At 44.6% G+C, this 144,179-nt stretch overlaps 3 protein-coding genes and 2 long non-coding RNA genes across 10 annotated transcripts; 2 read left to right on the plus strand and 3 right to left on the minus strand.

Annotated features, from left to right (window-relative positions):
* Positions 1 to 11,540: 11,540 nt before the first annotated feature.
* Positions 11,541 to 70,330, minus strand: ppp3ca (protein phosphatase 3, catalytic subunit, alpha isozyme). 2 transcript variants are annotated; one of them, XM_035781094.2, is made up of 14 exons: positions 70,002 to 70,329; positions 38,826 to 39,026; positions 27,613 to 27,737; positions 26,042 to 26,153; positions 24,986 to 25,131; positions 24,616 to 24,755; positions 20,601 to 20,678; positions 20,334 to 20,428; positions 18,486 to 18,611; positions 18,006 to 18,089; positions 15,981 to 16,065; positions 15,734 to 15,831; positions 15,089 to 15,139; positions 11,541 to 13,449 (listed from the first exon to the last, which is right to left on the minus strand). In XM_035781094.2, exons 1-14 carry the CDS (start codon positions 70,054 to 70,056, stop codon positions 13,253 to 13,255), a joined length of 1,593 nt encoding a protein of 530 aa, XP_035636987.1. In that variant the 5' UTR covers positions 70,057 to 70,329; the 3' UTR covers positions 11,541 to 13,252. The 2 variants fall into 2 exon arrangements, with proteins under 2 accessions (XP_035636987.1, XP_035636988.1); XM_035781095.2 differs by lacking the exon at positions 15,089 to 15,139 and having other exon boundaries at positions 70,002 to 70,330.
* Positions 70,331 to 72,182: 1,852 nt separating this feature from the next.
* On the plus strand, positions 72,183 to 76,237 carry LOC118390488 (ubiquitin-conjugating enzyme E2 D2). The gene is made up of 7 exons (XM_035781096.2): positions 72,183 to 72,450; positions 73,596 to 73,659; positions 73,954 to 73,985; positions 74,079 to 74,156; positions 74,353 to 74,458; positions 74,655 to 74,748; positions 74,838 to 76,237. Exons 1-7 carry the CDS (start codon positions 72,427 to 72,429, stop codon positions 74,881 to 74,883), a joined length of 444 nt encoding a protein of 147 aa, XP_035636989.1. The 5' UTR covers positions 72,183 to 72,426; the 3' UTR covers positions 74,884 to 76,237.
* A 4,345-nt stretch (positions 76,238 to 80,582) lies between these two features.
* Positions 80,583 to 101,277, plus strand: LOC118390489 (CXXC-type zinc finger protein 5-like). Of its 5 annotated transcripts, none has more exons than XM_035781103.2 (4): positions 80,583 to 80,703; positions 80,818 to 80,890; positions 90,472 to 91,506; positions 99,884 to 101,277. In XM_035781103.2, exons 3-4 carry the CDS (start codon positions 90,700 to 90,702, stop codon positions 99,926 to 99,928), a joined length of 852 nt encoding a protein of 283 aa, XP_035636996.1. In that variant the 5' UTR covers positions 80,583 to 80,703; positions 80,818 to 80,890; positions 90,472 to 90,699; the 3' UTR covers positions 99,929 to 101,277. The 5 variants fall into 5 exon arrangements, with proteins under 5 accessions (XP_035636996.1, XP_035636992.1, XP_035636997.1 ...); XM_035781099.2 differs by having other exon boundaries at positions 80,818 to 80,886; XM_035781104.2 differs by having other exon boundaries at positions 80,599 to 80,886; positions 99,887 to 101,277.
* A 28,972-nt stretch (positions 101,278 to 130,249) lies between these two features.
* LOC127906260 (uncharacterized) lies at positions 130,250 to 132,156 on the minus strand. Its single transcript, XR_008060677.1, has 3 exons — positions 132,083 to 132,156; positions 131,842 to 131,923; positions 130,250 to 130,480 (listed from the first exon to the last, which is right to left on the minus strand). It is a non-coding gene; the product is annotated as an uncharacterized LOC127906260 (long non-coding RNA).
* LOC127906259 (uncharacterized) lies at positions 130,505 to 131,498 on the minus strand. The gene is made up of 3 exons (XR_008060676.1): positions 131,314 to 131,498; positions 131,031 to 131,115; positions 130,505 to 130,683 (listed from the first exon to the last, which is right to left on the minus strand). It is a non-coding gene; the product is annotated as an uncharacterized LOC127906259 (long non-coding RNA).
* Positions 132,157 to 144,179: the final 12,023 nt, after the last annotated feature.

Raw genomic sequence — 144,179 nt, forward strand, 5'->3', positions numbered from 1 at the left:
CTCATAAAATGTACTTAATGTATAGCTCATCAGGCAGCATCAGATTTGAATTATCATGCCGATCAAAGTTCTAATCAAATCAAGACATATGCTTTAGAATTACATTGGGAAAATGTTCAACCCTCGTCTGTAGTTTATTCTTTAGATGTTTGGGGCTGCTGGTGATCCATGATGTGCAGGCATAATGAAAGTGACACGGGACTAGCGCATTTATAGTCTTTAGTGTGTTTATAGGTTTCCATGCAGTTGTCGACAGATATTCATGCGAATATTCTAAAATATGCATAAAAACAATAGGCGCATTTAAGGAGTTCCTTCGGGAAGATTTTACATTGGACAACGTGACCGGTAATATTTTAATTTAACAGACATTTGGTAAACGATGGATATTGTCCAAATTAACCACATTTACGTGTCCTTAACGGAGTATAACACATGAAAAAACACTATTCATTGTGTTTCGATGTGTAGCAAACTTTATAGCCTATTTTTTGGTTCAGCTGTCGGAGATTTGAGTGCTAAATGCATCAGGGCATTGCATGTATAGGCCTATAGGCTTAGATGTCCACTGTATGATATTAATATTTACAAAAAAAGATATAGTCTTTATAAAGGAAGAGAAGTTTAGGCCTATCCTAAGAGAGAGAGCTCGAGATATGCAAACCGCATGCTAAGACACCGACATTCATTTCTTTATGTCCGATGGCTACTGCGTCTGGCATACATATATAGATTTACAGTAAAAGGTTAATTCGTTCGTTTTCGATCAAGATATTTTGCATACAAATAAGCATTATATTATAGGGCTATCTCTAATAGGCCTGAAACGTTTTTCCTCACCTCAAATTTAACTGTCAACTGTCTGCTGGAGCGCCGTGCATACTGCCTTCATATCATAGGCTTGCAGTAGCTAAATTGTAATATAGCCTATCGTGGTAATTTCCTGTATTACTAAGTGAAATGAGAGTTTACAAACCACACATAAGTCAGAGTTATACTTTAAACTTAATCTTTTAATAATATGAGCTTCACCAATAGCCCTTTGACTCTCAGATCAATTCAGTGTCTATAAATAAATTCTCTGAGAGTGTCAACATAATGGCAACTGAGATCTTTTATAGCAAAGATACACCCCTCTCAACTCACAATGACGAACCACAGGTCTTAGGAAAACTGCACAAAGGAAGACTTTCACTTGAGAGAGGAGTATCCCATAGCCAGACAGCATTAGCTATACATTATCATTCAGTTTGCTCTCTAAGACAAGGTTCTACTTCTCATTCTTGGTACTTCATATTACCAAAACATTACCTCATCCAAGGGCATGTATCAATTGTCAATTCTAGATACTCCCATCTCAAATACAACCCACCCCTGGACAAGCTCCCTGAGAGGAGAGTGAGCCTCTCGGTCATATACTAGGTCAAGATAAGTTTCGACATCAGAGGGGACATACAATGGTTCCAGACACTACCATACTCCTCCCCCCAATGGGAACAAGACATTGTGGAGCCCCTCACATGGTTTAACAGATACCCTCACATATGAAGACAAGCCTGACCTCTCCCCTCTCTGGGGCCCAAGTAACTTTTCCCACATAAGCATATTTATGAAATTAGATAAAACATCTTATATATCAATGTTACCTAGCTAATTCTGATTCTGCAACGACAAGCCACACCACACCAAACATTCACAAAAGTTTCTATACTTTATTAGGGTAATATTAAAAGTAAGTCAAGCAATTGTATATGGGATATATTATATGGAATATAAACTTAATTTGGACACAGAAAATGGCTCAACAGAATGAAATAAAACAATTGTGAACAGGTTTAAACCTTCACAAAAGCTATTAGCTGCAAAAGCTATTAGCTACAGTAATTAACATCAAAATCAAGGGCCTACCATACCCAACAAATGTCAGAAATAGGCTAATGTTCTTTATTTTACAACAGCCCTACTTAAAATGTATATTAAACTAAATATGGAGCACAAAAGCCTGATCAAATTTATTTTAGCCAATGAAAATTTCTCAACAGAATTAAACCTTTTACCTCAGTGGGCTAAATCAGAGTCACACAGAGTGTTTCTTGGTAGTCTTTAAAACAATCTACTCTGAAACCAAAGTATACACCTCACACACATGGTTATGGGATTTTAAAAAAGAAGACACACTTATTAAGTTTGCAACCAAATATTACTCTTTATATACATCAGAGAAGACTGAAATAAAACAAATCTGTTTGACATAGAAACACCAGATTTCCAGCTGTTTAAAAAAAAGTGTATTAATCAAATCAAATTGTATTTGTCACATGCATCGAATACAACAGTGAAATGCTTACTCACATGCCCTTAACCAACAATGCTATAAGAAGTTAAGAAAAACGTGTTATTTTATATATATATATAGTTTACAAATAATTAAACAGCAGCAGTAAAATAACAATAGCGTGGCTATAAACAGGGGGTACCAATACAGAGTCGATGTAGGTAGAGTTAAAGTGACCTGCATAGATTATAAACAGAGTAGCAGCAGTGTAAAAGAGGGGTCTGGGTAGCCCTTTGATTAGCTGTTCATGAGTCTTATGGCTTGGGGGTAGAAGCTGTTAAGAAGCCTTTTGGACCTAGACTTGGTGCTCCGGAACCACTTGCCGTGCGGTAGCAGAGAGAACCGTCTATAACTGGGGTGGCTGAAGTCTTTGACCATTTTTAGGGCCTTCCTCTGACACTGCCTGGTGTAGAGGTCCTGGATGGCGGGAAGCTTGGCCCCAGTGATGTACTGGGCCGTACACACTACCCTCTGTAGTGCCTTGCGGCCGGAGGCCGAGCAGTTGCCATACCAGACAGTGATTCAACCAGTCAGGATGCTCTCGATGGTGCAGCTGTAGAACCTTTTCAGGATCTGAGTACCCATGCCAAATCTTTTCAGTCTCCTGAGGGGGAATAGGCTTTGTCGTGCCCTCTTAACGAATGTCTTAGTGTGTTTGGGCCATGTTAGTTTTCCCATCTGGCAGTCCAGGATCCAGTTGCAGAGGGAGGTGTTTAGTCCCAGGGTCCTTAGCTTAGTGATGAGCTTTGAGGGCACTATGGTGTTGAACACTGAGCTGTAGTCAACGAATAGCCTTTCTAGGGCAGGCGTTCCCCTCGACAACATTCAGCTGAAAAGGCAGCGCGCAAAATTCAAAAATATTTTTTAGAAATATGTAACTTTCACACATTAACAAGTCCAATACAGCAAATGAAAGAAACTTTACAGCGATGCTTTACAGCGAAAGCACAACATATGATTGTTAGGTCACCGCCAAGTCAAAAAAACACAGCCATTTTTCCAGCCAAAGATAGGAGTCACAAAAAGCAGAAATATACATAAAATGAATCACTAACCTTTGATAATCTTCATCAGATGACACTCATAGGACATCATGTTACACAATATATGTATGTTCAGCCCAGTAATCCATCTTCATGAGGCGCGAGCACTTCATCCAGATAACTTGAAAAGTTCCGTTACAGGTCGTAGAATCAAGTGAAACGATGTATGGAATCAATCTTTAGGGTGTTTTTAACATAAATCATCAATTAGGTTCCAACTGGAGAATTCCTATGTCTGAATAAAAGCACTGGAACAAGAACTAACTTTCTCGTGACCGTGCGTCATGAGACCAAGGCACTTTGCCAGACCACTGACTCAAACAGGTCTCATGAGCCTCCTTTATAGTAGAATCCTAAAACAAGTTTCTAAAGACGGGTGACATCTAGTGGAAGCCGTAGGCAGTGCAACCCTGCCACATCCTACGAGTTTCTGAGCCGATGTAGTTCGATTCAATCTTAGTCCTGTATTGACGCTTTGCCTGTTTGATGGTTCATAGCGGGATTTCTTATAAGCTTCCGGGTTAGAGTCCCGCTCCTTGAAAGCGGCAGCTCTACCGGTTAGCTCTGTGCAGATGTGGCCTATAATCCATGGCTTCTGGTTGGGGTACATACAAACTATTACTATTACTATTACAGACTACAAAGGGAAGCATAGCCGTGAGTTGCCCAGTGACACGAGCCTACCAGACGAGCTAAATTACTTCTATGTTCGCTTCGAGGCAAATAGCACTGAAGCATGCATGAGAGCATCAGCTGTTCTTGACGACTGTGTGATCATGCTCTCTGTAGCCAATGTGAGTAAGACCTTTAAACAGGTCAACATTCACAAGGCCGCAGGGCCAGATGGATTACCAGGAAGTGTACTCCGAGCATGCGCTCACCAACTGGCAAGTGACATTTCCCTGACTGTCCCTGACTGAGTCTGTAATACCAACATGTTTCAAACAGACCAACATAGTCCCCATAGTCCCTGTGCCCAGGAGCACTAAGGTCACTGTGGGGACTACGTCCTCAATGCACATATTGATGTAGCCAGTGACTGATGTGGTGTACTCCTCAATGCCATCGGAAGAATCCCAGAACATTTTCCAGTCTATGCTAGCAAAACAGTCCTGTAGCTTAGCATCTGCTTCATCTGACCTCTTTCTTATTGACCAAGTCACTGGTTCTTCCCGCTTTAGTTTTTAGTTTGTAAGCAGGAATCAGGAGGATAGAATGGTCAGATTTGACAAATAGAGGGCGAAGGAGAGCTTTGTACGCATGTCTGTGTGTGGAGTAAAGGTGGTCTAGAGTTTTTTTTTGCCCCTCTGGTTGCACATTTAACATGCTGGTAGAAATGAGGTAAAACGGATTTGAGTTTTCCTGCACTAAAGTCCCCGGCCAATAGGAGTGCTGCCTCTAGATGAGCGTTTTCCTGTTTACTCATGGCCGTATACAGCTCATTGAGTGCGGTCTTTGTGCCAACATCGGTTTGTGGTGGTCTGTAAACAGCTACGAAAAATACAGATAAACTCTCTTGGTAAATAGTGTGGTCTACAGCTTATCATGAGATACTCTACCTCAGGCGAGAAAAACCTTGTGACTTCCTTAGATTTCGTGCATCAGCTGTTGTTTACAAATATACATAAACCGCCACCCCTGTTCTATCTTGCCGAAAAAGCTTAAAACCCGGCATCCGTATGTTATTCATGTCGTCGTTCAGCCACGACTCGGTGAAACAAAAGATATGGCATTTTTTAATGTCCCGTTGGTAGGATATACATGATTGTAGTCTATTTTATTATGGATTGATTGTACGTTGGCTATTAGGACCAATTATCCTCTCGGCAACGGATCCTGACAAGGCACCCGGATCTTTGTTTACGATACCTCCGTCTCTTTCTCCTGCGAATGACGGGGATGAGGGCCTTGTCGGGCATCTGAAGTAAATCCTTCCTGTCCGACTCGTTGAAGAAAAAGTTTTCCTCCAGTACGGGGTGAGTAATCGCTGTCCTGATGTCTAGAAGCTCTTTTCAGTCATAAGACACAGTGGCAGAAACATTATGTACAAAATAATTGACAAATAACGCAAAAAAACATACACAATAGCACAACTGGTTACGGGATCGTAAAACGGCATCTTTTTCGGCGTCTTTAAAATCTATCCATTAAGAAATTATGAACAATATTAATAACATTCCACCCATGAGGCCACTAGTCATTTGAACGGAGGAAAGGGTTACACAAAACAGGTGTATATATTTATTTTTTTGCTTTGTTATTAATAAATAGGCTTACAATAATAACAATGATGTACAATAATGATAAAACAACTGATTATAAATAAGTTCCAAAACTGGTTCCTACCTGAATAGGGAGTTGCACAGTAGCAGTGGTATTTGGCCATGCCAGTGTTCTTCAACTACAACATTAAAACGTATATTAAATTCCCCTTGTAGGCTTTTAACTATAGGCATACTTTTCCCCCCTCTAACTTTTGTTTTACTTCAATGAAAAAGGCCTCGATCTTTACAATCAACAGTGGCCTAGTGCAAGGATGCTCTCTTGCTCTCTCTTGCTCCTCAGCAGCAGGCTCACTTGCCCTCAAGGCATGAGAGAATGGTGCTGAAGCACAAATTCAGTGTAGACTATGATAAACAGCCTCTCCTCAATAATTTGGCCAACTACAATTGTATTAATTGGCTTTTCATGTTTTTATCGGCCAAATGCCGCATTTTACCATCAGAGTTGTGTTTCCATCAAATTTACTTGTTGTAGATCAAAGTCTGTGTATAAATATGACATCTTGACATCATGGGAAAACATGAAGCTTGATAGGCTACAGATTAAATAAATTATGATGAACTTCACAGGGTGGTGAAAGTGCAAGGTAATGAGCTTGATGCTCCTTTCCAATAAATATTGATGGTCTTATTCTGTTGACGTGATAATCGATGCTTGGCTGCTTTTTGACAAACAAAAATAATCTTGCTCTTTTGTCCATAATAATAATCTAATCAGGTAGGCCAGTGGCTCCTTGTGGCGGGCCGGGCACCTGCCAGCTGGGCGGTGTTTCCTCTGAGACATTGGTGTGGCTTCCGGGTTAAGTGAGCACTGTGTCAAGAAGCAGTGCGGATTGGCAGGGTCGTGTTTCGGAGGGCGCATGGCTCTCGACCTTCACCTCTCCCAAGTCCACAGGGGGAGTTGCAGCGATGGGACAAGACTGTAACTACCAATTGGGGAGAAAAAAGGGTAAAAGTAAAACAATTATGTCAATTATTGAAATCTAAAAGATCAAATTAAACCATCGAGCAACATTCAATCATGGGATCATGGGAAGCCCCAAGTTTATGTTTGGCAAATGTACGTTCCTTGTGAGGGCCTAGATGCACATGCATTTACTTTTGTTCGCCATACGTGTCGGGGGATGCTATTCACAAGGACATATTGTTCTGTCTCACGATTCCCAAGCATGAAACGGCACAGGGGTTGTTCAGTGTGCTGCATGGCTATATCCACGAAAACAGATTCCATGGGATCGAATGGTGGGCTTTTGCACAGATGGGGCTTCATCTATGGTGGGACGGAGGGCCTCTGCACCCTAGTTATGAGTATGTCTCCCTCTGCCACATGGATGCATTGTATGATGCACAGAGAACATCTGGTGTCAACAGAGCTGAGCACAGAACTAGGAGATACTGCAGCAGGTAACTTTGATTGTAAACTACATCAAACCACACTCACTGCGCCTGTTCACAAAACAATGTGGCAATATGGGATCAGAGCATGTTCTATGAAATCGAGCTGTCATCTGAATTAATGCATTCAATGGTTCACTAAGGGGGAGGTTTGTTTCCTAACTCAAAGGGAATACCCAGCAGACACGGAACCCTCTCCCTCTGAGCATTAATGCCGCATTCAGAACAACTGGGAACTCGGAAATCTCCAACTTCCGACTTCAGTGGAAAAATCTAGTCAGTTGTACAACTGAATGAATTAAACTGAAATGTGACTTCCGCAGTTAAGCGTTCAAGTCAACTGGAAACTTGGAAAAAATGAGCTCCGAAGGGAAAAATTGTTTAGAGCAGTCATCCATCTCGGAATTCCAGCTTGGGAACTCAGGCCTCTTCTCTTTCTAGAGTTCCAATTTTCTGACCTGAAAATCACTAAAGTCAAGATTTGACCTATTGCTCAGAGTTCCCAGTTGTCTTGAAAGCACTATAAAACTCATGGTACACCTGAGACTGTGGGTTCGAGCCCAGGCTCTGTCGCAGCCAGCCGCGACCAGGAGGTCCATGGGGCGACGCACAATAGGCCTAGCGTCATCCGGGTTAGGGAGGGTTTGGCCGGTAGGGATATTCTTGTCTCATCGCGTACTAGCGACTCCAGTGGCGGGCCGGGCGCAGTGCATGCTGACCAGGTCCCTAGGTGTAAGGTATTTCCTCCGGCACATTGGTGCGGCTGGCTTCCGGGTTGGATGCGCGCTGTGTTAAGAAGCAGTGTGGCTTGGTTGGGTTGTTTCGAAGGACGCATGGCTCTCGACCTTCGTCTCTCCCGAGCCCGTAGGGGAGTTGTAGCGATGAGATAAGACAGTAACTACTAACAATTGGATACCACGAAATTGGGGAGAAAAAGGGGGTAAAAAAAACAAAAACTCATGGTACCCTTCGCCAGCTCATATCGGTATGAAGCTGGATTCAGTGTTCTCATCTGCATTAAAACCAAATCTCAATCCAGGTTGGCTGTCACAGCAGAGATGAGGTGTGCACTGTCACCACGCCCCACGACTTTGAGAAGCTCTGAAGCGACATGCATCAAGCACACCCATCTCATTAGTGGTGGAAAGATGAGTAAGGGATAATCAACGAGGGGCTATGCGTTCTATGGAAAATAATGAACAACGCGGAAGGTGTGTTCCACTATGTGCTAGCTGAGTGGAACTGAGCTTCCATAGAGTTGCATAATTTTCCAGAGAACGCATAGAGTCCCGAGTTGATTATCCCTATTATACCATGGCTGTAATTGAACAAATTGGTGTTCATTTGCCATTAGAAATGTGTTCAACATCCACTAAGTAGATAGACCTAGCTACAGTAGTTGCTGTGGTAACCAAACAGATTTGCCAGTTTATCTAATCAAACAAACCATCAGTCCTAGCTTGGCATGGTGAATATCGAATTCAACAATGCCTATAAATGTTTACAACTCGACTTTCGCTTTCAAAAGCAGCTCAAACACAGAACATGTGAGGATGAACTATAGCCATTGAATTCTACCATCCACGTGTGTTACAGGGAAACAATGTGTGCTCTAGAATGCCCTTCAAGCCAATCAGAAACAAGTATTCAACAATGCCATGGTATAAGTCAGACTAATATGCAATTGACTGTCATAGCCCCACATTAAAAGTATGTGATGGTGAGTTTGAGAAGACCATGGGAAATACTGTTAGATTTTTTTTCAATTGACTGCCATAGCCCCAAATAAAATAAAGTTTTAATTTGCCGTTAATTATAGAATTTGTTTCACATGGTTGGGGTCGTGACAGTTTTCAGATATCAAAATGGAGTAGCGGGCTAAAAAGGTTTGTGAACCCCTATATGTACACTCTAGACAACTGCATTATCTGTCTGTTGGCTGTAATGCATATGCCAATACCAGAGCGGGCACACTGGCTATATAATGCAAACTCTTTTTGTGAGAAAACCACAAGTATAGTTAAAAATGCTATGGAAACCCTTAACTTGTATTTTTTTATTCGGTACATGGGAATTTTACGTCATCACACACAGCCTTTTATCTACAACAAGTTAATTTGAAAAGTCATCTTCATTTTGGGAATGATCACAAAGTTTATCCAGAACTCAGATTGGAATGCGTGGGCTTACTTGAGAAATCTTGTTGTAATAAATATATTAGACAAATTCTTCATTCACAAAACCAACTTACACCGAGAGGAAAGTTTTTCTGGAACATGCTTATTCCTGACATTGTCTGGAAAAATGCATGGTTAAGACCTTACAAATACTGTATACCAAACAAAGTTAAGGAAGTGCACTTCAACATTTTGCATAAGATATATCCATGTAATTCTATGATTTCCACATTTGTGATATCTGCGTTTTCTGTATAAAAGAAGGTGAGAATCTGTCTCACTTGTTCTTTGAATATAAATTTGTGTCAGAATTTTGGGAAAACCTTGCACAGTACTTATTTACCATTATGAACACTGCCTATAATTTTAACATAACATATATTATATGTTACTATTGCAATGATAACAAAAACCACTGTTAATGTTTTTATTCTTGTTGCCAAATACTTTATACACAAACAAAAATTCCAAAATTCTATACCAAAATTACCAATTTTTCTGATTGAATTATCTTATTAAAACACTAACCCTAGTGAATAACAAAAATAATAACATCTCCATGAATCATTATAATAAGATATTTTCAGAGTGAATATAATTGCACTTAAATTGTTTCATTTTTGTATTTTATTTTAATTTATATTTTCTGTATGTTTGAGCATTGTTAATACCTGTGTTTGGTTTGCTAGACATGTTTGATGTAGCAATGTAAGTTGATTTTTGTATTATGAATAAAATACATTTATAATAAAATAAATAAATACATTTTTAAAAAACAAGTCAATTTGATGGAAACACATCTCTGGTGGGTAAATTAAACACCTGATCCCCTGAACAATTAATTGTTGAGATGTGGCTGTTACTTGAACTCTGAAGCATTTATTTGGGCTCCGATCTGAGGTGTAGTTAACTCTACTTAATTTATCCTTTGCAGCAGAGGTAACTCTGGGTCTTCCTTTTCTGTGGCGGTCCTCCCGAGACCCAGTTTCATAATAGCGCTTGATGGGTTTTGCGACTGCACTTGAAGAAACTGTCAAAGTTCTTAATTTTCCATATTGACTGACCTTCATGCCTTAAAATAATGAACTGTCATTTCTCTTTGCTTATTTGAGCTGTTCTTGCTGTAATATGGACTTGGTATTTTATACCGAATAGGGCTCTCTTCTATATACCACCCATACATTGTAACAACACAACTAATTGTCTCAAAGTCATTAGGTAAATACATTCCACAAATTATCTTTTAACAAGGCACATCTGTTAATTGAAATGCATTCCAGGTGACGACCTCATAAAGCTGGTTGAGAGAATGCCAAGAGTGTGCAAAGCTGTCATCAAGGCAAAATGGTGGCTATTTGAAGAATCTCACATAGAAAATGTATTTTGATTTGTTTAACACTTTTGGTTACTACATGTGTTATTTCATAGTTCTACAATGTAGAAAATAGTTTAAAAAATAACAAACAAAAAACCTTGAATGAGTAGTTGTCCAAACGTTTGACATGTACTGTGAGGAGAGTTGTGATGAAAACAGGAAGTTTCGGTACAATTTAATAAATGTCAACAGTACCTGTAATCTGGCTATGCTGCCTTTTTGATTTGAACCTACCTGCTGGAATGAGGAGAAACACACTCAGCAGAGTGATGGGATCTAGAAGCAGATCAATGTCCAAATCTACAACGTTTCCTCTGACTGAAGCTTCTCACGTTCCCACTGTGTGTGTGTGTGTGTGTGTGTGTGTGTGTGTGTGTGTGTGTGTGTGTGTGTGTGTGTGTGTGTGTGTGAGAGAGAGGTCACCCAGGGGCAAGAGGAGCCACTGTGTAGGAGAGAGAATGGAGACTCTGAGTTGTATGTCTGTCTGTGTAAGGCAGCTGGCTCAACTTGTGGCCTGAGTCTGCGTGTATGTGTTAATGAGTATGGTTAAGGTCCTGGTAGCGGGATGTTACCGTCTTGATCCATAGACTTGCCCCCTACAGTGGGTTCAGTGTGAGGTGGGAGTGGTTGCCATGGCCTGTGTGATGCTGTTCCCGGAGTTTCCTGTGGAAGAATGACGGGAAGCAGACCGAATGCCCACATGGAAACTGGAGAGAAAAGCATATTCGCCCACTGTATGGAATCCAAGTTGGCTGTGAAAAGCAGCTCCCTTCGAAAACAGTGAAGCTGCCCATTTTACATATGTGCAGCAGACACACACACTTCGTCCCGCAGAGCATACTGTTTAGGTGTAGCTTAAATTGTGAAAAGGCATCCTATTTACATCATGTTGCACACATTTCCTATCTATCGATAAGAAACTGGAAACCACACTACTGATTCATGCATATTTTATTCAAGAGTAAAAAATGTGATTTGTCCCATAGGGCATGCTTACCATGTGTATCATTTAGGAATTCAAATGCCAAAAATTAGTTCCACAGAAAATTACAAGAAAAATTGTCACAAGTTAAAATCCATGAAATTCCTTCTTCGAAATAAACCATGTCTAGACCAATCAAGGATCAGAAAACAGTGGAAGGGGGGCTGTAAGCTTAAATTGTTAGAATCATAGGAATATCATCAAGAACTAATGAGAATATATATTTTTTCCTTTTAAAAGAGAGACACAGGATTTTCATTATGTCCAATTTGTTTACATTTGAAGAAACCATGCGAGCATGCTTTGGTAGCCTGAATGTTGCTTATCACGGAGTAATATGTTCATTCAAACGATTGAATAAATTCTGTACACCAACAGAACAGAAAAAAAACAAGGCTTCACACCTTAAAGAGAGCATCTGTGTCTGTAGAGCGAAACAATATAAAAATACAAAACTGTAATAAAATTTAAAATAATATTGATGAAAAAAAATGTACAAAAACAAATCAAAGGAAGCAAGAATGAAAAATGATATGTAAAAAAACAATATCTTTGAAGAGGGAAATAATTCAAGTCTACTCTATTGAAACACATCACAATAAAAATTGTACATATCAATAAGGAACTTAATTGCATGCATTGATGCGTTCCATAACGTAGATGCTGTTAAAAATCATTGTCTTTGTTATTGTCCATCTTTATAATTAATTATAGATATATAGATATAAGATTTTTTTTTCTACTGCGACAGCAGATTTGACATACCGTGTGCATTCTCTCTCTTTATAGTTACAGGCAAGTGAAAAACAATCAGGTAGAAGGTAGGTGGAAGGTTGCTGGAACTGCAGCCCCTAAACATGACAGACTGTGGCTTTGGTTGGTGGAGAGGCCACAGTCAAGCCCACGTTCCACCTCTACCCTCTGCAGGCTCATGGCGTCTTACCACAAAATAAATCAAGAAATAAAAGTTCTCCGGTAAGATTGCATTGCAAGTGGTAAAATGTACATATTTTTTCTTCTCAAATGCCCTTTCTTACAAATAACATTTTCTCTTTTTGGATTTGTTTTTATTACTACTAGTAGCAAAACATGTTGAGTAGCGAGATTATTTCTGTTTGAGATGAGTTCATGAGTGAAACTTAATCAAAAATGGTCAAATGTGTGTGTGGCATGGGTCTCGTATCAGACCCTTTGAGGATGTAGCGGACATAGGAGAGAGTTCGGGACTCTAAACCCTGCCTACTCGGTCTGTGATTGGACTGAGAAAGGGACCGGCAGACACACCCACAGGACCACACCCCCCTTGACCTCATCCCAAAAAGTTCCATCCCGCCCCGCTCGCCTCCTCCATGTCCCTTCCCTAATCTCTGACCCCACTACCCCCTCCCAATCCACAGACCAAAGAGCGGGAAAACCTCCCCTTCTGAGCTCAGTTCCCCCCATGTGGTGACCTGGCGTCAAAAAATATACCACCTTACCCATTTGTACAAGAGACTTAACATTTGATTCGTTTCTCTAATTGGATGTAGGAGCAGCAGCGGTAGATGCAGATGTGTTGTGTCTGTGTTTTGTTGTATCTTTATTCGGAGGTCTGATATCACGATTTGGCGATATCTTGTCGCACAGCGCAGCAGTAGCATGAGCTCTGGGGCGGGCCTCAGCATCACTGGACGTTGCTGTTGTCATTGTCATTGTCATTGTCTTCCGTGCCGTTGGCCTCGGACATGTTCATCTTGCCCATGGACTGTCCCACGTGGTTGACCCCGACTCTGCGGGGTGGCATGCGCTCGTTGATACGGTCTAGCCCCTTAGCTTCTTCGAAGCTGGCGATCTTATGCTGGGGAGAGAACCCACGGATGGCTGAGGGGAGGGACAGGTGGGAGGAGAGAAGGGGGACACAGGGGATCAGAATCACTGTCTCATGACAGCATTCATAAATAATAAACCTGGATTTTAAAATCCTTTGAAATTCCTCTTTGTGTACACTCATATGATTCAAATATTATTGGGAAGTACCACACTGGGCCTCAACATAATAGAACATTACAATAGTTCAGTCCCTTAAACATAGCGTTCTCATGTCACACAGCAGCACAAGCTAGCATTGTGATTTCAAAGATCATTTGACACTCGTCTAGAGAGAACATCTGAACACAGCTTTGAGTAAGACAAAGTTGATTAGAATAAGATTTAATTGTGGACAGAGTGATATCAGAACCCTTTGGGATGTTCACAGGCTCTTCTAAGAGAAACATCTGGGATAACGAGTCGATGACTCACCCAGCCACTCAGATAAACAACCATGGCTATAATAGCACCCTCGTGTCCTGTACTAGAATGACACCCTTGTCTACTACAATAGCACCCAGCACCCTCCTTTACTCAAATGGCATCCTCGTTTACTAGAATAGCACATTAGTTTATTAGAATGGCAGCCTCCTTTACTAAAATGGGACCCTTGTTTTCTACACTAGCACCCTCCTTTACTAAAATGGGACCCTTGTTTATCACTATTAGCACCCTCCTTTACTAAAATGGGACCCTTTTTTTCACTATAGCACCCTCCTTTACTAAAATGGGACCCTTATTTTACTGTTGTTATTATTATGCATCATGAAGCCAACGTGACAATACAGTACCAGCTACATGGCATAAGCATGTCATACTACATACCAGTGGAGGCTGGTGAGGGGAGGACGGCCCATTAATAATGTCTGGAATGGAGTCAATGGAATGGTATCAATCACATCAAAGACTTTGGTTTCCATGTGGTTGATACCACTCCATTGACGCCATCCTCCCCTCAGCAGCCTCCACTGCTACATACGTAGTCCTGATAGTTTATCACAACTCTGCCGTGATGCAGGCAGCTGTTTAACTGCAGCTGTCAAATGGGTACTAAGTGTCCAGAGACTCTATGGTTCACACAGATAGCATCACGCTCATGATATCATTCAGTTGACATCATGATGCATACTGTATTTCACCTTAGGGCTCACCTGTGTCCTGTTCTCCCTGCATGCGATGCATCTTTCAACCAGATGGGGGCGGAAGATAAGCCAAATCCCCCAAAATAAAAAGAAGGAATCATGCCTGAGCATAAAAAGGCACCCGAAACCATCATGCATCTCTTGGTAGCACCTCACTTTGCATGGCTTAAATTACTTCCATACAAATCCATGTGTTTATATGTACCGGTATATGTGTTAACATATGTGCATTTGTATTTTTATGTAAGGTATCAAACTTGTGAAAAAGCTTTGTTTTTCATGAGTACACTATGTAATTATTGTTATATATCCTGGCCCTTATATCATAACTGATATAGTTGAGATATCTTGTAATCAAGGTACTGCAAAGTTCCGTGCTACCCACTCTAAACCAACTGTCCCCCTGAGATGTTCGATGCAGGCTGAATATGAACTGCTATTGTCACCGATGGGTAGTTGACCCAATGCATGTCCTGCTGAAAGGGGTGGGGTGGGGGACGCAGCTTTACCTTCTCCGTCCTCAGTTTCTGTGTCGATGGCTTCGATGGCCTCGGTGGTGGCTGGGGGGAGGGGGAAAGGAGGGGAGCGAGTTACTTCTGACAAAGCCATGCAGAATGCAGCCCCCCCCGGCGGTAGGTAGGCAGCTGGCCAGAGACCAGCGAGACACACATGTAACCCAGCAACACAGCCAGGCAGGCTGGATCAGCAGCCCACTCCAGTCTCTGTAGAACACAACAGACTGAGTGACCAAAGGACTGGGGAACACCCCAGGGCTGGGCTAGAGTGACTCTGGAGGCCCACAGACACCTCACCCAGCTTTTCAAAGAGCAACTCGATGGGAGTGAATACAGGTGAGATGACTGTCTCTCTCTCTCTCTATAGTGTCGAGCTATAGCTAAAGAGGGCAGAATCTGCAGTCCTCCAGAGTTACGGGTGGCTGCGCAAACCTGGGTCAGAAACAAAGGGACCAGAGGACGGATACGAAGACAAAGACCCAGGGAGAGATGGAGAGCGACGGAGACTGTGACAGAAAGAGAGTAAGAGTCACAGTGATAGAAAGAGGAACGGATAGACAGGTTGGGAAACGAGGAGAGGGCAGGCGGGACGGAGGGAGGATAGAAAAAAACATGGCCTGGCTTGGGCCTGGTCCTCACCACTCTGCAGGGTCTGTTTTCCCCCAGAGAGCACCCCACTGGGCAGCATGCCAGTAGGCGTCAGGCCCTTCAGCGTCAACACGTTCTCACTCTCCTCCCTGCAGGACACACACAGGTCAGAGGGCATCCACAAAGATCACTCATGTCGGCTTCTACTGTGTATATATATACTAAATTATAATAACTCTATATTCCGCATTAGAGATGTGTAACAGCTCATGTGAAGTGAGGTGAAGAACATTCTCACCGAAGCACTTTGAACATCGTGGCCATTTTCCCGATGGCGCGGATCTTGTTCCTGATGACCTCCTTCCGAGCTGCAGCTGCGTTGGCTAAGAGAGAGAGAACACTCATTTTCAGATCTCAGGAGTGAGTCTATGGGCCACATTGAAGTGATCCATTTAAATTCTTTATAGGTAATTCAAAAAGCCCCTCATAACAAACAAATACCCAGAGGACATTTAATATACTGTACACATACATTGTTTTTAAATTGTTTATCGGGATCTATGCCAGGGAGGGGAATGTGATACACTACAGCACGAATGGACTCTTAAAGGCCTAGTGCAGTCAAAAACTTTATTTGTCCTGTGTATTATATACTCTATCGTTCGAAGGTTTGGTATCACTTAAAAAATGTTCTTATTTTTGAAAGAAAAACACTTTTTTTTGGTCCGTTAAAATAACGTCAAATTGATCAGAAATACAGTGTAGACATTGTTAATGTTGGAAATGACTATTGTAGCTGGAAATGGCTGATTTTAAATGGAATACATAGGCGTGCAGAGGCCCATTATCAGCAACCATCACTCCTGTGTTTCAACGGCATGTTGTGTCAGCTAATCCAAGTTTATCATTTTAAAAGGTTAATTGATCATTAGAAAACCCTTTTGCAATTATGTTAGCACAGCTGACAACTGTTGTGTTGATTAAAAAAGCAATAAAACTGGCCTTTAGACTAGTTGCGTATCTGGAGCATCAGCATTTGTGGGTTCGATTACAGGCTCAAAATAGCTAGAAACAAAGACCTTTCTTCTGAACTCGTCAGTCTATTGTTGTTCTGAGAAATGAAGGCTATTCCATGTGAGAAATTGCCAAGAAACTGAAGATCTCGTACAATGCTGTATACTACTCCCTTCACAGAACAGCGCAAACTGTCTCTAACCAGAATAGAAAGAAGATTGGGAGGCCCCGGTGCACAACTGAGCAAGAGGACAAGTACATTAGAGTGTCTAGATTGAGAAACAAATGTCTCATAAGTCCTCAACTGGCAGCTTCATTAAATAGTACCCGCAAAACACCAGTCTTTACGTCAACAGTGAAGAGGCGACTCCGGGATGCTGGCCTTCTAGGCAGTTGCAAAGAAAAAGCCATCTCTCAGACTGGATAATAAAAAGAAGAGATTAAGATGGGCAAAAGAACACAGACATTGGACAGAGGAACTCAGTCCGAATCCTCTTTCTATTATGGTTAGAGACAGTTTGAGCTGTTCTGTGAAGGGAGTAGTACACAGCGTTGTACGAAATCTCACATTTAATAGCATTAATTTCTCAGAACAAGAATAGACTGACTAGTTTCAGAAGAAAGGTATTTGTTTCTGGCCATTTTGAGCCTGTAATCGAACCTACAAATGCTGATGCTCCAGATACTCAACTAGTCTAAAGAAGGCCAGTTTGATTGATTCTTTAATCAGAAGAACATTTTTCTGCTGTGATGGTTGTTGATAATGGGCCTCTGCACGCCTATGTAGATATTCTATTAAAAAACAAAAATCAGCCATTTACAGCTACAATAGTCATTTACAACATTAACAATGTCTACACTGTATTTCTGATCAATATGATATTTTAATGGACACAAAAACTTTTCTTTCAAAAACAAGGACATTTCTAGGTGACCCCAAACTTTTGAACGGTAGTGTATATATTTCCACACTCTGAGGTTGGATAATATAACTGTGAAAACTATGACAATGCTCTTTAAGTGTAAGAGCTGTATGAAAAGACCACCTGAATTCAATTAAATTCCTTAATAGACCAATAAGAAAGAGTTCCAAACCTCTCTGCCAATAACAGCTAGTTCTCAGTTCTCCCCTCCCCACTCACAAAATTATTGCTTGAGAAATTGCTCTTTGCTAAGAAGCAATTTTCGTTTCTTTTTGACCAGTAAGGTACTTAATTGTTACCCAGAAATGATTTGATATTGAGATTTTTTTAAACAAATTTAAATGGCTGCATTGGACTCTTAACAGTACAGTATATGAGTGACTCACCATCAAGGATCTCTTGGTCGTCTCCGTCATTCATGAGCTCGTCGTCAGAGCAGATGCTCAACACATTCACCAGCATCTCTGTGACTGGACAAGGGTCAAAGGTTCTCAGATGAGGGTGCTGCCGCACATTTTTCTTAATGATAAAATGTAGTAAGAGGGTAAGTATAGGAAGGACACAGTCATTGCATATCGTAGCAGTCTAAGAGCCTGCATGTGTCACGCTGAATGTTAGTCTATACTATCAAAATAAGATGATTCTGTAACACCAAACTTGGGGTCAGGAAAATAAATATACATTTTCCAAAAGTGATCCCCTACATTTTTTTTTTAGTGTGTCAATTTGGGGTCGTGTGCAAAAAATGTTTGGGAACCCCTAACTTACCTCGGTGTGATGAACCAGTATTAAAACACCACTGTACTCATTAGTCATTACACTGATAAATGTGCCACTAATGAATAAGGAAAGGGTGGTAGTGGTACCTTTCTCCCCCACAAAGGGCAGGGACCAGGTGAACACGTCCATGAAGTTGGGCAGCCAGTAGGGATGAGGGGAGCAGTTGAACTGCCGGATGTTCATCACGTTGTTCTCATACTTCAGGACTGCAGCTGTGGAGGGGGAACAACTTGAGAGGGTCCCGGTAACATAAAACATTTCAGCATGGATACACACATTGCTACACAAAACGTAGATGTGCAGAAACAACACAGTAAAAATGACCATCGGTGTGTTGAGTGATACATTGCTATAAAGCTCTGTATGTCTTCCAGGCTCACGGTTCAATGTCACATTCTCCATGTTGAGGCCTCCCCGTTCCTATGTCAATGACGCAGCGTTGCATGGAAACGCGTTCGAAATCCTGTCAATTCCCAAGACGGCATGGTTTTTTTCACCCCTCTCACACCAAGGTTTCATGCCTTCCGTTGCAGACAGAACCCAAAGCATCTGATGTACTTCTTCTACCAGGGATATATAGTCACAGAGATTGATTTCCCGATGTTTTGTTGTTGAAACAGCAGCAGTGGCTGATGCTAAACAAGGATAATTATGACAATGCTTCCCTATGCTACTTCCACTATATACAGTATAAGCTTGCTATAGGAGTTTTGCCTCTTGACAAATATGCTTTAGGAAGGAGCCTTTTTTTTTACTAAAAGTTGTAACACAAATCCACGACATCTAAAAACACACTTTCTTTGAATGACTGTATAAAACACCACCACAAGGAAAGACATCTAATCATCAAAAAATGAAACCAAGAGTAGAGCTTGTATAACACACTGGCTCTTCAGAGTGGCAAGGAGAGATTAGGCTGGAGCAACATTCTTAGTCTTGTGGGGCTGCACATCCTGATATGTGTTTGCGTGTGAGTGAGAGAGAGACGGACACAGAAACTCAGGGACAGATAGAGGCAGACCGAGGCAGAGAGAAGCAGAGGCAGAGGAAGAGAGAGGGAGAGGGAAACAGAGGCAGAGAGGCACAGAAACAGACAGAGGCAGAGGCAGAGGAAGAGAAGAGTGAGAGGGAAACAGAGGCAGGGAGGCACAGAAACAGACAGAGGCAGAGACAGGCAGAGGCAGAGGAAGAGAAGAGTGAGAGGGAAACAGAGGCAGGGAGACAGACAGAGGCAGGGACACAGAGGCAGCGGGAGAGGCAGTGAGACAAGGGCAGACAGAGTGAGAGAGAAACAGAGGCACAGGAAGAAACAGAGACAGGCAGAGACCCAAAGGGAGATGAGATGATCAACCACTAGGTGCCCCTCTTGAGCCCCAGAAATGCCGTGGAGAAACATTCTTAGTCTTGTGGGGGTGAACATCTTGATATGTGTTTGCGTGCGAGAGAGACGGACACAGAAACGCAGGGACAGACACAAAGAGACAGAGACATACAGAGGCAGAGTGAGAGGGAAACCGAGGCAGAGAGACTGAGACACAGACAGAGAGAGGCAGAGGAAGAGGGAAACAGAGGCAGAGAGACACAGAGACAGACAGAGAGACAGCGGCAGCGCGACAGAAACAGAGGCACAGGAAGAAACAGAGACAGGCAGAGACCCATAGAGAGGTGAGATGATCAACCACTAGGTGCCCCTCTTGAGCCCCAGAAATGCCGTTACAGTTCCATCAGGAGAGATAAAGCCACATGGACATAGTCAGTCATACCGACAGTCCCTCCTACGCTCTCCCCATGTCCCACGATCCATCTCCACAAGCCACACATTGAACACCACCCACCAGCAAACACTTGCTCCAGCATACATTCACTGCAAATATTTACCGGTTCACATAGATCCATAAAGCAGCACCACAAATACATGGAGCAGATAGACTGACCTTTGTTGTTGTAAACATCAAGGTAGTTTGGCGCTGAGAAGATGGTGATTAGGGAGGGAAAGCCGGTGGTTTGGCTCTTCCGGTACATCCGGTAGCTATAGGGCACCACAGAGAGAGTGGGAGGTGTTTTCAGGTTGATAATCTGGATGAATCATCAATTGTGTAAAAGCTACTGAAAAGTGTGTGTGTGTGAGAGAGAGAGGGAGAGAAGTGTGTGTGAGAGAGAGGGAGAGAGAGAGAGAGAGAGAAGTGTGTGTCGGTACATACCCAGCATCTTGTGCTTCATGTGCTCGGATGACTGATAATAAGTTATTGTTCTGTAGGAACTCACATACAGCTGGATAACTGCAAGGCAGAGAGGAGGGATGTCACATACACATTCACACTGTTTGACACATATCACAGTGCAACACAGCCTGACCTACGGAATCGAACAGCGTGCCGAAAGCAGAGGTATTGTGTAACAGAGCATACACATTATCACAGTCAACCGAATACAAAACATTATTTTCTGCATATTACATTCACGAAACGGAGCATGACACCCCTGGTCCAGCCACAGAGTAGAACATTGACATTGTCCCAAAACAAAACAGAGCAGAGCACCAGCAGTCGTCAGTGTGCTGTTATCAGATCACTGCTCAGCATGATGCAAGACGTAACAGCCCATCCCAGCCCGACACATGGCTCACAGGTCGCCCAAAGCAACTTAATGCCACTCACTGGGCCTTAAAGAACACAACAAACCATCATGTCAGCTCTCATTTGACGGCTAACTGGCTGTCACTTCTACCCGACAGGAAGTGTGAGGATTAGGACATTTTCCCCATCCTTTAGGCATACTGTTGACGAGACGGCCTGCTTGACAGCATTGGTTCTCCGCCTCTCTCTCTCTCTCTCTCTCTCTCTTCACAGATCACTCCTTTCCTTGGAGCTCTCCCTCTTCCTATCACTCGCTCCAGTTTGGTCTGGAGGAGTGAGTTGTCATAGCAACAGCTCATTGCAGAGCCCCAGGGGGGTTGTGGGATAGACGGCAGTGTTGAGTTGATACTGGCCCCTCTTTTATTCCACGCTCGACTCCGCCTCACCCACGGTGCATTTCAACTGCCTGGTTTGGAGTAGGAGATCCCCGTGTACTTGTCTACGCCCCCTCTCATCTGCTCTACATTCCTCTCCTTTAACCTCACAACAGCAGCTGTAAGTGGAGTTGATACCCCACTAGCAGCATCTAATATATCCACCCCCCCCCCTTCTGTATCTCACTCCATCCTGCTGATCCAGACAGACAGAGATGCTGATACAGATTTAGCTCGATTCCATTCCAGTTCCCAAAGCACCAATTTGACCTCTCAATCTATAAGCTTAACAGACGTTAAGAAGCCAGGATGTGTATACGGTTAATAATCATAGTGTGTGTCAACGTTTCATGCCTCCGGCTGCAGACAGAAAAACGGAGCATCTGATGTGTTTCTTCTGCAGGCATATTCACAGGGATTGAAAGGACCAAAGGTGCCAATTTTGAAAACAGCAGTGGTTGATGTTAGCAGGGCAAGATTAACGTAGGGGCCGATTAAGGAACGATATACAGTATGTATTATATACAGTGCCATCAGAAAGTATTCAGACGCCTTGGCCTTTTTCCACATTTTGTTACGTTACAGCCTCATTCTAAAAATGTACCAAATGCATTTTTTTCCCTCGTCAATCTACACACAATACCCCCCCATAATGACAAAGCGAAAACCGGTTTTGCCTTTTGCAGATTTCAAAATACAAAATCAGGAAAAACGTACCGTTTGGAAAGCAAATGCCTACTGCTGAAAAGAGAAGACTAATCTGTCAAACCAATACAACTTTTTCTTGTAGCTAACAGCAACGCTGTTGTTCAAAGTCGCTCATCTTGAGATAGGCTATTGCCACAACGAGCAAGTTTAAAAAAAACATTTAACCAGGCAAGTCAGTTAAGAACACATTATTTACAATGATGGCCAAACCCAGACGACACTGGGCCAATTGTGCTTTGCCCTACGGGAGTCCCAATCAAGGCCGGATATATAATATAATATATGCCATTTTAGCTGACGCTTTTATCCAAAGCGACTTACAGTCATGTGTGCATACATTCTACATGGGTGGTCCCGGGAATCGAACCCACTACCCTGGCGTTACAAGCGCCATGCTCTACCAACTGAGCCACAGAAGGACCACCTATACCACGATATGATACAGCCTGGATTTGAACCAGGGTCTGTAGTGAGGCCTATTGCACTGAGATGCAGTGCCTTAGACCGCTACGCCACTTGGGAGTCAATGTCCAGCTGGAATTTTGATTTAGTAGCCAATATATACTGTATATACAGTATATATTGCCTCCTAATATTGTACATTCTGTGTGTCACTTCATTGCCCTGGGCTATTGTTTGTTAAATTCAAGACCAGATTGTCAGTCTGTCAGTGTCAGTGTCAGTGTAGCCAGTCATTTTGATCATTTGTGTGGTATTAGAAAAGATTCCGCTAGTGTCTTCTGTCATGTACATTACTTAGAACTGCATGAAATGCGTTTATAAAATGCAGATTTTTTTGGGGGGGGAGATCCTAAATATGCCTCTGCTCAACTGTAACCCATGGCAGGTAGCCTAGTGGGTTGGGTGTTGGGCCAGCATTGGGCCAGTAACCGAAAGGTAGCAAGATCAAATCCCTGAGCTGACAAGGTGAAAAATATGTCGTTCTGCCCCTAAACAGGCAGTTAACCCACTGTTAGTAGTGGAAAATAAGAATTTGTTCTTAACTGACTTGCTGAGTTAAATAAATACAATTATGGTTTTATTATAACCTTTTTTTTTCTTCTCTTCAACAGTATATTTACCACGCATCCAATTGCATCTTGGCGCAAGGATTTGTTTACAGAACATGATGGTTGGCCGGTTAGGGTGGAAAGGTTATAAAAATAAAAAAACAAAGCCCCAGGGCCTATGATTTCTTAATCTGCCCCTGGTTGCTAGCTAGCTCTCGGGCTAATTATGACAGGGCTTCCCTATGCTACTTTCACTATATACAATGAGATCATGAACATAAAAAAAGAGAGCGACTGCAATCAACATGAATAGAACCTGCAAATTGCTGTGGTAAATGATTTTTAAAAATCTGAAAATAACAGGAGATTACTTTCACCATGGTCATGAATCATTTTTTATGCACATACTGATGACTCGAGCCTGCATATTGATTGTGCATTTGTACCCAAATGTGCTGCAGTTTTTTTAATCCATGGCTCAGTTGGTCAGAGAAGGCGGTCTCTCATGTCTGTGTCAGATTTGGCTCCTGAGGCGTTTCTCTGGACCACTGTAGTGCTGAAACCAGCAGGTGCTGAAGCCGTCGGGCTACAGAGTGACGGATGAGAAGCACTACTGAACTGTTCCCCTGAAGACACTATTGTAACTCCTCACCGACAAACCAGACCGTCGGCCTTTCACCTCATCATATTCAAAAAAAAGCACAGTCCACCACCTAACAACACGGATGCCGGGCGGGACAACATACAGTGTTATGTGGCTGTCTGATAGTTCCCTTCCATGTATTGCTGTGGTCATTCAGAATGATACAGTCCACAAAAGGACACAAAGCCTTTACAACATGGACATAAGCCAGCTGAGATCCACCAATAACACCTACTAATCACCAGGGATCCCATATGCCCCCTCTCAAACTGACAGACCAATGACCTGAGTTGTGCACTTGTTTATGTGTGTAAAAAGAAAAGCCTCTTATGAGGATGTGTTCACCTACCACAGCCATGTATTGCACCAACATCTCCATCCATCCTATCCTACCACCACCATCCCCTCTACCCGTCCCTACAGCCACGCCCCATCTAAGTTGTCATTGGCGTGTGAAATATTTAAGTGTTCATAGATTTGGGCAGGAAAGAAAATAAACGAATAACGGCCGGGCTCTGAGCACCTACTGAGAGCCTACCGAATGCAGCCCCATGTACATCCAAGGCTTTCCGCCCAAATACCCTCGGCACCCAGAATATAGGTCAGTGCAGCGGCCATGACATATAAACGGCACACACTATGGCTGACAGGATACAGAACCACGGCAACACAGATGCACGCTGCATTCCCCTGTGTGTGTACAATTTGAGATTTGCATTCGTGCCGTTTGGTTTGGAGGTAATTGTTCGGTCGACAGATCCAGAGTGGGATAATTGACGACTCAAAAACACGAGGACGAGTTATGAAAGAAAGAAAGTGTTGAGGTGGAGCGAGAGAGAGCTGACCTGTAGAAGTAGGAGCAGCCTCGGACTGTGTTATGGCTGAAGTACTCCTGGGTTTTCTCGTTGCCAAAGTCCTCCAGAGGGTCAGACCACAGTAGGTCACACATGGGCCCAAACGCTGGAGGCTCCTTGAACCGGTCTATCTACAGCAGAGAGAAATGTACTGAAATCAAACACGAGCAAATACGCAAATATTCAAACAAAAAAAAACAACACTCTCTCGCACGTACACGGGTACTCACGCATGCACTCACACACAAAATGCACACACAAAATGCACAAGTGCTGTCCTGAAGTATGCGAAGACATGAAAACACAGTTGATTTGATTTCCCTATGCATGGCTTGTCAGTGCCATGGTGGTAGTTCAATACCTTCTTTATGTCATCTAAGTTGTGTACTTCTGGTGAGAGTCCTCCATGGACACACAGAAACTGCTGGTTCATGAGGGCAGCCAGGGGAAGGCAGTCAAAAGCGTCCATGCATGAGTCATACACCTGCTCCGAGTACTTGATTTTACCTGTCCACCGCAGAGAGACAACTGGATCAGTGCAACGATTACAAACAGGGACCTCAGGGACCACACAAGTCATCCATCAAGGTGGAATCCTGATGTGAGATACGAGCTAATAGCTTTGACTGTTACATAAGCTGTCCATTGACGTTAATGCATATGATTCACGCTTAAAGGAGAGATTTCAGCCTGGAACAGATAGTCCATGTAAGAACAAACAATATCTCACAGTCCAAACCATTTACATTTGAGTCACTCAGCCAGAGCAACTTACAATAGTGAGTGCATACATTTTTGGATGTCTTTTCGTAATAACATCCAACCATCCTCTCTCAAGAGGATATACTGTATTGTGTGATCCGACTGAGCAGAGAAGAACAAGATGACTCCCGTCATGCACTTCTCCATGGATGTTAGAGACCCAGAGAACTATTTAAAAAAAAATAACGAGTCGCACACTTCATACATAAACTCCCAGTAATTTATTGGGTAAATCACCTAAGACCCAGAGAACACATCTACCATCTGTCATATTCCTTCCCAGCTAAGGGATCTCGGATATTCATCACAACACCTTCTCACACTTCTCCCCAGGCTCACCCGATTTCATCTTTGTTTGTGTGTGTCTGTATGCCATGGCAGTCTTTTTTTCATTAACTCCTAATCCCCAACCTTTCACAGCATTGGTAACCATGGTGATGTGCCACCTGAGAAGATACGGAAATAGGTTCCAGGTCTACCTGTACTTGTAGTACTTGTAATACTGCTTCTCCTCGTGGGATACCTCGGCTTGAACCATCCATCCACTACTTTTCGCTAATGTATCACGCTTTCATTTTCAAGAATCCTTTCATAGCCTCTCAAGGAACAATGCACGAGATGACACAGAAATAGAACATCTCTGGAGAGTACTCACATTCTTGTTTGAAGGTGAAGTATTCTGTCAAATGTCTACATTCATGGTTTCCTCGCAGTAAATATAGCGTCTTTGGGTAGAGGATTTTCAGCGACCAAAGGTACAAAACACACTGTCAAGAGAGTAGATAAAGGGTTATTAGATCAGTTTACATACACACACACACACACACACACACACACAAAAACTGAATGATATGATACACTGTTCAGGACCTAAAAAAAAAAGGCCTGCATCAGGCTGCAGCTTGACGATAACAACGTCAGCATTATATAACATTGGATATAAAATCAGACCGTATCACGATCAATGACTGCCTCGAGCTCAACCCAGAAAAGGCCTGAAAATGGACCTTTATTTGAAATATATGAAACGCAACAAGCAACAATTTCAACGATTTTACTGAGTTACAGTTTATATAAGTAAATCAGTCAATTGAAATACAATTCATTAGGCCCTAATCTATTGATTTCACATGAGTAGGCAGGGGCGAAGCCACGGGTGGGCCTGGGAGGGCATAGGCCCACCCACTTGGAGCCAACCCAACCCACTGGGGAGCCAGGCCTAGTCAATCAGAAGTCGTTTTTCCCCACAAAAGGGCTTTATTACAGAAAGAAATACTCCTCAGATTTATCGACAGTCTGTTTGGTATCAGACGATCCCCTAATTGAAGAAGCCGGATGTGGAGGTCTTGTGTGGTTACACATGATCTGTGGGTTGTGAGGCTGGTTCGGCGTGCAGCCAAATTCTCTAAAACGACGTTGGAGGCGGCTTATGATAGATTAATGAACATTCAATTCTCTGCCAAAAGCTCTGGCGGACATTCCTGCAGTCAACATGCCAATTGCATGCTCCCTCAAAACTTGAGACATCTGTGGCACTGTGTGACAAAACTGCACATTTTAGAGTGGCCTTTTATTGTCCCCAGCACAAGGTGCACCTGTGTAATGGCCATGCTGTTTAATCAGCTTCTTGATATGCCACACCTTTCAGGTGAATGGATTATCTTGGCAAAGGAGAAATGCTCACTAACAGCGATGTAAACAAACATTTTAGAGAAATACGTTTTCTGTGCGTATGGAACATTTCTTGGATCTTTTATTTCAGCTCATGAAACATGGGACCAACACTTTACATGTTAGGTTTATATTTTTGTTCAGTATATATCAGATGAGGACCCCCAGCCATTGATTTGGTGACAGCTGGTAAAGATATAGTATGATAATCATGACAATTGGTAGAGCCAGTCTGTTTGCGGATAATTAACCCCTCAGGCCAGCGGGAGAGCCTTCCTTTATGCAAATGCAACTTGTCAGCATCGATTGCATGCGATTGGATGATTCCTCCTTCCTCCTCACAGAAGATTCCGGGGGAAGCTGGCCGCGTGGTGTTTTTGCGGTGCTTCAGTGCACTATAGCTCCTTCAATATAGCAGCGCAGGGGCATAGCACAGCACACGGAGTGGCACAGGGAGCGAGGCAGCAGCAGTGTTTTTGAGTCGTCAGAGACGCCATTTGTCTCTCATTCCATGTGGAAACGGCAGGAATGCCTCCCAGTCTAAAGGTCTCTTACCTCGATACTGAAGTATCCCCGGTCCACATAGTCTCCCAGGAAGAGGTAACGCGTCGTGGCCGGCGAGCCACCCACCTCAAACAGCTTCATAAGGTCAAAGAACTGCCCATGGATGTCCCCACACACTGCAAAACATCAAATCCCACAGCATGAGAAAAGATCAACACATTATTACTGGATCTGTTAGCATTACATACAGTACACAACGGCATTTTATATACAGTTGAAGTCGGAAGTTTACATACTCTTAGGTTGGAGTCCACACATTTCTTGTTAACAAACTATAGTTTGGCAAGTCGGTTAGGTCATCTACTTTGGGCATGACACAAGTCATTTTTCCAACAGTTGTTTACAGACAGATTATTTCATTTATAATTCACTGTATCACAATTCCAGTGGGTCAGAAGTTTACATACACTAAGTTGACTGTGCCTTTTAACAGCTTAGAAAATTCTAAAAATGATGTCATGGCTTTAGAAGCTTCGGATAGGCTAATTGACATAATCGGAGTCAATTGGAGATGTACCTGTGGATGTATTTCAAGGCCTACCTTCAAAACTCAGTGCCTCTTTGCTTGACATCATAGGAAAATCAAAATAAATCATCCAAGACCCCAGAAAATAAATTGTAGACCTCCACAAGTCTGATTCATCCTTGGGAGCAATTTCCAAACGCCTGAAGGCACCACGTTCATCTGTACAAACAATACGCAGGTATAAACACCATGGGACCACGCAGCTGTCACACCGCTCAGGAAGGAGACACGTTCTGTCTCCCAGAGATGAACGTACTTTGGTGCGAAAAATGCTAATCAATCCCAGAACAACAGCAACGGACCTTGTGAAGATGCTGGAGGAAACAGGTACAAAAGTATCTATATCCACAGTAAAACGTGTCCTATATCGACACAATCTGAAAGGCCGCTCAGCAAGGAAGAAGCCACTGCTCCAAAACTGCCATAAAAAACCCAGACTACAGTTCGCAACTGCACACAGGGACAAAGGCCGTACTTTCTGGAGAAATGTCCTCTGGTCTGATGAAACAAAAATGGAACTGTTAGGCCATAATGACCATCGTTCTGTTTGGAGGAAAAAGGGGGAGGCTTGCAAGATGAAGAACACCATTCCAACCTTGAAACACAGGGGTGTCAGCATCATGTTGTGGGGGTGCTTTGCTGCAGGAGGGACTGGTCTAACTACACAAAATAGATGCCATCATGAGGAAGCAAAATTATGTGGATATATTGAAACAACATCTCAAGACATCAGTCAGGAAGTTAAAGCTTGGTCGCAAATGGGTCTTCCAAATGGACAATGACCCAAGCATACTTCCAAAGTTGTGGCAAAATGGCTTAAGGACAACGAAGTCAAGGTATTGGAGTGGCCATCACAAAGCCCTGACCTCAATCCAATAGAACATTTGTGGGCAGAACTGAAAAAGTATGTGCGAGCAAGGAGGCCTACAAACCTGACTCTGTTACACCAGCTCTGTCAGGAGGAATGGGCCAAAATTCACCCAACTTATTGTGGGAGCTTGTGGAAGTCTACCTGAAACGTTTGACCCAAGTTAAACAATTTAAAGACAATGCTACCAAATACTAATGTGTATGTAAACTTCTGACCCACTGGGAATGTGATGAAAGAAATAAAAGCTGAAATAAATAATTCTCTCTACTATTATTCTGACATTTCACATTCTTAAAATAAAGTGGTGATCCTAACTGACCTAAGACAGGGAATGTTTACTAGGGTTAAATGTCAGGAATTGTGAAAAGCTGAGTTTAAATGTATTTGGCTACGGTGTATGTAAACTTCCGACTTCAATTTTGTGATAAAGTGTGTGTGTCTGCAGTCTTGTAAGTCTGCGTGTGTGGTACTGAGAAAAAGAGAGTGCCTGTGTGATGCATGCTTTTCCTGTGTAAATTAGACAGTAGAAGATTTATGCTGTTTCTCGGTTCAGTGATTTTCTCAGAGAGTGTGTAAGAGAGCTGCGAGAAGTTGCAAACTCCTGTTGCCATGGTGATATGATTTTTATGACAATAAATAATGAAATAAATGGAAGTTTCTATATATCATCTCGCCCTCGCGTGGTGTTGGCATGGCGATGCTGCCTGGGTGTTTGGCCCCAGACGCCTCTCTCTTTCTACCCCCAGTAGGAGGTGGGTGTGGCTCAGGGACCCTGGGCCTTGGGGGAGGGAGCCTGGGAGGCTGGGACTCTGGCTGGCTGGTTCCAATCCCCTGGAGACAATAACAACTGGACCCTGGGTGCTCAACACTGTGGCTTTACAGACTAAACCTGCATCTCATTTCGTCATCTTTCCCCGTCTCCTCTCTTTCATCACCACTCTCTCCCTCCCACTCACCCTCCCTCTCCTCCTTCCGTCTGCCTCGGTCTCCCTCTATCAGCTCCACTGTGGCCTTTTGTCCACTCAAAGCTCAGAGCAACGCGATTGGGAGCCTCTGCTTGTGTGAGTAAAGCAATCAACACACGCACACATGCTTGCACGCACACGCACAAATAGCATATGTACACAGCACATACAGTAAGTAGTAGTACATGAATGCATAAATACACACACACACACACACACACACACACACACACACACACACACACACACACACACACACACACACACACACACACACACACACACACACACACACACACACACACACACACACACACACACACAAACGTAAGACTAAGCACAGACACTCTAAAACAGTGCTAAATACAGTCGTCTTACATAGAGATCCACACTTTGCAACTCTATTCTTAAGAATGTCTTTGCACTGATACCCACATCATCATCCATTATTCATGCTCAACAAATGAAGCATATGACCCTCATGTTTGTGGCGCTTGTTCACCAGAGGGTCGAAGGACTACCCCATTGTACTGTAACTAAGGTATCCCGTCTCCATTTACCATCTCCCACCAACCAATCAACCATTTCGTCAGTCAGTCCACCAATCAATCACTCAGTGCCAGGGGAGGAGCCATCTGTACATTGGGCTATGTCTATTTATCATGTTCACAACTCCTAGTATATCTTGGTAACACATGCTGCACAATGGCAACCAATGCATTTTTCAGAGCAGGAATGAAATGAAAATGGATACTAATACCAAATGAAATGAAACTAGAATTCGAAGAACCTATGACCCCTAATGTCGGTGACACACAGTGTGCCTACTTCTAACTAAATTATAGCACACGAACAAGGACAGGCAGGCACCAGCGTACAAATAGATTTCTAATCTCAATGTAATCACCTGTTTAAACACGGGATAAATGGGCAGTTATCTGACAAAGCAAATGGGCCCAGTCCAAGTGAACAATAGCTGCTGATGTAGTATGGTAAACGGTGAGATCCTGTGTCCTCTACTGCCTTACTCCAGCCTTCCTCTCCCTCCATGGCCGTAGTATGACAGGGGATTCAGACATGGGGGAGAGTAGAACAGGTTGATGAGTACAGAAGAGAACCTACTTGCTATGGGATTAGATGTAGGCCCTACACCCAAACAAGGGCACTGCGTTCATCCACCTCTGGCCTGCTCGCCTCCCTACCACTGAGGAAGTACAGTTCCCGCTCAGCCCAGTCAAAACTGTTCGCTGCTCTGGCCCCCAATGGTGGAACAAACTCCCTCACGACGCCAGGACAGCGGAGTCAATCACCACCTTCCGGAGACACCTGAAACCCCACCTCTTTAAGGAATACCTAGGATAGGATAAGTAATCCTTCTCACCCCCCCCTAAAAGATTTAGATGCACTATTGTAAAGTGGCTGTTCCACTGGATGTCTTAAGGTCAATGCACCAATTTGTAAGTCGCTCTGGATAAGAGCGTCTGCTAAATGACTTAAATGTAAATGTAAATATGTAATGGTAAATAGGTCTACTTGCTATGGGATTAGATGTAATGGTAAATAGGTCTACTTGCTATGGGATTAAATGTAATGGTAAATAGGTCTACTTGCTATGGGATTAGATGTAATGGTAAATAGGTCTACTTGCTATGGGATTAGACGTAATGGTAAATAGGTCTACTTGCTATGGGATTAGACGTAATGGTAAATAGGTCTACTTGCTATGGGATTAGACGTAATGGTAAATAGGTCTACTTGCTATGGGATTAGACGTAATGGTAAATAGGTCTACTTGCTATGGGATTAGACGTAATGGTAAATAGGTCTACTTGCTATGGGATTAGACGTAATGGTAAATAGGTCTACTTGCTATGGCATTAGACCAGTGGAGGATCCTGAGGGGAGGACGGCTCATAATAATTGCTGGAACACAGTTAATGGAATAGTATCAAGCATATGGTTTCCATGTGGTTGATACCATTCCATTGACTCCATTCCAGCCATTACTTTGAGCCGTCCTCCCCTCAGCAGCCTCCATTGGATTAGACGTAATGGTAAATAGGTCTACATGTTTTGTGATTAGATGTAATGGTAAATAGGTCTACATGTTTTGTGATTAGATGTAATGGTAAATAGGTCTACTTGCTATGGGTTTAGACGTAATGGTAAATAGGTCTACATGTTTTGTGATTAGATGTAATGGTAAATAGGTCTACATGTTTTGTGATTAGATGTAATGGTAAATAGGTCTACTTGCTTTGTGATTAGATGTAATGGTAAATAGGTCTACATGTTTTGTGATTAGATGTAATGGTAAATAGGTCTACTTGCTATGGGTTTAGACGTAATGGTAAATAGGTCTACTTGCTATGGGTTTAGACGTAATGGTAAATAGGTCTACTTGCTATGGGGTTAGATGTTAATGGTAAATAGGTCTACATGTTTTGTGATTAGATGTAATGGTAAATAGGTCTACTTGCTATGGGTTTAGACGTAATGGTAAATAGGTCTACATGTTTTGTGATTAGATGTAATGGTAAATAGGTCTACATGTTTTGTGATTAGATGTAATGGTAAATAGGTCTACCTGCTATGGGTTTAGACGTAATGGTAAATAGGTCTACTTGCTATGTGATTAGACGTAATGGTAAATAGGTCTACTTGCTATGTGATTAGATGTAATGGTAAATAGGTCTACCTGCTATGGGATTAGACGTAATGGTAAATAGGTCTACATGTTATGGGATTAGATGTAATGGTAAATAGGTCTACTTGCTATGGGATTAGACGTAATGGTAAATAGGTCTACTTGCTATGGGATTAGACGTAATGGTAAATAGGTCTACCTGCTATGGGATTAGACGTAATGGTAAATAGGTCTACTTGCTATGGGATTAGACGTAATGGTAAATAGGTCTACTTGCTATGGGATTAGACGTAATGGTAAATAGGTCTACTTGCTATGGGATTAGACGTAATGGTAAATAGGTCTACTTGCTATGTGATTAGATGTAATGGTAAATAGGTCTACCTGCTATGGGATTAGACGTAATGGTAAATAGGTCTACATGTTATGGGATTAGATGTAATGGTAAATAGGTCTACTTGCTATGGGATTAGACGTAATGGTAAATAGGTCTACCTGCTATGGGATTAGACGTAATGGTAAATAGGTCTACTTGCTATGTGATTAGATGTAATGGTAAATAGGTCTACTTGCTATGGGATTAGACGTAATGGTAAATAGGTCTACTTGCTATGGGATTAGACGTAATGGTAAATAGGTCTAATTGCTATGGGATTAGACGTAATGGTAAATAGGTCTACTTGCTATGTGATTAGACGTAATGGTAAATAGGTCTACCTGCTATGGGATTAGACGTAATGGTAAATAGGTCTACCTGCTATGGGATTAGACGTAATGGTAAATAGGTCTACATGCTATGGGATTAGATGTAATGGTAAATAGGTCTACCTGCTATGGGATTAGACGTAATGGTAAATAGGTCTACCTGCTATGGGATTAGACGTAATGGTAAATAGGTCTACCTGCTATGGGATTCGATGTAATGGTAAATAGATCTACTTTCTATGGTGATTAGATGTAATGGTAAATAGGTCTACCTGCTATGGGATTAGATGTAATGGTAAATAGATCTACTTTCTATGGGATTAGACGTAATGGTAAATAGGTCTACTTGCTATGTGATTAGACGTAATGGTAAATAGGTCTACCTGCTATGGGATTAGACGTAATGGTAAATAGGTCTACCTGCTATGGGATTAGATGTAATGGTAAATAGGTATACATTCTGTGTGATTAGATGTAATGGTAAATAGGTCTACTTGTATTATTGTTCTCCAGTACTACCAGAAAGCTATTTCACATGTCTATCTACAACAAACACACGCATGCACACTCATGTAAATGCTCTCGGTCTCTCGCAATTGCTTCTCATGTTTACAATATCCAAAAAGGTGCCTAGTGTTTTGAAAGGGTATCTTAGTCCATTTGAACCACCTGGGTGCTCCAGCAGCCAAGCAGCTTTCGCTGGGATGTGTTCATGCTCAGTAGTGTGGATTTGTCTGGACTGTCGGGCTGTTCAGCTCTACCATCGCTGTGGGCTGAGTGGAGTCACTGTACAAGAGAATGAACACTTATGAATATAACTATTGTTCCCTGAAGGAGGGAACGAGGTATAACATACCTCGAAATCAACGACCAATCATATTCACCTGAAGAAAACTGAAATCACGCCCTACGGACCAATGGATGCTAAGCCCCACCCGGCTCAGATGATACCAAACTCGGAGGCCCGTGGCAGCCCAAGCACACACACTTTTCATCGACTCCAAAAAGGGCTTACGGAAGTCATCCTTTTCCCTAATACATACTGGAGAAGCCTGAACTGTCAGAGCCTGATGAGGACTGAACTGTCAGAGCCCCATATAGGGAACAAGAACCTGCTGCAACTTGGCTATGTGTACTGACACGCTGCCACCACAGCCCACTCCCGGAGCCAGCCATATGAACCCTAGGAGCCACACTAGGAGCAGTTACATCCAAGTGATAAAACCTCACAAAGGGTATGTGGGAAACCCGAACTTACTGCAGCAAAGGTATCCCCACTCATCATGCTCTTGAACAATGCCCAAGGAGCTGTCACACCCCGAGTGGAGTGAGTATGCATACCGCTAGGCAACCATTATCCTTTGGTGTCATATGCCAGGGACATAGCCTCCACAGTGCAATGAGAGAGACGCGGCTTAGAAAGGGCCCTACCCCGAGCTGGATTTAGCAAAGAAAAATACAAACGCTGCTCACAATGCAGATATCCTTGGTCCTATCCATATACACTATATATACAAAAGTATGTAGACACCCCTTCAAATGAGTGGATTTGGCTATTTCAGTCACACCCGTTGCTGACAGGTGTATACAGCCATGCAATCTCCATAGACAAACATTGGCAGTAGAATGGCCTTACTGAAGAGCTCAGTGACTTTCAACGTGGCACAGATATAAGATGCCACCTTTCCAACAAGTCAGTTTGTCAAATTTCTGCCCTGCTAGAGCTACCTCGGTCAACTCTAAATGCTGTTATTGTGAAGTGGAAACGTCTAGGAGCAACAATGGTTCAGCCGCATAGTGGTAGGCAACACAAGCTTACAGAACGGGACCGCTGAGTGCTCAAGCGCGTAGAGCCTAAAAATGGTCTGTTCTCGGTTGTAACACTAACTACCGAGTTCCAAACTGCCACTGGAAGCAATGTCAGCACAATAACTGTTTGTAGGGAGCTTTATGAAATGGGTTTCCATGGCCGAGCAGCCGCACGGCACACAAGCCTAAGATCACCATGTGCACTGCCAAGCGTCGGCTGGAGTGGTGTAAAGCTCTCTGCCATTGGATTCTGGATCAGTAGAAACGCGTTCTCTGGAGTGATGAATCACGGGTCACCACCTGGCAGTCCGACAGATTAATCTGGGTTTGGTGGACGCCAGGAGAACACTACCTGCCCGAATGCATAGTGCATACTGTAAAGTTTGGTGGATGAGGAATAATGGTCTGGGGCTGTTTTTCATGGTTCGGCTAGGCCACTTAGTTCCAGTGAAGGGAAATCTTAACGCTACAGCATACAATGACATTCTAGATGATTATGTGCTTCCAACGTTGGGGCAACAGGTTGGGGAAGGCCCTTTCCTCTTTTAGCATGACAATACCCCGTGCACAAACTGAGTTCCAAACAGAAATGGTTTGTCAAGATCGTTGTGGAAGAACTTGACTGTCCTGCACAGAGTCCTGACCTCAACCCAATCGAACACCTTTGGGATCAATTGGAACACCGGCTGTGAGCCAGGCCTAATCGCTCAACATCAGTGCCCGCCCTTACTAAAGCTCTAATGGCTGAATGGAAGCAAGTCCCCGCAGCAATGTTCCAAAATCTAGTGGAAAGCCTTCCCAAAGGTGTGGAGGCTGATATAGCAGCAAAGGGAGAACCAACTCCATTTTAATGGTCGTAATTTTGGAATGAGATGATCGACAAGCAGGTGTCCACATACTTTTGGTCATGTAGAGTACATGTGTAAAGCGCACAACAGACACAGATGTCATATCTGCGGTTGTGGGTGCCAAACTCTCCCGTGCGCCTGGGACAATATATCCCTCCACGGGTCCCCCGCCCAACAAGCAGATGATCTCCGGGAACCAGGGTCGTCTGGGCCAACGGGAAGCCACCAGAATCAACAACAGACCCTCCTGTCGGACCCTCTCCACGAATGAGGTCCACCGGAAGAAACGTATAGAGTAGGGTCAGAGGCCGCTGATACGCCAAAGTCTCCATTCCCAACAGAGCGCCCAGATCCTTCATTGAGAAGAACAGACGACAATGCACTTTTGCACGCGATGCGTAAAGATCTACGTCGACCGTGCTGAACTGGTCCCATATCTGGGCAAACAGCCGAGGGGTGCAGTCTCCATCCTGTAGAGATAGGACCCCCCCGGAAAGTATATCTGCAACCATGTTGAGGAACCTGGGAAGATACGTCAAATTGAGAGATAGGAAATGCGCACTGCTCCATGCGAGCAGATAATGGGACAGGTTTGAGACAGAGACAGAGACACACACAGAGAGAGAGAGAGAGAGAGAGAGACCAGTTAGAGGTCTTCACGGGTCTAAAAAGATGGAAATGGATCTCCCATATGCATAGATACATCTTCAAAAAACAGAGACACGTTCCAAATGGACCCCAGGACAGTCAGCCCCGTTCTGACAAGGACCGTGGAGGTCTGGTTCGCATCCGAGAGACCCATTCAGATCCGAGAGACCCATTCAGATCCGAGAGACCCATTCAGATCCGAGAGACCCATTCAGATCCGAGAGTAGAAAAAGAGAAAGACAACAACTGTAAAACTACAATTGGGCCCTGCCAGCGCCATCAATTGACAAGCGATATTGGCCAAATGATCCACAGTTACGTGTCCTTAAAAACAAAAACAAATTATCAAAAAATGATTTGTGTGCCGGTGCGCACTGCCTTTGGAACTTAATTTAGGCAACAAAAATGTCTCAACAAAATGAAACAAAACACTTTTTGCACAGGCTATTTAAAGAACTGGTTTAGATGTAACATATACTGCAATGAATTCTAAACAGTAGAGAGGTGTCATTCTTGTCTTGTAAAGACATTTGACAAAAGAAAACATTGCGCAATGCTACCTGTTGTTGGTGTTTTTAATAGGTTGTTGATTTATGACTGACAGTGTGCTTGTTGGGTGACAACCTTTGCTCGTGTTATGGAAGAATGAGCTGATTTGAGACCTGTATGAAGTGTTTTGGTAGTGTTCGTGCATTTTGGATGTGAAATTAACTGATGTGCCAAGCTGAAAGTTGGTTAGGAGATCTGTGTGAAGTTTTGAAAAAGTGACCTAAGTATTGAGATCTGGGTCCTAGCGATGGTAAAAAAAAATAAAACTGTAATACGATTACATTCCTAAGTGTGGAAAAGATATTTCGAAAAAACTAACTTATGACTGAACAGACAAATATAATGGAAATTATTCGCCAAATGATTAACTTTTACGCTAGTGACAAGAAACATATGGAATGTTCCATGCATCTGGACAGTGGATCTAGCCAGAGTCATATATTTAGAGAGTTTGGCAAACTCTTTGAATTTGTAATATATATATATTTTTAAACTAAATTCCATGTGTGATGTTAATGGGGTACTAACATGGCTGAAGGGTCATGTAGGCTAAACACATCATAATTGTCATTCTGTTCATGGGAGATAAAATGGCTGCCATAGAATGTTGTAGTGTCATGTAAACACATCATAATGCAGAAACGTCAATGTCCCAACTGTCTAAGCACATGGCTCAGGACACAGCGCATAGTGTCCGATATCACGTTTTGCAACGAAACACATTCTAAAGCACATCTAAAGTAAATGTTCATAGAAAGGAACAATTCATTTTCAGATTTTAAAAAAAAAAGCTAAATGTGAAAAATGTGTGTTTATTGCGTTTTGGAGTCAAACCCTTTAAATGCAGGTGAGGTGACAAACCGCTGTACTTCTATGATTGGTTGAACAAGCCTCAGTATACTCTGGTCCTCATCATGTACAAGTGCCTGTCTGAGAGGTATCTTCAAACGACACTCAACATTGATGCTCTGATACTTGAAAAGAAAGATAAAGAGAGATACAGAGCGCTTGAGGTGCTTGAGAGATATATTATTCTTACATGCCTGTAACACTTGAAAGTGACAGCGACCTGATATGGGACTCTGCATATAGAGAGTCCTGCTTTGCCGTCTCTACTTTTCATCTTCATTTCAACTCCAGTCAGGTGCTTTGGAGTTTATTTTTGTATTTCAGGTCATTCATTTGCACACTCACTCCCAGTCTCGCTATGCTTGTCTTCCTGTTTCACTTTCAGACACTCTACTTGCCCACAAATATTTGCTTATAGACATAGTACAGTAAGACACCTTCACACACATACATTTATACATCAAACGAAAGTACATTCTCCCAGATAGCCAAAATACCAAGTTCTCTACAGTGCAGGTTTGCTCCAGAGCTCAGACTCACTCTCACGTTAACCTGCTTATAAAAGAGTCCCTCAGTCTGAAGCACTTTAGACCCACAGACCCACTCTCACAGCAACCTAGTCACTCATAATACTCGTTCTCACTCGCCACTGGACCAAGTAACCAGAAGAAATCATATCTATTCTGACAGGTCTGTCTTCCTTCCACCCTGTTGGAGCGTGATATGAACGTTAGTCAACGTTTGTTTCACCAAAGTCAAAAAGGTAAAGGTGATCTCTATTCCTCACCTGTGACTGGTGCTTCTATGTCCAGCATGGTTTTCTCCTGGCGCAAGATGGCGGCGCCCTCGTTGACGATGCGCAGTGCCACGGCTTCCTCCACGCGGCCCTCCTTGGTGAGGTGGGCTTTGAGCAGGTCCACCCTGGGCTTCCCCTCACTGTCAAAGACCTCCTTCAACGTGAGGCGATGACTCAGGGGGAAGGGCACGGCTGTGGAGACAACACAGTGAGACAACACAGTGAGGTGAGACAACACACCCCAATGGGACGTCGAGACAGTCCGTGATCACCTGCTCTGAGGCTAGGACACAAATACTTCAGACTTAAAGTTAAGCACGGGGAAAGATCCCAGAGAATTCTAATCGCATAATGTTTTGTTAAAAAAAAAAAATGCTTACTTTATGTGATAATGTTTGCAAGCTACTTTAACTCTGGTCCAGACTGATGGCGCAGAGGATTATTTTAAATTAGCTAGCTTGTCCTTCCTATGACATTAGTTCCCTCTGCGGGATGTATTGTACCAGGGAACATGACTTCATGTAGTACAGTACAATCCAATCCAAACTCTGAGGGCCCCAGATATAGAGGGCGGGGAAGATGAGAGCCAATGAGAAGAGGAAACAGACCCATCAAATCAAACCATCACGAGACAGGGAACAAAGACCACTCCCCTTAGAGACCCTCACACGGTATATCAGTTGAACACAGAGCATCAGTTGTATAGCCAGCTCACAGGGGGAAACCGTTAGACATCCTCAGATGCCGGATTCCAAATAGTCTGAGAGCAGTATGGCAATAAAAGCGTCGCAGAGTGTCTATCAGCAGACCTGCAGACAGAGCCCAACACATGTGCTTTGAAACATTTCCTTATGAGCTGCCTGGCGCTGTTTAACGGCCGTGGTGCTGAAACAGCGACCAGCCTCTTGTTTTGGTTCGTGCTGGTGCTGAACGTTTGCGTACCACCGTAAGGACACAACAAGGGATTGCCGCAGGCTAGTTAGATGTCTTCACTGTACCGGCTTCTACAATTCACTTTACAACTAATGCCTAAAACAGATACTCAATCCTCAAATACGTTGGTTAAACCTGCTGAGCCCGTTCAATTATGGTGCTTATATGCACAAAGCTAACCCCGCCCTTCAAGACACCTCAAAGAAAGTTAAACTTTTTCTTCTTTATGCAGAAATGGCAGAGGGGAAAAGTTCTGTCAACAAATTCTTCCAAAATGTGGCCTACTTTAATTATGGATGCTTCCACAGTATATTATAATTTCTGAATTGCTGTAAATGTACAATCTACGTGATTTTTCCCCAGATAACACAACCTCTTTTTTTTTTAGTGAGAGTCAACAATCCAGTATGTATAAACATCTTAACAAAAGTTTGCTCAACATAGTGGTGGCAGATAAAGCTCTCTGAGTAATTACTATATGTATCTCCGATCCCTATAAAGAGGGAACGGGTTGTGCTGTGTTCCAACCAAAGGGTGCCGTCATTTCGGATGAGAAAGCCAATAATACTGTAATGCGACAGGAAACAAAAGTTTAGTCTGAAGGAATAACTTCACTGGGTCGTTAATACAAATCTAAACCCATGAATAAGACAGCACCTGTCTGCCAGACATCCTCTGAAAACATCCCATCCAACATCACATCCATTGCTTTGGGAGCAACAAAGGGATTTTTTTTTGCACTGAAGCTAATCTGTGTCAGTGGTCGAAAGACTTGTGTTGGCTTTGCGTGCTGCATAATACTGTATAAAAAGGTCATGTTGCCACGCTTTTTTATTTTTAAAATACATTTTACCCCCTTTTCATTTGTTAGTAATTACTATCTTGTCTCATCGCTACAACTCCCGTACGGGCTCGGGAGAGACGAAGGTCTTAACACAACCCGACCAAGCCGCACTGCTTCTTAACACAGCGCGCCTCCAACCCGGAAGCCAGCTGCACCAATGTGCCGTGCACCTGGCTACCTTTGTTAGCTCGCACTGCGCCCGGCCCGCCACAGGAGTCGCTGGTATGCAATGAGACAAGAATATTCCTACCGGCCAAACCCTCCCAAACCCGGACGACACTAGGCCAATTGTGCGTCGCCCCACGGACCTCCCGGTCGCGGCTGGCTGCGAACCCAGAGTCTCTGGTGGCACAGCTAGAGCTGCGATGCAGTGCCGTAGACCACTGCGCCACCCGGGAGGCCCGCAGCAGCTTTTCTTACCGCTGGACCTGTGGCCTTACTATGAAAGCAGGTTTGCATTCCAATCAATCAGTCGTAGACAATTATGTTTGATTCAGATTGGATACTAAATCCAACACCATTGTGCTCTTACATCACAGACCAGTTAGAATGAAAACACCACACATCAGGCGGGTCCTTTGACCCATAGGACAATGCACCTGTGAACTCACAACTATATAGGCCTGGGGGTCTTGATTGTTTCCATCAGCCAATAACACTACTGTACAAACCTACAAAAAGTATTTGATTGGATGGTGATTCCCTCACCAGTGTCTCAGCTCTAAACCTGTTGCTGACTGAAAAGTAATAATAAAAACCAGCTGATACAATGACCTAAAGCAGAGTGGTGCTCCAGCCCCTGCAATATGATTGTCTGAGATGCGCAAAAATGCACACACGCACGCACACAGAGCAATACAGCAATATGGCCAAGTTTTGTCGGCTCGAGATTTGTGTTGCTCAGTGCATGTGGCGATGGGGAGCTGCTGAGCTGAACGCTGGGGGAATACAAGAGAGAGAGCAGAGAGCTCTCTGAACTGAGGCCCAATGTGATCAACATGCTGTTAAATAATGGATGCTTGACTAGAGGGGGAAAAGAGAGAAATCTCATGTTCCTGCTGCTGGGATAATGAGCCCAGGCCTGGCAGGAGATTTTCACTGGGGTAAATTAATCCCATTCAACAGTGTGTTTGTGTTTTATCTGTGCGTGTGTCTGTGTGTGAAAGTCCATGTTAGTATATGTCCATGTGCGTACGTTTTGGGCTTGTGTTATTTGCCTGAACGGTGCATGTTAACGTGTTTGCCTCTGTGCTTACACATACGGTAGGTGTGTATACCTGACTGTATTGTGGTTCCAAATACACACCGAGTGTACAAAACACTCGATGACCTAGTCAGACCAGGTGAAAGTTATGATCCCTTATTGATGTCACTTGTTAAATCCACTTCAGTCAGTGTAGATGAAGGGGAGGAGACAGGTTAAAGAAGGAATTTTTAAGCCTTGAGACATGGATTGTGTATGTGTGAATGGGCAAGACAAAAGATTTAATGGTGGTACTCAGGGGCAAATCATGTTCACTCCTCAATGCTATGAACCAGATTGTGTTCTCACAGCTAGCAGGAGCGAGATGAGGCAGAGCTGTGTGATCAAAAGAACGTGTCACAATATCAGTGGCCTGTCTGGTGTGTTTATATCTCAGTCTAACCTACAGACGTCACTGAACAGCCACTATAATACACTCAAAAGAGCCCTAATGGTAGAACTGCAGTGGTAGGTACTATACCTAATAAAGAGACTAGAGATACTGCATGCCCTGTATGTTTGTAGACATGTCTGTGTCTGTTTGAGAGTGTGCATCATTTCCTTCAGTGTGTGTTTTTACACAACAGACAGTACTGTGCTTCTGATACTCTCCGACGCTAAAACACTGAGAAGTCAGGGAGATTACTGGTGGACATTAGAGAGGGGGGAGAGAAAGAGGGCGAGAGGGAGAGAGGTGAGAGTGTAGAGGGGAGCAAGAGAAAGAAACCAAGAAAAGGAGGGAGGATTTAGAGGGAGAGAACACCAGGCATGGTGAAAACACACGAGAGAAAGAAAGAGGGGGAGGTGGGGGGTTGAGATGGGAGACAGCGCACTTCGACTGGGCGCCCAAGCTAAGTTGAACTGTGGTGTACGTTGCCGGGCAACAGCAGCTAACTTTTGAAATACAGCCAGTGTCAGCGCGAAATACTGCGATTTGCATGGGAGGATCAGAGGATGCAGTATTCCCTCGTTCTCTCCTTTTATGAAGCACAATTTCCCCAAGACAATGCAGAAAGGGCAGGGAGCTTGATAATTGAGTAAGGGTTTCAATAAACAGGAGACTAACAATACAAATATAGCTTCTTACCCATTCTGCTATTCCATGGACTTATCGTCATTGCACAGCCTACAGTAATTACCACCAGACACATGTACTGTACCTTCATTAATAAATGGCCTTGTTGCCTAGGTCCTTGTTTTTATTATTTTACAGCCACTCTACTGTATATCAACCTGTCATGAAACATTGCCAGGCTGGATGCTGCAGAGAGAGAGACGGGGGAACGGTTGGTTAAACACTGCCCGGGTTTCTACCTAACTAATACAACAGCAACAGTGAATACTCTCCATCCAGCCCTGGCATCCTGTCAATCTGTCCACACGTACAGCACAATACTCATCCTCTAGGTGTGTAGCTACTGTCCGTCTGGATCTATGTGCACCTGTCTGTCTGTCTGTCTGTCTGTCTGTCTGTCTGTCTGTCTGTCTGTCTGTCACGTCTCTGGCCCAGGCTTGTGTTAGCTAGAGGCACCTGCCACTTGTCTCAGCCCTGCTTCTACCAAACCTGCTGTCCCCCCTCTATCTGGGCCTGTGACCGTCTTCATTACCACACAGGGATATGCGGCAGGGAGGAAAGTTGCTCCAGGACTAGGGCTCTTGTGGTTTATGTCATCCTAACTTTGTAATGGACATTGCACATAACTAAAGAGTAGAATTTACTACCTAAGTGCAGACTCCCGCCTAAGCCATATGCAGTGTTGCCAGCGAGCTTTTCTTTGATTAAATAGCCAAGACTAGAGACACGTGGAGATATTGTAAATAACATGGCAAACAATGTTGCCTACTGATTTGGGTGACAAGATGTTGTGTTTGCTTCCTGTGTGCACTGTGAATAACTCTTGACCTTTAAAGAGTCCATTCAATACCAATGTTGACATTCGTCTCGTTATTATTGTTGGGATTATCACTGTACTCTGTACTCCATTTAATTGAGATTGTGTAGCTGTTGGGATAACTGAAGGGTTTGTTATCATAGCACTCAACAGCCTGTGAAGCGAATGTTTGAAATGTCTAAATGAGTGTGTTCACTGATTGGACCTACGTTGACCCTGTTTCTTTCCTGTGCAAAACCCCAAATGTGCAGAGCCCTAAAGTGCATTCGGACTGTTTGCATGGAGTCTGCCAGGCCGTATGGCAGCTTGCGGCCCACAGATCAGCCCATGCATGAAAACCCAATATGCTAAAGACTGGGAAGAGAAGGAGCCAAGGAGGAAGCCATGTTAGCGGGGATCTGACCAGAGCAGCCAGGGTAAACACTAGGCAGTGTTTGTTTGACCAGTCTACAGTACTGATGATGTCCCAAAACCACAACAGGTAAACTCAGTTGAATTAGAGCTGCACATTGCTCTTCAGTTATGCGTAGAGCATACATTTGGACATTCACAAAATGTCAGAACTCAGTCATCGGTTCAGGTCTCTTTTTGTAACCACCCTATGATGGCTCTAGGAGTTGGTTCTATGACCCATCTTCTAGGTGCTATGTTCTAGGCATACCTTTAGTGTTCTGTCCCCTACTAAACCATGTAGGGTAGGCTATGTCCACTGGCCATAATATGTCTCCCCCTCCAAACTGTATACTTTAAGTAGCACATTTCAGCCATCTATGTATTGTGTTTGTGGGGTTCACTTGTCACTTACATTTCTCTGGATTGATTTGCTTTCATTTGACTCTTTCATACTTTTGCTTGTGCCTGTCATTTAAAAAAAAATAAACATTGCGACTGTGGACATTTTTACCATGACCTGCCAAACACATCCTGGTAATGGCTGAAATGGGCTCAATTAAATTTGTCGGGGGTGTAACGTATTGTCTCGACACCTGCATCACAAGAAAGAAAGATTATTTTGGGTGTTCATTTTTTTGTGCAAAAAAATATATAATACAGTTGAAATGTTTCCAAATGAGATGCGCTGAAATGAAAGCAACCTCCCAAAAGGAACACTTGGATTATAGTGATATTATGTGTGATTTTACAAACCTATGTAAAGTATGTATAGATAGGTGTAATCTGGAGCCAAACTTGTTGATTTTTAATCCGAGGGTATCCTGCTATTGACACCCTTGTTGAATAATGCAACAGAATTAACTAACAGTAATTATTGCAGCCGTCTAGACAGCGCAGGTTGTCCTGTTAAAATCTTCCCGGTGTGAAATAGTTCCCGATTGTTCTGATTGTGACGTCATGTTGTAAACATTTCACATCGGGAAAATAATTGCACGCGCGTTTGTGTGAATGGTTGAGCTCGTGCAGATGTTTTTCTCACACCCCCTCGCCCTTGCTAGCTAACTAGCATAATTAGCTGTAAACTGGTCTTAATAATGGCTTGTTCTCAGAAACGTGTGAAGCAAATTGCGCGTGCCCACAGAACAATGTTTCTAGGTGAAGGAGGGTGTGAGAGCAACATCCGCACGAGCTCAGCCATTCCACATAAAGAGCTGCTAGTCCAATTATTGAACTGGGAACATATTCACGCTGGGAGACGTTTTATAGCATGACGTCACAACCAGAACATCGAACGATCAGAACGACTGGGAACTATTTCACGCTGGGGAGATGTTTTACATGACACAGGTAGGCCTAGCTCTCGATCAATGGACACCAACCTTTTCTGAGTCAAGATGACTTACAAAATGCAAGCGATATCTACTGTTCAGATTATTAACATTTTTTTTTAACATTATTTAAAAAATATAAGTACATGCAAAATGAATCTATTAAAAACAATACTGTAGTAATGAGGTAGTAATTTCAAAATATACAGTACCAGTCTAAAGTTTGGACACACCTACTCATTCCAAGGTTTTTCTTTATTTTGACTATTTTCTACATTGTAGAATAATAGCGAAGATATCAAAACTATGAAATAATATATGGAATCCCACTGCTGGCTTGCTTCTGAACAACCCTAAACAGGGTTGGTCCTGGTCGGTCCCTCAATGGGAGACCAACTGCTGCTGGAAGTGGTGTTGGACGGCCAGTAGGAGGCAGCCTTTCCTCTGGTCTAAAGAAAATTTCCCAATACCCCTGGGCAGTGGTTGGGGACATTGCCCTGTGTAGGGTGCTGACTTTCGGATGGGAATTTAAACGGGTGTCCTGACTCTGTGGTCATTAAAGATCCCATGGCACTTATCGTAAGAGTAGGGGTGTTAACCCTGGTGTCCTGGCTAAATTCCCAAGCTGGCCCTCATACCACCACGGTCACCTAATCATCCCCAGTTTACAATTGGCTCATTCATCCACCCTCCTCTCCCCTGTAACTATTCCCCAGGTTGATGTTGTAATTGAGAAAGTGTTCAGTCAACTTACCTGGTAAAATAATGGTTAAATAAATGTACTCAACAAAAAATATATTTGAGATTGTTCAAAGTAGACATTCTTTGCCTTGATGACAGCTTTGCACACTCTTGCGTTTGAGCCAATTAGTTGTTATGACAAGATAGGGTTGGTATACAGAAGATATCCCTATTTGGTAAAAGACCAAGTACATATTATGACAAGAACAGCTCAAAAAAGCAAAGAGAAACGACAGTCCATCGTTACTTTAAGATATGAAGGTAAGTCAATCAGGAACATTTTAAGAACTTTGAAAGTTTCTTCAAGTGGAGTTGCAAAAACCATCAAGCGCTATGATGAAACTGTCTCTCATGAGAACCACCACAGGAATTGAAGACCCAGAGTTACCTCTGCTGCAGAGGATGAGTTATTCAATTTACCAGCCTCAGAAATTGCAGCCCAAATAAATGCTTCACAGAGTTCAAGTAACAGACACATCTCAACATCAACTGTTCAGAGGAGTCTGAGAGAATGAGGCCTTCATGGTTGAATTGCTGCAAAGAAACACCTACTAAAGGACATCAATAAGAAGAGACTTGCTTGGGCCAAGAAACACGAGCAATGGACATTAGACTGGTGGAAATCTGTCCTTTGGTCTGATGAGTCCAAATTTGAGATTTTTGGTTCCAACCTCTGTGTCTTTGTGAGACGCAGAGTAGGGGAGTAGATTATCTCCGCATGTGTGGTTCCCACCGTGAAGCATGGAGGAGGTGTGATGGTGCTTTGCTGATGACACTGTCAGTGATTTATTTAGAATTCAAGGCACACTTAACCAGCATGGCTACCACAGCATTCTGCAGCGATTTGCCATCCCATTTGGTTTGCGTTTGGTTTGCGCTTGGTGGGACTATCATTTGTTTCTCAACAGGATAATGACCCAACACACCTCCAGGCTGTGTAAGGGCTATTTGACTAAGAAATGGAGTGATGGAGTGCTGCATCAGATGACCTGGCCTCCACAATCACCCAACTTCAATCCAATTAAGATGCTTTGGGATGAGTTGGACCGCAGAGTAAAGGAAAAGCAGCCAAGAAGTGTTCAGCATATGTGGGAACTCCGTCAAGATTGTTGGAAAAGCACTCCAGGTGAAGCTTGTTGAGAGAATACCAATAGTGTGCAAAGCTTTCATCCAAGCAAAGGGTGGCTACTTTGAAGAATCTCAAATGTTTCATATATTTTGATTTGTTTAACACTCTTTTGGTTACTACATGATTCCATATGTGTTATTTCATAGTTTTGTAGAAAATAATAAAAACAAAAGAAAAACCCTTGAATGAGTAGGTGTGTCAACTTTTGACTGATACTGTATATATTTCAATATTTGAGTTAGGCTAAATAATCACACTAGTTGTTGTATTACTTGTCGGGAACAGCTGTGTGAGAAGAAATGTTTATAATTAATAAATAAATCGTTTAAAAAAAAAAACCATTATCTTACTGGGCTGATGGAGTCTGCGTCTGATTGTCAGTCTCAGTGGAGGGAGAGGGCAGCAATATTGTGCAACTGCAGCCTGCAATTTGGGGTGTTCCTGCATGCATCCCATTGGTTCCTTCATGAACACACCTGCCGGAGTCCTCCTTGCTACCTAGCGGGACACCCGCCCTCACCGTCGTTAATAGAACTGTGGGAAAACAGTGCCCGACAGGTGGGGGTAAAGGACACTGTCTACCGGTATCGCCACCGCCTACCGGTAGCACAGCAGGTGGGAGGATGGGGAGACATTGTGTGCAAGCTAGCATGCTAGTTATCTAGCCAGTACCCGGTGTCGCCACGCCTCCCGCCTGGTGTGTATCGGACTGGCTGGTGAAGCTAGAACACAGTGTCCTTCGACCTCCACCTGCCAAACAACTGCCATCGCCATCATTAACAGGACTGCAGGAAAATAAAGCCCGACAGCTAGCTAAAAAACAGTACTGGTGTACAGCTAGCCAAGTACCCTTTGTCGCCCCTGCGTCTGTGGGTTTATCTGGGACTGGCATCCAACATTATTGTGCATTAACGCCACCTACTGTACTGGAGCACCATCGCCTCCTGCCTGTCCTAGTTTAACAAGTTACCAATCGAAGTAAAAATGAGGGGTTACCGGAGATGCAGGAACGCCGCCGAATTGCAGGCCCCAATTGCACTCTTCGAGGGGAGCAGACTGAGGGTCTGCCTCTCAACGTCCCTCTGCTCTCCATTTCCTCCACTGACACTGACCAAAAAGGGACACCGTCTTCAAGCTGATGGCGAAACTCGAGTCGCACCGCAATTTCTGCCTCGTGCACAAATTCATGTTGTTACTCACATGACCAGAGAATGTCACACCCTGATCTGTTTCACCTGTCTTGTGATTGTCTCCCCTTCTGTCTTGTCCCGCCAAGTCCTACCAGCGTGATCCCGTGTTTCCTATGTTTTCGTTTTTGCTTTTTCTAGTCTTCCCAGTTCTGGTCTTTCTGCCTGTCCTGACCCTGCCTGCCGTCCTGTACCTGCCTGACTCTGATTTGGATTATGACTCTTTGCCTGCCTTGACCTACCGATTGCCTTTCCCTTGTACTGTAATCAACTCTGAGACTCATATGATCCACCTCCTTTGTCTGCATCTGGGTCTTAGCCTGAGCCTAGACAAAGTGAAGTATTCCACAATATTAAAAAAGACCCAATAATAACAAGGTAAACCTATCCATACACTTTCCTACTCATTCAGTGCAACTTCACTGCTGTTTGTAGCATGAGTGGACGTAGGTAGAGCGCCCATTTTATGGCAGCTCTTTGCTGAAATTCGTTAACAGTCTCTACTTAGTCATGGTTTTAAAAGTCTTGAAATCTCAGTCTCAATTGTGCTGTAGCTTTCTTTTTTACGCCTGCTACGTTACTGCAGACACGGTAAACTGAGCCATCCAATTGTCCATTGGTAGGCCTACAGTGCATTTTATTTGCTGCCGGGCACATGCACGCTGACTTCGGTCGCCAAGCTGTATGATGTTTCCTCTGACACATTGGTGTGGCTGGCTTCCGGGTTAAGCGAGCAGTGTGCCAAGAAGCAGTGCGGCTTGGCGGGGGTCGTGTTGACTCTCGACCGACGCATGACTCTCGACCTTCGCCTCTCCCGAGTCCGTAAGGCAGTTGCAGCGATGGGACAAGACTGTAACTACCAATTGAATATCATGAAATTGGGTCAGAAAAAGGGGCGAAAAATTAAATTACAAAAAAAAATAGATATTAAATGGTTAAAAATGGGAACACGTGGCGTGTACAGGGCACCTAACCGATTCTTGGTGTTTGCAGCCATGTTCCACCCCTTTACGTTAATGAATTCATACAGTATATGCAAATACACATTGTATATTTATGCAAATTAAGAACATATAATTTTCTTTATTTTTACACAAAATATTTTAAAAATGACTACGTATATTCTAAGAACAAAAGTTAAATTTGACAGGAATTGAACACCTAAATCCCTGACCTCCATTCATTATTTGTCCGTGCCAGTAAAATGTTTTATGTGCCATAATTCAGTCAATATCTGATGGATGAAATAAAATAAACTTGTTCATGACTGTTGCTACTGTAACAGCTCTCATGCGTGTGTGCAATCATGTGCAAGTGTCTCTCTCCTCCACCCCCCCCTTACTCTATCCTTTAGATTTGTCCTCTCCACTACACTACTCTCCCTGACTCCATCTCCCTCCTCTACCCCCTCTCATCGCTAGACCTCAGGGAAGTTTCATTATGTAAGAGGCCTGTGTGCAGTAAAACACTGCTGCAAACCAATCCTTAAATAATTCACCCACACTGCTATATAAAGCTTGTGAGTATCATGCATGCAGATAGCCTTCAGAGGGGGCGAGCTGGGCGCAGGGTATCACACCATCAAGATCCACCACATCCACACATCTCAGGGGGTGGGCTCTACGCTGTCTGGCCAATGAGCAAACCATGTCACTGATATTCTCAAAAACAAACAAAACACACACACACCCTCTTATATAGCATCCATCATAGTAATAAAACACACAAACGCTTATGAAAACAGGACAAGCATAGGCATAGCAGAATGGTGAAAGGCCTCTTCTCCCACAGACCCTTATACGTGAACACAACAAACTAGCTGTGCATTTTCACAGTGAATGTCAGAAATCTAATTGTGGGTGTCGAGAAACGGATCAGAAACGGCTGAATGTTTATTGTAAATATGGATGTCTAAAGGATGGTCACCATTTTTTAGGAAGATCTCTATCCAGCCTAAGCTTTGGGAGAGAAAAACTGAGACTGCACATGTCATAATCATATTTCAGAAGAGAGATTCCCCCTGTGTGCTTACTGACTGGCTGTCTAAATCCAGAAGTGCCTACTGATAGGTGAGCCCTTTCCATGATTGTCTCCGTTTTGTTCTGAAAATAAATAGGGTATTGTGAGGGTTGCCTCTCTCAGACAAAAGACATTCAATCCACAGTGATTTACCACCTGAACTAACACCTATAATGTCCTAGAATCACTCTAAGAGCCTAGCTTGATTGTTCACACTGTCCAGAGTTGCCCTGACATGGGACCAGGCCAAGTGGCAGACACAGTCTCCTCTCCTCCAATAGCTAGTTCATGTCCTGGTCACAACAACCTTACTCATAGGCATCACTAATATCCTCATTCCTCTATACAAAGACTAAAATCCCCATGATCCCTGGTGGCCACCCAACCTCCAACACAGAGAAGGTACAGTAGTCCAGCTGTGTGACAGAGAAGAACAAACAGCACCTAGGGCAGATTTTTCAATGAACCCTCTTCCCTCTCTGCTACATTTCCTGTGTGGACCAATCATGTATCACAGTGCTGAAGAGTGAGGTCAATACACACTCCCGAGACCCTACTTGTAAATAGAGGGCTCTCCTTGAACCAATAAAACAGTACTCATGCCACTGTGAATGTAGCACATGCCATTGTGACGCTGTCCTGTTAGGTGGGAGGATGTAGCAAGTGGACATATGATAGTATCCATCACTGAGTACCAGAGGGAAATGATGTGACCACATCAGAGGTTAACATCTTACCACCTGATATATAACTGTAAGAGAACATAAGAGTAAGTGTGACATCGTAAAAATAAACGCTGAGTAAAATCAAACAGGAAAACAAACGCTTAAACACACAGGTGAGTCATTTATAGGCCAGTATGTTTAGCTATGTGCTAAGCTTTGCTTCAGGGCAATTCCATGTTAACTGAATGACGCAGACTCACCTTTTTCACTTTATCACTCTGCCAAACAAAAACCATTGGTTGCAAAGTTAAACGAACCATACAACTCTATGCACAAGGACTACTTTGAACCATTTCCCCCTGAACATTTTAAAACAACACATTTACAGTATATAAAGTACAATAGAGTACAGTAGAGTATAGTTCAGTAGAGTTCAGTACAGTATAAAATACAGTAAAGTACAATACAGTCAATTATACTGTACTCTACTCTAGTGTGAAAACAGCACCCTGCACGCTATCCCTGATGCAGTGAAAATAATACAAATAAAACAATGAAGTAAGCTTTATTTGTAATATTTTCTCCATTGTAAAATAATAGTGAAGACATTAAAACTATGAAATAACACATATGGAATCATGTAGTAACCAAAAAAAGTGTAAAACAAATCAAAATAAATTTGATACTTTAGATTCTTCAAAGTAGCCACCATTTGCCTTGATGACAGCTTTGCACACTCTTGGCATTCTTTCTACCAGCATCACCTGGAATTCTTTTCCAACAGTATTGAAGGAGTTCCTACATATGCTGAGCACTTGTTGGCTGCTTTTCCTTCACTCTGCGGTCCAACTCATCCCAAACCATCTCAATTGGGTTGAGGTCGGACGATTGTGGAGGCCAGGTCATCAGATGCAGCACTCCATCACTCTCCTTCTTGGTCAAATAGCCCTTACACAGTCTGAAGGTGTGTGTTGGGTCATTGTCCTGTTGAAAAACAAATGATAGTCCCACTAAGCACAATCCAGATGGGATAGCGTATCGCTGCAGAATGCTGTGGTAGCCATGCTTGTAACGAGTTTCCTCCTCTTCTTCCGAAGAGGAGAGGCGAAACGGATCAGAGGACCAATACGCGGCGTGGTAATTTTCCATGGTACTTTTTAATGCGATAAGGTACACATGAACAAAACTAACAAAACAAGAAATGTGAAACTCAAAACAGTCCTATCTAGTGAACACACAGAGACAGGAAACAATCACCCACAAACACACAGTGAAACCCAGGCCACCTAAGTATGATTCTCAATCAGAGACAACTAATGACACCTGCCTCTGATTTAGAACCATACTAGGCCAAACATAGAAATTCCCAAAACCTAGACAAACAAACATAGACTGCCCACCCAACTCACGCCCTGACCATACTAACTAAACACAAAACACAGAAAATAAAGGTCAGAACGTGACAGTACCCCCCCCCAAAGGTGCGGACTCCGGCCGCAAAACCTTGACCTATAGGGGAGGGTCTGGGTGGGCATCTGTCCGCGGTGGCGGTTCTGGCGCGGGACGCGGACCCCACTTCACCATTGTCTTTGTCCGCCTCCGTGGCTTTCTCACCATGGCAACCCCTCTCAATGACCCCACTGGACAGAGGGGCAGCTCGGGACAGAGGGGCAGAAGCTCTGGACAGAGGGACAGGGGCTCTGGACAGAGGGACAGGGGCTCTGGACAAAGGGACAGGGGCTCTGGCGCCTCTGGGCTGAGGGGCTCTGGCGCCTCTGGGCTGAGGGCTCTGGCGCCTCTGGGCTGAGGGGCTCTGGCGCCTCTGGGCTGAGGGGCTCTGGCGCCTCTGGGCTGAGGGGCTCCGGCAGCGGCGCCGGACATCCGGCAGCGGCGCCGGACAGGCAGGAGGCTCCGGCAGCGGCGCCGGACAGGAGGGACGCTCCGGCAGCGGCGCCAGACAGGCGGGACGCTCCGGCAGCGGCGCCGGACAGGCGGGACGCTCCGGCAGCAGCGCCGGACAGGCGGGAGGCTCCGGCAGCAGCGCCGGACAGGCGGGAGGCTCCGGCAGCGGCGCCGGACAGGCGAGAGGCTCCGGCAGCGGCGCCGGACAGGCGGGAGGCTCCGGACAGGCGGGAGGCTCCGGCAGCGGCGCCGGACAGGCGGGAGGCTCCGGCAGCGGCGCCGGACAGGCGGGAGGCTCCGGCAGCGGCGCCGGACAGGCGGGAGGCTCCGGCAGCGGCGCCGGACAGGCGGGAGCACCTGCAGAGAGGAGACAGAGAGACAGCCTGGTGCGTGGAGCTGCTACAGGAGGCAGCGGCGCCGGACAGGCGGGACGCTCCAGCAGCGGCGCCGGACAGGCGGGAAGCGGCGCCGGACAGGCGGGAGGCTCCGGCAGTGGCGCCGGACAGGCGGGAGGCTCCGGCAGCGGCGCCGGACAGGCGGGAGGCCCGGACAGGCGGGAGGCTCCGGCAGCGGCGCCGGACAGGCGGGAGGCTCCGGCAGCGGCGCCGGACAGGCGGGAGCACCTGCAGGGAGGAGACTGAGAGACAGCCTGGTGCGTGGGGCTGCCACAGGAACTACCAGGCTGGGGAGACTTTCAGGAGGCTTGGTGTTAGGAGGAGCCTGAAAGACCGGGCTGTGGGGAGCACTGGAGCTCTGGTGCGCAACCTTGGCACCACTTCCCCAGGCTGGACAACTACTCGAGCCCGGACCCTCAAAAGTGCAGGCACAGGTTGAACCGGGCTGTGGGTAAGCACGGGAGATCTAGTGCTTACTACACGCACCTCTCCCCTAGGCTCCACTCCCACAGTTGCCCGGTACGAGCGGAGCGCAGGCACGCACTGCACCCTCCCAGCGCCCGGAGACACAGCACGCAGAGCCGGCGCAGGATAACCTGGACCCAGACTGTGTACCGGCGACCAGACCCGCTGAGCAGGCACCATACGCCCTGGCTCAATGCCCACACTCGCATGGCACTCTCGGGGGGCTGCCCTATAGCGCACCGGGCTATGGACACGCACTGGCGACACCGTGCGCTCAACCGCATAACACGGTGCCTGACCAGTAATGCGCTGCTCATAATAAGCACGAGGAGTGAGCTCAGGTCTGCTACCTGGCTTAGTACCACCCCTCGTGTGCCCCCAAAAAAATTTGGGGCTGCCTCTCGTACCTGTCGCACTGCCGTGCTGGCTCCTCATATTGCCGCCGATCAGCTTTCGCTGCCTCCAGTTCTGCTTTGGGGCTGCGATTTTCCCCAGCCCGTGCCCAGGGTCCTCTCCGTTCAATATCTGCTCCCATGTCCAGGAGTCCTGTGATGGTGGCCTCTGTTGTTGATGCTGCTGCTGCTGTCGTCGCTGTCCTTTACCACGCCGCTTGGTCCGATTGTGGTGGGTGATTCTGATAGTTTCCTCCTCTTCTTCCGAAGAGAGAGGCGAAACGGATCAGAGGACCAATACGCGGCGTGGTAATTTTCCATGGTACTTTTTAATGCGATAAGGTACACATGAACAAAACTAACAAAACAAGAAATGTGAAACTCAAAACAGTCCTATCTAGTGCACACACAGAGACAGGAAACAATCACCCACAAACACACAGTGAAACCCAGGCCACCTAAGTATGATTCTCAATCAGAGACAACTAATGACACCTGCCTCTGATTGAGAACCATACTAGGCCGAAAACATAGAAATTCCCAAAACCTAGACAAACAAACATAGACTGCCCACCCAACTCACGCCTGACCATACTAACTAAACACAAAACACAGAAAATAAAGGTCAGAACGTGACAATGCTGGTTAAGTGTGACTTGAATTCTGAATAAATAACTGACAGTTTTACCAGCAAAGCGCCCCCCCCACCATACTGACCTTCAGTCAATCAAGAAAATTAGTGATGGACTGTCGTTTCTCTTTGCTTATTTCAGCTGTTCTTGCCATAATATGGATTTGGTCTTTTACCACCCCTACCTTGTCACAACACAACTGATTGGCTCAAACGCATTAAGAAGGAAAGAAATTCCACTATTTAACAGGGCATACCTGTTAAATGAAATGCATTCCAGGTGACTACCTCATGAATCTGGTTGAGAGAATGCCAAAAGTGTACAAAGCGGTCATCAAGATATATTTGAAGAATCTCAAATATAAAATGAGTAGGTGTGGCCAAACTTTTGACTGGTACTGTATTTGCCACAGCTGCAGCTGTGTAGGGTATTAGGATCTCTAAACAAGCACCAAGTAGTACCACAATTCCTCAATCTTCAGCCATCTCAAAAGAGATTTTTTTGTGAGCAGCATGAAGATATTACTCAATTGATTGATCGGTTAATGAATTTCTAGTGCTATGAGATTGCTGCATTTACCAGACCTGCCAAGGATGGCACAGGCATTGATCTGGGTGTGGTCCTCCTGAAATCCCTTCACATTCAATACACAGTTACAGTGGTTCATCCAGCATATCCCTCCTCCCTTACGATGCAACTGACCCACAGAAGACGGATGTTCCTGTATTAACAACTACAGTCAACTTTGAGTGAACCCATTCCACTGTCAACCCTTTGTCCTCTCTGCAAAAACACTCACTCGTTGAGATGCAGCACAGAAAACACACAGCTGTCTGCTGTCTCTTTATTGTCACCTGTTCAAAACAGTCCCTTTCCAAAACGATGTAGCTATGCCCTCTCAGAATGGAACTGAGTACGAAGGGATCCATCCTTGCAATGCTTGCTGACTTACTATCATGCAGCACATTCTTTTGCTAACTCATTACAACTTAAATATGCTCAGCTTCTAAAGCGATTATTATTAAATTCCCCTATTGGCAATAGCCCCAAAAAGATTAAACATATGACAAATAAATGATGATGTCTTCAATGGAACTGGTTACTTATTGTACTAACAAGAAGTTAGATAGTATGCAGGAATACATTACAAGAAGACAGCCTATGCATAATATTCACCCCAAAAGTTGATATATCCAATACTAGTCATATATATATGTGTAACACCCTGATCAGTTTCACCTGTCCTCACTATTGTCTCCACCCCCTCCAGGTGTCGCTTGTTTTCCCCAGTGTATTTATCCCTGTGTTTCCTGTCTCTGTGCCAGTTTGTCTTGTATGTGCCAAGTCTGCCAGTGGTTTTCCCGTTCACCTGCTTTTTGCTATTCTCTTTTTTCTAGTCTTCCTGGGTTTGACCCTTGCCTGTTTCTGGACTCTGTACCTGCCTGCCTGACCAGTCTGCCTGCCTTGACCATGAGCCTGTCTGCCACTCTGTACCTCCTGGACTCCGATCTGGTTTTGACCTTTTGCCTGTCCATGACCATTCTCTTGCCTACTCCTTTTGGATTAATAAACATTAAGACTCCAATCATCTGCCTCCTGTGTCTGCATCTGGGTCTCGCCTTGTCATGATAGTACAAACTGGCCATGACCGACCCAGCAGACTTGGATCAGCTCCTCCACGTTGTCTCCCTGCAGGAAGCCACCATTGGAAGACATGAGTTGTTACAGGGCTCAGTTCCTTGACGGAACGCCACAACCATGGGTTGAAGGCTATTCTCGAGCAAATCTGGGAGTTAGCTCAGAGGCTGCCTGCCACCTCTGGGGAAAAAACCCAATCACCCAGTAATTTATTTCCCCCTATCTGTAGTGAGTTTGTACAGCCTATCCTGGCTCCCCGAGAACCCCGCTTACCACCTCCGGAGGGATATTCGGTGAATCCTTGTACCTGCTGGGGTTTTCTTGCTCAGTGCTGGCTTATTTTTGAGCTACAGCCATCTTCGTTTCCTTCAGACCTCTCAAATATATATTATTACCCTAATGTTGGGATGGGCGCTCTCCTGGGCTACGGCAGTTTGGGAACAACAATCTGCCATATGTGGTCACCTGGAGGAATTTATGGCAGAGGTGAGAAAGGTATTTGAGTCTCCGGTATCCTGGAGGAAGGCGGCCAGTAAACTGCTTGACTTACGTCAACTCCCGTAGTGTGGCAGACTACGCGGTTGATTTTCGCAAGTTGGCCGCCAAGAGTGCCTGGAATCCGAAGTCCCTTTTCGATACTGCTCAGGAATTGCCGGTGGCCCTCGACTCCCTTATCGCCCTTACCATTAAAATCGATGGATGTCTAAGGGAACGCAGGAGTAGGAGTTCTGGTTTCGGGCATATTCGTTCACCTCGAGGGAATCCGGAAGTTTCCGAAGGCAGCTTTTCCGAGAGGATTCGAAGCCATCCGAGCCCTCTGGTGAATCTATGACAGGTGAGTTGGATACTCCTGCGCCTATGCATTTGGGAAGAGCTAGGTTATCAGTTGAGGTAACGCTCAGGGAGGATGAATAGTAACTGTTGTCTGTACTGTGGCGGGGCAGGACATTTTATAGCTCCCTGCCCTATTAGGAAACCCTTGTCTCTAGTGGGTACTATGGTGTGTCAGACTGGGAGTTCCCTATTCCCATCACCCGCACACCCTTTTTTGTGCTTGTGCTGTGGGGAGACCAGTCTAAGTCTGAGTGCTCATTGACTCTGGGGCTGATGAATGCCTTATAGATGCCACGATAGCCACGCAGCGATCTGCCCAGGACCAAAGCTTCATCCTTGTGCCTTCCTGTCCCATTGTCTCAATCCTGCAGAGAGGAACTACGACGTAGGCAACCGAGAACTCCTTGCGGTCAAGATGGAGTTGGAAGAGTGGAGGCGCTAGCTGGAAGGAACAGAACAGCTATTCCTGGTCTGGACTGACCATAAAAACTTGGAATATCTCCGTACAGCCAAGTGCCTCAACTCCAGGCAGGCCCGGTGAGCCCTCTTGTTTACCAGATTCAATTTCACCATTTCCTATTAAAAAAATGTGAAGCCTGACGCTCTCTCCTGCCTATACAGTTAACACCCCTAACCTCGGAAACTATTCTCTCTACCTCATGCCTTGCTGCCACTGTGGATTGGTCTATTGAGAACCTGGTTCGCGAGGTGCAACGCTCCCAGCCTGGACATGAAGGGGGTCTGGCTAACCGGCTGTTTGTCCCTAACCCAGTCCAGTCCTGGAATGGGCTCATTCCTCCAGGCTGACATGTCATCCAGGGTCCCGTCGTACACTAGCCTTCCTCTGACAACGTTTCTGGTGGCCCACAATGGTTCCTGACGTCTCTGCCTTCATTGCCGCATGCACAGGGTGTGCTCAGAACAAGACTTCACGGCAAGCTCCTTTTAGCCACCTTCAGCCACTACCGGTCCCTCATCATCCCTGGTCTCATATCTCTGGACTTTGTCACTGGGCTCCCTCCATCTGACAGCAACACTGTCATTCTGACGGTAGTCACTCGGTTCTCCAAGACCGCCCATTTCATCCCTCCCCCCAAACTACCTTCTGCCAAAGAGACGGCCCAGCTTATGGTGCAACATGTTTTCCGGATCCATGGTCTCTTGTTAGACATGGTCTTCGATCGGTGTTCTCTTCTCCGTTCTGGAAGGCATTCTGCACCCTTATTGGGTTGTCAGCCAGCCCTCGAAACGGGAGTCAGCCTCCACTCTTCCCGGAACAAGAACAGGAGGTCATCGTACCCTCAGCCCAGATGTTTGTCCGCCGCTGTCGACGTACCTGGAGAAGAGCCACGGTGGCTATTCTCAAGACCAACTCCAGGTATCGTCGACAAGAGGACTGTCGCCGGACCCCAGCCCCCACTACCGCATTGGGCAGAAGGTATGGCTTTCCACTCGGGATCTGCCTAGGGTAGAGTCTGCCTAGGGTAGAGTCTGCCTAGGGTAGAGTCTGCCTAGGGTAGAGTCCCGCAAGCTGTTTTCATGGTTCATTGGTCCTATTCCCATCTCCAGAGTTCCACTGCTGCCCGTCTTGTGTTACCCCGTACCCTCCATATTCACCCTACATTCCATGTGTCTAGGATTAAGCCCGTGTATTTGTCCTTTGTCTTCTGTTTCCAGCCCCCCCTCCCCCCGGTCATCATCAATGGACAGCATATACGGTGAGACGCCTCCTGAGGGTTCAATCCCAGAGCAGGAGTTTCCAGTACCTGGTTAACTGGGAGGATTATGGCCCGGAGGAGAGGTGCTGGGTCCCTGCTAAAGACATCCTGGACCCGGCCCTCATCAACGATTTTGACCACCAATATCCCAGTCAGCCAGGTATGCACCCAGGTAGGATGCCAAGTGGTGTCCCGGGTGTCCCGGGTGGGGGGGCTACTGTCACACCCTGATCTGTTTCACCTGTCCTTGTCATTGTCTCCACCCCCTCCAGGTGTTGCTTGTTTTCCCCAGTGTATTTATCACTGTTTCCTGTCTCTCTGGGCCAGTTCATCTTGTATGTTCCAAGTCAACCAGCGGTTTTCCCGTTCTCCTGCTTTTTGATATTCTCCTTTTTTTAGTCTTCCAGGTTTTGACCCTTGCCTGTTTCTGGACTGCCTTGACCGCAGGCCTGTCTGCCACTCTGTACCTCCTGGAGTCTGATCTGGTTTTGAACTTTTGCCTGTCCACGACCATTCTCTTGCCTACTCCTTTTGGATTAATAAACATTCAGACTCCAACCATCTGGGTCTCACCTTGTGTCACGATATATGCCATTTTTTCCCAAGTACCTGTAGGCAATATTAATGTATGGGAGTGGTCTAAACTGTATAGGCCTGAGCCTGTATGACATATTATAGGCTACATCTGTGTTTTTGTAGCTTTAACCTATTGGATGTGGGGATGGTCCCACCATAGCATCATTAAATCATGTTGCCCTGTCCATCGTAGTACTGTAGGCGCACTGGGACAATTTGAAGAGCCCGCTCATTCTGAAACAAATCGCAACCCTTCGCCTACCAATCCTGCACGAGGAGAGCAAACCGAGGCGAAATTCAAGACTGGAAAATATTCCCATGTTGTATAGGCCTATCAATTTATATCAGAGGAGACTGGTGGGAGAAGCTATAGGAAGACAGGCTGGAATGGCTGGAATGTAATTTATGGAACTGACTCAAACGTGGTTTCAATATGTTTGACACAGTTCTATTTAATCCATTACAATGAGCCTGCCCTCCTATAGCTCCTCCCACCAGCCTCTGGATTATACAGTGCCTTGCGAAAGTATTCGGCCCCCTTGAACTTTGCGACCTTTTGCCACATTTCAGGCTTCAAACATAAAGATATAAAACTGTGTTTTTTTGTGAAGAATCAACAACAAGTGGGACACAATCATGAAGTGGAACGACATTTATTGGATATTTCAAACTTTTTTAACAAATTAAAAACTGAAAAATTGGGTGTGCAAAATTATTCAGCCCCTTTACTTTCAGTGCAACAAACTCTCTCCAGAAGTTCAGTGAGGATCTCTGAATGATCCAATGTTGACCTAAATGACTAATGATGATAAATACAATCCACCTGTGTGTAATCAAGTCTCCGTATAAATGCACCTGCACTGTGATAGTCTCAGAGGTCCGTTAAAAGCGCAGAGAGCATCATGAAGAACAAGGAACACACCAGGCAGGTCCGAGATACTGTTGTGAAGAAGTTTAAAGACGGATTTGGATACACAAATATTTCCCAAGCTTTAAACATCCCAAGGAGCACTGTGCAAGCAATAATATTGAAATGGAAGGAGTATCAGACCACTGCAAATCTACCAAGACCTGGCCGTCCCTCTAAACTTTCAGCTCATACAAGGAGAAGACTGATCAGAGATGCAGCCAAGAGGCCCATGATCACTCTGGATGAACTGCAGAGATCTACAGCTGAGGTGCGAGACTCTGTCCATAGGACAACAATCAGTCGTATATTGCACAAATCTGGCCTTTATGGAAGAGTGGCAAGAAGAAAGCCATTTCTTAAAGATATCCATAAAAGGTGTTGTTTAAAGTTTGCCACAAGCCACCTGGGAGACACACCAAACATGTGGAAGAAGGTGCTCTGGTCAGATGAAACCAAAATTGAACTTTTTGGCAACAATGCAAAACGTTATGTTTGGCGTAAAAGCAACACAGATAATCACACCCATCCCCACTGCCAAACATGGTGGTGGCAGCATCATGGTTTGGGCCTGCTTTTCTTCAGCAGGGACAGGGAAGATGGTTAAAATTGATGGGAAGATGGATGGAGCCAAATACAGGACCATTCTGGAAGAAAACCTGATGGAGTCTGCAAAAGACCTGAGACTGGGACGGAGATTTGTCTTCCAACAAGACAATGATCCAAAACATAAAGCAAAATATACAATGGAATGGTTCAAAAATAAACATATCCAGGTGTTAGAAAGGCCAAGTCAAAGTCCAGACCTGAATCTAATCGAGAATCTGTGGAAAGAACTGAAAACTGCTGTTCACAAATGCTCTCCATCCAACCTCACTGAGCTCGAGCTGTTTTGCAAGGAGGAATGGGAAAAAATGTCAGTCTCTCGATGTGCAAAACTGATAGAGACATACCCCAAGCGACTTACAGCTGTAATCACAGCAAAAGGTGGCGCTACAAAGTATTAACTTAAGGGGGCTGAATAATTTTGCACGCCCAATTTTTCAGTTTTTGATTTGTTAAAAAAGTTTGAAATATCCAATAAATGTCGTTCCACTTTATGATTGTGTCCCACTTGTTGTTGATTCTTCACAACAAAAATACAGTTTTATATCTTTATGTTTGAAGCCTGAAATGTGGCAAAAGGTCGCAAAGTTCAAGGGGGCCGAATACTTTCGCAAGGCACTGTATGTACTCTCGGTTAACCCAGAACTAAAGTCTCATGTAATTGGTCAGCTGGTTAAGTTCTGGGTCAAGAACTTAAGCTGTACCATAGAGGCACAGAATACGTTAGAAGAAAAACTAAGAAATGGAGGAACTTATTCAAGAAAGACCCAGTGTAATATATTATACAAATAAAGACAACTGGATAGAATATGGGGGAAAATGCGCCAAATTATTTTCAATCTTCAATATAGAAATGCTACCAAAATGTGTTAACTTGTTACAAATGGAGTCACGCATGATTCACCAACTGATATTTAGAAAGGGGAAGTAAAGTACTTTAAGAATGTTTTTGTTTCAGTCTCCATCTCCACTAACTGAAACTAATTGTATGGATTTTTCTTTCTAATAATGTAAAATTAACATCTGTACAGCAACTCATGTGAAGGCCAAATTACAGAGGAACTTCTTGATGCAACTAAAGCCTTTACGGCCGGGAACTCCAGGGCTGGATTGCATACCAGTGGAAGTAACTTTTTTTTATATACTCAGAGGACCATTATTACCATGTTTTAACCACTCCTATATACAGTGGGGCAAAAAAGTATTTAGTCAGCCACCAATTGTGCAAGTTCTCCCACTTAAAGATGAGAGAGGCCTGTAATTTTCATCATAGGTACACTTCAACTATGACAGGCAAAATGAGAAAATAAATCCAGAAAATCACATTGCAGGATTTTTAATGAATTTATTTGCAAATTATGGTGGAAAATAAGTATGTGGTCACCTACAAACAAGCAAGATTTCTGGCTCTCACACACCTGTAACGTCTTCTTTAAGAGGCTCCTCTGTCCTCCACTCGTTACCTGTATTAATGGAACCTGTTTGAACTTGTTAACAGTATAAAAGATACCTGTCCACAACCTCAAACAGTCACACTCCAAACTCCACTATGGCCAAGACCAAAGAGCTGTCAAAGGACACCAGAAACAAAATTGTAGACCTGCACCAGGTTGGGAAGATTGAATCTGCAATAGGTAAGCAGCTTGGTTTGAAGAAATCAACTGTGGGAGCAATTATTAGGAAATGGAAGACATACAAGACCACTGATAATCTCCCTCGATCTGGGGCTCCACGCAAGATCTCACCCCGTGGGGTCAAAATGATCACAAATCCCAGAACCACACGGGGGGACCTAGTAAATGACCTGCAGAGAGCCGGGACCAAAGTAACAAAGCCTACCATCAGTAACACACTAGGGACCGCCAGGGACTCAAATCCTGCAGTGCCAGACGTGTCCCCCTGCTTAAGCCAGTAAATGTCCAGGCCCATCTGAAGTTTGCTAGGGAGCATTTGGATGATCCAGAAGAAGATTGGGAGAATGTCATATGGTCAGATGAAACCAAAATATAACTTTTTGGTAAAACCTCAATTCGTCGTGTTTGGAGGACAAAGAATGCTGAGTTGCATCCAAAGAACACCATACCTACTGTGAAGCATGGGGGTGGAAACATTATGTTTTGGGGCTGTTTTTCTGGAAAGGGACCAGGACGACTGATTCGTGTAAAGGAAAGAATGAATGGGGCCATGTATCGTGAGATTTTGATTGAAAACCTCCTTCCATCAGCAAGGGCATTGAAGATGAAACGTGACTGGGTCTTTCAGCATGACAATGATCCCAAACACACCGCCCGGGCAACGAAGGAGAGGCTTCGTAAGAAGCATTTGAAGGTCCTGGAGTGGCCTAGCCAGTCTCCAGATCTCAACCCCATAGAAAATCTTTGGAGGGAGTTGAAAGTCTGTGTTGCCCAGCAACAGCCCCAAAGCATCACTGCTCTAGAGATCTGCATGGAGGAATGGGCCAAAATACCAGCAACAGTATGTGAAAACCTTGTGAAGACTTACAGAAAACGTTTGACCTCTGTCATTGCCAACAAAAGATATATAACAAAGTATTGACATAAACTTTTGTTATTGACCAAATACTTATTTTCCACCATAATTTGCAAATAAACTCATTACAAATCCTACAATGTGATTTTCTGGATTTTTTTCTCAGTTTGTCTGTCATAGTTGAAGTGTACCTATGATGAAAATTACAGGCCTCTCTCATCTTTTGAAGTGGGAGAACTTGCACAATTGGTGGCTGACTAAATACTTTTTTTGCCCCACTGTAAATGGTAGATTATCAGACATGCAACAAGAAGTTCTGATATCATTAATACTGAAACAGGACCCAAGTGGTGTGTGTGTGTGTGTGTGTGTGTGTGTGTGTGTGTGTGTGTGTGTGTGTGTGTGTGTGTGTGTGTGTGTGTGTGTGTGTGTGTGTGTGTGTGTGTGTGTGTGTGTGTGTGTGTGTGTGTGTATATATAAGATCCAGTCCATTAAAAAATTGGAGACCTCTTACACTTCAGTGTTGTGATGCAAAAATATAGAATTAAAGTATTGTCAGATATTATTCATGCTAATCAGACAGGTTTTTTACATGGACGATACATTGGCGATAATATAAGACAAATACTGGAAACAATAGAATACTATGAAATATATGGGACAACAGGCCTGGTTTTCATAGCTGATTTTGAAAAGGCTTTTGAAAAATACGACTGGAGTTTATATATCAATTTTATATAAATTAATATATATACATTTCGGGGAATCTCTTATAAAATGGGTTAAAGTTATGTATAGTAACCCTAGGTGTAAATAATGGCTACATCTCAAAGTGTTATACTATCTAGAGGAGTAAAACAAGGTGGTCCACTATCGGCATATCTATTTATTATTGCCATCGAAATGTTAGCTGTTAAAATTAGATCCAACAATAATATTAAGGGATTAGAAATCCGTGGCTTAAAAACGAAGGTCTCATTGTACGCTGTTTCGTCTTTACTTTTAAAACCACAATTAGAATCTCTCCACGGCCTTTTAGAGGATCTAGATACTTTTGCTATCGTCTCTGGAATAAAACCAAATTATGGTATTACGTATTGGATCACTAAAAAATTCACATTTTACATTACTGTGTAGGTTACCAATGAAATGGTCTGACGGAGATGTGGACATACTCGGTATACAAATCCCAAAAGAAAGAAATGATCTCACTCCAATAAATGTTTATAGAAAGTTAGCAAAATAGATAAGATCTTGCTATAATGGAAAGGAAAATACCTGTCTATTTGAGGAAAAATCACCCTGATTAACTCTTTAGTCACATCACAGTTGACCTATTTGCTTATAGTTTTGCCTACACCTAGTGACCTGCTATTTAAATGATATGAACAAAAAATATTCCATATTATATGGAATGGCAAGCCAAACTAAATGTAAAAGGCCTATTTACATAACGAATATGAATCCGTAGGGCAGAAATGATTAAATATCAAAGCATTAGACCACTCACTAAAGGCATCAGTCATACAAAAGTTATGCTTAAATCCAAACTGGTTCTCTAGTAAATTGGTAGGAATGTCTCATCCTATGTTCAAGAATGGCTTTTTTCCCTTTATTTCAGATTACACCTGCTCACTTTCGGTTGTTTGAAAAGGAAATAATCTCCAAAATATTGTTATTTTTTAAACAAGCCTTAGAAAGTTGGTTACAATTTCAGTTTGATCCACCTGAAAAGACAGAACAAATAATACAACAAATATTGTGGTTAAACTCACATATACTAATTGATTTTTTTAAAGTATTTTAAAAGGTATAATTTTAGTGAATGATATCATAAATAGGACTGGTGTAGTTATGTCACACATGCAGCTAACACAGACATATGGAAATATCTGCTCTACCCAAAATTACAACCAACTAATTGCAGCATTACCACAAAAATGGAAGAGGCAAGTAGAAGGGGATAAAATACCTACCAGGTGGCGTGGCGAGAATCTGTCTCCTCACCACGCGCTCTCACCACTGGTGTCCCCCAGGGCTCTGTTCTAGGCCCTCTCCTATTCTCGCTATACACCAAGTCACTTGGCTCTGTCATAACCTCACATGGTCTCTCCTATCATTGCTATGCAGACGACACACAATTAATCTTCTCCTTTCCCCCTTCTGAAAATCGCATCTCTGCATGTCTGGCAGACATATCAGTGTGGATGACGGATCACCACCTAGCTGAACCTCGGCAAGACGGAGCTGCTCTTCCTCCCGGGAAGGACTGCCCGTTCCATGATCTCGCCATCATGGTTGATAACTCCATTGTGTCCTCCTCCCAGAGCGCTAAGAACCTTGGCGTGATCCTGGACAACACCCTGTCGTTCTCAACTAACATCAAGGCGGTGGCCCGTTCCTGTAGGTTCATGCTCTACAACATCCGCAGAGTACGACCCTGCCTCACACAGGAAGCGGCGCAGGTCCTAATCCAGGCACTTGTCATCTCCCGTCTGGATTACTGCAACTCGCTGTTGGCTGGGCTCCCTGCCTGTGCCATTAAACCCCTACAACTCATCCAGAACGCCGCAGCCCGTCTGGTGTTCAACCTTCCCAAGTTCTCTCACGTCACCCCGCTCCTCCGCTCTCTCCACTGGCTTCCAGTTGAAGCTCGCATCCGCTACAAGATACGGAGCTGTGAGGGGAACGGCACCTCAGTACCTCCAGGCTCTGATCAGGCCCTACACCCAAACAAGGGCACTGCGTTCATCCACCTCTGGCCTGCTCGCCTCCCTACCACTGAGGAAGTACAGTTCCCGCTCAGCCCGCTCAGCCCAGTCAAAACTGTTCGCTGCTCTGGCTCCCCAATGGTGGAACACACTCCCTCACGACGCCAGGACAGCGGAGTCAATCACCACCTTCCGGAGACACCTGAAACTCCACCTCTTTAAGGAATACCTAGGATAGGATAAAGTAATCCTTCTCACCCCCCTTAAAAGATTTAGATGCACTATTGTAAAGTGGCTGTTCCACTGGATGTCATAAGGTGAATGCACCAATTTGTAAGTCGCTCTGGATAAGAGCGTCTGCTAAATGACTTAAATGTAAATGTAAATAAAAGTAAGGAACTTGTATGTCGGCCCTGTATTAAAGAACATAAATGGTTAAAGAAAAGTGTGATAAATAAACACATATACCAATTTCATTTAAGGACCAAAAAACGGACAGCTGTGCCATTTAAATTGCTAAATATTTGGGAAGAGATTTTCGATGTATCCATTCCATGGCACATGTTTATGAATTGATATGCAAAACAACGCCGGATTCAAAACTTCACATTTTTCTATTTAAATTACTATACAAAATTCTTGCAACCAATAGAATGTTATATGTATGGGGGATACATTCTTCCCAGCTCTGAAGATTTTGCTGTGAGGAGGCAGAGTCATTAGATAATTTATTGTCCATATGTAGCTCGTTTTTGGTCACAGGTCCAGGAATGGCTGAAGAATTGCAACATTTTTCTAGAACTAATGCTGCAGATAGCAATTCTGGATGGTTTGAAAAGCCATATTCAGTCAATCAATAAAATAATTATTATTTTAGCAAAAATGTTTATTTTTTAATTTACAATCTGTAGAAGCTATGAAAATAGAAAGGTTCAGTACTTTTGTTAATCATCACAGCACAGTTGAAATATATATGGCAAATAGAAATCCAAAATGGATGGGGTTGAGAGAGAGATGGGAGGGGTTGAATGGAGCTGAAGGGTGGGACTAATAACAAGATAACCAATGTGAAACATACGGGGTCCGCAATATTAAGCTGATCCACCCCTTTCAAAAAAGAAGTTCTTGGCCCATACATGTTAAGAGAAGAGATAAAGAAATGTTAGAATGAGGAGCTCCACCTTCTCTCTTTGCAAGTTATGCGCCACCCCCCCTTCCCAAATTCGAAAGATGCTAACACGGAATGCAAACCGGCTGCGCGCGTGCTCCATCGTGCATAAATGTATTTTGTCCCCCACACCAAATGCGATCACGACATGCAGGTTAAAATATCAAAAATATCAAAACTCTGAACCAATTATATTAATTTGGGGACAGGTCAAAAGGCATTAAACATTTATGGCAATTTAGCTAGTTAGCTTGCACTTGCTAGCTTATTTGTCCCATTGAGCTAGTTTGCTGTTGTTAATTTGTCCTGGGATATAAACATTGAGTTATTTCACTTGAAATGCACAAGGTCCTCTCCACCCGCCCATTAATCCACACATAAAACGGTCAACCGAATCATGTCTAGTCATCTCTCTTCCTTCCAGGCTTTTTCTTCTCTTGACTTTATATTGCGATTGGCAACTTTCAGAAATTAGGTGCATTACCGCCACTGACCTCGTTCGTCTTTCAATCACCCACGTGGGTATAACCAATGAGGAGATGGCACGTGGGTACCTGCTTCTATAAACCAATGAGAAGATGGTAGAGGCAGGACTTGCAGCCCGATCTGCTTCACAAATAGAACTGACTTCTATTTTAGACCTTGGCAACACAGACACTCGTTGGTGCCACAAATAGAACAGACTTCTATTTTTGACCTTGGCAACACAGACGCTTTCTACATTTATTTTGCAACGCGAGCGGTGTAGTCAGCCTGTAACACCTTCGAAATCGTGATTTGTCCAAATAACCAGTGAAGACAAGCAAAACACGGGAACTAGTGCTGTTCCTAATCCTAGCATCCCATTAAATCCAAACAGATTATCTTGGTTTACAAACAGAATCTTCCACAACAGATTAGTGTATGCCAGATTTTACAATGCCTGGATAGTTATTTTACTTATAAACTAACCACATATTATAGCAATCTGGTGACTGGCAGAACAGTCGATGACGTGACACCCAGACATTGGTTGATACATGCAACTTCTGAGCAGGGGCACGCGACCTGTATGTGACAGGTGTCAGGGGCTTGGTGGGTCTAGCAGGCAGTGATCGTCTTGATTTGATACTTTTCACATGTTCTGCAAGAGATTAGAGTCCCCTATGAAACACGGACCACATAAGGTTCCCACCCTTACATTACGATAAACCGAAGAGTAGATGTATAGCCCTATTTTCAATCAAGTGCGAAAATATTTTTATTCTAAACAATGCATATTCAATATATCACAATGCTGCTGTCCGGGCCTGGATAGCTGCAGCACCGAACGCGGGTTTACATTAGATTAAACCTCGTCTGCGCTTGCAGACAAGTGCCATGGGGTTGGGTGTGCAATTGAGACTCGATTTGTAAATAAAATGCGTCAGAAATAAACTATTCCAATATTGGAAAGCGGCAACCCCAAGGAGGAACCCTGACGCACCACCGTAAAATGACTAAAACTGTCATATATCCCACGGGATGGCACATTTATAATAAAAAGCCATTTAACATGAACGAGACGGGAAAGACAGTGACTTATTATTGAAGCTCAGTCGACACTATTTTACTTGTAGCATAGCCCCTATACATCATTGCAGACGACAGCACTTTTGACGCCAGAAAATGATATTGCAGAGACAATAGGGCTATTGAAAGAAAAGGCTACAGGTCTACATTATGTTATATTTTCTATGATATACATATTAATATCCTACATCATAGAAGCATAGACGTTATTGGCACACGTGCCAAAGAAACGTGAATTATAGGCCTAATCGAAACGAGTGCGTACTTTCAAACTCAAGATCCAAGCAAAGATAACCTATATGTTTTACTCATCGACAGTGAAAACTGCCACATACAATTCCAATATAGATTGCAACCCTCCCCATCCCCCCAGTGAGTACGTAGATCCACGTATTCACCAAGCGCCCTCTATCACAGTGCCAGCGAAATCATGCTGCATCACTGCCTCAACCGCAAAGACCTCCACGGCAACACGGCCTCATTTAGTATATTATTCTGCCTGTCCATGACTAAATACAATCACATTGGGACAGTGCAAAACATATTGCCGTGACACGATTAGGAAGAGTATCCCCCCCCCCCACACACACACAGAGTCTGTAGGCTATAGCTATAAATACAGTCACTGCCTTTCACTGTTTATCAACATCACAGGTCCCGAGCAAAATACAATAATTTATATAGCACATCAGACATCCACATGACGCAATACCCAACCCTAAACGAGATCTTAAACGCCACACAATTAATAGCGTATAGCTCTTAATAGCCTATAAAATAATACAAAAAACAAAGAAAATGCACTCACTTTTTACTACCCGATCCGTGGCGTTTAAGACCATGTCAACGTTAGACATCTTCATGGGCAGTTGCGCTCTTGAGGCAAACTCGTTTTTAGTCCTCCTTGCGGAAGTGACTGTTTATTCTCGGTGTGTTTTCGCGGTTGCGAGATTTGGTTGGTGCAGTGGCATCACTTGGATACGTCCCTCAGTGTATCACTGCCTGCGCTGGGGATGACTACTGCTACCCAGTTAGGGTGGATGCTGCTGAGGAGGGTGCTGTGCTAAGCTGTCGTGTGGCGGAGGATGGAGGGAACGAATTAGGAGGGGGTGGCAGAGAGACAGAGTGGGAGAGAGAGAGCTCTGCTCAGGAGATCCTCACTGCGCGCTGCACCACCCCGACATGGCGTTGAGGGGAACTCCTACGCAAATGTTTCACGGGGCTGCCTGATGCTGCCATCAGGTGGAGGCAAAGCCGGGGATTCCCAAAAACACGCACGCGCCATGTTTTTGTATTCTATGCACTTGCTGAAAGGGGTGGGGATGTGCCCTGAGACGCATAGGTCTGTCGCCTACTGTATTTAGTATGGTTGTATCAGTGAAGGTTCCTGGGGTAAAACATTGTGCCATTGTTTTTTTTTGTGTGTGAGATGTTATTTCTCCAACATTTTCAAATATTCAGAGAGACCTATGGGAGAACAAGTGGCATCCATAGAGGAGATGACAAGCCCAAAATGTGTGTGTGTGTGTGTGTGTGTGTGTGTGACAAGAACACATTGAATACCTAACCAATCAACATAGAACATTTCCTGGAAGTGTTCACATAACCATGGCATGTGGTTGCGCAAACTGTTCTGCCTCTCAGACCAAATGTGTCTGGATGCCAAATAATCTTGGATCAGTAGGCCTATTAGAGGAAAGTGGAAATCTTAACAGCAGAAGGTTTTCCTGCAGCCACAGGTCCATAACAGGTGCTTTGAATGAATATCCTCATTATATGAACTGCCAGAGCGCGGCGCTGTTCAGTCTCCTTGGTTCTGAAACCAGCGACCAGTCAGACCGCGCTCATCGCAGCGCTGTCCGTAGTGCTGAATGTTTGGGCGCAGGTAGGGCATCTTCCCGTAGGCTCGATTCACTGCGGATTCTAAAATGTAAGTTACAAAAGACAGACAACTTGTTTTGCCACCTCAACAACACACTGTGCTGTGGTGTCACAAGCACTAGGAAGACTATTTTTTATTTATCTCAACTATCTTTTTAGCAGCCTATAGAGACCTACCTGTATATTGGAGATACGCTTTACAATAGCATTTACAATTTACATTATAGACCGGTGGTAGACATACAGTGCAGCCTATAATGTGGCCATATTGGCCATGACATTTTATTTTTGTTCTAGTAATTTCTACAATTTGCAACTCATAAGAATCAATCTAGTGAAACAAAGTTTGATGACGTAAGCTCATCAATGACCTCACCTCATTGATGACGTGGCTTGGACTCATTCCCAGTGGTGTAAAGTACTTACGTAGAAGGTATACTTATACTTTAACTTTTGATAGTTAAGTATATTTCAAACCAAATACTTTTACAAAGGTAGTATTTTACTGGGTGACTAACATTTACTTGAGTACATTTCTATTAAGGTATCTTTACTTTTACTCAAGTATGACTATTGGGTACTTTTTCCACCACGGCTCATTCCCATGTAGGCCTATGGCTACAATAGAAGTCGCGGATTGGTGGGTCTTCTCTTCATCTGAATGTTGTAGGCATGACGGGCGAGGACTTTGTGATGACTGTAGAAATGTATGTGCTTGGCCAAATGTTCTATGATGTAACCTTAGGCATTTTACATGAACAAAATACAACTCTGAAAACAGTGAAACAATCTCTGTAGTGCTTTTTCTTTTTGACAGCTATGAGGTTGCAGGTCCATCCCTTGCACATATGGTTCCACAGTTATTACATATGCATATAAAGTTGACCATGACCCTGTTAGGCCTAATTACGGATACAAGTGGGCTATCCTATTTATACATCTAGCTAATCATTAGAAAATATAGCACAAATGAATAAAATCATGGAGTCATATGGGAGGAACCAGTGGAGTTGTGTAGCCTAAAGACTCAGAAATGATGTCAGTTGCATAGCTCTAACCTGTCCCACCGTTTCCAGCGGATGTAGCGTGTCGCAAGCAGACGATTGCGTCACAGTCTACCGAGAAGTGATGCGGTGCCCACTTCCCACAGCTGCTAGGAGGAGCCGGGTGAAGCGCACTGTATTTCAGTTTCGCTAGGCTACTCCGATAGTCAGTCGCCGCATTGTACTGTAAAGACAGCCATTTAAAAACACATTTTGAACTCCGGGGGGTAAAATCTGGGTGGAGAGGCAATAATCGTTGTTTCGCAGAAGTAAACCGACCAGTACATTGACAGCGGCACGAACACAACAATGGCCCTGAAAAGAATTCACAAGGTAAGGAAGTAACGTTATCTTGCTTCCGTCCTAGCTAATAGCTAGCCCCCTTTTTGGCCTTCGCTTTTTGGCACAATTACGAGCTAGGCTACTAAAGCAAAACGGCTTGCTAGCCCACATTTAGACCGCTTTCCTCACCTGCCGCCTGGTCAGTGGCTAACTTGTGATCAGATTAATTTGGTTTTGAAAACTAGCGTTAGCTAGCTGGCTACTAGGCAGTTAGCTAGCACAGTTTAGCGGCAGATGACATCGATAACAGTGCGCTATGCTAGCTAACAAGGTAACTAACGTTAATTATGAGTTATTGGCTACTAGCTAGTTAGCTAATTTGATTGGCAAGCTACCATTAGCTTATTAGGTAGTTAACATACTGGCGGTGGTAGCTAGTTAGTAATAGCTAACTAGCTTTAATCATATCTTGCCAAATGTAACTAGCTAGCTAACGTTTTTCGGGAAATTCCTCACTAGCTAGTACTACCTACTAACGTTACTTCCTTGTAGTAAACAAATGAACATCAGCTGCTGGTGTCGTTTACGCCCCAACAAAAATCACGTTTGGCATAACTACCATGGTCCTGACCTGTCTAATGCCAGTAGTTACTTCAGCAATTTGACTTGAACAAACCAGTTAGCTACTGTAACTAGCTATACAATTGTTTTACCAGCATTGTCTTCAGTATCAAAATGAAGTTGCTCTGTTGCTTTCATCTGACACTGGCTGATTAATGAAAACGATTGAAGTTGACAGAATGTTAGACTTTGAAAGGAAAATATTTATCCCTCCATGCTATTCTAAATCCAGTACTATTTCTGTTTCATTGAGGACATTTAACTGACTTACTTTCAGTTGTGGCGGAAACGATGTTCAGTAGTAAACATGAATCCCGCTAACCCGTACAGGACAGGTCTGACCACAATGTTGTTTGTAGTCCTTGAAATTAGTTACATTTTGATAGGTCTTTATCTTCTGGCAACAAATCTGAGCCTAGCCTACTACATACCAGCCCACATTTAGCATTGGAGACATTGTATGCAGTTTTACTGAATTACTCATACAATACAGGCATTGTTCATGGAAGTATTATACTTTTTTGGAAGAAATCAGAACTCTATTTATTTATTTATTTTTTATTTTTTCCTCCTAGGAGTTAAATGATTTGGCTCGTGACCCTCCAGCACAGTGTTCCGCAGGACCAGTGGGAGATGACAGTAAGTCACCTCAACCTCTATCTCACAACACCACCACCCGCAAACCACTTTCACCACCTATTTCAATCAATATTCATGACGGTTCATATCTTAATCACAGAACAAAGTATTTGACTCCCAAGAAAACAGGTGATGAAATGTAGCCTATAGATGGGAGCCAATAAAGATTGATGCTGGTATTCATCAATGACACTAGTTGTCATTTGTATATTGGCACGGAAATCTAATTGAAACACTATTTACTTGTAATGGTGCTCATAGTGTATTTAAACAGTTTTCTCCTCTCTTACCTAGTGTTTCACTGGCAAGCTACAATAATGGGACCTGTAAGTATACCCCCCTGTTCTGCTCTTTAAAGTTTAGGGGTTCACAGCCTTTATTCTGGGACATATAGTAACCACCAATTTTCCTTTCTGCAGAATGACAGTCCGTATCAGGGCGGCGTGTTCTTCTTGACCATTCACTTCCCCACTGACTATCCCTTCAAACCACCAAAGGTAAGGACGTATCCTGGAACTTGTGGGCAGACTTTTAACGTAGCTATGAGCTAGATCTACATTGATCGTAAAATTCCGTCATGCATGACTGTTTGTTTTCAGTGCATGCGACATCTCGTCATTGCGGTAAAGGAGATGGTGTAAATGTAATACATTTGCAAGATACAGGGGGAAAAAAAGCATGTCCTCTCTATAGGTTGCATTCACCACAAGAATCTACCACCCAAACATCAACAGCAATGGCAGCATCTGCTTGGACATCCTGAGGTCGCAGTGGTCGCCAGCACTCACCATCTCCAAAGGTAAGTCCAAAATGGTGCTCTTGGTTTATGTTTGTATGTGGGTCTAGATAATTTGTTCCGGTTGGCTTGAACCAGTATGGTTTGAGTTTTCACAACAGATTCTGGTAAGTATGTCCCGAATTATGCTCAGGAAGAGGTCCGAGATTTACGTTGATTGTCAGAACTGTGGTGACTCTTGTTGTTGGTCGTCCTACAGTCCTCCTGTCCATCTGCTCACTTCTCTGTGACCCAAACCCAGACGACCCACTAGTTCCTGAGATCGCCCGCATCTACAAGACCGACAGGGAAAAGTAGGCCTTACACATTTTCAACATTCAACACATTTTTGTATAGCCTGTGTGCTACAAGGAAAGTGATTTGTATCCTGCTGTCATTCCAGATACAACAGAATAGCCCGGGAATGGACACAGAAATATGCAATGTAGTCGCAAGGCATAACAGCAGATAATCTGCCTTTTTATATTCGAAGGCTTGGGGAGCTTTGAACGAAAAAGAGGGTAAAAGTCTTGTTGGTTTCCATTGGAGTGATTTCTTTGAGCCACACCCTCCCTCTCCCTACGCACTTGACCTCCATTCTCCTGCCTCACCCCCTTCAAAACCTGTCCAGCTGCGGTGTTGTACATATTTCAGATTGCATATTGTATTACCCCACTGTCTGTTTCTGCCACTATGTCCACCGGCATCCATGTAGGACCACTCTTATTTGATTCCAAGAAGCGTTCCTTATAATTTTTTTTATGAACCCAAGGTTTGCTTTCCCAAGATTGAGGGATTTTTATTTTTTATTTGTATTTTTTAGACTTTTTTCTTCTTTTTTTCCCTCTGTGCTTCCAGCTATCCTGTAACATGATGGTAAGGGTGGGGAGAGATGGGACTTGGAGAGTGTTTTTGGCTATGATAAGAAATGACTTTCAAGCTGTCACTATGGTTCTGGAAACCTCTAGGGGACTTTTTCTGTTTGGCTACGGTATGCCCAGGATCCCGCCTCAGCCCCACCACAATATTAATCACTGTCATTAAGATGATAGTTAAGTACCCGTGGACCCATCCGCACTGTATGAAGTGAAACAATAGAATAATGAGACGGCGATCTATTGATAGAAGTATCTGAATATAACTTCCAAATGACTGTTTACCCTCAACTTAGTCAAATGATATACTCCTTGTTGTTTTTGCTAAAGAAAAAAAAATAGTACCCTTTTTAGATCGACCTTTGAGCCTTCATTATATAATTTTTCTCTCAATGGTGGCAAATCTTTCTTTTTTTGGTGTAGGTCTGATTTGAAAACGGCCAATGTTAGGCAGATAAGTTGGGTGGTACAAGTAGTTTGTGACTGGAATGGTATTAATCCAGCTTCATCGTTCATTTGATCTAGCCTGAAAGGACAAAGATTTGACATGAGTAATAAATCATGTTTGAAGGCAACTTCACAAGACAAGCTCTAAAAATGTTTTAAGCAACAGTAGCACTAGACAAATATGATGAGAGTTGAACTGTCTACCCATCATGTGGGCTAAGTTGAAGGAAACAATCTGATTGGGGTGTATTTTCAGTTATTTTCATTTTTAAAAAAAAAGTGAACTCATTATTCTGTCTTCTCACTTTGTATATTTGAGCAGCCATTGTTGACTTAGCGCCAATGACTCATTGGCTGGATCTCAGAACCCTGGACTCAAGGACTTGAGTTCCAGACGGACAAACTTCTGTATATTTAATTACCCAGGAGCTCATGGAGCTTGTCTTAATTAAACTGTGTAATAAACATGATTATTAAAGTTGTGGGTGTCACTGTTTTATTTAATATCCTTTATCAAATATGTGCTTTTACAATTTTACCTGAAGGCTTTGTCAATTTGAAAAGAGGAATGTCTTGTACGGTTTGTTTTAATATATATATATTTTTTAACCTTTTTTATTTAGCTAGGCGAGTCTTGCATGTGTCCTATTGATGTGGGAGACTTTTGCAGGTGTTTTGATAGCAACAATGAAATCTATGTAATATACCTATTTTTTTTTTATACAACTGTGAAACATTTAGTCTTCCTCTTATTCCAACTGATTCATACCACCATGTTGTCCCTTTTACAGGTAACTATATTAAGACGTAGGACCTGGCTGTTCTTATTACTGCCAGCCCATTCAATGAATTAGTTATTACATTATTTGAAGCAAAGTTACAGAACCTGCAACTACACTATAGACCCGAATTCCAGTCTTATGTTTCTCTGCTACGCTGCTCCAAAAGTTGTATGGAATATTTCACACACAACTGTCTGATTTGTGAGACTTACTGTACAACACTGTCCTGAATTTTAAGGACAAAGGTGGGCCAAGAGCCGCATAATATACTTACACCAATTCACCTGCCTTACCATGATGCTCAATTATAGTATGTTTTTAGGAGGGGTTAGACCTTATGTACAATATACAAATTAAAGGTGTCTTTATTTCCAGGCCACAAATGAGATTTTTTTATTCTCCCACTAGATGGCGGTCTATCATTGGGTTTGGCTCTAATCGATTCGATTTTTCATAATGTAGGCTTAACGGCTTATGCCGTTCATTTGAGGGCCACAATCAGCTAGCCACTGGCATTTACAGTGGCTGTAGTCAATTAAGAGGTGGATGAGATGTCTTAGTTAAATGCCATTAGATACCGTAAACATATGTTAAATCTATATATTGACTATGTCCATTTTCCGTGGATCCCAAGGGTAGTTTGCGGACTATCACATTCTGAGTGCAGAGAATGAACATGTGATTGCTTGCGGTCTGAACAACAAATCCTTGAAATCGCGCCAGTGTTGACTGCCAGCAAGCCCACTGCAGCTTGGAGCGATGAGGCGCAGGTAAAGTCTACTATAGTCTACTCTACTGCATATTTGAGTCATATACCTTGTGGTGAGGACATTTACCCACACAGAGAACCCATATCACCAACAAAACTATGGTTCTTTCATAAACTGCAGGGGCTTGAGGCAGGGCCCAATACCCTTCCACATTTTGTGTGTCCTTGAATTTGGCAATACTGAGGGGACTGATGAGTGGAGGGAGGCCAGCCAGATGAATGGGATGAGCCTCTGGACTAAAACAGGAAGTGTACGGTGGGGAAGACAGCTGCACAGGGAGGTGAGGTACTGTCTTCTCATAAGGGTGTGTGGGAGTGAGAAAGGGGAGCTGCACTGTGATGTTTGGAGAACGTGCATGTCTTGCAACAGTACTCAGTGTCTGAGAAACCGGATGTTCATCTCTCTCTCTCTCTCCCTTCCTCTCACCCCTCACTCCTCTTCTAGGCTTCCTTTAGAGTCTCTCCTGTGGCGCTGGTCATGTGTGCAGCTGGAGAAAGAGGCCGTGTAACACTAATCCCCCGGCCGGCTCAGGAAAGTACTCTGCCTCGCTTTGCACAGAGAGAAAACAACAAAGAGCTGAGTGTGGCTGCAGCCCCAGGGCTCAGCGCTCCCACAAGAACGTCTCCTGTGTCACAGCTTGCTGCTGCCTCCTACCCATGGCCACTCTCTCACCCATTGCTCTCTCGATGTAACACTCTCTCTGACACACCCCATACCAGTGGAAAAAAATACAATTTCGGAAACTATGATGCCTAACCTATGTGTGTGTGTGTGTGTGTGTGTGTGTGTGTGTGTGTGTGTGTGTGTGTGTGTGTGTGTGTGTGTGTGTGTGTGTGTGTGTGTGTGTGAGAGAGATTGACTTCTGAGGGTCCAGATCAGGAATGTAGACAAGCCTAGAGCGGACAGGAAAAATGTGGTCAGTCTGGACATTTTAAAATAACAAGGATGCACAGGCGCTCCTCTGCACTATATGTCAAATCAAAGTGAGGGACTCATGTCTGCGTGCTTTTAATCAATTTGAAATGAATAGGCCCATGTGACCAATTACAACAGTTCAGTTATAAGTGTTATAACCCATATTTTGGTAACGTGGTAAATATTGACCCCTTGCAGTGCATACGCGCCGTTCCTCAAATTTCGTGCACACCCTACTCCACTATGCACATGCCTCGGAGCTTAGAGTTGGTATGGCTGATGGTCGGCATGAAAGTGATTTCCAAAGGCGCAAGGGATGACGAGGGGATTGACGTCTTCTTAATATGAGATAGGGTGAGACCCGGCATATTGCCAGAGCCAAACTAGACACTCCAGGGATTACGGAGAAATGCGTGTCCAATTTATGCACGGCAGTGCGTCTTGGGGGAATAGATGCGACCATTGTGCACTTACCTTGAACGGAACCCTTGCTTGTTATCCCACGGCCACACTCAGTAAACACAGAAGCCTACAGGTAAACATGCTAATAATAATTTTCGAATGATAATAAACCAAATGGCGGAACAGCACTATTAATTTAATAGATTAATGGTACATTTTGGCCCTACAGGTAGTCTAGCAACACCAACCTATAGCCTATATTCTACTGACATGGAGAGAATATAAACGTTTGGCTTGGCTAAATTACAACAAATGACATGATGAGTTAAACAAACAAGGAGATAAGTAATCACAAGAGACCCAAACCAAAAGATTCACAGGTGGCCATCCATGCTTACCTGTCACATTAGTGATTCCTCCACAGAACGTGAGGTGTGAATTGAGCGTAATAATAATTCAACTTTGGTTTCAAACCCAGTAATTAAGTAAATGTTTGGTGCTTCAATGGATAGCTCTTAAGTGCCCAAACGTGCCCATTTTTTTGCAGATTATGCGATGCTTAAACATTGATGATAAAGTTGGTAATTTTAATAGGTCGTGTCATGGACATGTCAATTACAATTAGTGTTTACTAACATTATTTATTTTTTATTTTTGAGGATGTGAACACAAGTACACATTAATGCATTACTCATTACGCATGAAATTGCTCTGCGTAATAGTGACCGGAAGGCTGCGTTTGGTGACAGATTAAGGTTTACACTGTGTGTGTATATGTGTATGTCCAAGTGAGAGGGTGTTTTTGTGTGCGGGAGGTTGGCTGACTACTGCCAGTGTTGGAACACCCCTCCCTCTCTCTCCCTCTCTCAAGCTGCCGCGTTATTTTCCAGCTCGCAACCGCACGGCTCGATCGATTCGCATTGATTGTCCCTGACGAGCTGCTCCACTTTCTAGCCAATGTCAGCCCGTCTGCAATTGGGAAGGAGAGAAATGAAGGAAAATCTCTGCCGCCCTGGCGGTGTCATTTCCACACACTTCGGTTGGCCGCCTGCCAGTAGACAGGACATTCGAAAGAGGTGGAGTGGACTCTTGGTTTGAGCGAGAAGAGGAGCCGAGCGCACCGGTCATGGGCGATAACATAGCGAGTAGCGACTGAGCGCACACACCGCTTCGAGTGTGAAAAACAACCCATCGTCTAATTACCTAATTACGCACCGTCAGCCGCTGCGTAAAATAAACATGGTTACCATCAGAAACCACCAGTGACATGCCACACGAACGTGTTATCATCCTAAATTAGAACATTAAAATATCAATGAAGGACAACATGATGTCAATTTATAATAATGAAGTTCTACCATCAAGACAATTATGTTGTTTTGCAAATCAGACTCATTGCTTACTGGAAAGGGGAATTGCAATAGCGCATCTTACCATACTTACCATACGTAGGATTAGGCGATTTTTTAAAACAAGGTAATAGCCTAGACCTTGACACTTCGCATTAACAGGCTAGGTTCACACACATGTGGATGTCCATCAATGAAAATCAAACAAGAGAAAAATATTGGTTTTTGTCCGTGCAATATTAACCATCGGATATGTTTCCATATTGATAGATGCACTGTGAAAGTTATTTGTAAACATGAATGTGTTAAAGGAAAGTTAAGTCTTAAAGAGGTATGACGAAATATCAACTTGCGCTCATACAGAGAGAAACAAATCATAATGTGCCTACAGCCAGCACTGATGGGAGCCACAACAACCAGTAAAATGCATCTCAAAGTCATAAATATGTCAAGCTTTTAATAACAGACATGTTCTTCATTTACACGCCCCTTGAATATTCAAAGTCGAGCACCTGAAAGCCTCGACAAGAGTAATATCGCTATATTTTAAAAAGTATAAAAGGTATATTATTTTCTGTCGCCATGCTGCCGAAAGTCCAGTTCGGTTTTTCCGAGAAGCTCCAAAAATCGATGAAATGTGTTTGCATGTTCTTCTCGGCGAGTGGGGATGTAGGTGGGATTGCGAGAATCGAAAAGGTTGGAGATCCCACACGCTCAGCTTCCGAGAAAGTACGTTTTACAACCATTTCTTATTATATTTCCCGCTTGTTCTATACAGGCGAGGACTATATTAATTTAATTGGTTTAGTGTAAGGTTTTTTCCCTTTATTTTTTTACATCAAGCTCTACGGTAAGCTTGGAGACGGACGGCTTGGACAGTGGGAGCCCTCCCCTCCACTCGGAACCGCTTTGGTAGGTGCGAACAAAAAAGAGAGAGTGTTTGCAAATATGCAGATACATAGGAGGGAGGGGGGGATCATACTTTGTTGAAGTCTGCTGAAAGTTGGGGATGTCATCTTCCTAACGATCAAGTTAACTGGGAGAATGGGAGAATGGTTCTTCTCAAACGTGCTGGTGCAGACCATACGCTGGCACCGCAGAGACCGGGGTTTCAGATCATTGAGTCCAGACAAAAGGTATTTTTTTGTGCTGCTTTAATTTGAGATACAATTAGGATCCGCGGGTCTCGGATGCATGTGATGCATGCACGGTTATTGGCTTGATATTTTTGAATGGCCATAATCGTCATTCTGCTGTCACATTCTGTCCTCATTTGTACATTTTTCATCGATCATTTGGCAATGCTCTAGAGGTTTGTAGAATTGTGGAGAGCTGTTCATTTCATTCAAAGATTTTTGGGGTGAATAATGAAAGTGTGAATCATCTGATAATGACATGCGCTCCAAGAAACTCTACGCTCTCCAGAAATATTTTCCATTGAAATTATGACAGTTTGCGTTGGGTCTTGATGACGTTTCTGGTTGTAATCTTTTTATTGTCAGGTGGTGATAAGGCATCTCTTCACCTAGAGATACATTTAAATGGAACTTTTATTTTCTGCAGTGTTCCCTTGAATCATCAACAAATGCTTTTGTGAAAATGCATAGGCTAATGGCCGAAAAACGAGCAAGATTTTGGGGGATTTGGGATTTAGCCTATAGCCGATTCATCCGTAGAACAGTATGCCAGGTGTTCTCTGAGTGATTTTATTGTAGAGCGAACGTGTTTGTTCTTCATTGTTCCGCATGCGACGATCAGCCAGTCTCGTGCGCGCGATGTCTCTGTGCTGTATCGCCGCTGCAAGCCTGGATTTACCGCGACCCCCTGGTACTGGTACTGCCGCAATCCGCCACCGGTAGTGGCGCTCTTATGCTGCATGTTTATGCAAATAATTAGTCACGATTTTACGCAAATAGTTAGTAACGATTTAACACACCATCGCACGGATATACTTTTGTTTATTTTAACTCAGGAATGGGAAGGGGAAAAAACAGAGAGACGCAGCAGGTTGGATATTTAATTCTGGTCTTTATAAACTTCCTTGGGTCTCGTGCACAAATGGGGGGGGTTGAGACTGAGGGAGAGGACGAGCATGATAGATGTGCGTGTCTGCGTGATCGTGCGTTTGAAGGGAAGGGAAGTGTTGTCTTTGGTTCTGCATTACCTGACCAAAAAAGTAGCCTCTAGCTGAGCTACCTTGCAGCGTCCCACAACATAGACTTGGCATGGCTTGTTGTTAGATGTTTTGGTGTTATGATTGATGCCAAAAATGAATATTTATTTCTTAATAGGCCTACATGTTATTTTTTACACTGACAGCAAATATGGACCGACAACTATTGCAATAAATGCCCTATTTTGCCATACTGACAGTATTATCAATCCCAATTTTAATACCCTAAATAGTTTAGGCCTATCTGTTTATTTGTTTGCCTACTAGACCCGTTCTTTTTATAGGCTGTGGTTATTTTTTCATCGGCCTAATGAGAATTTTATGAATACAGCAAAATACTTTGAGGAATATTCATTCTATGTTCTAAAAATCGAAATGATTCATTAGGCCTATATCATACACACTTCAGTATGACTTTTTCCACTTGCAGATTTCAAAGATTGTTCAGTTCCGCTCGTGGGTTAGACCATTTTGTTTGTATATTCCAGACAGCTCCCTTTCTCGTTGGCCTTGGGGAGCCTGTATGGAAAGACTCCTTGGGATGGTTTATTCAGCAGAGAGGGCCCAATTACCGCTGCGCGCTGACCTCCAGGGATGGAGCACGAGCCATGTCTCTAGCCCCCCGACGTAATCAGTGTAGACCTATATAAGCAGGGAGAGTGGGTGCTTCAGTCAAAGTATAGTTGGAAAGTATTATTATGTTTTATTATGGCAGTCCTATTTGTGATGCTGTTAGGAGAAGTTGAGCAGGAGGAAGAAGCTGTGATAGAAGTTATAACCTAAGGCTACCATTGGCATGATGGGTAATGACGTCATTGAGGAAGATACATTTTTTCCCCCAGTAATATATATATATATATTGTTTTTTTCACCAACTTGTTCCTCATTGTGCATTCACCCTTGCTTTTCTAATCACCATCATCTCAACAGTATCAGCATTTGGGATAATTCTATTCAGAGAGAATACTTTGGTCACAGAAACTGGGGGACTGTTGAGTGACAGAGAAGAGATGATCAGTCTAGGGTCTGGAAGAGATATCATTTGTCCAACTGAATGTATTCAACTGAAATGTGTTTTCCTGCATTTAACCCAACCCCTCTGAATCAGAGAGGTGCGGGGGGGGGGGGGGCTGCCTTAATCGACATCCACGTATTCTGTGCCCGGGGAACAGTGGGTTAACTGCCTTGCTCAGGGGCAGAACAACAGATTATTTACCTTCTCAGCTCAGGGATTCGATCCAGCAACCTTCCGCTTACTGGCCCAACGCTCTAACCACTAGGCTACTTGCCGCCCCTGCACAGGGGGAGTGTGTGAATGACATGGCGGAGGAGCAGAGTGAGAGTGATATCAGGAGAACGGGTGAAAACAAGAAGGAATGTGGTCAAGGGGCAAGGAGTCACTGTGAATGATATGAAGGTGGGACAGAGACTATTAGAAAGGCATGGCCTTGACATTGGAAGACGGATGGTAGAGTGAGAAGAGGCACTGAGATGGTTGGGAAAGATGGACTGTGAATGACGTGTTCACGTTTGATGGAGATGGAAAGAGTGCGAAGGATGTGGGTCAGACAGAGAGACACTCTCAGCATAGACGGAGTGAGGCAAGGACAGGAGAAAGAGAGAGAGAGACACACACACACACAAACACACACACACACACACACACACACACACACAGGCATAGACATTAGTGGAGCAGGCGGGCGGCCCTGTAGCAGCAGCGAGAGAGAGCAGAGCCCTGGTCAGACTCAGAGCAGGAGAGCAGGGAGAGGAGCTGAGTTGCTGGCTCCAGTCCGCTGGCGCCACGGACCCCTGAGCTGGTGAGAATGCGGGGGCTGCGCTCCTGCCTTTGAAGCTTTACCTCCCACTAATTTTGGCCTTCCAATTTCCACACACTGCGCAGACCCCATCCTCTCTCCCTCCCCTTCCCTTTGTTTCCCTTATAAGGACTGGCCCGGCCATTTCCTCCGTTTTTCTAAGGGAGGTGCTTGTTTGTGAGTGGGGACAGGTCAGTGGGGTAGTGCGTCTCTTCATAGAAGGTTGGCCATTGGGATCTTTCAGCTGTACACACTCTGGATAAAGTGTTTGGAGTCAAATCCATTTCAGTCCATTTTAATTTATGAATGAATTGGGAAAAAATACCCAAGCAGCAAATTGGTTGTTTTTCAATTCTTGGATTGTGCAAATTAAATGGTCTCATAGAGAATAATAAGATGTTCCCCAAGAGAGACTGTCAAGCAGCATTTTAACCCTCCTGTTGTGTTCGTTTCATGTTAATGAATTCTGTGTTCCCGGTCCAAAATGACCGCCCCCATTATAGCTGATTATAAATCCACAATAATACATATATTATCGCCTAATCTTTTAGATCTTTTTATCAACTTGTGAACATTACTTGTTTTGAACTTCTATTTGCTATTGATGGCCGGTAGGCCTCATTGACCTGAGCTCATACAACTCGTGTTTGAGTAAACAAAGCATAATGTATGGATTATTATGACTACAACAAATACTCAGATGAAACATATTGTGCTATTTATCACAGACTACTTTGTGGCAAAGTTTAACAAGGACTCTCTCCTCCTCACCAGTGTCATGATCAAAGATATTATCTAGAGCCTCACATACAGTATATCGTTTGGTCATTGTGCTGCCACAGAATGAATTGTGAGCAAGGCCTCAAAAAAAGCTTTATATACCAGAACTGCGAGAAAAGTTCTATATATTATTGAAACAATGTTGCGATTGTTTGTGAGAATGCCAACAGGTGTGGTTCCCATGGGGAAAAATTCTATTGGGGAAAGGTTCTCGTGGGGGGTTGCCATGGAAGCCAAGAAGGGGAGTGAGGTGTGTGTGTGTGTGTGTGTGTGTGTGTGTGTGTGTGTGTGTGTGTGTGTGTGTGTGTGTGTGTGTGTGTGTGTGTGTGTGTGTGTGTGTGTGTGTGTGTGTGTGTGTGTGTGCGTTTGCTCGCTCAAACACACATGTATGTGGGGGTCTGGGAGAGGAAGTGTGTCCATCTGATGAATGGGAATGTGCCTGAACTCAATTTTATACACTAATTGTAGTCTCAGCCATTCATTCCTAATGACGGGTCATTTTTGACCGGGAACACCACAGGTGTACAAAAGTTAAATAAAACACCCAAAATGTAATGAAAATCATCCAAATGTATCTTGTGTGTTCAGATGCCCTGAGTGGACAAAGTCATGGAACCTGATGACAATCAGTTTTAAATTAACTACATTTTTCAGAGATAACTTGTCAATGGGTCCAATTCGACCTTGAACACAACAGGAGGGTTAAAAGAGACAACCAACTTGACCCATGCCATGACACTGTCCTCCACTATCTGTGCACATCCTCCATTCTTTTTTGAACACAACATTATTGATTATCATAGGCGATACCACCCTTATATGTGAACACAGCTGATTGGACCGAAAGTAGGGCATCCACAAGGCATATGAGTTCAGATTACAACATTAGCACCTTATTTTTTGTATATGTTATTTGAGGGTTGATGATGTCATGAAGTATGACAACCAACAAACTTACAGTGTTGTAAGTGGTCAACCTGTGTTTGTTTATTTTTCTAAATGGCTTTTTGTGTGTTAATTCAAAATCAAATTTCATTTGTCACATGCGCCGATTACAACAGGTGTAACCTTGCAGTGAAATGCTTACTGACAAGCCCTTAACTAACAATGCAGTTTTAAGAAAAATACCTTTTAAAAGTAAGAAATGAAAGTAATAAATAATTCAAGATCAGCAGTATAATAACAATAGCGAGGCTATATACAATGGGTCCCTGTACAGAGTCAATGTGTGGGGGCACAGGTTAGTCAAGGTAATTGAGGTAATACAGTTGAAGTCAGACGTTTACATACACCTTAGCCAAATACATTTATACTCAGTTTTTCATAATTCCTGACATTTAATCTGAGTAAAAATTCCCTGTTTTAGGTCAGTTAGGATCACCACTTTATTTTAAGAATGTGAAATGTCAGAATAATAGTAGAGAGAATGATTTATTTCAGGTTTTATTTCTTTCATCACATTCTCAGTGGGTCAGAAGTGTACATACACTCAATTAGTATTTGGAAGCATTGCCTTTAAATTGTTTAACTAGGGTCAAATGTTTTGGGTAGCCTTCCACAAGCTTCCCACAATAAGTTGTATGAATTATCGCCCATTCCTCCTGACAGAGCTGGTGTAACTGAGTCAGGTTTGTAGGCCTCCTTTCTTGCACACGCTTTTTCAGTTCTGCCCACAAATTCTCTTTGGGATTTAGGTCAGTGCTTTGTGATGGCCACTCCAATACCTTGACTTTGTTGTCCTTAAGCCATTTTGCCACAACTTTGGAAGTATGCTTGGAGTCATTGTCCTTATGGAAGACCCATTTGTGACCAAGCTTTAACTTCCTGACTGATGTCTTGAGATGTTGCTTCAATATATCCACATAATCTTCCTCCCTCATTATGCCATCTATTTTGTGAAGTGCACCAGTCCCACCTGCAGCAAAGCACCCGAGCCACTGCCTGTTCACCCCGCTATCATCCAGAAGGCGAGGTCAGTACAGGTGCATCAAAGCAGGGACCGAGAGACTGAAAAACAGCTTCTATCTCAAGGCCATCAGACTGTTAAACAGCCACCACTAACATTGAGTGGCTGCTGCCAACATACTGACTCAACTCCAGCCACTTTAATAATGGAAATTGATGTAAAAAATGTATCACTAGCCACTTTAAACAATGCCACTTAATATAATGTTTACATACCCTCCATTACTAATCTCATATGCATATGTATATACTGTATTATTTATCATCTACTGCATCTTGCCATCTTTATACATTTACATTTAAGTCATTTAGCAGACACTCTTATCCAGAGCGACTTACAAATTGGTGCATTCACCTTATGACATCCAGTGGAACAGCCACTTTACAATAGTGCATCTAAATCTTTTAGGGGGGGTGAGAAGGATTACTTATCCTATCCTAGGTATTCCTTAAAGAGGTGGGGTTTCAGGTGTCTCCGGAAGGTGGTGATTGACTCCGCTGTCCTGGCGTCGTGAGGGAGTTTGTTCCACCATTGGGGGGCCAGAGCAGCGAACAGTTTTGACTGGGCTGAGCGGGAACTGTACTTCCTCAGTGGTAGGGAGGCGAGCAGGCCAGAGGTGGATGAACGCAGTGCCCTTGTTTGGGTGTAGGGCCTGATCAGAGCCTGGAGGTACTGAGGTGCCGTTCCCCTCACAGCTCCGTAGGCAAGCACCATGGTCTTGTAGCGGATGCGAGCTTCAACTGGAAGCCAGTGGAGAGAGCGGAGGAGCGGGGTGACGTGAGAGAACTTGGGAAGGTTGAACACCAGACGGGCTGCGGCGTTCTGGATGAGTTGTAGGGGTTTAATGGCACAGGCAGGGAGCCCAGCCAACAGCGAGTTGCAGTAATCCAGACGGGAGATGACAAGTGCCTGGATTAGGACCTGCGCCGCTTCCTGTGTGAGGCAGGGTCGTACTCTGCGGATGTTGTAGAGCATGAACCTACAGGAACGGGCCACCGCCTTGATGTTAGTTGAGAACGACAGGGTGTTGTCCAGGATCACGCCAAGGTTCTTAGTGCTCTGGGAGGAGGACACAATGGAGTTGTCAACCGTGATGGCGAGATCATGGAATGGGCAGTCCTTCCCCAGGAGGAAGAGCAGCTCCGTCTTGCCGAGGTTCAGCTTGAGGTGGTGATCCGTCATCCACACTGATATGTCTGCCAGACATGCAGAGATGCGATTCGCCACCTGGTCATCAGAAGGGGGAAAGGAGAAGATTAATTGTGTGTCGTCTGCATAGCAATGATAGGAGAGACCATGTGAGGTTATGACAGAGCCAAGTGACTTGGTGTATAGCGAGAATAGGAGAGGGCCTAGAACAGAGCCCCGGGGAGAGCGCGTGGTGAGGAGACAGATTCTCGCCACGCCACCTGGTAGGAGCGACCTGTCAGGTAAGACGCAATCCAAGCGTGGGCCGCGCCGGAGATGCCCAACTCGGAGAGGGTGGAGAGGAGGATCTGATGGTTCACAGTATCGAAGGCAGCCGATAGGTCTAGAAGGATGAGAGCAGAGGAGAGAGAGTTAGCTTTAGCAGTGCGGAGCGCCTCCGTGATGCAGAGAAGAGCAGTCTCAGTTGAATGACTAGTCTTGAAACCTGACTGATTTGGATCAAGAAGGTCATTCTGAGAGAGATAGCGGTAGAGCTGGCCAAGGACGGCACGTTCAAGAGTTTTGGAGAGAAAAGAAAGAAGGGATACTGGTCTGTAGTTGTTGACATCGGAGGGATCGAGTGTAGGTTTTTTCAGAAGGGGTGCAACTCTCGCTCTCTTGAGGACGGAAGGGACGTAGCCAGCGGTCAGGGATGAGTTGATGAGCGAGGTGAGGTAAGGGAGAAGGTCTCCGGAAATGGTCTGGAGAAGAGAGGAGGGGATAGGGTCAAGCGGGCAGGTTGTTGGGCGGCCGGCCGGCCGTATGTAATACATGTATCACTAGCCACTTTAAACTATGCCACTTTATGTTTACATACCCTACATTACTCATCTCATATGTATATACTATACTCGATACCATCTACTGCATCTTGCCTATGCCGTTCTGTACCATCACTCATTCATATATCTTTATGTACATATTCTTTATCCCTTTACACTTGTGTGTATAAGGTAGTAGTTGTGGAATTATTAGGTTCGATTACTCGTTGGTTATTACTGCATTGTCGGAACTAGAAGCACAATCATTTTGCTACACTCGCATTAACATCTGCTAACCATGTGTATGTGACAAATACAATTTGATTTGATTTGAGGAGACAGAACGCGTGTCCTTCCTGAGCGGTATGACGGCTGCGTGGTCCCATGGTGTTTATTCTTGCGTACTATTGTTTGTACAGATGAACGTGGTACCTTCAGGCGTTTGAAAATTGCTCCCAAGGATGAACCAGACTTGTGGAGGTCAGCAATTTTGTTTTCTGAGGTCTTGGCTTATTTCTTTTGATTTTCCCATGATGTCAAGCAAAGAGGCACTGAGTTTGAAGGTAGGCCTTGAAATACATCCACAGCTACATCTCCAATTGATTCAGATTATGTCAATTAGCCTATCAGAAGCTTCTAAAGCCATTACATAATTTTCTGGAATTTTCCAAGCAAAACGCTATACATCCATTTTTGAGTTGGAATGGATCGTCCATATCCTGTATATTTGACTGTGATATATGGTTGTCTCACCTAGCGATCTTAAGATGAATGGACTAACTGCATGTCACTCTGAATAAGACCTAAATCTGCTAAATAACAAAATGTATATGCATACAGATGTCATATTACTTTATTGATACTTTTTTTGTAAAACTGGGGGGGGGTTTGTCACAAATGTATCATTTGTACAGTTCTTTATTAAAGATGTAGTTATTTGTTACATTCTATTGTGTAAAGTGAGAGTGTGGCGGATATATAGCATTTGGCAACAGAACATGATTATTTGCCTCTCTGAAATGAATCCATCAGATGATGGATTACAAACAAGCACATTTGAACCACCCCCGTGCCACGATTAGATAAAAACACACTTCTAATACTGGATATATTGCATTTTGGAATGAAACTCTCCAATTAAATACATACACAAATGTTTAACATTGTCACATGCCAGGAGATCCTTCAAATACATGAAGTTTGACCCTCACCAGCAGCGGTACCACCACTAACACTAAGTCAACGTTTCTGGGAGTAGGAGAGCGGGATGGCAACGTGGGGATTGTTCATGGTCTGAAGTCTTAATTCATGTGAAAATGGATTTCAATTGTGTCTGCATGTAGTGTGTGGGAATTATTGTTACAAATCCCTTTGATGGAAAGAGTGTGTCTCCACAGGCCAGCTCTTCATGGTTTTCTCCTGGGAAATACTATGACTGCATTCAACCTAAACCTAAAGGGTGGGAATTAGCTCATAAACTGGTGAAATTGGAGGAGAAAACATAGCGCTCTCTGGGGGGGGGGTTGATGAACGTTTAGTTGTGTAAGTGGACACATCTTCCCGGGCTATTACACTGTCTTCATGAGCTGTTTAGATACATACTCTCTGAGTGAGCTGTCTCGTTTTTGCAGTTTTTTTTCTCTCTCCACCAGCCGTGTTCAATCTAATAAATAAACAGGTAACATTAAGGCATGGCAGAGTTGCTGTCCCATTTATATCAATGGAGTCGGTTGTTTACTAAGATGCTGTCTAGGTCCAACACTGAGCCTGTTATTGAAGGACCCTTCTCGCTCTCCTCTCTCCCTGTGTCAGTTTTGTAGGTTGCCAGTGAAAGGATGCGGATGAGGGCTGAGGTTTAGAACGAGAGCCAGGGCTCTAGGGCCTGCCTGTGATTGGCTGGCCGATTCGTCCGCAGCGGGGAGGTGCCACCTCACCTGGGCTCAGAGCAGACTGTGAGAACCTATCGGCTCCCCCTCCTCTGCTCGCCCCCTGTCCCCCCTCCCGCCCCGCCCCCCCCCCCAGCCCTGCACGCACTGGACCATGTCTAGCGGACGGTCGGAGGGAAGCCGAGACCGGACAGCCGAGGCCCTGGAGCGGAACAGCTGCACGGAGGATGTCCCTGTCGTCGAGCGCAGGAACCGCAGTGGCATCATCAGTGAGCCCCTGAGTAAGAGCCTTAAGAGGTCCCGCACCCTCTCCCAGTACACAGCTGCCTGCCCCACCAACACTAATGGACACGCACACCACAACGGAGAGGCCAAGAGCCACCCGGCCAAGCCCCAGCCGCCCCCACAGCCCCAGCCCACCGTCTCAGCGCTGGCGGCAGCCAAGCTGGACCGGACCCTGGAGCAGGTCTTGGAGGGACAGAACGGCCTGCTGCACTTTGCCCAGGCGGCGGAGCTGCTAAAGAGGGCTGGGATGGAGCACATGCTGCTGCCGGGGGGGATGGGGATGGGGATGGGGGGTAGTGATTCAGGCTCAGGGACAAGCGACTTGGAGGGTGCGTCTGCTGTGGACTCTGTTGGCGGTGTTGCGGACTTCCCGTACGGTGTTGGAGGCGGCTTCCCGTTCAACCCGGGGCTGTTCATCATGACACCGGCAGGAGTGTTCTTGGCCGACAGCGCGCTGCACATGGCCGGCCTGGCCGAGTACCCGGCGCAGAGCGAGCTGGCCTCGGCCATCAACTCCGGCAAAAAGAAGCGGAAACGCTGCGGCATGTGCCCGCCCTGCCGCCGGCGGATTAACTGCGAGACGTGCAGCAGCTGCCGGAACCGCAAAACGGGCCACCAGATCTGCAAGTTCCGCAAATGTGAGGAGCTGAAAAAGAAACCGTCTGCCGCTCTGGAGGTAAGAGCTTAGTGGGGGGTTAAAGATGACATAGAGTGTCATAGAGTGTCATAGAAGGATCATAGAAGTGTCATAGAGGGTCATAGAGGGGTCATAGAAGGGTCATAGAGTGTCATAGAGGGTCATAGAAGGGTCATAGAAGGGTCATAGAGTGTCATAGAAGGGTCCTAGAAGTGTCATAGAGGGTCATAGAAGGGTCATAGAGTGTCATAGAAGGAAGGGTCAGGCAGGATGGGCTCCCGAGTGTCACAGCAGTCTAAGGCACTGCATTTCAGTGCTAGAGACACCCTGGTTCAAATCCAGGCTATATCACATCCGGCTGTGATTGGCAGTCTCATAGGGCAGCGCACAATTGGCCCAGCGTTGTCTGGGTTTGGTCGGTGTAGGCCGTCATTGTAAATAAGAATTTGTTCTTAACTGACTTGCCTAGTTAAATAAAATACAGTACACAAAAAAGATGCAATCAAGAACCTAAAAGGGTTCTTTGGCTGTCCCCATAGCAGCCCTTTGAAGACCCATTTTTTAGTTCCAGGTAGAACTCTTTTGGTTCCAGGTGGAACCCTTTTTATTTTCCACGTAGGACCCTTTCCACAGAGGGTTCTATATGGAACCCAAAAGGGTTCTATGTGGAACCAAAAAGGGTTCTACCGGGAGCCAAAAGAGTGTAGGTGTGGAAAGAGTGTTGGGAGTTTACCTTAACCATCCACACTTACAACACTTAGAACTCTTTATGCGTGTATGTATAGAGCTCTGCTCTGAAGGGTGTGGAGCATCTTTTTGATGGGGCGAGGCTTTGAGCAGAGCAGGAGAATAACAGGTGGTGATGAGGGGGAGGGTGAGTCTGTGTGTGTGTGGGGGGGGGGGTAGACATGCCCCATGGGGTCTCTTTAATCTGTCCTCCACACGCACTGAGCAAACCCCTCTCCACACCTACCATGATACACATCTTTTATTTTATGCCCTCACAGAACAGGTAGATTGTGCATTTCTCGACTGGGGGGGGTTTGTGCATGTGATGTTTTGTGTGGTATGTTACTAAATTAGTGTGGCCCCGAGGTTTGTGTGTAAGGAGGAATGAGGAGATAGAACGAACGAGAGAGAGGGTACGATGGGCTTTTTTAGGATTGTAAGAGTTTCTGTAGATGTTCGACCGAGACCGTGTGTGTTGCAGTGCGTGACATTGTGGATGTGTTTGTGTGTACATGTTTTGGATGGGTAGTATGTGTGGCAGAGCATATGTGTGTGTGACATGGTCCATCTGGCCATGGGGTTGTCATCTGGAGCACCAGGTGTCAGTGTGGGACAGGCGCCCCCCTCTCGACCGATCTCTCTCTCTCCTGTGGCACGCCTGTTTTGGCTAAATTGCCTGCAAACTTCTCATCTGGGTCACCTCAGTGGCACTGGGCCCAAACTCAAATCAGTGTCACCCTTTTGTAACCTCAGAGAAGTTCCTGTGGCATATCCGATCGTGTTTTTAGGGCACCTTTGACAATTATATTCATGATGTCAGTACTGCTCCAAAAGCTCTGATAAACATGCGATGCCAAATGACATAACGTCCCTGACAATATTTTGGTGTATTACCTCAATTGTCACGATGACATTACGCAATATTGAATCGCCGTTAAGAGGGGTAAAGCAATTGACCCCCGTTAATTGTACAAAAGAGGTGAGCATCACATTCAAAAGTTTATGGCTCCTTTCTTAGATGGAAAGACAATGGTGGTGTCTATAGGTTCTGCTGCCTGGGTATCGACATTTTCTTCTCTGTCGGCCTCTGTTCCGCCAATAGCGACGCCGGCAATATCTTACGCGGACTCTGTACATGTGCTATGCTCGTACACAATCCTGTCCTGACCATAACAAGTGGGCTCTCTACCAATGTCTGTTACAGTCTGCAGAATGCTGTGATCCTGAATACAGTATCTCCCTGTTGCTACAGATATACTACAATACTCACGTTCACGAGACAGTGGGGTATCATCTGGTGTAATCTGGTCATTGTGCCCCCGAGCACACATGCAACAACTCAGATTAAACAGGGCTTGACCCGCATGCCCCCCATCATCGCTTTTGTGATCAAGACAGGATTCCACTTCAGATGTCACGTCAAATGGTTGCACTGTGCACAGCCCTAACCTTACTCTGAAACGGTTCTCTTAAGTAATCAGATGCTTGTGGATGTGTGATAGTAATAGAATTTCCTGTGTGTTATTGATTGGTGGTATGCTATCAGTGGTCACATGGCAGAAATGTCCATCAGTTGTTCACGGCATCAGATCAACAACAGGTGATTGAATATGCATGGACTGCAACCTTCACTATGGGGTCGACGTCTGCGTTTGTTTCTCCCGAAACCACAAGAGAGAATCGCAGCCAACTAATCTCCGTTTCCCATGGATTTATGTCCGATAGTTGAAGGATTTTATGCTGCTAATAAAATCAGATTGCTTGTTGTCGTGCTTTCCACATGCAGCGCATCAGCAGGACAGCCTTAGCAGAGGCACTTGATGTGATGTTAACGGGACAACTATGTACACCTGTTTAGCATTTCCATTTGGAATAGCTTAGCATCGAATGAACTGTTGACCTCTCCTTCAGATTGGGTTTAGTTCTTCTATCTTGAAAACAATGGTATGCCTAATCTGAACGGGCCCTTAGCAGGCCAAACGCTGGCTAGAACTTGTTCTGTGTTAGTGCTTGCGTTGGTCCACAGGCCAGTAGGCCAGAGAGTCGACTCGCACAGTCAGTCAGTAGGTCAGACCGAGTTGTGTCATCGTAGTGCTGAAGGTCAAAGGTGAGAACGATGGCACAAAACATATTTGGAACAATAACACATCTGAAATTTGGCCCCCAATATCCCACTTTGATCTTCCAGATGGGCGGGTTTATAATTTATTAGGGCTTGCCTGAGAGGACTGCCGTTCATGTTGTCAATGGAGGGGGTTCATTCAGTCTTTACAGTAGATTACACTGCTTGTACTATCAACCTATGTTCCCCTGTTAAGTATCACCACACTGTGGACTGTACAGATAATATTATCTAGTTTACTCTGTTTTATGTTCTGTTAACTGGGGAATTATGGAACGGTTCGAAAAATATTGCCCAACCCACTCATTACTCTTGGTCACTGAGGTTAGGACATGTTCAGTGACACCAGAGCAGCAGCAACCGGGACAAAATGGAGGGCCATGGTCATCTGGTCCGGCTCGGAAGCAGCACGCCACAGACAGTCATCTGCTGTTTGCTTCAGCTGGAGTGTAGTGGAAACAGCCCCAGAGTGTCACATCTCACATACACACAGCCGGCTGTCTAACAGGGAGGCTAATGGATGGGGATCACTTAGCGAGGTGGCATAGACTGTTAGCCATAGTGCTTGTAGTGTGTGTGTTTCTCTCTCGCGCTTTCTGTGTGTGTGTGTGTGTGTGTGTGTGTGTGTGTGTGTGTGTGTGTGTGTGTGTGTGTGTGTGTGTGTGTGTGTGTGTGTGTGTGTGTGCGTGTGTGCGTGTGTGCGTGCGTGCGTGCGTGCGTGCGTGCGTGCGTGCGTGCGTGCGTGCGTGCGTGCGTGCGTGCGTGCGTGAGTGAGTGAGTGAGTGAGTGAGTGAGTGAGTGAGTGAGTGAGTGTGTGTGTGTGAGTGAATGAGTTTGTTTTGACCTCTCCAGACACCCGAAATCTGGGGAAAAACAGGTTGTTTTTGTGTTTTGTATACATTTTCTCAGATACCTTAGCGACTATCACTGCTTTTGATAGCATATTCATAATTCCTTTATTACAAATTTGCAACAGATTTTTATTAAAGGTTTTAATTGTTGGTCTGTGTGTGTTAGTTGCTTGTTTTTGATGCACGTGAAGTTTATACAGTCTGATGTGGTCTGTGTGTGTTAGTTGCTTGTTTTTGATGCACGTGAAGTTTATACAGTCTGATGTGGTCTGTGTGTGTTAGTTGCTTGTTTTTGATGCACGTGAAGTTTATACAGTCTGATGTGGTCTGTGTGTGTTAGTTGCTTGTTTTGATGCACGTGAAGTTTATACAGTCTGATGTGGTCTGTGTGTGTTAGTTGCTTGTTTTTGATGCACGTGAAGTTTATACAGTCTGATGTGGTCTGTGTGTGTTAGTTGCTTGTTTTTGATGCACGTGAAGTTTATACAGTCTGATGTGGTCTGTGTGTGTTAGTTGCTTGTTTTTGATGCACGTGAAGTTTATACAGTCTGATGTGGTCTGTGTATGTGAGAATAGAAAGAGAGGGCGACGGCTCCATGTTTTGGGGGTGTTGAAGGTTTCCCGTCGAAACCTCATGGCAGACTAAAGATGGCTGAGAAAACAGAGTTAGGGGGAGGTAGCGTGACGAGGCCCTTGCCACCTCACACCTCGCTGGCTGGAGATGTCTGGATTTATTTTGGGAACGCTACATTTGAACAGAAATAAACGGAGCCCAGGAGAACTAGTCCCTTTCTGCAGCATACTGCAGTCTCACTGTTGACTGGCTCAGTCTCACTGTTGCCTGGCTCAGTCTCACTGTTGACTGGCTCAGTCTCACTGTTGACTGGCTCAGTCTCACTGTTGTCTGGCTCAGTCTCACTGTTGACTGGCTCAGTCTCACTGTTGACTGGCTCAGTCTCACTGTTGACTGGCTCAGTCTCACTGTTGACTGGCTCAGTCTCACTGTTGACTGGCTCAGTCTCACTGTTGACTGGCTCAGTCTCACTGTTGACTGGCTCAGTCTCACTGTTGACTGGCTCAGTCTCACTGTTGACTGGCTCAGTCTCACTGTTGCCTGGCTCAGTCTCACTGTTGACTGGCTCAGTCTCACTGTTGACTGGCTCAGTCTCACTGTTGACTGGCTCAGTCTCACTGTTGCCTGGCTCAGTCTCACTGTTGACTGGCTCAGTCTCACTGTTGCCTGGCTCAGTCTCACTGTTGACTGGCTCAGTCTCACTGTTGCCTGGCTCAGTCTCACTGTTGACTGGCTCAGTCTCACTGTTGACTGGCTCAGTCTCACTGTTGACTGGCTCAGTCTCACTGTTGACTGGCTCAGTCTCTCTGTTGACTGGCTCAGTCTCACTGTTGACTGGCTCAGTCTCACTGTTGACTGGCTCAGTCTCACTGTTGACTGGCTCAGTCTCACTGTTGACTGGCTCAGTCTCACTGTTGACTGGCTCAGTCTCACTGTTGACTGGCTCAGTCTCACTGTTGACTGGCTCAGTCTCTCTGTTGACTGGCTCAGTCTCACTGTTGACTGGCTCAGTCTCACTGTTGACTGGCTCAGTCTCACTGTTGACTGTCTCAGTCTCACTGTTGACTGGCTCAGTCTCTCTGTTGCTACTTGCTGTCTAGGTGAGAAAAGTATAGATTTTTAGGTCACAATCTTGTGTTTATATTGTGTATTTATTTGTTAATGCTCGTGTGTTTCTGTACTATGGTCTGTTGTTTGGATTTGTTTGTCAGGGTCACTTGGGGCCTGGGGGGGATTTTTTTTGTTTTTTTGTGAATGTTTGTTTGTTTGAAGTGTATACATCACTGTTTGATGAACATTCTGCTATGGCTGTGTGTTTACCAATAACTGTGTGTCTCTGTTGGTGCGTTTCAAGTATCGTATCCCTGATGACAGATCAAGCCGACCCACTACAGGCATTAGATGTCTGGCGATATGGCCAGTTTGCGGCATGCGGACACTGGAGCCAGAGAGTTTTCACTTAGTGTTCCCTCTCAGAAACCGAACGGCAGACTGGGAGAGCAGACTGACGCAGAGACACACAGGCATGCAGACTGACGCAGAGACACACAGGCATGCAGACTGACGCAGAGACACACAGGCATGCAGACTGACGCAGAGACACACAGGCATGCAGACTGACGCAGAGACACACAGGCATGCAGACTGACGCAGAGACACACAGGCATGCAGACTGACGCAGAGGCACACAGGCATGCAGACTGACGCAGAGGCACACAGGCATGCAGACTGACGCAGAGACACACAGGCATGCAGACTGACGCAGAGACACACAGGCATGCAGACTGACGCAGAGACACACAGGCATGCAGACTGACGCAGAGACACACAGGCATGCAGCCTGACATTGAGATGCACAGATCAGTAGGCACGTTGCCAGCCAGACACAGAAACTGCTAGGAGTAGGATAGACAGGTACGGACAGACAGATGTACTTGCAGACAGCTCAACCCACATACAGCAGTGGGGTTATTGACTCCCATAGCCTACCTACGAGAGGGGAGAGATGACATCACGGTCTAAAACTGTCCGAGGTCTCTCAGCATCAAAGCTCAGGGTGAAAGGGCTCTTGTGACAAGTGGACCTGGGGCTGTCCAGTGGGAAGTGATTGATGGGAGTCTTTAGCCTAATGCTCTGCTCTAAAGAGAACGCTCCCCTACGAGCAGGTCCTCGATCAGCTGTCCCCACCACACAGTCCAACTATGCCAGGACAAATAAGATAACAAATTAGATACCGGAGCCATTTCAGAGTATGACCTGTTCTGCTAACCAATTCTCTCAGTATGTGTGCTAAAGGAAGGCTAGAAGGCCCCTGGGTGGAGGAAAGCATAGGCTATATGCAGCGTCCATTGAGGAAAGTAGCAGTAGCATATTCATAGTTAAATCAATAAACAGAGATTAATATGCTGGACATTGAAATGGATGCCTGGAATGGATTGTGACCTTGGGAGTCCCCTCCCCCTAGGCCAGACATGACAAACAACCGTGTTTATGCAGAGTGGAGGTCACAGGTGTTGGCTCAGAGTTTTTTTCCTTTTTAAATGTGTTGGTTCCCAGTGAAAAAGGGCTTGAGGGTAGCATCTATGTGCCTGAGTGTCATAGGTGAAAGGTCATTAGTGAGGTGCTTATGGACCTTGCACCACCTTGACCTCCTTGCTTTTCTAGTGTCCAACATTTGCCCTGGCTGTAAATATATTACAATTTCAGTATTTCTCTGCACGTGTGGTGACGTGCAAATCATTTGCGTGCTGTCTGTGTGTATGACTGACAGGCGAGCAAATTGCCACCTTCTTACTACCTTAATGGTGTGTACGTTGTTTAGATTGTGTCTGAATCGTGTGCTTTTTGTGCGGTTGTGATTTGTGCCTGTGCATGTGGAGGTGTGTGTCTGCATGTTCATATGCGTGAGTGGAGGTAGGCGTGAGTGTGTGTGAGGGACTGTGCTTGAATCGGGCAGGAGCTCGCTGGAGCCTCAATGTTCGACTGCTTCAGCTCCTGTTCCTCTTATAGAACATTCGCTCAACAGTACTGTGGAGCTCCTACACCTAAATATGAACAACAGTACCCAAATGGAGAACCGGCACCTATTTCAGTCCAAGTCAAGCCCTGGTGAGGGAATGAGTGTGCGTGGGTGCGTAAGTGTTTGTGGCGCTACTCCTGACTGGCCCCGGGCAGTTCTAGCTAATGTGAGATTCTGTGCCGCAGTAGAGTTGTGCTTTTCAGAACGCTAGCCGTGCTGCAGATCTGGGGACTGAGCCTGAGCCCCAGTGGTCCTCTATCTTCTGACTGGCAGGTGACCACTGAACCCCTGCAGCTGCATTGCATTGGTGCCTGCCCTGCCTAGTGCAATGCAGTCAGAGCTGGAGATCCCACACAGAGAGGAGAGAGGGAGGAACAGAGAGAGCAGTGTCACCCGTGAGAGTGGTGTGGTGTGGTGTGGTGGGAGAGGTCTGTGACTGCGTGGTGACTAAATAATGAATGTGCCATATCGAGTTTCGCGTGGAGCCAAGGCCATTGCCCATGGCTGATGAGGGAGGAGGGTGGGGTGTGGGCCAGAAGGCCAGAGAGAGGTGAGGGAGGAGGGGAGGGCTGGGGATATGTCTGGGTGGGACGCAGTGATTTCACTGATAGAGCCTTGGGGGATGGGGGGGGGACAGACACAGACAGAGAGAGAGAGAGAGAGAGAGAGAGAGAGAGAGAGAGAGAGAGAGAGAGAGACAGAGACACAGAGAGAGAGAGACAGAGAGAGAGACAGAGAGAGAGAGAGAGAGAGAGAGAGAGACAGAGAGAGAGAGACAGAGAGACAGAGAGAGAGAGACAGAGAGAGAGAGAGAGAGAGAGAGAGAGAGAGAGAGAGAGAGCAGAAGACAGGAGTCGGCAGATATGGAGGGTTATGGTGTCTGTAAATGTGTTTGATGTGGAGATTTGATGAGCATGTTGTTGTCTGAATCTATTCAATCATTAGTCTGGGGGAGAAAAACGTCCACAGAGAGAAAGAGAGAGAGAAAGTGAGAGAGAGAGAGAACAAAAAACTGCAGATGTTGCAGTTTACAATGGGTCTCGGGATGTGTTTTCTTCAGCCTGTATCTACTAACCCTCTCCTTCCCTCTGCTCTCTCTGTTTCTTTTTGTTTCTCTTAAGAAGGTGATGCTTCCCACAGGAGCAGCATTCCGATGGTTCCAGTAAGACTCTGACCCTCCTCCACCCTTACCCCCTTACCCCCTTACCTACCCAAACCCAAAGCTCTGCGATCAAGTGCAATGCCAACTCTCGCTTGGATTGTCTCGGCACGGACACTGGCTGACAAGCAAACAAACAACAAAAATATACAAAAGAACTCAACAGAAATTATACAAAAAAAAAGAGTAAATGCACCTGCTTATTCCTTGAACCAAAAATTGAACATAAAGAAAAATATCTATTGGCAACTTTCATTCCCTTTTCTATGTTTTCCATTTTGGTACCTTTTGTCCTTTCTCCAGCAGGTTTTTTCTGTCTCTCAGACATGGAACTGTTCGTTGCCAAACAGAAATGACGGACTGAGTGTGGACAATCAACTCATTTGTGTGTTTGGTGTTAATGTTGTTCACGTGTGGAAAGATACAGTACTCGTGTAGAGAATGTACATTTACGGCTATATTTTCAAACTAGTGGCTAACGGCAGGCACTATTGTAATTTTAGCACCATTGTTCTTAAACTTAAAGCCTTGTCTATTTGATGATTTGTTTTTTGTTTTACGAATATTGTTTTGAAAACGGATCACTGGTTGTCTTGTAAAAGAACACGGAGATATTTCAAAAATGTACAAATACTTATCGAAATGAAATAGCAACTGTTATCCCATCGGGCAGAAGTCCAGTTACATTTACATCTTTAGCAGGATGATGCTATCCTCCAGAGAACTGGAATCTCCCCAACCAACAAACCAACAAACCAACAAAGCAACCAACCAACCAACCGTGTTTTCCACGCCTGTATTTCCAAGCTTTTTATTTTGTGAAACTGGCAGCCTTACGTTCCTGTGGCCCAAACTAGTGTGTGTCATGAGGATCCCAACGCAGAGGGCGACAGCACTAGGAGACAGCACTTCCATTTGGAATAGCACAGAGGGTGACAGCACTAGGAGACAGCACTTCCATTTGGGATAGCTTAGCTCTGGGTCTACCCATTTGAACGCACTGAAAAAAGATTTCTTTGTTTTTTTCTTCTTTGTTTTTGGGGGGATTATGTTGCTGGTAGCTACATCTTTTAAAACAACAGCGATGTTTGTATTCATTTAGAAAATTGGACTGGTTTTGTGAATAAAAACGAATGCATGTCTTTGTGTCAAAATTTACAGTTCTGATGTTTGTTTACTTGTCTTTGCATGTTTTTTTTCTAAAACAATGACGGAATTTAGAAAATTCTGAAGTATGAAAATGTCCAGTAATATTAAACATTTGTTCCCTTTTCATATCATTGGATATAATAATAAAAAATGGATGGGGTGGGAAGTACAACTCATTAAAGCAGAATCAGGAAATGGTGAGTTTCACCATGAGTCCTTGGTTTCATTCATTCATAGATAGTCAATACAGACAACAACTATAGTGTGACAGGGTAGGAACCACGTTTTTGGTCAGTGTTTCCCAGGATGCCCTAAAAAGGGTTGAACAGCTCAGAAAATATAAAAACACACATTAGTTCTCCTCAGGCAAGCTTTGTACCCGAAGGATCTATAGTGCCTTCAGAAGGTATTCACACCCCTTGACTTTTTCCACATTTTGTTATGTTACAGCCTGCATTTAAAATTGATTAAATTTAGATTTTGTGTCACCCATAATGTCAAAGTGGAATTGTGTTTTTGAAATATTAGCACTTAATTCCAAATGAAAATCTGAAGTATCTTGAGTCAATAAGTATTCAACCCCTTTGTTATGTCAAGCCTAAATAAGTTCAGGAGTAAAAATGTGCTTAACAAGTCACATAATAAGTTGCATGAACTACAATAATAGTGTTTAACATGATTTTTGAATGACTACCTCATCTCTGTACCCCACACACACAATTATCTGTAAGGTCCCTCAGTCAAGCAGTGAATTTCAAACACAGATTCAACCACAAAGACCAGGGAGGTTTTCTAATGCCTCGCAAAGAAGGGCACCTACATTACTGGTAGATGAGTAAAAAATAAAGCAGACATTGAATATGCCTTTTAACATGGTGAAGTTATTAATTACATTTTGGATGGTCTATCAATGCACCCAGTAACTACAAAGATACAGGTGTCCTTCCTAACTCAGTTGCCGGAGAAAAAGGAAACCTCTCCGGGATTTAACCATGAGGCCAATGCTGACTTTAAAACAATTACAGAGTTCAATGGCTATGATACACTATATGACCTACCACTTCACGGCTGAGCCGCTGTTGCTCCTAGACATTTCAACATCACAATAACAGCACTTACAGTTGACTGGGGCAGCTCTAGCAGGGCAGAAATTTGACAAATGGACTTGTTGAAAAGGTGGCATCCTATGACAGTGCCACGTTGAAAGTCACTGAGCTCTGTAGTAAGGCCATTCTACTGCCAATGTTTTTCTACGGAGATTACATGGCTGTGTTTTCAATTTATATACACTGCTCAAAAAAATAAAGGGAACACTAAAATAACACATCCTAGATCTGAATGAATTAAATATTATTATTAAATACTTTTTTCTTTCCATAGTTGAATGTGCTGACAACAAAATCACACAAATTATCAATGGAAATCAAATGTATCAACCCATGGAGGTCTGGATTTGGAGTCACACTCAAAATTAAAGTGGAAAACCACACTACAGGCTGATCCAACTTTGATGTAATGTCCTTAAAAAGTCAAAATGAGTCTCAAGTCAAAATGAGGCTCAGTAGTGTGTGTGGTCTCCACGTGCCTGTATGACCTCCCTACAACGCCTGGGCATGTCCTGATGTGGTGGCGGATGGTCTCCTGAGGGATCTCCTCCCAGACCTGGACAAAAGCATCCGCCAACTCCTGGACAGTCTGTGGTGCAACGTGGCGTTGGTGGATGGAGCGAGACATGATGTCCCAGATGTGCTCAATTGGATTCAGGTCTGAGGAACGGGCGGGCCAGTCCATAGCATCAATGCCTTCCTCTTGCAGGAACTGCTGACACACTCCAGCCACATGAGGTCTAGCATTGTCTTGCATTAGGAGGAACCCAGGGCCAACCGCACCAGCATATGGTCTCACAAGGGGTCTGAGGATCTCATCTCGGTACCTAATGGCAGTCAGGCTACCTCTGGCGAGCACATGGAGGGCTGTGCGGCCCCCCAAAGAAATGCCACCCCACACCATGACTGACCCACCACCAAACCGGTCATGCTGGAGGATGTTGCAGGCAGCAGAACGTTCTGCACGGCGTCTCCAGACTCCGTCACGTCTGTCACATGTGCTCAGTGTGAACCTGCTTTCATCTGTGAAGAGCACAGGGCGCCAGTGGCGAATTTGCCAATCTTGGTGTTCTCTGGCAAATGCCAAACGTCCTGCATGGTGTTGGGCTGTAAGCACAACCCCCACATGTGGACGTCGGGCCCTCATACCACCCTCATGGAGTCTGTTCCTGACTGTTTGAGCAGACACATGCACATTTGTGGCCTGCTGGAGGTCATTTTGCAGGGCTCTGGCAGTGCTCCTCCTTGCACAAAGGCGGAGGTAGCGGTCTTGTTGCTGGGGTGTTGCCCTCCTTTGGCCTCCTCCACGTCTCCTGATGTACTGGACCGTCTCCTGGTAGCGCCTCCATGCTCTGGACACTACGCTCACTGTGGGGGAAAACTGAGGATGGATCAACAACATTGTAGTTACTCCACAATACTAACTTAAATGATAGAATGAAAAGAAGGAAGCCTCGACAGACGAAAAAATATCAAAAGAATGTGTCCTGTTTGCAACAAGGCACTAAAGTCAAACTGCAAAAAATGTGTCCTGAATACAAATCATTATGTTTGCAGCAAATCCAACACAACGCATCAATGAGTACCACTCTTCATATTTTCAAGCATGGTGGTGGCTGCATCATGTTATGGGTATGCTTCTCATGAGCAAAAAAATAATAAAATGGAAACAGCCTAAACACAGGCAGAATCCTAGAGGAAAGGCTGGTTCAGTCTGCTTTTCGACAGACACTGGGAGACAAATTCACCTTTCAGCAGGGCAATAACCTAAAACACAAGGCCAAATATACACTGGAGTTTCTTATCAAGACGATATTGAACGTTTCTGAGTGGCCTGGTTATCAGCTTGAAAATCTATGTCCAGATTTGAAACTGTCTGTCAAGCAATGATCAACAACCAACTTGACAGAGGTTTTTTACAGAATAATGTGCAAATATTGTACTATCCAGGTGCAAAACTCTTAGAACCTCAACCAGAAATACTCACAGCTATAATCGCTGCCAAAGGTGATTCTAACGTATTGACTCAGTGGGTTGAATACTTATGTAATCAAGATACAGTGGGGCAAAAAAGTATTTAGTCAGTATTCTCCCACTTAAAAAGATGAGAGAGGCCTGTAATTTTCATCATAGGTACACTTCAACTATGACAGACAAAATGAGGGAAAAAAATCCAGAAAATTACATTGTAGGATTTTTAATGAATTTATTTGCAAATTATGGTGGAAAATAAGTATTTGGTCAATAACAAAAGTTTATCTCAATACTTTGTTATTGCAAATAAATTCATAAAAAATCCTACAATGTGATTTTCTGGATTTTTTTCTCATTTTGTCTGTCATAGTTGAAGTGTACCTATGATGAAAATTACAGGCCCCTCTCATCTTTTTAAGTGGGAGAACTTGCACAATTAGTGGCTGACTAAATGCTTTTTTTGCCCCACTGTATATTACCATTTTATTTTTTATTTTTTTTACAAATGTTAGAATTTTTCTTCCACTTTCATATTACAGAGTATTTTGTGTAAATTGTTGACAAAAATGGACAATTAAATACATTTGAATCCCGCTTTGTAACACAATAAAATGTGGGAAAAGTCAAGGGGTGTGAATACCTTCTGAAGGCCTTGTACATAGACTGTGTGGCTCATGCAACGGGTGGATCAATACAGCATTGTAATGTTAAAGTAGAACCAAAATTTAAATGAAGAATAGAGGAGAAGATTCTGTCTGGAATGTCCCTCCAAATCTATGGAGTCACCAGCTCCTCCACGCCTCTCAGCTGTCCTTCTCTCCTGCTCCCCTGCTGCCGCATGACATTTACAGGTAAAAAAAAAAAAAAAAAAAAACACAATTAGAATGCTATGAATAATTAATATTTACTCAATAACGCTGATGGAGAGCTTTGTTCTCAAAGCCACGGAGGAGAGGGCTGTTGAAGTGCAAAAGGGAGGCTTTTTTTGGATGGCAGGAGTCAGCTTCACTCTAGTGACTTCACGCATGCTGCCGTGACACAGGTGTGGTGTCACCTATCGACGGGGAAGCAGCAAGGGGAAACAGGAACATACTAAAACATGACTTTGCTCTTCATGGAGCAGCTGTATTTAAAGCGAGTCAACAGATCCATTCAGTACATCTCTGGGCGTACCAACAATACTCGTACTCACGTTTGACTTAAAGGAACACGTTGAGCCTCGCTTTGCATCCGACAGGGAGAACGTCCGGAAAACTAGGGATTGCCATGCGTTGTAAACAGAAAGTCAGTTCATTTATCCAGTCGCAAGCTCTTCATGAACCCCAACGTAGGCTGCAAGGCCACAGCTGATGTTATTACATTGGATTGGAGGTAATGAATATGACAGGTAAAATGAGGCTTTGATTGTGATGATGGGAATTTCATGATCACGGAGCTTTGCAGAGCATAACTTAGTAGGCTGCATGGGGGCAGAGGGCATGAAGGTGAATTTCCAATTCCTGAGAATTAATTAAAAATATCAGATCACTGCAAACCCTGGCTAGAGTTAGCATTAAGGATGTAGATACAGGTTTCTACAGTGGTTCTAATGGGCAGTTTTTCTAATGAGTGAGTATCCACGGCGGCGGACCAGAGTGGTGGGCTAGCTAGTGCGCGTGTGAGCGTGCGTGCACGTGTGTGTGCGTGAGCTGGTGAGCAGATTGGCGTTGCGAGGGTTGGAGAGTGCGTGTTCCCAGCTTCCCCCCCCTGGTGCCAGCGCTGGGCTGGTGCCATCGCCGTGGCTCTGGGGGGGGCTGAGGCCCTGCATTATTAATGTGCGCCGCGGCGTCCTCCTCGCCTCCTCTGCTCCTCGCCGCCCGCACCGCTCCGCACAGCACTGCTCACTGCCCAACCTGTCATCATTGAGGGGGGTGGAGGGGAAGGGGGGGAGATAAAGAAAGGCAGCAGAACGAGAGAGCAAAAAATGATTGTGTGCCTGTGTGTAGGAGGATCTGAGGTGGAGTGGACTCACTGTTTAATTCGTATACCCCTATGTGATGCCTGCTGCTGAGAAAAACACTACTTTATGGGTTTAAATCGTGGTATGACCCAGGGTTGGGTTAAATCCCATGTGGTCCATTCAGGAAGTACACTGAAAATCCAATTCCAATTCTCCAATGAAAAAAAATGTGGAATTGGAATTTGGTTTACTTCCCTAATTGACTGGAATTCCAAAATGGAATTGACCCCAACCCCCAGAAACACAAACCACTAATGGTCAGATATTAATCAGACCCCCCCCCCATGTGTCCAAAAACACTAGGTGTGGTGAGAGTTGATTGAGGTTGGTGAGGTGGTACAGTATAGTTGTAGTTGAGGGTTAGGTGGTGGTAGTGGTGGTGGTGCAGGTGTTTCTCTGCAGAGGGGTGGTGCTAGGGTGGGTGAGCAGGGCCTGTCAGTGTAAGAACCCTGGAATCTTATCACCGCCTCGCAGACACTGAGCTGCACTGATCTGCTCCCCCTGTTGACCGGCAGACGTGCCCTTCCCCCATCCAAATGCCCCTGCACAGGCAGACCCCTTCCCTTCTCTCTCCGCTCCGCTCGCCTCCTTCCTCGCAAGGGGAAGATAGTCGGAGATGACGCAATTCCATTGTTGTGAGTAAAGGAAATGTCTTAAAAGAAAGAGGAAGATGTAGGCTTCCAGAATAAACAGATATTTAGGAATTGAAAATGACTATTCGGTGTGATGAAATTACTTACCTCCGTGAATATACAGTGCCTTGTGAAAGTATTCGGCCCCCTTGAACTTTGCGACCTTTTGCCACATTTCAGGCTTCAAACATAAAGATATAAAACTGTATTTTTTTGTGAAGAATCAACAACAAGTGGGACACAATCATGAAGTGGAACGACATTTATTGGATATTTCAAACTTTTTTAACAAATCAAAAACTGAAAAATTGGGCGTGCAAAATTATTCAGCCCCTTTACTTTCAGTGCAGCAAACTCTCTCCAGAAGTTCAGTGAGGATCTCTGAATGATCCAATGTTGACCTAAATGACTAATGATGATAAATACAATCCACCTGTGTGTAATCAAGTCTCCGTATAAATGCACCTGCACTGTGATAGTCTCAGAGGTCCGTTAAAAGCGCAGAGAGCATCATGAAGAACAAGGAATGCACCAGGCAGGTCCGAGATACTGTTGTGAAGAAGTTTAAAGCCGGATTTGGACACAAAAAGATTTCTCAAGCTTTAAACATCCCAAGGAGCACTGTGCAATTGATAATATTGAAATGGAAGGAGTATCAGACCACTGCAAATCTACCAAGACCTGGCCGTCCCTCTAAACTTTCAGCACATACAAGGAGAAGACTGATCAGAGATGCAGCCAAGAGGCCCATGATCACTCTGGATGAACTGCAGAGATCTACAGCTGAGGTGGGAGACTCTGTCCATAGGACAACAATCAGTCGTATATTGCACAAATCTGGCCTTTATGGAAGAGTGACAAGAAGAAAGCCATTTCTTAAAGATATCCATAAAAAGTGTTGTTTAAAGTTTGCCACAAGCCACCTGGGAGACACACCAAACATGTGGAAGAAGGTGCGCTGGTCAGATGAAACCAAAATTGAACTTTTTGGCAACAATGCAAAACGTTATGTTTGGCGTAAAAGCAACACAGCTCATCACCCTGAACACACCATCCCCACTGTCAAACATGGTGGTGGCAGCATAATGGTTTGGGCCTGCTTTTCTTCAGCAGGGACAGGGAAGATGGTTAAAATTGATGGGAAGATGGATGGAGCCAAATACAGGACCATTCTGGAAGAAAACCTAATGGAGTCTGCAAAAGACCTGAGACTGGGACTGAGATTTGTCTTCCAACAAGACAATGATCCAAAACATGAAGCAAAATCTACAATGGAATGGTTCAAAAATAAACATATCCAGGTGTTAGAATGGCCAAGTCAAAGTCCAGACCTGAATCCAATCGAGGATCTGTGGAAAGAACTGAAAACTGGTGTTCACAAATGCTCTCCATCCAACCTCACTGAGCTCGAGCTGTTTTGCAAGGAGGAATGGGAAAAAATGTCAGTCTCTCGATGTGCAAAACTGATAGAGACATACCCCAAGCGACTTACAGCTGTAATCGCAGCAAAAGGTGGCGCTACAAAGTATTAACTTAAGGGGGCTGAATAATTTTGCACGCCCAATTTTTCAGTTTTTGATTTGTTAAAAAAGTTGAAATATCCAATAAATGTCATTCCACTTCATGATTGTGTCCCACTTGATGTTGATTCTTCACAAAAAAATACAGTTTTATATCTTTATGTTTGAAGCCTGAAATGTGGCAAAAGGTCGCAAAGTTCAAGGGGGCCGAATACTTTCGCAAGGCACTGTACCTAGAGCTACTGTGCACGAACGTCAAACTTGGCTAATACTCCGCCAATGGTCGACAGTGGCGAAGGAAAAGCCTGATTCCGCTGTGACTGCTCAGTATGTGAGATGTTATGCTTTACCGTGACCGACTTTGAACGGGCCTCCGCCTGGCTTCGGTTAGGTGATGCAGGCGGTGGGAACTCAGTCACGTCTTGATGATTGACGCACATCAATTTAACAGTGATGACCGTTTCCTCATCTCTCTTGTGCCTTTGTTTCTGCTGTGGCTTTGCGGTCCGTGCTATTTGCCAGCAACACCGCTCTCCCTTATTCTTCGTGTGCATAACGGTGTCTGCTATGAGGACAAGAGGCGTCAAACTCCAGCCTCCAGAATGTATCTGTTGTGATGACGAGCTTCCAGCGGCTGAACGTACCCAATTATACACACTGTTTGTGTGTCTGAAAGCTGGGGGGGGGTTATGCCTCATCTCTGGTGGTGACGTCATACACACCTCCCTCCCCACTACCCAGGGGACCTCTCCTGTCCTGTGTTTGTGTGTGAGCTGTAAGGGAGCTGCTGCGAATGGCACTAAGGCATAATGCCTCAGTGACACACTTAGGCTATTCCTGTATCCTGTTAGTTAGCAAAGATCATATTGACAAGCCTGACTTATGTAACAAGAGGACATTGACAGGCCAGGGATTTCAAATAAAACACCACTCTGCCATATCAGTCACAGAGATGAATAATTCACTGTTTGCAAGGACATACACAACAATATCTTCACTACTTGTTCCGGTTGTAGAACTTTGATATGGAACAAGGACCAACTTAATGAGGGGGGACCAAACCTGGGCGTCGATAGACATCCACCATAGATGAAAATATAGATGCGACAAAAGGCAGCCTACCTGATGAATATATTAGTCATCCAAAAGCCAATCACTACGTTACTTAAGTCTGTTATGTTATGTCAGCGGTGATTTGTCGTTTACAAGGAAGGAACCCGTTTTCGGACACATGTTACCAAGCATCTGAGAGTAGATCATTGGTGCTGAGAATATAGACATTTTACTCCTGCTCTTATGGGTAAAAATAAAAAAGCTATACATGAAGCCTCTTTAGTCATAAGAGTCCCGCTCAGTCGACAGGTATTTAGGGGACCTCGTGGGCTGTCCTAACCTGTTACGAGTTACCAGCAGGTGTGTCGATAATGGGAAAAATGCAGCGATTCAGTGCCTCCTGCGCCGTAGACCGGCAATCGCTTCTGGAGTTGTTGAAATAACGTTTTTGTATTTCAAAATGATCAACCCATACATAATCTACACCTACATCCCACTGGGTACAGACATCAGTTAAACGTCTAGTTTTGATTTACATTCATTCATGATTCAATGTCATCACATTTATTTTTTGGGGGGGGGGGGGGGTTGACATGACGTGGAAACAGTCCGTTTTTTTGGGGCCCAGTGGGATGCAACAGTATCTATTGCACTTTTGACAATTATTTCACAAGGTCTTTATTCACATGATATGTCTAAATACTGAAACCACTTTGCTAATAAATAATCACTTAAAAATATATATATATATATATTTCATTATAGGCCTACATCATGTTATTTCAAGTTATCCCTTTGGAGTGCAATATCATGTTGTTAAAAAAATATGTGTCTGAATTGGGTCTATAAATTGGGCAATTGAAGGTACTGTATCCAGGGCCTGTGTTGACTTCGATTGTGATAGACCCTTCAAACATTTTATGCAACCGGCAAGTGACTTGATGCCCACTGTGCCAAAGCAATTTAGAGTTGTTGAACAGGAGTGACAAGTGTGTTGATATAACAGTAACATTATTCTAAATCTGCTTTTAACATCAACCATCCCGCTGGGCACACACTGGTTATATCAAAAAGGTTGTTGTGCATGCCAACATATTAGGCAATAATTAAGAATGGGCAAAGTGATGAAAGTTAGATCAAACGTTTTACCATTTGCCACATTTGATGTACAGTTACATTCACCGTGATTGGGTGCTATAGTGTCCACAGATGGCGATGCCTCATCGTGATTGGTTATTCCCCATCACTTGCAACAATGTCAATCAACGTCTATCACCACTATCTTCCGTTTGCAGTACCTCAAGCTGTCGTGATTACCAACCGAGATCAACTTTTCGGAGTTGATTTTTCTCCTGGCTCAGTTTGTCTGAGCAGTGTGCTACTATCCTAAAACCTACTCTGAGCTGGGAGTTATTTTAGTCTTAAAACCGGTTTTAGCAGGATTCCTAGAACCTTTCCTGGACGCTTTGTAGATATGGCCACAGACCACATTGGAAACATTGATGTAATGCTCAAGCTGGCCACTTGGGACTTCTTAAATAGGTTGGTGTTTATTTACATCCAGACCAATTTATCTTGTGGTTGTTATTTGAGGATCACTTGCATACACAATGATAACTTAATAGTTCACCGTTAATACCTCATGATGGCAGGAGACTTTTCAGCATTGATGTCAAATGTCTTTGTTTGAAATAGATATAGTCAAAATTGGTAAGCAGCAACACCCTAAGCAGACAAACAACGCTGCATTCTACATAGGGCATCATGTGGATGGTTTACTTCTTCAACATAAAGAACAGTGTAGGTTTGCAGGAAAGGAATTATGTATCAGGTACATGCACACCTGTTAAAACAGAGAGAGAGAGAGAGGGCGAGAGAATAGAGAGAGAGAGAAAGAGAGAGAGAGATGATTTAAGATTTACCCACCCACTAAAACACGTGCAAATCTAAGCTTGTCTTGCGCACAAGCCAAACACACACACACACACACACACGTACACGCACACACAGAAACAGATTAAGCCCAAATCAATGGCTGTAGCTCGAAAGGGAGAGAGATTTCGCCCAGGGTTCTCGTTAAGGCCTGATGCAGGCGGCTGAGACACGGGGGAGTGTTATTACCAGGGTGATGGCTGATAAGACGCTCGTTCCTCCATGGTGCATCCCGTGGGACAGATGCATGCATCGTGCAGCCATGGTAACCGTAAGGCTAGGCGTTATGCTGTAATTGGGCCAGTATCTTCAAATTAGAAATGTAAAAAGCCATGGACCTTCACCTCCCTTTCTGTTCCTGTGTAATTTGTTATGTCCCGTAACAACCGACAGGTACAGTATAGATGGAGGATTCTGTTGGGGAATTTCAGAAATGTAAAAATACAAAATGTTGAAAGGTAAAGTCTACTCTCTTCAAAATATGACACAGAAAGATACCAGGCACAAATATCTGTATTTTAATATTGACAACAGCATAAATCAGCAACAGTCATTCAATCATAATTATGTTAATTTGTCTGAATAAGAAATTAAAACAGACACACACAAATACAAGCTAATATACATGTAACACACTGATGCACCCCTTTCCGCATCACAAGGTTTCTCCCTGGTTTTACATTTCCTTTGAAATCAAGAGAAACGTACATATGGGGAGACTGGTTGGGGATGGAGAGGAAGGAGAGTTGATGACCGTGCTCTGCTCACTCTCTGCAGCTCGCTTGATTGCGATCAATTTCCCTGGTATCGACGGCTTCCCTGGCCCTGAGCTACACTGCCTCCTGCATTTTGCATGACACGTGCTTTGTGTACCATGACACATCTTCCACACCAGTGGTTCCCAACCATGGGTACTGGAACCCTTGGGGGTACTTGGCCAATCCATAAGGGGGTACTTGAGAGGACTCATGAGTCCATAGGCTTACCGGCAAAAGGGGGGACTTCGGGGGTACTCCGGGCAGAGCAAAATTCAGTTGGTGGTACAGCAACTGACAGAGGTTGGGAACCACTGTCCCTCACCATCCACCACAACCAATCCCTCACCATCCACCACAACCAATCCCTCACCAGCCGCCACAACCAATCCCTCACCAGCCGCCAGGCAGCCCTCAGCTTTCCCCACCTGCAATCCAGTTCAGTCCCATGCACATTATGGCCTAGGGGAGAACAACATGGAGGAACATGGATGACTCACCAACAGGGTGCTCTGCCAAGATACTGTACAGTGCATTTGGAAAGTATTCAGACCCCTTCTCATTTTGACAGAGCGAAAACAGGTTTTTCAAAATTATTGCAAATGTATTAAAAAAACAAAAAAAAAACAGAAATACCTTATTTACATAACTATTCAGACCCTTTGCTATGAGATTCAAAATGGAGCTCAGGTGCATCCTGTTTCCATTGATCATCCTTGAGATGTTTCTACAACTTGAGTCCACCTGTGGTAAATTCAATTGATTGGACAAGATTTAGAAAGGCACACACCTGTCTATATCAGGTCCCCCAGTTGACAGTGTCTGCTAATATACACACAGTGAGAGTTTGACGAGCCTTGCTCAGATGCTCTACACTAACCTATATATGTTTCCTATTTTACTTTGATATTTTTTGGTAGAACTGTTTTGTCCCCTGATATAGCTTAGTGGTATTGATGTAACGGTGTTGATGTACGTTTCTGTGTGTGTGTGTGTGTGTGTGTGTGTGTGCGCGCGTGTTTACTGTGCAGAGAGGCGTCTCTCCCAGGACTGTGTGTAGATCTGTTGTATTGAGCCTGCTCTGCTCTGCTTCTCAGACACTGGGAGACTAGGGGAGTTGCAGGGCCTGGAATGAGAGAGAGGGGGAGGAAGAGAGAGGGGGAGAGAGAGGGGGGAGGAAGAGAGAGAGGGGGAGGAAGAGAGGCGTTTGTGATGTCGCGGACTCGGAGGAGACGAAGAGTCTGGTTCTGTGTCTGTGACTGTGAGACCATACTCCCTCCTGCGTGTGTGAGGGTGCACCCCGCATCCCTCTATCTCTGCACTCTTGGCAGGCTCTATCCAAATTAATTGCATCTCCGAGAGGGAGAGAGGGAGTGAGGGAGAGGGAAAGAGAGATAGAGGGGTAGAAAGAGTGAGAGAGCAAGAGAGAGGTAGTGAGAAAAAGAGAGGTTTAGTTGTACGTACTGCTGGGCTGGTCTTGCTACGGGGGGGAATCATTTAAAATTCTACCTCCCATGTGGTTCCTGGTTTCCAGTTTAATGACCCCCCCTCCTCTCCCGATTTTCCTGTGCTTGGAGCTCAGAGCTGTTTCCTCGTTCTTAAGTCTCCATTGTCTTCAGAGAACACCCCTCCCCCGACACACACACACCACCACCACCACCACCACCACCAGCGCTACGACTCTCTGCTGCAGTTCCACGTAACGCCCTGCTCGCCAATTATCAGCAGTAGATCCTGCACAGCCCCCGGGGAGCATGGCTGCTGCTGCACCTGTTGTCAAGGTTTGCTGAAGGATCTCTGAACTAAAAACCTGTTACTGGGCCATACACACAGTGATATTTGTGCAACGAGATGGGTCATGAAGTCTTTGGATTGTAACTTTTTAGATGTCTTTGTTTGTTACTCCGTGGAAGGGACTGATAAGGGACTTGCTGCCTCACGACTCATATTATCCAGGGGGTTTAATGAGACAGAGAGAGAGAGAGAGAGAGAGAGAGAGAGAGAGAGAGAGATAGAGGTCCCCTACCCTGGACTTGAGCTGGCCCACCTTGACAGTGTGAGGGGTCTGGGACCATCTGGCCTTTGCGTGTTTGCCAGGTCTCCCGTCACTTGCACCAGTGGACCTGGGTTCAGGCTGAGTGGACAGACAGGAAGTGTAGTGTTCCCCTCGCCATGCTCCCTAACTTCCATGCCAAGCAGAGAGGGGGAAGGAGGAGTTTTTGTTGTTGTTGATATGATTGCCTTTGGCAAATTCAGTCTCAGACCTTGTATGGCCAGCCATAAGACGCCAGTCATTTGTTTTGTTGCGGTAAACAGTTGAGGCGGCACACAGTCCTGTGTTGAGAGCATTGCTGCAGTGTTTAGTTGTCAGCAGCAAAACTGTATGTCGTCTCGTAGAGAAGACAGGGCAGGGTTAGTGCTATCCAGCACTAACCCTTGGGATGTCTCTACCCTAAACGCTAACACTAAGCTTAACCCCTACCATTACCCTTACCCTAACCATAACCATAACCTTTATCTCATCCTAACCTTAACCCTTACCCTTACTCTAACCATAACCATAACCTTTATCTCATCCTAACCTTAACCCTTACCCTTACTCTAACCATAACCATAACCTTTATCTCATCCTAACCTTAACCCTTACCCTTACTCCAACCATAACCATAACATTTATCTCATCCTAACCTTAACCCTTACCCTTACTCCAACCATAACCATAACCTTTATCTCATCCTAACCTTAACCCTTACCCTTACTCCAACCATAACCATAACCTTTATCTCATCCTAACCTTAACCCTTACCCTTACTCCAACCATAACCTTTATCTCATCCTAACCTTAACCCTTACTCTAACCATAACCATAACCTTTATCTCATCCTAACCTTAACCCTTACCCTTACTATAACCATAACCATAACCTTTATCTCATCCTAACCTTAACCCTTACCCTTACCCTAACCATAACCATAACCTTTATCTCATCCTAACCTTAACCATTACCCTTACTCTAACCATAACCATAACCTTTATCCCATCGTAACCATTTTAAATGTCAACATCAACGGGGTGACGTCAGAGTTGGACGTCCCACGGTCCCCGGATAGCAAGGGCCGACAGGACAGTGAGCCTCTCACTAGTGCATGATGGGATATGCCCTCGGACACTGGCGAATGAGCCGAGCCCTCCTGCCAGCTATTTGTAGGACACACACACGCTTGTAGGACAGCGACTGTCCGCAAGGTCAGACTAGGCAGCAGTGTATACGGTTGTTTTTCTCTCAGTGTTTCTCTCTCTCTGTATCTCGGGGGGTGGTTGGACGCAGTGTGCTGCCTGCCTCCCCAGGTCTCTCCCCTATCTGGTCAATATGAGCACGCAGCTTGTGAAGATCAATTTGGGGGTCAATACCTCTCAGGCGCCTGCCTCTTTGTGTTCTCACTGATTTAGCTTCCTCCAACCCCCAGCCCTCTTTTTTTACTCTTTTTTTCCCCCCTCCTCTCTTTTCTCTTAACGACCCGGGCTCTTAAATACGTCGCCCTGCTGAAATTAGAGACGCAGTAGTAAATCTGGGACGCTGAGCGCCCACTCTTTCCACCAAACACCATAAACCTAGCCCCTCATCAGGAAAGCACACAGCTGTCTCTGCTGCAATACACCCCAACAAGCAGACAAACACACGCACGCAGACGATAAGATGGCGGCACAGAGGAGGGCACGAGCCTTGCTGGTTCCTGCTCGACTTTGCTTATTTTAATGGCTATTTTTGCGTTAATTATTCCTTTTTTTCGTTCAGAATGTTCGTGCAATACTTTCCTACTTCCGGATCATGAATTGGAAGCTACACACTTGTCTCTCAGCCTCCCGGATCAGGAATACTACCTTCGCTCTTTCGTTCCGTTCCACAGCGGGCTTACCTGTTGCCCCTGGCCGAGATGACCGAAGGCTACGCCGGCGACAAAGAAAGAAAAGAGGGACTTGTGAAGCTGGTTGAGAGGGTACCAAGAGTGTGCAAAGCTGTCATCAAGGCAAAGGGTGGCGATTTTGAAGAATCTCAAATGTAAAATATATTTGGATTTGTTGAACACTTTTTTGGTTACTAGATGATTCCATATGTGTTATTTCATAGTTTTGATGTCTTCACTATTATTCTACAATGTAGAAAATAGGGAAAATAAAGCAAAACCCTTCAATGAGTAGGTGTGTCCAAACTTTTGACTGGTACTCTATGTCACAGAGGACCAACAACACCACCACCACTGTTGTCTGGAGGGCACAGCAGCGTCTCTACTTCTTTAAGTCGGCTGAAGAAATTTGGAATGCCGCCCCGGGTTCCTCTCCAAATATTACCGCTGCACCATCGAAACCATCCTGGTCGGTTGCATCACAGCCTGGTACGGAAATTGCTCCGTCCATGACCACAAGGCCCTCCAGCGGATGGTGCAGACTGCCCAGGTCATTACTGGGACCTTGCTCCTACCCATCCAGGACATCTACTCGAAACAGTGCCTGAGGAAGGTCTGCGGCATCATTAAGGATCCCACACACTCAAGCCACGAGCTGTTCTCTCCCTTACCGTCGGGCAGATGGTATTGAAACATGAGGTCTAATACCAACAGGCTCAGAGACCGTTTCTATCTACAAGCCATCAGACTGCTGAACACTTGAACTGGACTGAACACCTGCTCGGATTCTCCACACATTAGCAACGCACGCACGCACGCACGCACGCACGCACACACACACACACACATATACATTCATGCTACACACACTGCTGAGACCAGACTCTTACTATACTGCTCAGTTTATCCCTCTCTTCCCCCGAAAAACAAGTGTAAATATTGGACCATAAATTGTGCCTTCCTGCTTTATACTCGTATTAAAATGTTTGTTCTATTCTACCGAGCCATTTACTTTGTGTTCGTGTGCTCATCTCGTACGATCTCTTATTGTTGCTGCGTTGTCGAGAAGAAACCTGCAAGTAAGCACTTCGTTGAGCCGTGCGTATCCCGCACATGTGTGGAATAAAACGTGAACGCAAGCAACAACACAAAGGTAGCCGTGGTGACATGATCCTGTTGCGAATGACGGCGAGGGTTTATTGTCATCCCTTGATACTTCCTCATACGTCACTCTTGGCAACAACAACAAAAAAAACAGAAATAGTCAAAGCAGGAAGGAACCATTAATCACACTTCTACAGCATGACAGGTATAGATCTACTCATTTGCTGGTCATTGCCTGCTATAATGATAGAGATTTGGATGTTTTGGCACTCGCCACCTTCACCTGTAGGTGGGGCTAGATTAGGGTTTGCCAAACCCCCCCGTGCACGTTTTTGTTTCCCCCTAGCACTACACAGCTGATTCAAATAATCAACTAATCATCAAGCTTCGATCATTTCAATCAGCTGTGTAGTGTTAGGGCAACAAACAAACAAAAACGTGCGCTCCTTGGGGTCCCCGGGGCCGAGATTAAGGGCCCAAGTCCAGGCCATAGAAATATGTATTGCTGCTTAGCTGTATGCAAGATGTTCCCGAGGTTGTTTGTCAGGGTTCATTGGCAAATTGCAGGCACCCGTTTGCATCACACATCAAACGACAACACATTAGAAATAGTGCCAGATTACACGTAGCCACACTCCCAGACAGACAGAGGAAGGACCTGTAGGATGACGTGTTGGAAAACGCATAAAGAGACGTGTCACGAATATCACCATATAACCACTGGCATTATTGTCTCATTCAAGTTCTCGGAGCGTGTATTGAAGGGTTTTAGGTTCATTTATATGATATTTTTGTAAGATAAAGTGGCCAGAGGTTTCACATAGGGTGTTTGGATTGTTCCTGATTTCTAGAGATGTTTGGAAATGCCAGATTAGAAGTTCTGGGTTCGATGACTGAGGGCATGGTAGCGTGCTGGCAGGTTAGGTAACGAAGCGTTAGGGAGCGGCGGGGTTGTCAGGACTTGTCAGGGTGGTACGGCCACACTTGCAAACGCTAGAGAAACGTTTCACTTTAATCTCCGTGGCAAAAATTGCGCATCGGCCAATTCAAATCGTTGATTTTACTTGCCTGTGATAGTTACATTATGGCTGGTCCCTTCAGATAGGCTGGGACACGTTAGTCCTACCAAGACCTGACCAAGTGGCAGTGATTATATCTGTTATCAAGTTCTGCATCAGATCACTCCAAAGGTTTCTATAGGTGGACATGACCGAACACTTTTTCATGAACACGTCGTGCGTTGTGCGTTAAGGACAGGCCCTTAGCCGTGGTATATTGGCCATATACCATCCCTCTCTCTCTCTCCCTCACACACGAGTATGGAGGACCGGCAGTGAACAGTATTTTCCTTAACAAAAAAGCTTTTGACAGGAGGGGGCTGTAAACTCACAGTTAAAGCGATGGTGATCACGGTACATGACAGCTATTTGATCCAGAAATCCATAAGGCTCCTCATCTTTTTTTTTTAACGACATACAATAAACTCACGTACCTCATTTAAGGACCTCCTTTATATTTCTTCGTAAAAGGCACAAGGATGTGTGAAACGGATGTTCCAGTCCGTGTGTGGAACAAAAGTGAAGCTGTAATTTGGAGGTTTTAAAATACACCTCTGGTGGCCAAGTTGACTCATTTGAAGAAACCCCATTGGTTGGTGGATATAAAGTATTTAATAGGCTGTTACGGAATTTGTTACGGGAAATAATTACATTTACATTACATTACATTTAAGTCATTTAGCAGACGCTCTTATCCAGAGCGACTTACAAATTGGTGCATTCACCTTATGACATCCAGTGGAACAGCCACTTTACAATAGTGCATCTAAATCTTTTAAGGGGGGTGAGAAGGATTACTTTATCCTATCCTAGGTATTCCTTAAAGAGGTGGGGTTTCAGGTGTCTCCGGAAGGTGGTGATTGACTCCCGTCCTGAGGGAGGGAGTGTGTTCCACCATTGGGGAGCCAGAGCAGCGAACAGTTTTGACTGGGCTGAGCGGGAACTGTACTTCCTCAGTGGTAGGGAGGCGAGCAGGCCAGAGGTGGATGAACGCAGTGCCCTTGTTTGGGTGTAGGGCCTGATCAGAGCCTGGAGGTACTGAGGTGCCGTTCCCCTCACAGCTCCGTAGGCAAGCACCATGGTCTTGTAGCGGATGCGAGCTTCAACTGGAAGCCAGTGGAGAGAGCGGAGGAGCGGGGTGACGTGAGAGAACTTGGGAAGGTTGAACACCAGACGGGCTGCGGCGTTCTGGATGAGTTGTAGGGGTTTAATGGCACAGGCAGGGAGCCCAGCCAACAGCGAGTTGCAGTAATCCAGACGGGAGATGACAAGTGCCTGGATTAGGACCTGCGCCGCTTCCTGTGTGAGGCAGGGTCGTACTCTGCGGATGTTGTAGAGCATGAACCTACAGGAACGGGCCACCGCCTTGATGTTAGTTGAGAACGACAGGGTGTTGTCCAGGATCATGCCAAGGTTCTTAGCGCTCTGGGAGGAGGACACAATGGAGTTGTCAACCGTGATGGCGAGATCATGGAACGGGCAGTCCTTCCCCGGGAGGAAGAGCAGCTCCGTCTTGCCGAGGTTCAGCTTGAGGTGGTGATCCGTCATCCACACTGATATGTCTGCCAGACATGCAGAGATGCGATTCACCACCTGGTCATCAGAAGGAGGAAAGGAGAAGATTAATTGTGTGTCGTCTGCATAGCACTGATAGGAGAGACCATGTGAGGTTATGACAGAGCCAAGTGACTTGGTGTATAGCGAGAATAGGAGAGGGCCTAGAACAGAGCCCTGGGGGACACCAGTGGTGAGAGCGCGTGGTGAGGAGACAGATTCTCGCCACGCCACCTGGTAGGAGCGACCTGTCAGGTAGGACGCAATCCAAGCGTGGGCCGCGCCGGAGATGCCCAACTCGGAGAGGGTGGAGAGGAGGATCTGATGGTTCACAGTATCGAAGGCAGCCGATAGGTCTAGAAGGATGAGAGCAGAGGAGAGAGAGTTAGCTTTAGCGGTGCGGAGCGCCTCCGTGATACAGAGAAGAGCAGTCTCAGTTGAATGACTAGTCTTGAAATGATAATAATGATAATAATGACTGTCATCTGGCGAGGTTAACATGGGACTAACCTGTGCCAGGTGATCTGATGGGACCATCTACAATGTAGTGTTCATATCATTTGCAAGTAAATCAACGATTTTAATTGGCTGATCGGCATTTTGAATGGATAATGTTCGCAAATGTGCCCCTCCCCCGGGGTCAAAAGATATTGATTGCAGAGGGATGGGCTGCAATTACGGAGAGCCACTTGGTGAGTTGAGCAGGCATGGGTTTATTTTACAGTGCATTCGGAAAGTATTCAAACCCCTTCCCTTTTTCGTTATGTTACAGCCTCATCAGCCTCATCAATCTACATACAATATCCCATAATGACAAAGCAAAAACTGATTTTAAGAAAGGTTTGCAAATGTATTAAAAATGAAAAACTTAAATATCACATTTACATAAGTATTCAGACCCTTTACTGAATACCTTGTTGAAGCACCTTTGGCAGGGATTACAGCCTTGAGTCTTCTTCGGTATGACGCTATAAGCTTGGCACACCTGTATTTAGGGAGTTTCTCCCATTCTTCTCTCCAGATCCTCTCAAACTCTTTCAGGTTGGATGGGGAGTGTCGCTGCACAGCTATTTTCAGGTCTCTCCAGATATGTTCGATCGGGTTCAAGTCTGGGCTCTGGCTGGGCCACTCAAGGACATTCAGAGACTAGTCTCAAAGCCACTCCTGCGTTGTCTTGGCTGTGTGTTTAGAGTCATTGTCCTGTTGGAAGGTAAACCTGAGAGCTCTGGAGCAGGTTTTCATCAAGGATCTCTCTGTAGTTTGCTCCGTTCATCTTTCCCTCAAAGCTGACTAGTGTCCCAGCCCCTGCCACTGTAATACATCCCAACAGCATGACACTGACATCACCATGCTTCACCGCAGGGATGGTGCCAGGTGTCCTCCAGACGTGACGCTTGGCATTCAGGCCAAAGAGTTCAATATTGGATTCATCAGACCAGAGAATCTTGTTTCTCATGGTCTGAGAGTGCCTTTTGGCAAACTCCAAATGGACTGTCATGTGCCTTTTAATGAGGAGTGGCTTCCGTCTGGCCACTCTACCATTAAGGCCTGATTGGTGGGGTGCTGCAGAGATGGTTGTTCTTCTGGAAGGTTCTCCCATCTCCACAGAGGAACTCTGGAGCTCTGTCAGAGAGACCATCAGGTTCTTGGTAAACTCCCTGACCAAGGCCCTTCTCCCGCGATTGCTCAGTTTGGCAGGGCGGCCAGCTCTAGGTAGAGTCTTGGTGATTCCAAACTTCTACCATTTTTAAGAATGGTGGAGGCCACTGTGTTCTTGGGGACCTTCAGTGCTGCAGAAATGTTTTGGTACCCTTCCCCAAATCTGTGCCTCACCACAATCCTAGTCTCGGAGGTCTACAGACAATTCCTTCGACCTCATGAGTTGATTTTTGCTCTGACAAGCACTGTCAACTGTGGAGCCTTATATAGACAGGTGTGTGCCTTTCCAAATCATGTCCAATCAATTGAATTCACCACAGGTGGACTCCAATCAAGTTGTAGAAACATTGATGGAAACAGGATGCACCTGAGCTCAATTTTGAGTCTCAAGCAAAGGGTCAGAATAGTTATGTAAATAAGGTATTTCTGTTTTGTTTCTAAAGACCTGTTTTTGCTTTGTCATTATGGGATATTGTGTTTAGATTGATGAGGAAATACATGTATTTATTCAATTTTAGAATAAGGCTGTAACATAACAAAATGTGGAAAAAGTTAAGGGGTCTGAATACTTTCCGAATGCACTGTATATAACCATACCTGTCCTGTCCTGTACCGTCCTGTCCTGTCCTGTACCGTTGGCTAGCCAGTGACAGCTCGAATCCCAGTCCCAGAGACATAAACAGACCAAAATGACGCGACGTCGTTCCTCATCTCCCGCGCGGCATCTGACAAAAGTCTCCTCTCCCAAAGTGTCGTGTGATTGAAAGGCCCCCGTGGAGCCCAGTGACATTATGGTAATTGTCATTACCGGGGCTGGAGTGCGTGCGTGACTGACGCCATTAGAGCGAGCGCAATTACAGTAGGCTTTGGCGACCTTGCTGACTGGAGGAGGTCAGGGCTTCTCATTAGAGTGTGGTGGAAGGCAGCCCAGTGTCTCCGCTATGCCAATCAATAAGAGCGCAGCTCAGCCCGCACTAATCACGGCCGCCACCACGACGCAGCCCAGACACACAGCCCATCACCCCGCCCCCCACCACCCCCACTCTACACCATTACCCTCCCACCAGTACCCGGCATCGCATTCCCTCTCTCTCCCTCACACACACAACTCCTCTGACTCACCATTCCCCACCTGTACCTGAGTAAGACCACCAGACCTGGGTTCAAATACACGTGTATTTGATTATTTGTTATTTAATTACTTATTTTCTGTGTATTTTCAAATAATATGGCCCGGATCAACTACTCCTATAGCCAATCCTTATTTCAAAATACATTTCTTCAAATACCAAACAGACCTGGGCCCATATCCACAAAGAGTCTCAGAGTGGAAAATTGGTCGTAGCTTAGGGTAGACATTTTACTCCTACTCTTATGGGTAAAAATAAACAGCTATACATGAAGCCTCTTTAGTCATAAGACTCCCACCTAGTTGACAGATATTTAGGGGACCTTGTGAGCTCTCCTAACCAGTTAAGAGTTACCAGCAGGTGTCTTGATAATAGAACAATGCAGTGTGTCAGTGGTTCCTCCTGGGCCACATGCAATTGTTTTGGAGTGGTTAAAAGAATGTCTTAATATTTCTTTTTTGATTTAATCAATCCATAAATAACATAGTCCTAAGTGTAACAGTAGGCTTGTTTCCACATCAATTTCAACAAAAATAAATCAATGTGATGAAATTGAATTAATTTAGAAAACTGATTGGATTTGCAAAACGAAATCAATGTAAGGGAATTTCATGTTTTTTTCAACCAGCTTTTAACCTAAATCCAATGGCGTGGTGATTTTTTTGGGTTGATTTCACGTTGAATTCATGTTAGTTGACAATTCAACCAAATGCAAATCAAAACTAGACGTTGAACTAACATCTGTGCCCAGTCGGCTGTCTCATGCGCTTATTGTCACGAGCCCTATTTCACGTTACATGCTGAAACACTTAGAACTTCTAGGCAAATACATTTATTTCAAGTTACCCGTTGGAGCACAACATCAGATTATTTCAAAAGATGCCTGCCTACATTGGGTTTACCTATAAATTCGACAATTGAAGGATTGAATTATGCTAACTTTGATTGTGTTCAATGAAAATGATAGATCTTTCGAACCATTGTATGCAACATTATCGGCAAGTGACTTGATGCCTACTGTGCCAAAGCGATTTAGTTGTTAAACGAGTTACCAAGTGTGTTGATATAGGTAATATTGTCAAAGTTCCGTTTTTAACAACCTTCAGAATTGATTTTTTTTTTTTAAAGGTTGTGCATGCCAACATATTAGTCAATAATTAAGAATAGGCAAAGTGACCGTGTCAGGCGAAAGTTATATCAAACGTTTTACCATTGCAACATTTGATGTACAGTTACATTCACGTGTTTGTCTGAAGCGTGCTATAGAGTTCCCAGCTGGCGATGGGTTATTCCCCATCGTTTGCAACAATGTCAATGAGCGTCATCGCTGTCTTTGCTCTGTGGTACCTCAAACATCGTGATTACCAGCTGAGATAAACTTGAATGAGTTGATTTTACTCCTGGCTCAGAGTTTTGTCTTGGCAGTGTGGTAAAGGCCCAGTGCACTCCAAAACATGATTTCTTGTATTTTAAATATATTTCCACACTATGAGGTTGGAATAATACTTTGAAATTGTGAAAATGATTAAAGCCCTTTAAGTGTTAGAGTATGTTTTGAAAATACCTATCTGTCTGTAGCTGTTATAGACCTGTCTATAACCGCTAGTTATCCCCTCCCGCTCAGACCAGTCCTAGACAGTCCTAGCAAAATTCTTGCTTGTGAAATTGCTATTTTCTAAGAAGATGTTTTTTTCTTCCATTTTGACCATTTAAATTGAAAACAATCACAGGAAGGTACTTATTTTGTATTCCAGAAATTATTTGATATTGAGATTTTAAAAAAAACGTCTGTATTCCACCTTTAACATTATTCTAAATAACAAAAATAGTTTGTTGTACCCAGGTCTGAGGACCACCACAGCCCTCATTACTAAAGCTCTATACGGAAACACCAGATATAGCAATGTGTGAAACACACTGGACATGCTATGCCCAGACATATAGTGTCGTAGTGCTGTTTGTATTACAGCGTTGATTGGGATACAAGAGTGTTGTATGTCTGTGTGTTAAGATGTCTTGGAGGTTTTTGTGTGTAACAACACAGTAGTGTACTTTGTGAGGCAGTGTGAGGTATGTGGTGTGACTGTGTGTGAGGGTGTGTAAGTGTGCTCTCTGTGTTAAGTGTAGTATAATGCGCTGTGTTGTGTGTCCCAGGCGGTAAGAGCATGAATTACTGGAGGGCCGTAATAAAGGCAACTAAAATACAACTTTGGAGAGGGGGGTCTGTAAATATCGATAATTTGACCTAGATGCACGCGCAAGGCGCATCAATGTCACTGCCGAAAGCATCCGAGCGAGCGAAACAGTGCAAATCTCAGTGTGTGCAGACAATGCGAAGCTCCCTCAAATGCTTTCTCCGGTAAGATAGATTCAGCTACTTGAGGATTGAAGGGAAATGATGAAACATGGAGAGACAAAGAAAGAAAAAGGATTTCAATTGTTTTGTTTCTGTTTTTATGACTAAAATGTTTGGGGAAGCATGGCTTCCATTGGCATCCGTGAACACACACCACTGTATAGGCCTAATGTCATCACACCTTTAAGGTGTTTGAAACAGATCCATCCAATGGAAGTGATTCGTTTGACAATCAGATGAAAACATCATGACTGACTGTGTTCATGCCACATTAAAATGTAATACATTTTTTTACCTTGAAATGACGTATTCATTTGTAGGCCCATGAAAACGTTTCACTCAATAGAGGTATAATTCACACTCTGCAGGGTGATGTGCAGTGTGTGTGATGTGTAGCACAGTTCGCTATGTGAGAGTGTGTATGGATATACGTGTGTGTGTGTGCAGTTTAGTGTGCTCTCTTTGTGAGAGTGTGCAGTATAGTGTGCTGGGCTGTATGGTGTGAGGTATGCGGTGTGGCTCGGGGCAGGCAGTCAGGCTGTGAGTCAGTTGTCCTCGGAGACCGAGGGGGAGGGGTGGCCGGCCGGAGGGCTCCAGGCACCAGCACATTTCCGCACTCCAGTGGTTCAGTCACCAGCCGGGCCTATTAAATCAAGGGCCCCTTTCGACAAAGACTGCCAATTATGCCCTGCCGAGACGCAATTTTTTTTTTCTCTCTCTCTCTCTCTCTCTCTCTCTCTCTCTCTCTCTCTCTCTCTCTCTCTCTCTCTCTCTCTCTCTCTCTCTCTCTCTCTCTCTCTCTCTCTCTCTCTCTCTCTCTCTCTCTCTCTCTCTCTCTCTCTCTCTTCTCTCTCTCTCTCTCTCTCTCTCTCTCTGTCATTCTCTCACTCGGCCTGCCTCACTCTCCCGGGCTACTGTCCAACGGGAAAACCTGATCTCATCTCTGCCAATCCCCTGGTTTCTGTGCGACTCACACAGCCGTGGTGGAGAAGGGGAAAAAAGCCCCTTACGTGGGCTGATCTTTGCGGTGGTGGCTTCAACTGCGGCCTAACGCTGGTGCCCCATGGCTGTTCTGGCTGGCTGCCAGTGTGCCTCCCCACTCTCCCTCTCTACAGCATGTCTCCCTCCCCCCTCTCTCTGCAGCAAGTCTCCCTCTTTCTCTCTGTCCTCCCCCTCACTGACCCTCTCTCCTCTCTCTGCCTCACTTGTCCCCTTGCTAGGATGGACTTTAGTCACTTTTGGGACAGTGTTCTAGCATCAGGAGGGACATAAAACAGGAATGGGCTTGACTTCTAGCTGTCCTCTGCAGCGTGCAGTGTATGCTGTGCTGGGAATTCGTCCTCAGTGTTTAGAAGACGTGATCAGTCTCTGCCTTGCGTTATTTTCCTTACCTGCTCAGTAGCGGTACAAAAAAAATCTTCTGTCAGGTTTTTTTTTTTTTTTTTTTAAGATCTGAGGTTCAGCCTTTTTTTCTCCCCCAAATGACATGGAAATGACTGTGCTGATCTGTGAGAATCAATCATCCTCTTTGCAAATGAGGTTTTTAGTCCCTGGGTCTCCCTTATACTCTCTCTGTATCCAGGTCCACTACACCAAGGCAAGTGGAATGGCAGTGGAATGGGGATTCTGGAATGAGGTAGCCCCTGTCTGTCTGTGTGGTGTATGTATTGCCCTGTGTGTGTGTGTGTGTGTGTGTGGTGTGTTTATTTCCCTGTGTGTGTGTGTTGTGTGTATTGCCCAGTGTGTGTGCATGTGTAAAGGCAGTGGGGGGCTGGGGGGGATTGGCTCTGACAGAGATGCCACAGGGAGGTGACCTCAAGCTGGGCGCTGCTGTGTTTCGTCAACACGCCTTCCTTCTGCAGAAGACACGAGTCCCTTGAGATTGCCCCGAGCTTTTCTCCCCCAGCTTTCACTCTCTCCCTCTCCCACTCAGTCCCCTCCTCTAACCCCTCTCTGTTTTTCTATTCCTCCACAGTCATTCTGGACAGAGAGGTAGAGGACAGAGAATACGTTTTGAGCTTTTTGCTTCATAGATTCCTTTTGAAAACGATCAAAAGAGCTCTATGTGACATGCCACTCACTCAACACTCAGTCCTGTGTCAGATGCTGTCATTGTTTCCAGAGGACGTGTCTCCAATAATATCTCCCAGTTTGACCAGTTGCCGATGTGTTGATTTGATATCAGTGGGCTGTGGACCATGGCAAAGGCTCAGTTAACAGAAAGGGTTGGAGAGATGGAGAACGAAGGGAATTTCGACAGAGAGAGAGAGAGAGAGAGAGAGAGAGAGAGAGAGAGAGAGAGAGAGAGAGAGAGAGAGAGAGAGAGAGAGAGAGAGAGAGAGAGAGAGGGGGGGGGGGGGGGGAAGGAGAAGAATAAGACAACAGCGGGTAATAAAGAGCGGTATAGGGAGCTGTGTCTGGGTGAGTGTTCTCTTCCTCTCCTCTCCTCGTAGGTGGGGGTGACAGATGCTTGTTTACCGGCCTCATTATGTCAGCGAAGGGCTGGCTGTCCTCGGAGGCTGTGGCAGGTCACGCCATGCCCCTCCGTCCGGCTCTCTCCCGCCGTCCACCCACTGAGACCCTGCTACCCTGACCACTCTACCCAGACACACTGCCCTCAGGACAGAGTGAAGGGGAATGACTGTCTGTACCATTACATAAATGAACAGACGTTACCTGCACACTGTTAATACTCCCATAGACGGCAGATTCTATTGTGAACTTTGCAAACATACTCGTTCAGGTGAGGCTTTTTCGTCAAGGTAGACTACCGGCCTCATGATCAGAGGTCCAATAGCGGAACACGGTGAGAAGGATTCTTAGCTGAAGTTTGATTTAGTGGCAATGGGATGCAGTTGCTGATATTTTTGATGCAGCGGAGGCTGGTGAGGGGAGGACGGCTCATAATAATGGCTGGAACGGAGTGAAATGGAATAGCATCAAACACGTGTCTTTGACGTATTTGATACCATTCCACATTTGCCACCCCAGCCATTACCACGAGCCCGTCCTCCCCAATTAAGGAGCCACCAACCTCCTGTGTTTTGGTGAAGCGTCAGTATGGGCACAATATCTAATTGTCTCCAAGGATTCTTCAGAGTTTCTCTCCCTAGAACGCCATTGTTTGTGTGGTATGTGAGTGCACAGTATGCATAAATGACAAATGGTGTGATCATTCGTATGAGCATGTATCCGTGTGTGTACATTACCGAGGAAGCCTGTGTGTGTGTGTGTGTGTTCCTCTCCGTGTTCCAGTCCCCACATCTATAATCCCTTTTATTGAAATCCGTGTCACCTGCCGCCCGTGCAGTCCAGCGCCCTGAAGCGCCAGTCTGCTGGCATAGTGACGGGCACTGCGGCGAGAGACAGAGGGAGACAGAAAGAGAGAGATGGAGAAAGAGAGAGATGAGAAAGAGAGAGATGGGGGAGAGAGAGAGAGAGAGAGAGAGAGAGAGAGAGAGAGAGAGAGAGAGAGAGAGAGAGAGAGAGAGAGAGAGAGAGAGAGAGAGAGAGAGAGAGAGAAAGGTATAACACAATTATACTGCAAATGTGTCAGTTACCACACATAATGGGAAACTTAGTTGCAAAATGTGATTAAATATTCCGAGACTACCGTCTGTGCGTGTGTGTGTGTGCACATAAACATTTGTATTTCAGTGATGTTAATATGCAACAGAGAGATGACAGGTCACAGACGAGAGCAGGGTTGGAGTTGGTCAAGTGTGGGACACATGACCATAACATTCAACCAACTGTTCAATTCATTTCTCACTCTAATCATGTTAGGCATGTTTTTTTTTAGTTTGTTGGACAAAACAGTCAATCCAGCGTGTATGGATAGTCCCTGTTCCTTTGTCCTGTGTAATGAAATCTGCGTGTGTTCACATTCCCATTTCATTGTTTTGGTAGAGTCCTATGGGCCATGTACTATTGAGGCTGTCTGTAACACTGCCCACTCTCTGTTCGTCTTCGTCTAGTATGGGCTGTAGAGTCAGGGCGGCCATATTGGATGTGAGAAAAGGTAGAGCTTGTTGTCCCTCTGGTTTCTCCCCCAGTGTGTTTTACCTCCGTGCTTCTGCTCGCCTCTCCTATACACCTGGGAGATAGGCTGGCTGTATATTCTGTAGAGGGAAGGAGAGAAAGATTGGAGGGAAGGAGGGAGGGGAGATAAAGACAGTGGGAGGGAGGGAGAGAGGGAGGGAGGATGGAAGAAAGCGGCAGGCAATCTTGCAAACCTGTGACATATGAATTATTAACAAACTCAGACTAAATGCGTAAAGTCTCTCCCTCTTGTTCATTCTCTCTCCTCTTCCCTCTCTTCCTCACTCTCTCCCTCTAATTTACCCTCCTCTCCCTCTCCCTGGAAAACACTCACTTTTTTCCTTCTCTCCCCTACACGCAAGCGCACACACACACACACACACACACACACACACACACACACACACACACACACACACACACACACACACACACACACACACCCTCCTAGCCTGCCTCTTTTTGTGGAGTTTTCTTATTTTTTTCACGGTGAGGTGCCGTGTGCTGCTCGTAAAATGAAGTGGAGCATGTCGGAATGGGGGGTGTTGGGAGGGTGACAACAGTGTCAGGCATAGGGCCCATAGAGGGAGACTGGAGGGAGAGTGAGGGAGGACACAGTGAGGGACAGAGAGAGAGGTAGAGGTGGAGAGAGTGGGGACTGGGGGAAAGTGAGATCGAGCGAGGGGGGAGTGAGAGGAAGTAGGAAGAGAAAAATACGGGATGGAGGTAGGCTGAGAGTCCAGAGGCAATGAGCGAACAGAGAGGGAGAGAAAAAGAGAGGGTGAGAGAGAGAAGGGAGGCAGCGCCAGTCAGAGTGAGTTTCAGGTGCTGTTTCTCAGGTGTGGATCAGTTCATTAGTGCAGGAAACGGGCCTCTCTGCAGCTCAACGCACAACCCAAGAGTTTCATGCACAAACACACCAACACAATATAAACAAAGAAAGTATTCTCCATATCTTGAGGGTGTCTGCAACAAATAAGTGTGAAACAATGAATTCATCAAAGCCATGGCTTTCTGAATGGAGGTTGTGTTGCAATTTATGTTAGGTAGCAGAAGACTGAATAGGTGAATATTGTTGTCACTAGAATGTAGGGTTGTCCTCACTTAGAAATATGATGTGCTCCCTGATGCTGTCATAGTCTATGTAATGACAAATATGGTGCTCCCTGATGATGTCATAGTCTATGTAATGACAAATATGGTGCTCCCTGATGACGTCAGAATCTATGTAATGACAAATATGACATGCTTCCTGATGATGTCATAGCTGACGTAGTCTATGGTTGTCACGAGGGACTAGGTGGGTGCAGGAATCAGACACAGAGAGAGAGAGAGAGTAACTGAGTTGAAGTGCTTTACTCTTGCACACCAAAATAATAAGCCCAACACAATACAGGGCGCGTGACACTTTACAAGACAACCCAAAAACCACAGGGTGTCAAGTAAAGAAAATAAAATACACCACTACCTAACATGCACACACGTAACATTAAGATAATCCACCACTACCTAACATGTACACACGCAACATTAAGACAATCCACCACTACCTAACATGCTCACACGTAACATTAAGACAATCCACCACTACCTAACATGTACACACGTAACATTAAGATAATCCACCACTACCTAACATGCTACACACGTAACATTAAGACAATCCACCACTACCTAACATGTACACACGTAACATTAAGATAATCCACCACTACCTAACATGTACACACGTAACATTAAGATAATCCACCACTACCTAACATGCTCACATGTAACATTAAGATAATCCACCACTACCTAACATGCTCACACGTAACATTAAGATAATCCACTACCTAACATGTACACACGTAACATTAAGACAATCCACCACTACCTAACATGTACACACGTAACATTAAGACAATCCACCACTACCATTAAGACAATCCACCACTACCTAACATGTACACACGTAACATTAAGATAATCCACCACTACCTAACATGTACACACGTAACATTAAGACAATCCACCACTACCTAACATGTACACACGTAACATTAAGATAATCCACCACTACCTAACATGTACACACGTAACATTAAGATAATCCACCACTACCTAACATGTACACACGTAACATTAAGATAATCCACCACTACCTAACATGTACACACGTAACATTAAGATAATCCACCACTACCTAACATGTACACACGTAACATTAAGATAATCCACCACTACCTAACATGTACACACGTAACATTAAGATAATCCACCACTACCTAACATGTACACGTAACGTATCCACCATTAAGACAATCCACCACTACCTAACATGTACACACGTAACATTAAGATAATCCACCACACGTAACATTAAGACAATCCACCACTACCTAACATGCACTACCACGTAACATTAAGATAATCCACCACTACCTAACATGTACACACGTAACATTAAGACAATCCACCACTACCTAACATGTACACACGTAACATTAAGATAATCCACCACTACCTAACATGTACACACGTAACATTAAGACAATCCACCACTACCTAACATGTACACACGTAACATTAAGACAATCCACCACTACCTAACATGTACACACGTAACATTAAGACAATCCACCACTACCTAACATGTACACACGTAACATTAAGATAATCCACCACTACCTAACATGCACACACGTAACATTAAGACAATCCACCACTAACATTAAAATAATCACACCACTACCTAACATGTACACACCTAACATTAAGATAATCCACCACTACCTAACATGCACACACGTAACATTAAAATAATCCACCACTACCTAACATGTACACACGTAACATTAAGATAATCCACCACTACCTAACATGTACACACGATAATACCATTAAGACATTAAGATAATCCACCACTACCTAACATGTACACACGTAACATAAGATAATCCACCAACCTAACATGCACACACGTAACATTAAGATAATCCACCCACCACTACCTAACATGTACACACGTAACATTAAGATAATCCACCACTACCTAACATGTACACACGTAACATTAAGATAATCCACCACTACCTAACATGCTCACACGTAACATTAAGATAATCCACCACTACCCACCACTACCTAACATGTACACTAACATGTAACATTAAGATAATCCACCACTACCTAACATGTACACACGTAACATTAAGACAATCCACCACTAACATTAAGATAATCCACCACTACCTAACATGTACACACGTAACATTAAGATAATCCACCACTACCTAACATGTACACACGTAACATTAAGATAATCCACAATAACCACCGTAACTCCACCCTACCTAACATGTACACACGTAACATTAAGATAATCCCACATAAAACAAGGGCGGGTCAAACTACTACCTATAGGGAAGCTAATTAAACCAAAATACACACAGGTGAAACTAATAAGACAAAACCAACAGACAAACGAAAAAGGGATCGGTATCGGCTAGTAGGACGGCGACGACGACCGCCGAGCACCGCCCGAAACAGGCAGGGGAGCCAACTTCGGCGGAAGTCGTGACAATGGTGTGCCCCCCCCCATACACATATTCCATAAGCTCCTTCCATCCACAACCTGTCACACATAGATAACCATAATAGAGACTTTGTACTTGGACACAGCCGCTATGGGTGTTGTCTCCATGGACACGGTCTCTGTGGACACGGTCTCCGTGGAGGTCAATGCTTCTTTTTCAGTGGGATGAGGCAGGAGCTTCCCCAAACACACGCTGCTTGCTCTCCACCAGATATCCTCCCTCTGTGATTGGACGGCCAGGGGCCTTTTTTGACAGGACATCAGAAACACCCCCACTCATCTATCCCTGCTGAGAGCAGAGAAGCCCAGCTCCCCTCCCGCTGCTGGGACAGGAATCCTAGGGCAGCAGGGTCAAGGTCCACCTACAGTCCCCTGAAGCCCCTCAGTCCCCTAGGACCCCTCAGGACAGCTGGACTAGAACCACAGGGCTGATGGGCATAGAGGGCATGACATTTGATGGTCTACTATGCGGAGGAAACCACAGTGAACAAGGTGAGAGAGATCTCGTCATCTTTAGATTATTCAGCATTCATTGGATCACATGGTTTGTCATGTTTTGATCTTCATCTCAAGGGTGGACATTCTGGGGTATGGACAAGAAGCTAGGGTTCGGGTTAAGGATAACCATGATTAAACCTAACCATGATACAACCTCATTTGCCATGGCTGCATACTTCAAGCACAGCTACAGTCATAATTTATTACTGATTCATAATGATAGGTTAAGGAATGACTAACAGTCCAGAAACAAACAGTAAACACTATCCGTTATAAATGTTAAAGGACAGATCATTTGGTATTTTAAGAGCCAGTCAGAAGAGTGGATGCACATGACATCAGGTAGAGAGAGACTATTGAATGTATTTATGTTTACAAAAAACACAGAGGCCGGGTGCACTTAGTGACAATCACACTCACACATTGATGACACACGTTGCAGGGACAGCTGCAGTGACCATACAGTGGACCAGGGAGGACAGTCTCTCTGGCCCTGACAGCCTGCCTCACCATGGCAACACTTCTCACTGTGCAGGCCCTGCAGCTGTATCAGCCGCCTGCGCACTGCATGTAAACCAGGGCTGTAGCCTTATGCACGCACGCACGCACGCACACACACGCACACGCACACACACACACACACACACACACACACACACACACACACACACACACACACACACACACACACACACACACACACACACACACACACACTCTAAGAAATACAGAGTTGTTCGGAAAGGGATACAACTGCTTGTCACAGGGGTGGTACTCTGTAAGGTCATCGTTTGTAGTCCACAGGTACAAAAGTGTACTTTTAGAAAAGGTAGGATTTGCCTTTATAGGGAGCCATCACAGTGACAAAGCCATATGTAGGTGACAAAAAAATTTACCTCTACCATAGACCACAAACTGGTACAACACTTCCACTCACGGGTGGTCAAAAATAACTAACTGGAAGTCACACCCCCACTATAATATCCTAGTGTGCCTTGCCTTTTCGAGTGAATTGTAGCGTTACCACCTATGACTGTATTTGTTAGTGACAGAGAGACGTGGCTGTTGGATTCATTCATCATCATGAATCACGTCAATCTACTGGCATATCCTTTTCAATCTTTGTCGTATGAAGAGAAATTATAGATAAAATGTACCGGTGGTCATCGGCCACTGGACGTAAACATTACACAACAAGTCAGAAATCACAAATTCAATAATGAGTGGTTTGGAAGGAGTCAGTGGTTAACTGCAAGCGTTGCATGTTTTTGGTTCCCCTGCCTGCTATTCGGTGGGGGGGGGGGTTTGGTCCAAGTCTGGGTTTGAGGATTTAAAATGTCTGTCTGAAAGGGTCTCTTTTCCAAGCTTAAATGACAAACATTCACACACAACACCATGGGCCAGAAAGGGTTGAATACAATGACCATGCTGTCAATCCAGCATGACTTGTGCCTCGTTCAGAACAACTGGAAACTCAGAACTGGCAAATCTCAGACTTCAGTGAGTTCAAGACAACTTGGTACTCAGAATAAAACAAGCTCCGACTGGGAAGATACGTTTTGAACGGAACTTGGGCATCCTTCTAGAGCTCCGACCTGAACATCACTGACGTCATGATTCAAACTTGTTGATTTCAGCGTTCCCAGTTGTCATCCAGACAAATCTCTCTCAAGAAGAGTTAAGGCCTCAACATTGAATAGGCCTACCTGGTCGCAGATCGTTTGCTTGCACTTGCTTATACTTAGAGCTGAGTGTTAATGATATAAGTATAAACATTGTGAATTTACTGAACATAAATGCAATAATGTTTGTGTATGATTCAAAACTCATTTGGGCGTTGGGTATTATCGAAGGAGAATGTGGTTCTTATCGACATACACAAAAAAAAGCAGCCAGTGGAAACCGCATTTATTTAAGCAAGTCAGCCATATCAGCTATGTTTTTTAAAAAGGCAGTAAATGAGGCTGAATGAACTGTTTCACTGCCAGACAAGGCTCTGCTGATAGCCAGGTGTAGCGGTGGTAAGGATTCACTCCATTGTGCTGGAAAGAAAGCTCTGCTGTTGGGACAGCTTTACGTAATAGTTTTGTAGTGGATCACACTACCTCCACCTCTACCACTATCTCCACCTCTACCACTATCTCCACCTCTACCACTATCTCCACCTCTACCACTATCTCCACCACTATCTCCACCTCTACCACTATCTCCACCTCTACTTCTATTTCTACCTGTACCACTACCTCTACCACTATGTCTACCTCTACTTCTATTTCTACCTGTACCTCTACCACTACCACTACTGTACCTCTACCACTACTTTTACCACTACATCTACCACTACCACTATCTCTACCACTATCTCTACCTCTACTGCTACCTCTACCACTATTTCTACCACTACCTCTATCATTACCACTACCTCTATCATTGTCACTACCTATTTCACTACCTCTACCACTACTGTACCTCTACCACTACTTTTAACACTATCCCTTCCTCTGCCACTACCTCTACCACTACCTTTACCTCTACTTCTAACACTATCACAACCTCCACCACTACCTCTACCACTACCACTACCTACACCTAAACCTCTACCACTACTGTACCTCTACCTCTACCACTACCTACACCTCTACCACTATCACTACCTCTACCACTAACACAACCACTACCACTACCTGTACCTACACCTCTACCACTACCTCACTACCTCTACCTCTACCACAACCACTACCACTACCTGTACCTACACCTCTACCACTACCTGTACCTACACCTCTACCTCTACCACTACTGTACCTCTACCACTACTGTACCTCTAACACTACCTCTACCACTACTTCTATTTCTACCAGTACCTCTACCACTACCTTTATCACTACCACTACCTCTACCACAACCTCTACCACTACTGTAACTCTACCACTACTTATATTTCTACCAGTACCTCTACCATTACCTATACCACAACCTCTACCTCTCCCACTACCTCTACTGCTATGAATACTGTATTAGTACCACTGCTACTATGCTTTGTACTTCTGCAAAAGATATGAGTAATTATGTCACATACTAGCTTTACCATTAATAATGGAGTTCATAATTAATATACCAGTGATATGGATTTACTCTTTCAAATAAACAAGCACACAAGCAGATCTCCTCAACATACATGCTCTCTCTCTCTCTGGGTCCCCTGGTTTGTCCCCCTGCCCACTTCCTCTGCAGCCTGTGGTGTTTCCGTTGGGGTGAGAGAGTGCCAGCTCCCTCCCCCTGCTCCCCAGTGGGGTTCTGCCTCCCGGCATCTGTCAGGGCAGCTGTCTCCCCTCTTCACTCTGCACCGCACCACGCCGTGCCTCAACCGGCCTCCACGCAGCACTGTGTGCCACACACACTGCTCACATACACATACTGTGCTCATACACACATGCATGCCAGATCCACACACACATGGATGCCACACACACATGCCCGAAACACCCCTGCAACACACACATTTGAATGTATTGCCCCCCCCGCCCCAACCATCAACTCAAATACACCCACAGGTGACACGTTATTGGTCAGGAAAATGAAAATGAAGAAGGAGAACTTGGTGAAACAGGAGAAGCAACATCCAGCCACTCAGGGGACAACAGGAGGGAAGTAAAAGCAGACAGGAGAGATCAAAGGTGGTGGGGTAGCCTGAGTCCAGGTGTGCTAGGAGCTACGGGGAGTAAACATAGAGGCGCTCAGCTACGCAGGTGCTGCTTATCCTGAGCCTGGAGAGAGAGGCCCAGCAGAGAGAGAAAGAGAGCCAGGCTGATCCATCCTGGAACACAGAGGGCACTCTGGAAGAGGACGAGAGCAGCGGGCCAGAGAAGGGCGCACATGATTGTAGTTCTGACTGTGAGTCTGGAATCAACCCAGCACTGACAACCCTCATCCTCGCCTTCATCTCTCTCTCTCTCTCTCTCTCTCTCTCTCTCTCTCTCTCTCTCTCTCTCTCTCTCTCTCTCTCTCTCTCTCTCTCTCTCTCTCTCTCTCTCTCTCTCTCTCTCTCTCTCTCTCTCTCTCTCTCTCTCTCTCTCTCTCTCTCTCTCTCTCTCTCTCTCTCTCTCTCTCTCTCTCTCTCTCTCTCTCTCTCTCTCTCTCTCTCTCTCTCAAACATACTCTACTCCGCACTCTCTTTCTCTTACACCCCTTCACCCCAGGCTCCCGCCCCACCCCCCTCCTGGAGGTAGGGGTCCATCCAGCATGGATGCAGCTCTGATTAATTGGGCGCGACGCGGGGAAGTGGGTCTGGAAACTACCTGCCAATTTCCTTCAGCCTGTCCCCCACCCTATCCTCCCCCCTCCTCTTGGAGCGCACAAGTCGGCAGGTGGGCTGCTGGGAGGAGTGGCTGCCATGCAGGCAGCGTTGATATTCTGCCTGCGTCCAGCATGCCGGGCGCCCTACATTGCAGGAGCTCCCTCTGCCAGTGCCTGGCTTCAGCTTGGCTTTGGGCTGAGCACTGGAAACACTGAGGCTCTGACAGGATCCATGGACACACACAATGCCACAGCGACAGCGAAACACACACACACACAGATATTTCATTGTACGGTAATGATGCAGAGGAAGAAGCATGTACAGCTGGCTACTCCCACCTCTCTCTGCTCTGGCCCCTGCACTGAGAGAGAGAAGGAGAAAGAGAGGAATTTGGGGGAGTGGACTGGAGGAGGAAAGAAACATTGAAACAGAGTGAGGGAGGAGAGCCAGTGATAGACCCAGGTACAAAGTGAGATTTATAGCGGGAGAGAAGAATGAGGAAATAGATGGGGGACACAGAGAGAAAGAGAGATATTTACCTCATCCACATTCTGTAAACCGTCTGGATTACGCAGTGGAGCAGGAGGGAGTCTGTTTTAATGAAAGCACAGGAAGGGGGCAGCAGCTGGTGGCGTGTGTTTGAGCCGAGAGGATAAGACCCCCCTCCCAACACCCCTGTAGAGACTGAGCTCCTTTGTCCGCTCTGCTGCCGCCCGTCCTGGAGCGGGGCCCGAGCCGCGGGGGCCTGCCGGTGAGCCAACACCAGAACCGGAGCAGAACCAAGTTCAGCCTCTCTCTCACAGTGCTGGCTGGAGCCTGTCTCTCTGGACCCACAGAGCAGAGCTGCCTGCCTGGCGCCCACTCACCCTGCGCTTCTTCTGGACTTTTGGACTCTGGTGTGAGCTCTGCTCATTGTGTTGGGTGGGGAAAAGAGAAACGCAAAAAAAAAAAGAAGAAAAAAGCGACGTCAAACAGATTCGTTGGACAATATGAACGAGAGAGAGAGAGAGATGTAGAGAGAGAAAACCGAGAGGAGCAGGACCCAAGCTGCGGCAGAGAAATGGGACACTGCGTTCTCCAGCCACGCTCTCACGGAAAATGTCAGCCATTTTGAGAGGACTAATCTCTCTGCCTCGAGTTTACAAGTGAAGCAGCTGGACGTGTGGCCATACAGTGTCACGCAGTAAAATGAAGACCAATACAAAATCATTTGACTTTCATTTGTAATCATTTGTAGCCGCACACAAGATATGTTTTCCAAAATCGGAATTACGACACTTGTCCAGACCAAATTAGAGAAACATCCAAGCAAAATGTCTGATCCCCATAGAGTGTATGCTGAACAGTATGTTCATGTATCAGAATATGTATCAGAACAGGGTAACAGTAGGAGTTTAACTGTAATAAGATAAGACACCTTTATTACGTAACAACAGACACCTCTCTTCTGTGACTTACCCAAATTATGCCCAAATTGCTCTGGTGCTGCATTGGGGTGCATTAGACAGACATACTGTATCCTGGAGGCAGCATCGGTCCAGTATGCATTAGTCCCTGTTTTACTGTAACACACCACTGTGGGAGATGATAAGGATATTGGTTGAAAGTTGTGGTTAGTGTCAGTGGTGGAAATCGTACCCAATTGACATACTTGAGTAAAAGTAAAGATACCTTAATAGAAATGACTCAAGTAAAAGTGAATGTCACCCAGTAAAAAACGACTGAAGTAAGTAAGTCTAAAAGTATTTGGTTTTAAATATACTTAAGTATCAAAAGTAAATGTAATTGCTCAAATGTACTTAAGTATCATAAGTAAAAGCACAAATCCTTTCAAATTCCTTATATTAGGCTAAGCAGACGGCCACATTTTCAAGTTTTTTAGGTTTTTTTTAGCCAGGGGCACGCTCCAACTCTCGGACATAATTTATAAACTAAGCATGTGTATAGTGAGTCCGCCAGATCAGAGGCAGTAGGGATGACCTGGGATGTTCTCTCGATAAGTGTGGGAATTAGACCATTTCCCTGTCCTGCTAAGCATTCAAAATCTAACGAGTACTTCTGGGTGTCACTCGGTTGGCAATTGAGCCAGTTTGTTGCATTCTGGGTAAGGGTTAGTAGAATAATGAGGACCTAACTATGAATATACTTTCTGAACTAAAGAGACTCTGGTAAAGTGTAACCTAATAAAGAACTCGTAAAGCCAACAATGATAAATGTCCAACTTGTCGTGATGATGTGGATGAAAATAATTAAGGACAACTCTGATGCATTGCATTAGCTAGAGGGTGGGAATACGGAACGCATAATGCAAAAACAATCAAATCTAATGTGTGTGGGATTGGTGTGGTGTGGTAGGGTGAAGGGGCTGTGTGTAGGGAGGAGGAGGAAAAGGAGGACGAGGAGCAGGAGAAGAAGAAGGAGCAGGAGGAGAAGGAGGAGGAGCAGGAGGAGAAAGAGAAGGAGGAGTAGGAGGAGAAAGAGCAGGAGAAGGAGGAGGAGGAGGAGCAGAAGAAGGAGCAGGAGGAGAAGGAGCAGGAGAAGGAGGAGGAGCAGGAGAAGGAGCAGGACGAAAAAGAGCAGGAGAAGGAGGAGCAGGAGTGGGAGGAAGAGCAGGAGGAGGAGAAGGAGCAAGAGCAGGAGGGTTAGGGTCTTGGGGGCACCAGGATGGTGCAGATCCAATTACCGAGGAACACACTGAGGCGTTTGTGTCTGTCACTCCTGATAACCGGAGCCCCAAACCTCCTATCTGCTCCGGCGTCTTAGACTGGACACAGCTTAACACTATACCAGTGGAGGCTCCTCAGAGGAGGACGGGGTAGACCATCCTCCTCAGTAAATTTTATAAAAAATAAAATGTTCAATATTTTACAATTTAAATGTTTAAGAACTTCATACTCCCCAGTGAATTTGATTTAACATATATATATATATATATATTTTTTTAAAGTTTTCATTTTAAGATAAAACTATACTAAATATATTAATGTGACCAAATAATTTATTTAAACACACTGTTTTTGAATGAAGGTCTACAGTAGCCTCAACAGCACTCTGTAGGGTAGCACTATGGTGTAGCAGGAGGACAGTTAGGTTCTGTCATCCTCTGAGTACATTGACTTCAAAACAAAACATAGGAGGCTCATGGTTCTCACTCCCTTCCATAGACTTACACAGTAATTATGACAGCTTCTGGAGGACGTCCTCCAACCTATCAGAGCTCTTGCAGCACGAACTGACATGTTGCCCACCTAATCAAAGGATCAGAGAATTAATCTAGTACTGAAAGCAGAAGCTACAGCTAGCTAGCACTGCAGTGCATAAAATGTGGTGAGTAGTTGTGGCCAGACGGAAGCCACTCAGTAAAAGGCACATGACAGCCCGCTTGGAGTTTGCCAAAAGGCACCTAAAGGACTCACAGATAATGAGAAACAAGATTCTCTGGTCTGATGAAACCAAGAATTAACTCTTTGGCCTGAATGCCAAGTGTCAAGTCTGGAGGAAACCTGGCACCATCTCTTCGGTGAAGCATGGTGGTGGCAGCATCATCATGCTGTGGGAATGTTTTTCAGCGGCAGGGACTGGGAGACTCGTCAGGATCAAGGGAAAGCAAAACGGAGCAAAGTACAGAGAGATCCTTGATGAAAACCTGCTCCAGAGCGCTCAGGTTCACCTTCTATCAGGACAACGACCCTAAGCACAGAGCCAAGACCACGCAGGAGTGGCTTTGGGACAAGTCTCTGAACGTCCTTGAGTGGCCCAGCAGAGCCCTGACTTGAACCCGATCTGGAGAGTCCTGAAAATAGCTGTGCAGCGATGTTTATGTTTGGTCATTATAGGGTATTGTGTGTAGATTGATGGGAGGGGGGGGAAAAAACAACTGAATCCATTTTAGAATAAGGCTGTAACGTAACAATATTTGGAAAAAGTCAAGGGGTCTGAATACTTCCCGAAACCATTGTATGTATATATATATATATATATATATATATAGAGAGAGAGAGAGAGAGCTTTCAAGAAAAAAATAACTTTCAGTTTCACTTAATTAGCGAATGCTGTTAGCTAGTTTAGCCTACTCAAACACCCTGATCAAACAGAGGGATGCTATGTTGCCTTGGAAAGGTTCTTTCGCCTGGTCACATACAGCTGATGTGATGTACACTGAACTCCACAAACGAGAAGAAAAGGTGAGAGGGGGAGAACTTATAGAGGCGAGAAGGAATACCACGTGGCTGCTATGAAAGTGAACTTTGTTTACGCGTGACCAGGGGTGTATTCATACCGCCGATTCGGTTGAAAAACGTTTCGTAAATAGAAGCAAACGGAACGAAACTGGGATAAACATACCTGAATTTGTCTAATAGAAACTATCGTTTGCAACTTTTGGACAAATGATTACACCACAGATAACCTAGATTAAGGAAACAGTGTGCAAGGTGGTATTGAATGTGTGTCACCTGTCTGTCACCTTTGTTACTGTCTGTCATCTGTCAAATTATTCTCTCGACCTGTGTGCACCGACGTTGTAAACTTTCATTCATAGGCTAGACTTTAGCAACCTCATGATGGTTACAGGGAAAATTAGAGTATCATGTAGTAGCCTAAACCTATCGATGTTACATTGAACTGGGTGAATGGGATGTGAATGACCGTGAAAAATAAATAAGGCCATGCTCATGAAAAACAAAAATCGTCCTCCCAAATCTTAAACAGCACCGACCGCCACTGCACTATACCAGACACACAACTCAACACTATACCAGACACACGACTCAATACTATACCAGACACACGACTCAATACTATACCAGACACACGACTCAATACTATACCAGACACACGACTCAGTACTATACCAGACACACGACTCAATACTATACCAGACACACGACTCAATACTATACCAGACACACAACTCAATACTATACCAGACACACAACTCAACACTATACCAGACACACAATTCAACACTATACCAGACACACAACTCAATACCATACCAGACACACAACTCAATACCATACCAGACACACAACTCAATACTATACCAGACACACAACTCAATACCATACCAGACACACAACTCAATACTATACCAGACACACAACTCAATACCATACCAGACACACAACTCAATACTATACCAGACACACAACTCAATACTATATTAGACTGATACCCCACCAACCAATGTATACCCCAAACCCAACATATACCCCAACATTACTAGATCAATAACCCAAAAGACAAATAACTGAACACTCAAAAGACACCCAACACTCCCAGACAGACACCCCAACACTCCCAGACAGACCCCCCAACACTCCCAGACAGACACCCCAACACTCCCAGACAGACACCCCAACACTCCCAGACAGACACCCCAACACGTTCAGACAGACACCCAACACGTCCAGACAGACACCCAACACTCCCAGACAGACACCCCAACACTCCCAGACAGACACCCCAACACTCCCAGACAGACACCCCAACACGTTCAGACAGACACCCCAACACTCCCAGACAGACACCCCAACACTCCCAGACAGACACCCCAACACGTCCAGACAGACACCTCAACACTCCCAGACAGACACCCCAACACGCCCAGACAGACACCCCAACACTCCCAGACAGACACCCCAACATGCCCAGACAGACACGCCAACACTCCCAGACAGACACCAACACTCCCACACAGACACCCCACTACACCCAGACAGACATCCCACTACTCCCAGACAGACATCCCAACACTACCACAGACACCCCAACACTACCAGACAGACACCCAACACTCCCAGACAGACACCCCAACACTCCCAGACAGACACCCCAACACGCCCAGACAGACACCCCAACACGCCCAGACAGACACCCCAACACGCCCAGACAGACACCCCAACACGCCCAGACAGACACCCCAACACTACCAGACAGACACCCCAACACTCCCAGACAGATAACTCTGCATTATCAAACACACTCAATACCTTCAGACACCTAACATTTCCAAATTGCCAGATTGGTCATCATAACAAAACAGTTGTTAATTGCCTAACTTTCCATCCTACAGCAAACACCAGAAACAACTCAGAGCTGCTGGGTAATAACCGTATTACAATTTTTTCTACCTGGGATTATCACAACCTATCTTTTCTAAATTGGGTAACTGAAATTTGACAGTTACTTCTGATTATCATATGTGTAAACTGAAAGACTAATTTAAGAGAATCTCTGAGTTTGTGTATGTATCAGTGTTACTCAGTGTGAATTCTGAATGGCTAATGGACTGTGTGTGTGTGTGGTGTGTGTGGTGTGTGGTGTGTGTGTGAGAGGCTACGTGTGGTCTTTGTTCCCAGGGCACAGTTTAATGTGTTCCTGCTGTGTCCCCTTCCATAAAGAGGCTGGAATGGTCTGCACTGGCGCGACCTGCTCCCTCCCTCGTCTGCGGAAAGGCCAGAGCTGCACAGACCTTGGTCTTACAGAGTTCCTCACATACTTCACTTCCCTCTGTCTTCCCCTCAGTCTCACTGTCATCTGAGCTAGTGTCGGTGAGGATTAAAATGAGCACAACCCTGACCTGATCTCCATGCTCTGGACCGGCATGCTCAATGAACTTGATTGGCTAGCTTCACTCGCTCTCACTCACTCTAACAACCTAACACGCAGCCATCACTGGCAGAGCACATTTCCTAGAAACATGGACACCCCCTTCTCTAACCCCCCTCCTTCCCCCGTGAACTGTGGCCTTCTCCCAGAATGCCATACCGACCCCCCTCCCAGGCAACAACAGCCATCATGTGATTGCAACATCTACGGTTTCCTGGCAACCACAGTTATTGGAGTGGTCACAGCTCACGGAGGCCATGTTGGCTGAACCAGCCATGTGACACAGGTGTTGATGGTGACCCCTAGAGATAGGGCGAGACATTACACACTCCAACATTGGGATGCCA

Source organism: Oncorhynchus keta, chromosome 11 (assembly GCF_023373465.1).
Source record: "Oncorhynchus keta strain PuntledgeMale-10-30-2019 chromosome 11, Oket_V2, whole genome shotgun sequence".
In the NCBI taxonomy this organism is placed as follows: domain Eukaryota; kingdom Metazoa; phylum Chordata; class Actinopteri; order Salmoniformes; family Salmonidae; genus Oncorhynchus; species Oncorhynchus keta.

Bases quoted from the DNA above. Each gene is read 5' to 3' on its own strand.
- ppp3ca (XM_035781094.2), bottom strand. From the start codon at position 70,056: ATGAAGATGTCTAACGTTGACATGGTCTTAAACGCCACGGATCGGGTA. The intron at 39,027-70,001 runs GTGAGTGCATTT...TTGTCTCCACAG, and splicing joins CACGGATCGGGTAGTAAAAA to CCGTGCCCTTCCCCCTGAGT. The intron at 15,832-15,980 runs GTGAGAATGTTC...TGTGTCCTGCAG, and splicing joins ACGATGTTCAAAGTGCTTCG to GGAGGAGAGTGAGAACGTGT.
- LOC118390488 (XM_035781096.2), top strand. From the start codon at position 72,427: ATGGCCCTGAAAAGAATTCACAAG. The intron at 73,660-73,953 runs GTAAGTCACCTC...TCTCTTACCTAG, and splicing joins AGGACCAGTGGGAGATGACA to TGTTTCACTGGCAAGCTACA. The intron at 74,459-74,654 runs GTAAGTCCAAAA...GTCGTCCTACAG, and splicing joins AGCACTCACCATCTCCAAAG to TCCTCCTGTCCATCTGCTCA.
- LOC118390489 (XM_035781103.2), top strand. From the start codon at position 90,700: ATGTCTAGCGGACGGTCGGAGGGAAGCCGAGACCGGACAGCCGAGGCC. The intron at 91,507-99,883 runs GTAAGAGCTTAG...GTTTCTCTTAAG, and splicing joins AACCGTCTGCCGCTCTGGAG to AAGGTGATGCTTCCCACAGG.